We start from the raw sequence: 127,491 nt of genomic DNA, 5'->3' as shown, positions 1-127,491 counted from the left end.
GCTCATCAGTGCCCCCCTGAACTGTCCCCGTGGTGGCTTGTGAGCGTGTAATCACTAGCACCCGTTTCACATGTTCAGCCAGGTCATTTCCCACGAGCACGGCTGCTGGCAGAGTCGATGAAATCGCTAGCCGCCAAACTCCCCTCCAGCCTTGAAAGTTCACAGGTACCTCAGCTACTGGCAGCGAGATCACCTGTCCCTCAATCCCTGCCACCTTTATGCTCTCATTTGGGATTATATACTCCCTAGGAATAATATCTGGATGGCACAGGGTCACCTGGGAACAAGTATCCCTTAGCCCCCTATACTGATGGTCAAGTATTCCTACGTCCACCCCTGCGGTTTCAAACAACTGTGAATCTGTTCTCACTAGCAAGCAGCGCTTGACCTCCACAAGAGGACCATTTTCCTCAGCCTGATCAGCAGATGTAACTGTTCCAGATTGAGTAGCCATGGCAACAGGCTCCCTCAGTGGCAAGGAGCTCTGCTCTTTCTGGACACAGAACACAGCTTTTGGCTTGGTTCCACTCAAATCATGAGGCACATTTCCTTTTAGCTGCTTTAATTTCTCACACTCTGAGATTAGATGGCCCTTTCCTTGACAGAAATAACATTTTCTGCTGTACTTGAAGTCTTTCTCATCTGGTTTTGGCTTTCCCTCCAAAATCTGAGGTCTTGGTTTCATGTCTGAGGGCTTCCCTTCACCATTGGCCCCTCCCACTTGCTGGTTTTTTCCTGGTCCCTGAGAGTACTTGCTGTAGGTTTCTTTAGGTTTACCTATAGATTTCCCCTCACCTAAGGGCTTTCTTATTTGGGAAATAAAATCTGCGATCTCGGCCGCCTCTGCCACAGATTTCGGTTTCCTTTCCCTCACCTGGAACTTCAGTTCCCCATGCAGGACTGAATAAAACTGTTCCAGCGCTATCAGGTCTTTGAGCTGCTGGAAGGTCTCTGTTCCCTCCTGAGATAGCCATTTCTCTAGCAGCCTCACCAGTTGGGCCCCCACTTGGGTAAAAGTCTGCTCTGGTTTCTTGGTGAGTGACCTGAATCTCTGCCTCAGCTGTTCCGCATTTATCCCATGTCTGGCAAACACCAGTTTTTTAAACTCTGCAAAATCTTTTAACAGCTCCTCTGGCATCTCTGCATAGACTTCTGCCAGGCTGCCACTGATTAAAGATCGCATAATGGTCATCTTCTCAGTTTCCCTCACTGAGAAGTCCACAAACGCTCTTTCCACGAGGGAAAAGAACACCTCAGGGCAATCTCCCTTGTGGTATACAGGGAATTTCTTCAGGTCAGTTTTAGACAATTGGCCCCCCTCAGAATCTCTATTGTTATTATTGTTCTGATTCATCATTTCCAATTTTCTTAACTCAAACGCCATCCTTTCTTTTTCCAGAGCAATTTTCTCTCTCTCTAATCTTTCTTCTTTTTCCATTCTCTCTCTCTCTAATCTTTCCTCCATTTCAAATTGCCTCATCCTCAGTTCATGCTGTTGGGCTATGAGCATTTTCCTGAGTTCTGGGTTCTGTTCTCCCGTGCTGTCATCCTGCACTGAGCCAAATTCCTCCTCAGAACCTTGTTCTACCTGGGGTTCCCTCACTTCACCCATTTCTGCCATTTGGCTTCGAGTCAAGGGCATAATCCCCCCCCAGAACAGGCTGCTTTCAAAAGTCAAGCCTCAAAATAAAGCGACCACTTTTTTTTCTCTCTTTTGCCTCAGAACCAGCCTTCTATAGATTGCTGCTGTTCTTTCAGCACTAACTTGCAACTGTTGCCAGCCAGAGTCTACCCCCCTCTGCTAGGCCTCTCAGCAGACAAGCTAGATCACTGCTACTTCACTCAGCTTTGCCTCAGCTTTTTCCCGCCAAAACAGGTTGCCTCAGAGCTCCCTAATCTAGTCCCACCAATCTGAGGTTACACGTTCTTCCACTAGCGTACCTCCCCGTGAGGTAAGCCTAGAAGATTACCTACGCGCTCTCAGATTGTCCCTGACTAGACCCCCCCTTGCTCTGGGCACACTTGCCAAGGCTTTGCTGGACCCCTGGACAACTGGACCAGTCGTATCCCACACGCTGGACACCAATCAATGTGACAACCCCAGACCTACTGGGATATGCCACAGTTTCACTAAGCTGCCACCAACCATTCCCTGTAAGGAGTCACACAGACCAGGAATGGATTTTTAACAAATAAAGGAATAAGGTTTATTTAAATAACACACAGGGAAAATAAAATGATCAAGTGAATAAGATACAGTAACGTGGCTTAGTCTCAATCATACATACACCAGTTTGGTTCACACAGAACACCTTTAAATAGAGCACAGACCCTGAACCTATCAGGTAGGTACTGACTGACACACAGTAGTACCCTGTCTGACACACAGACTCCCACACCAGCTTCTTCTCTCAGCTCTCCTTCAGCTCTCCTTTTTTTAAACTTCTCCACACAGGCTTCACATATATATACAGTACAGCCCCTCCTCCTGATGTCCCGCCTTCCACTCCCCATAGGATGGAACTTTCCCTCCAAACCCATGACAGACAGGTAACATCAGTGCTGTATGTAACAAGATTATCATCATCTAGCAAGGCACGACTGTAATTAGAATAATAAAAATCTGGTGACCGTTCTTAATAGATGCAACAGTTTAGCTGATCCAAACTCTTGTAATTCGCCAATCTGACCAATTAAATCAACAATGTGGTCTTAATTTTAATGTTACATCCTGCCTTCCCAAATAAAAAGATGGTTTCACTTTGTTGTGCCAGTCAGCACTTTAATATAGGCTGGATAGGGCTGCAATCCTGGGCATATGATGACAGTAAGTCTCATCAGACTCAGGCTTGTCTTTATATAAATAACTATAGCACTAAACTCTAGATCATTTTTTAAAAAAAATTTAATAAATCATCTTTCCGTAATAGGTATGACAGGCTGAAGCACAGAGTGAAATGTACAAAGAGCAGTAACTTCAAAATAGTAGTTTACTAAAAATTATGATTTTAATATATTATACTTGATACTAATTACTATAATTAGTAGTTCAATATACTATATTATAAGTAATATAGAAATGCTATAACTGGTGTTTTGAATGTTCAGAATGCTAGTATGTAGACAGTGAATTTTTCCAGTAATAAAACAAACAGAAATTGTGCATTTCTTTTAATCCATGTTTGTATGCCAGAGAGGGCTATTTGTGCTACAGTGATAAATTAATAAAAGTGTTCCCAAATTATTGATGGGTGTATTTACATCCTATTGATAGCAACAGAAGACTTGCAGTACAGTCCTATCTACCTCTAGATGTGTAGTATTTCAAAGTTAGCTTGACTCCCCTGTAATGCTTTCTTACAAAAATCAATATGATCTTAACTAAGGGGCTTAAGTGAAATGTGATATTAAAATTTAGCATGAAGTACTAATCTGAACAGACTTGAAACTGTTATTTTGTCACATAATCAAAACAATTTGGTAGTTAACAGAGGTGCTAGGAACATTTTCTCATTCGTAGTTGGTCTGATAGAGTACTACCTGCATGATAAAGATATAACAAGATACCTTAATGTCAGGAAAGACTGTTCCTGTGGATTATTTAAATAACAGCCCATTTCTCTTCTTGCCTACTAGAGTATATTGCATGAGAAACAGGATGGTATTTGGCTGAACCCAGCCAATTATTTTAGTATTTTAGTTAGATATTTTAAATATGGAGAGAGGAGAAGGAAGAATAGGAATGTGATGAGAGATGGATAATCCTAATAATGCTGTTCCAATATGTAAATATTTACTTTCTTAAAACTCCATACTCTAAAATGTTATGCAAAACTATGCATGGAAGGAGGAATAAAAGATGGCAACAGAAGGTATATCTGTAGTTCCTCCCTCAGTATGTCCACAAATTTTGTGTGAACACCTCTTAGGAAAAATTAACACACATGCCTGTTTTCCAGAAATCTCTTGTATCTTATTTTACATGAGTGCCTTGTTGTTGTTTTGTTTTTAATCTCTTCTGGGAAAGAGTATATTTCTCAGACTAAAATGCCAACCCAATAAAATGTAAGAGAAAACAACAACCACCAAAACCAGATGAACAGGATCAAAAAAGGACAAACTGTAGGACAAACCAAACAGCGTGAACAACAGAAACCACTTCTTATCATCTGCAAATCTCAACTAAAACTACAGTGCCTTATCAGTGATTTACACCCTATCCTCTACAGGGACACTTATCTCTGACAGGATTTGCATGGTAGGCCTGTTCTGCTTATAGACATCATCCCAGATTGAAAAGGCAACTCACCAGCACCAACACCTCTTCCAGCAGGGACACACATACAGGGACCAGATTCTGTGACAGACTTAGGTGCCAACTATGTCCCCAAGTCTACTCTAACAACATTATTACAGCACAGAATAATATCATCCACAATATCATAGGAGCACAAATCTGCTCATCCTCCAATGTGATTTATGCCATTATTTTCCACCAGTGAGATACTGCCTGAACATGTTACCTTGTGTCTCCTAGGACCCACAACAACCATCTTATTTGCATACCGACTTTGTTCTGAAAGTACAATAGAAGACACTTCAGTCTTTCACACAAGTTAGAACAGCTGGAAAAAAGATGCAAACCTTTTTTGGTTTTCCCAGTTGTCCACCTTGCAACAAGGAAATTGGGAAATGCAAATGTGAATTTCAAAACAAGTTATGCCAAGTGTATGCTAGATCAGTGGTTCTTAACCTTTGTTACTCGGATGCTTTTGAACTGCAACTCCCAGAAACCCCAGTCAGGACAGCTGGTGGTGAAGGCTTCTGGGAGTTGCAGTCCAAAACTCCTGAGTAACCCAAGGTTAAGAACCAGTGTGCTGGATCACAACATGTAATCTTTATGAACTGCTGTTCTCAAGCCTTAGCAAAGAATAATTGGTGGACTTCTTGACAACTTTCTATAGCTTGGGAATTGGGGATATTTTATTACAGTAGTTTGGAATCTGATCCTTTGGCATATGGTGCCCCTCAGGGCTCTATACTGTCCCGTATATTTTTTAACATCTACTTGAAGCTGCTGGGAGAGGACATTCAAAGCTGAGTTGCTGCCTGTATGCAGATAACACCCAGCTCCGTCTCTCCTGTCATCCAACACCAGTTGGGCGATCAATACCGTTAATCAATGCTCAAGCTCAATAATGGGTTGGATAAGGGTAAATAAAAGCTGAAATTAAAACTTGATTAAAGACAGGTTCTGGGATTAGGGCTCAACCTGTTGTAGAAGGAGTTGGAATTCCTCCTTATAGGTCAAGTTCATATTCTGGGAGTTTTCTTTGATTCTCTGTTGGCAGTAGTGACAAGGAATGCCTTTGCACAACTTGGTATATGACCACACTATGATCTTTGCTGGATCACCATGACCTAGCAACTTAAGCAGGGCATGAATGTGAAAGCCTGCTCCTCATTCTTTCTATGTACTTTCCTCACAGTATGCATGATTTTACAAACTTGTCTTCCACCTTATTTGTCCTTTCTGAGACACAAAAGCTCCAAACTGTTCTTTGTAGACACATTAATCCAGCTCTCTGCATTATTTTCTGTGCAATGGCCAGAATATTTTTGCTTCACCAGTGGAATGTTACGCTCCACTCCTGTAGTTTTTGTGCAGTCTCTGGCTTGCCACTGCACAAGCACAGATGATCCCATTCGAAATAAGGTAGCTTCTACTTATGCAAGGAAGTGCTGGATATTCTTGAAGCTCAAAAATGCTTTCCCCCTTGTATAAGTGACAATTCCACAAAATCAAACTAACAGGATTTCAGCTTATAGCTTTAGTTTTTCTGAGATGTGAAGATTAGAATCATACACAGTGTTCCCACTGTGGCTCCACTGAGGTTCTACAATACTGAAACATTCTTTTAAATATTTTTCTGGTGGTCACTAGGATAGGGTTTGCCTTATTTCACAGCTGTCACAAAATGGATTGACATTTTCTTTAAGCTGATTCCCAAGACCTTTTTATAGACAGTCATATAACTGCCAGCTTACATTCCATCAGTATACAAATAAATCCAGGATCTCTTTTCCCAATAGGCATTGTTTATTTACATATTAATTAAAATCGTTTATAACATCTCAGCCCATGAGGTCCCTCAAACTGATGAACAATCATGGACATATAAAATCATTCCTTTAATTGAAATAAGAATCAATACAAATAAAAGCCAAAAATCTCTAAAACAGATTTTGCATAAACTTTGAATAGCTAGGTTTAACTGTTCTTGAAAGATGCTTCTATTTCTTAGTATCTTGCATACAGTTTTGTAAAAAAGTGAAAGTGTACACTTATACTTTAAAAGATCTGTTTCAACAATTAAACAAGTTCTAATTTGAATTTGATTATTTCCTACTCCAATTAAGTATCGTTAAATAAATTCCAGCAATGATTAAAACCATATTATACAATATCTTTAGTTTTTAAAAAAGAGATAATTTGAATGACACCAGATAAGTTAGCTAGTACTTTCACTCTATTAAAAGCTTTTTCTTGTTATTGCTGCTAATTATTTAAACTTGCTATTCTTTAAAGTCTTTTTTCTTCACACTATTACTTCAAAGCCCTACTTTTCCTACTTTTGTCCCCATGCATTGTCTGCAATATATCAATTCCACTTCAGGTTTCCTTTTCAGTCACTGCAAGACAGAAGAAACAACATCAATATATACTGTACACAAAAAGCTACTTGACAGTGACAAATTAAATCAAGAATGTACGTACATATATACCGTTATGTTTATACCCTGTTTTCCTGAAAATAAGACCTAACCTCAAAATAAATCCAATATGATTTTCAGGATGCTCCTAATATAAGCCCTACCTCCAAAATAAGCCCCATTTGTGAAACCCCACCATCCACCATTGTGCAGCAACCAGAAGATGACTGTATTTGAATAAATATAGATTGTTGTACATGAAAAGAATAAATCCCCTGAAAATAAGCCCTAGTGCGTTTTTTTGGAGCAAAACATTTTGGGGAAACACAGTATATATTTGTCACCTGGTGAAAAATTGTGTATGGCAGTTATAATAATAATGTAATGGACAACATCCTGTTGCTAGTCTCACTAGAAGTACTCATTGGCTGAAATCCCATTCCTTTAGCATAATATGTCACACTAGAGCAGGCCCGTTGAATCAGTAGGGATCTGGTAAATCGACTCTTTTGTAAGTTCCATTTCAAGCCATAACACAGTTTGCTATTGCTGAAAGGTGAAATATAAAGTAAATCCAATTGAGTCAATAGATCTATTTCAGTAGGGATAAGCAACGGAATGCTGGTCAGTGTCGGCAGAGAAGATTGTTATTTGTATGGGTGAAGGAACTTCAAGATAAAGAGAGAGAGTTAGAAAAAAAGCAAAGTGAAACCAAGCCGAGGTGTGGCACTGGCAAGACTTAAAAAACACAAATGTTTTCAATGTGAGATTTGTTGGATTACAGTCCATTTTTCCAGGCATAATACAGTTTGCTAGTCTTAAATGTGTCATATTATTTTATTTTTGTTTTCATTCTCAAACTAGACCAGCACAAAAACCTTTCTGAAAAAGGGTTTGAAAAGTACATTTTTGAACTTTAACTTCCAGAATATCTGGGCAAGATGGGGCCACTGGCCATGCAGAAAGAAACTTTCCCAAGTTCTGCAACAAAAATGCATGCATGTGGAAGTATGTGCACATGACCACTCCCATTCACACTCATATATAGATTGATTTTTAGTAATCTGCATTACTAGGAGAGGATTTCCCTTTTTTGGTAGCCACTTTTCAGAATTACACTTCTTGATATATATGAGCCATGGAATTTCTCTGGAAAAAGGCAACCAGCCTTTGATTAGCATCAATATGTTTTTTAAGGATTTTGCAGCTTGCTGCCTGAAAGGTGGCATCATTTGGAAAGTCAACAGCCTGTGGACCAAACGCCAGAAACTCAAATGCGGTTTCCAAACTGTTTCATTATTTAGATAAGAATTTTGAGGTTTCTTGTTTTTTAAAAGCATAATATTTGCCCAGCGTGAATTGAAAGCTGTTTAAGTGCGATAGCTGCTACAAGAGCTTGCTGCTAACTTTTTACATGTGGTAATTAACAAATAACCAAATGATTTCTGTTGCTAATAGGGCAATTTGTTAAAGGAAAGAGAACGAGCCCCATGGCTATCTGAAGATCACATTTATGAACAGTGGGGTGGCCGACAGCAGAATTTTCTCAAGTGCTGATGTGAGACCTTCATTTCAAATCAGGAATTTTGGGCACACCACTGAGTAGTTATTACTGTGTGAGGACATCAGGCTTTTCATTTTGAAACCAACATTGCTGTCATTTATGCACAGTGAGCTTCACTCGGACTGTATTTGAAGGACAGCTACTCATCTCAGTGTAGTAAAGCAGACAGAGCAATGTGCTAGGAAGCAGAAGACCTGGGTTTGAATCCCTGCTTGATCATGGAAATGTGTGTGTGTGTGTGTGTGTGTGTGTGTGTGTGTGTGTGTGTGTGTGAGTGAGTGAGTGAGTGAGTGAGTGAGTGAGTGAGTGAGAGAGAGAGAGAGAGAGAGAGAGAGAGAGAGAGAGAGAGAGAGACTTGTTTCAACTTAAAAGACCTGTTTGGGTTCCTATAAGTTGGTTTCAACTTGAACACATATAAAATGCCCTCATCTATGTATTGGTAGCTTTCTGTGAAAAATGAAAGAGGAGAAATGCTAATACTCTGTCGCTACTGTCTGAGGGCTAGGCTAGGAACACCAAAATGAGATGATTGCATACTGAGATGCTACAAAGGGCTTCATTCCTTCAAACTAGCTGAGTTGCTTGGTGGGATGGTTGTTGTGGGTTTTTCAGGCTCTTTGGCCGTGTTCTGAAGGTTGTTCTTCCTAATGTTTCGCCAGTCTCTGTGGCCGGCATCTTCAGAGGATAGCACTCTGTGTGTGCTATCCTCTGAAGATGCCGGCCACAGAGACTGGCGAAACGTTAGGAAGAACAACCTTCAGAATACGGCCAAAGAGCCTGAAAAACCCACAACAACCATTGGATCCCGGCCGTGAAAGCCTTCGCGAATACATTGCTTGGTGGGACTTCTTCATGTTCTCCTATGTTAAAAATACAGTGGGGTCTCTACTTAGGAACTTAATCCGTATTGGAAGGTGGTTCTCAAGTGGAAAAGTTCTTATGTAGAATCTGCATTTCCCATAGGAATGCATTGAAAACCATTTAATCTGTATCTGCTCTTTTCCGTCCATAGAAACTAATGGGAAGCTGCTATTCCGCCTTCTGCCACTAGAGGGGGATATTTTTTCTCTTTTTTTTCTTTGGTCAGGGAACAGTGTTAAAAGCACTTCTGACGAAGCTAATTTTGAAGCAATGGACTGAAAACCAATTAATCCGTTCTGGCTGTTTTTTTGTTATGTAGAGGTGTGTTCGTACATTGAAGCATTAGTTCCCATAGGAACTAATGCAAAGCTGGTTAATACATAGTCTACCACTAGGGGGATAATTTTTTTTAACCTAAGATGACCTAAGGTTAAAAAAAGAGCAGGAAAGGTTTTTTTTCCTGTTCTTATCTAGGATTTCTGTTCTCAAGTAGAAGCAAAATTTAGCAAACGGAGCTGTTCTTAAGTAGAATTGTTCTTAAGTAGGGACGTTCTTAAGTAGAGACCCCACTGTATACTAATAAATTTGGCAGCCATGGGGGAGACCAGGCAAAACTTTGGGCTGGAAGTTTTCTTCTCAACATGCTAGTTATTTATTTGTGGAGAGTCGTTTTCTTTTTACATACAAGGAGTGTCAGTCTTGTGATTTGGAATGATGCTCTCCCTTTGACCACCTTTCAGTGTTCTACCTTCTCATTACCACATGTTGCCATGTCTATTTCACCAGTGTGAAACAGGCAGCACATCCATCAAAAGGCTCCTTGAATGCAATGCAATAAAACCACTTGCCTGTCTGCACAAACATATTAGCCCACACAAAAGAAGCTATAAGTCTGAGAACCACTGTGGTATAATGCTTACAGCAGGGGTGGGCAATTGTGGGCTACTGTGTGTTTTTTAGCTGCCAAAACATATGGAGGCTGAAGTCCAAAAGCATCAGGAGAGTTATAGATGCCAAGTCCTGGGTTAGACGATAGCACTGAAACCTGGGATATGAAGGTTCCAAGTATCCAACAAGCTATGCAATTCATTATGTGACCCTAGGTCAGTCAGTCTCTCTCAGCCTGCCCTACCTCACAAGGTTGTTGGGAGGATGAAATAGAGAGGCGAAGGACCATGCAAGGGTGGTATGTAAGTAAATGAATCATAAATGTGGTCTAATCACTGCCAGCTTTGCCTCTTCCAATATTCTGCCAACAATCACCAAATTGTTTTGATGACTAAAAGGGGAAGAGTAGAAGGAGAAAACTATGAATGTTCTTGAAAGAGCACATAGGATATTAATGCAATCAATAATAGGCATTTTAACAGTCCCTCTTAAACCTGCTTACTGCCCGTGCTACAAATCTCTCACCTCAAAAAGAAACGTGGACTGTCCCTGATACGGGATCTTATCACAAGATTATTAGACATGTTGATTTCTAATAATCTTGTGATAAGTTCCCGTATCAGTTTCATTTTGCAGTAAAGGGGATTTTACAAGCTTGGAAAGAGAGTCCAAGAAAAAACCTCCCAAGTTGCCACAATGACCTATCTTGCTAGTAGTTCTGACTCTGTTGTCGAAACATTGTTGAAGAAACCACAATGGGTTTTTTTTTTGTTTTTTTAGTATGCTGAAGGAAGTATTTATGACATAACATTTTTCCCCTTCAGTACTCTATCTGTGCAGAGGAGCACGTATTTGGACGGCTGCACTGTCTTTAATTACTGTGATTAGGCATGGTAACAGACCAATTCTGCATGCCATGATTATGAGGCGAACTATACAAGCATGCACAAAATCACTAACGAATGCATAAAAGGGTAGCCCTGTATAAGACACTACAGTATATGCCACTTGCATCAATAAAGACAACCTACAGCAGTTTGAGGCAAATGGGGAGTTATCCATCTGGCCTTTGACTTTCTTCTTCCTAACCCTTCCCTTCCTACATTATTTTTTTATTCTCCTCTTCCTTTGTATAGTCCCCACTCTCAAAAGCAGATTAAGACCTCCATATAGGGAGGCCTGAAGCTCAACATCAAAACAGCTAAGATCATGGCCACTGGTCCCATCACCTCCTGGCAAATAGAAGGGGAAGATATGGAGGCAGTGACAGATTTTACCTTCTTGGGCTCCATGATCACTGCAGATGGTGACAGCAGCCACGAAATTAAAAGACAGCTGCTTTTTGGGAGAAAAGCGATCACAAACCTCGACAGCATCTTAAAAAGCAGAGACATCACCTTGCCGACAAAGGCCCGAATAGTCAAAGCTATGGTTTTTCCAATAAAGAAGGCTGACCGCCAAAGAATTGATGCTTTTGAATTGTGGTGCTGGAGGAGACTCTTGAGAGTCCCCTGGAATGCAAGGAGATCAAACCTATCCATTTTGAAGGAAATCAACCCTGAGTGCTCACTGGAAGGACAGATCCTGAAGCTGAGGCTCCAATGCTTTGGCTGTATCATGAGAAGAGAAGAGTCCCTGGAAAATACCCTGATGTTGGGAAAATGTGAAGGCAAGAGGAGAAAGGGACGACAGAGGATGAGATGGTTGGACAGTGTCATCAAAGTGACCAACATGAATCTGACCCAACTCCGGGAGGCGTTGGAAGACAGGAGGCCCTGGCATGCTTCCCCGCACATTCTGTTAACTGGGAAAAAGAAGCCCAGCACTGCAACATAATGGCTCCTTATATCATCTACAAAAAACAGACCAAGAACACAGTAAAATACTATTCATTCATTCGTTCGTTCGTTCGTTCGTTCGTTCGTTCGTTCGTTCGTTCGTTCGTTCGTTCGTTCGTTCGTTCGTTCGTTCGTTCGTTCGTTCGTTCGTTCGTTCGTTCGTTCGTTCGTTCGTTCGTTCATTCATTCATTCATTCATTCATTTGTTGGATTTATACCCCTCCAACCTAGTGGTTTGCCTCTACAGTGGAATCTCTATTTACGAACGTCCCTACCTACGAATAATCCAATTTACGAACAGCTCCTTTCACAAAATTTTGCTTCTACTTGCAAATGGAGCTTCAAGATATGAACAAAAAAAGGCAGGGGAAAAGGGTGGGAAATTTAAATTTGCTAACCATTGGTGGCGAAGAGGCTTTCACCCCAATGGTTAGGAAAAGGAAGGCTCAGCCTTCCAGAGGTCCCCCACCACCACGATCAGCACCTTCCGAGACCTCCCAGTGGTCCCCTGCTGCCACAATCACTGCCATCAGAGACCTTCCGGGGGTCCCCTGCCACCACATTTGCCGCCTTCGGAGGCCTCCTAGGGCTTCCCCACGCTGACGCAGGCTTTCCCGGTGTAGACTGGGCCTACAAGGGGAAGCCCTGGTCTACCAGGGCTTCCCCTGGCAGGCCAGGTCTACTGGAGCTTCCCCTGGTAGTCCCGGTCTACCCCGGGAAAGCCTGTGTCGGGGTGGGGAAGCCCTGGGAGGCCTCCAAAGGCAGCAGTTGCAGCAGTGGGGGACCCCCGGGAGGTATCTGATGGCGGCAATTGCAGCAGCGCGTGACACCTGGGAAGTCTCCAATGGCAGTGATTGCGGTGGCGGGGGACCCCCAGGAGGTTGATGGTGGTGGTGGACCCCCAGGAAGTCTCCGATGGTGGTGGGGGACCCCCGGGAGGTCTCCGAAGGCAGCGATCGCAGCTGCGGGGGATGCCCAGAAGGTCTCTGATAGTGGCAATCATGGCGGCAGGGAACCCCCAGGAGGCTTCGGACCAATAAGGTGCTCCTTTTTCTTTTTAAAAAAATTGTTCTGGGTGGGTTTTGGAGGGTAGGTTTGCTCTGTTTATTGTCTTTTCTTTTATTTATTTATTTATTTTTTCTTCTGCTGGAATGGATTGATCAGTTTTCAATGCATTCCTATGGGAAATGGAGCTTCTACTTACAAACATTTCAACTAACGAACATCTTCTGGGATGGATTAAGTTCGTAAGTAGAGGTTCCACTGTACTATGGGCAGCTACAAAGAAGCAACATAAATGGATTGACTTGAGAAGTCACTGTTCCTGGATGAGATTCTGGATGAGATACTGTACTAAATGAGATTCAATTTGCATTCTATCCCACAGCTCTCTTTCTTTCCTCCCTTCCTCTGGTCCTTTCTCTGCCAATCTTACAGAGAACTGATGGGGGTGTAAATATGGGAAACAGCATTAATGATGATCCAGCGATAAGGTGATAGGGTGATCTGGGGCTAATCTCATATATGTTGGAATTTTTTTTTAAAGTAAAAAAAAAAAGATTCAGAGAATGATCAGGAGAAATAAGAGTGCATAAGTATGCTTCCCCTGTCCTGGACATCATGTCCCAACTGCTTACATCACCAAAACACCACCTACAGACTTACACCCCACTCTTTACAAGAATGAATCATAGCCAAGCATGTGGAAAAAAGCCTGTTCAAATAATTCCAGCTTGAAAAAGTTAGAAGCCACCCAGAGGCTGATTACAAAAACAAAAACAAAACAAATATATATAAAAAATAAAAAACTGCTTTGGGAGCAAAAAGGGCTGGACGAATTCAAATTGTCCTTTGTCGAGTGGTCAGTAAAAATACTTCATATTCTTCTGTTTTATAATCCCATAACATTTGACCATGTAGTTGTATGCTTGCCTGCTTACTTTGTTGCTTCATTACCAAAGTGTACTAGGCTTAGTTTACCAGTTGCACTGCCGAATATGAGTGCAGTTCATTACCACTTACAGAAGTCAGGGCTTCTTTCTTGTTTCCAGATCTGCACTGCGATAGACACTGGTGCCATTCAAGGCTGCCACAAGGTTCACCCACCCAGCAAGTTTAGCACCAAGAATATTAAGACGATTACAAGCAGCCATCTGCAAACTCTGTACCATTTGAACATTTTTGTAATAGCTAGTGTTAGGACTGTCACTGTAGGGACTTGTAAAAAATAATTTAAAAAGGGGGGGGGCTTCCTACTCACGTGCTTGATGCTACACAATAAATACAAGCCAGGAAGAGGAGGACAACCCACCACAAGAGCCAGTGGGCGTTTAGCAAGTGCCTGGTCACACTGCTACAGGGTCTGAGGCTATTCTTTGTCCTGGACATAAACGATGACATTTTGGTTCTGTACAAAGGTCTTTGCACAATGGCAGTGTGAGTTCAGTTTGTTTGGATTCAGCAACAGGGTCTGTGTGACAGTCAACTGAGGGTGAGAAAAGAGAGCTTTTCTACGTGCACAGAGGAAGTGGTTTCAACACACTGTTCTCTGCAACGAAAACAAATGCCTTGGAATGCAGAAAACGTGTGTTGAAACCACTTCTACTGCTCTTTAGAATTCAGGTCTGTATCTTTTACTCTAAGCATCCCAGGAGCAAACTCATCTGTTCTTGAATAATAAAAGATTAGCATGGGGAGCCAGTAGTGCCTATTTGCCAACCTTTGGATGATGTTTTAGCTGCTAAGTGCATGCCACAATTTCATACATCTGTAGTTAGAGCATCGTGCTGCTTATATGATGACCAAAATTAACTTGAGAAAGCTAGAGAACCTACGTAATACATTGTGCTGCTAAATTAACATGTCCAGTAGCAAGTTGCACCTAAAGTAGGCCTGTTGAATCAATGAAACTAACATAAGTGTACATAGGCTTTCTTCAATTTCAATGGAATTACAGTATGTAAGTGTTGATTCACCAAATCCCCATTGATTCAATGAGTTGACTATAAATGTGACTTACTACAGAATTCCAGCCAGTCAAAAGTAGTTATCATTCAAGGTTTTTAAATCATTTGTTTTCAAGGAAGCAAACATTAGCAGACAATTAATATTAAAAAATTCAAAATCTTTCCAGTGCAGAAGACAACTATAAAATTGATGTTATACATGGACTTCAAGTATCAGTTCTTGCTATTAAAAAAAGAAGTTTGAGAAGTTAAAAATATTGTTAATCTTCACAACATTTTTTCTATAAAAATGGGAGAGAGCAGATTTTAAAAAGCTGTACCAAGTGAAGTCTGGGGTACTTTCTGAGCCCATGGGAATTTCAGTGTATTTATTTTTAGAAGCAGAGTCAAAATCTGGGATAAATTAATAAGACTTTTGTTTCCTGGACCCACTGAGAATTCCAATTCCACTCATTCCTGAAAAGGCCAACCTAATGATAACCAGAGTAATCATTCCTGCTTCTCAGCATGATAGCTTGCTGAAAAAAGGCATGGAACTCTTTTGTCCAAACCCAATATATGTTGGTCCAAAAACAAACAAACAAACAAACACTCTGAAATTTCAACATGTAATAGATTTATCAAGATAACTTTTATCCCATACTTTTTTTGTCTTAGAAAATAAAACCATTGAACAGCAAATGAAAATATAGCTGTTTGAGCCATTCACAGAAATTCTGGATTAGGCAACACCTTTACTGGACAACGAAAAGTTACAAGCAAGGCAAGCTTTCAATTTCTACAGAACTCTTCTTTCAAGCAAAGATGATAAAAAATGGAAGAGTTATGTAGAATTTCAAACCTTACCTTAGACATTATTTGCATTTCCTAATGATCCTGTAAAAGAACTGCCTAATGTAGAACTCTGTACACGGCAAGTCATGAAATTTGGAGATTGGATAACAAATGCCATAAAATGCCAGTCTTGTAAGTGTAACTCTATGTGAGTTCTGCAACAAAACATGACTTAAGGATAAGTAGTTACATGTTAAAAATTCAGGCTTTAGCACCAGAAATGGTCTTCACCTGCATTACATTGGTGAAATACAAATGTACGTATCTAACAGTAGTGGGAGAGGATTCCATACTGTGTACAGTATCTGTCAGCTGGATTTAATGTTTAGTTTCTGAAACACTAGTGCACAATATGGAAGAGGGTGATGGAGAAAAGCAGATTTTGAAAAGTAACCTAAATCTTAACACAATCAGATGTGATTTATAGGAGGTCTGTTTCTTCCTTTCAAAATCTAAGCATTCGAGACTGAAGGCTGTTCTTTAAGTTGGCACTATAAATCAAGGAGGACAGGCAAAACCCTTCAAAGACAAGGAAATATGCTTATTGAATTTCACTTGTCACATTCCAAATTGACACTATTTACATATATAAGACATGATTTATTAATTGTAGATATTTTCTATTTAATGTGCATATATTTCTCAAACCTTGGACATAGCAATGTGAATAAGAACACAGGTACATTTAGGTTTTATGATATATGCCTTTTACATGCACATTATTTTAAGCAGCACCCAGGAGGATGGAATTTTGACATATGAGCAGGACATTAATGGAGAATCAAGAAGGTACATGAACAATAATTGTGTCAAAGGAAATCATCTCTCTAATTACTCAAACAATGTGTTTTACATACAATATTAAAAGCACATCTTTAGGTATCATGGTCATAAAACTAATACTGTGGAGGTGACAAGCTCCTTGCTAAAACAGTCAAAACTATGGAGAAGATGGAGGCATGTCACTCACACTACTATGATTATCTAGTGCAGTGGTTCTTAACCTTTGTTACTCAGGTGTTTCTGAACTGCAACTCCCAGAAACCCCAGCCAGCAGAGGTGATGGTGAAGGCTTTTGGGAGCTGCAGTCCAAAAACATCTGAGTAACAAAGGTTAAGAACCAGTGATCTAGTGCACTACAATTATGTTCTCTGCTTACTGAAGGGTGGTGGTGGAATGAGTGTGAAATTTGCTTCATACCACATACAAATTATATACATATGAATACATGTTCTGCAATGTAGATGTTTGTAGTCTTGATGTGTTTCCATTTGTAATGTGCCTGGCTCACTCTTGTACTGGGATACATCAGAGCCTGGAGTTGCTTTAAGTGGAACAGAATTACTGAGGGGAGTTGGTGTGATTTTCAAGCCCAAGATTCTTTACAGCCACACAAATGAGGTCATCACGAGGAGAGAGGGCCTTGGTGCGAACTGTAACTTCTTCATAACTGAGTGCACAACAACCTGTTGCCATCCATTGAGCTTCGCTTGGGGATCACGAAGGATAATGGCTTCCACTCAGGCTCGCACTCAATTTCCTTTTGAAGCTGAGGCCAGCCGCTTTCTCTCTTTCAAGCCCTGCAACGCCATGGTCAAGGAGACCATGCGCTGCCCAGGAGTTTGGGCTTTTAAACCCCTGCATAACCATTGACAGACGGCCCTTTAGTCTTGCACAGCTCCGAGGACCAGTAAGTGGAGGGCAAAACCAACCGGGTTTTCCCGGTTTCTCAAAGGGCGGCGGGAAAGGCCTGGGTGAACACGTTTCTAGGGCAAAGACCGGGTCTATCCAGGTGAAGGGATGAAGATAGCGCTCGGTGTTTTTCGAGCTTTTTCTGTGACTCACGTCCGTCGTTCCCAGCAAGAGAGGGCACGTAACCATCCCCAGATTCCGGGCCTTCCCGGCACGTCCAACACTGCCCGAGAGCTCTTCCGTGCGCTTCGCTGGATCCCGCGTGTTCCCAGCTCGTGTCCCCAGGGGATGGCTGGGGGAGGCGGCGGGCGGGCGGGCAGGCGGGCGGCGGCAGGGGCGGGAAGGAGGGAGGAAGGCGGGCAGGCGGACGGGCGTCTCCGCTCGCTCCCATTGGTACGTGTGCACGCTCCCGAGCGGCATGTCCCCTGTAGTATCCGGCGGTGTGAGGCGAACATGGCATTTCCCGCGTGGAGCTCGCTCGAGCAAGGCCGGAGGAGGCAGCCGGAGGAACAGCAGCCTGGCGTCGCCCGGGTGAGGCGATGCCGCGGGCGAGGGGGAACTGATCCTTCTTTGCCGGCCCATGGCCTCCGGCTGGGAAGCACCCGAGCAGCAGCCCCCGGCCGAGTTTAGGGAGGACTCAGTAGAAAGCATGAGGAAGATTTTCATCAATTACGCCGCGAGGAGCCGCGAGGATGGTGGCCGAGGCGGGCGGGAGGAGCAGGAGCCCGACGGGTCGGCGGCTAAGGCGGCGAGCCAGGGCTCCCTGGAAGCCGCCGTGTGCGCCGCCAACGCCGCGGAGGCCCGAGCCGTCGAAGGCCCCTCGCCCGGCCCCGGCCCCGGGCCTCCCAAGCGAGCTCCTCCTCTCAGAGAGCACCGCAGAGATGCTCAGAGGCTTGTCTCGCAGTACATAGTGCCCTGCATGAACGCTTACGGCTTGTGCATTGTGGACCACTTCCTGGGGCACAGGATGGCCGAGAAAGTCTTCCAAGAAGTCCTGGCTTTGCACTTGAGTGGCAAATTCCAGGACGGCGCCCTGGCGAGTCAGAGGGCAGGCAGCAGCCAAGGCATCCGAGGGGACAAGATTGCGTGGGTAGAGGGCAGTGAGCCAGGCTGTGAGAACATAGGCTACCTCCTGAAAAGAATGGATAAACTCATCATGTACGCAGATGGGAAGCTGGGGCACTACAAAATTAGAGGAAGACACAAGGTCAGTAGCTTCAGCACCAAGAACTCGGACGTCCAGCGGGCAGTCTTGACTGCTTCGCCAAAGTTGCTAATCTCTCTGCTATTCCGGGCACTCCGGGTCTTTAACGGGGCAGTTTCTGGGCACGTCGCTTTACTTGACTTTTCCCTTTCTCTTTCTGCTCCCCACTTCTACTTCTGAGGCCAGTCCCGAAATCGAGGGCTTCGATATTTTTTTTTTTAAAAAAACAACTGATAGGGTTCACACGACAAGCTAGTCCACGTGCTCACATATTTATGAATTGGGTAAATTCTCTTGGCGCTAAAGAATAACGCGCTGGGTCCTTTCCGTGTCGCTCTCCTCCAGACTTGAAATCAGAAAACCAGATCGTTAAAACTGTTAACCAGTTTCTGAATAGTGAGTTCAGGGAAAAAACATTTTGGGATGAGAAAACACTTCCTTCAATAACTTTTTCTAAAGTATGTACTATGTATCCTTTTGAGCGATGGACGTGGGCGTATATGGTTGATGGGATGAGATTTAGAACTCCACAGGATATAATCGTAGGAATACTTTCCAATACAGCGCCTGTAAAGGGACGCTTCAAAAAGGCGAGAATTGCTGCCACGGTCCAATGGCATTGTTTCCAAAATAGTTTCCAGCCATCTAAATTTGCTTTGTTTGCAGAAGGTCAGGTGGTGAAACGGGGTGGGTGGCGAGGGAGAAAGGCCTTCTGAAAAAAAAGCAAGGAAACATGGTAAGGACTTGTAAACTTCCTCCTTCTTCCATTACTGTAGTACAGTGCAGTATTAAGTTACCAAACGAGGCTCCCCTGGCACTTGCGCACTTAACACCCTCTTCTCCACCTTTTGTTTACATTGGCTTGTGGCGTGTGACCGTAGTAGAAGCATACATGCTTGGGGAGAATTCCTCAATGGCGGAAACCACACCCCCTCTTTGGAGTGGGCGGTACCCGCCGAACGATAAGGCACGCCTCCTCCAGGCACGCGGCTTTCCTTTCCCCCCCTCCCTTACTCAATGATTTCAACCGTGAACCCTGCCGTGGTTGGAGGTTTTGCTAGAAGCTACGCCCTGTCTGTCATTTGATTGGCTGAATTCTCGTTCCCTTGCGCTGGGCGGGTGGACCCGGGTTAAGACTGATTCCCCCCCCCCAGGCCGGGGCTCCACCCACGTGCCACTCGTTGTTGGAGTAGGAACACATTCTGCACGTAGCAGACGTATTAATCAGAGAGGGGCCATCTGCTCCCTTGGTAAATAAATTGAAAGGAGTTTGCCGGACCCTGCTCCTAAAATAAAGCGCGCGCGGGTGGGTCATTATCAGCAAACTGATCGGGAGGGGGGGGGAGGTTAGCACACTGATCTCCCAGCCTCAAAGCGGATAGAAAAGGGTTTCAGCAGTTTCCTCCTTCAGCTGTGATCTGTCTGCTAAGGTGCTAGTTCTGGCAATGGGTGTAGGTCAGTTATAGGGAGGAGTGCAATCACGGTTCATACTATTATCGCGCCAGGCAGGGCTGGGACGGTGCCGGGAAGGCTCCGATCAAGTGCCCTGAAGACAAAACATTACTTCAGCAAAACTTTTTTGGACATTCCAGTGTGACACAGATTCGCTCTTTTTGCTTGAAACTCAAAGAGTTAGACTTGGCGGGCTTGTTTGGTGTCCGATTCGGTTTGGCAGAATTATTGACTTTTTTTTCTTGGCACGGTTTCCCGCGTGTTTGTTGTCTTGACTCTACGTGCAAAGGGGAAGAAATTAATCGCATTCCCAAGATGCCGTTGGGACATATAATGAGGTTAGATCTAGAAAAAATCGCCCTGGACTATATTGTACCTTGTTTGCATGACATCGGCTTTTGCTACCTGGACAATTTTTTGGGCGAGTTAGTAGGAGATTGTATCCTGGAACGTGTGAAACAGATGCACTTTAATGGGGAGCTGCAAGATGGTCAGCTGGCCGGCCAGCGCAATGGCATCTCCAAGAGACACTTGAGGGGGGATCAGATAAAGTGGATTGCGGGCACCGAAGAGGGATGTGAGGCCATCAACTTTCTTTTGTCGCTGATAGACAGGCTGGTGATGTTCTGTGGAAGTAGACTGGGCAAATACTATGTCAAAGAAAGGTCCAAGGTAAGAGCTTTAAATAGGGGGTGGTTGTTTTGGTTTTAGCTGGTCTTATCATTTATTGTAATGTGCTCAGAATTAATCTTTTCATTTTAAACTTTTAAGTTGCACAATGTAGTTATTATGAATGGGAGTCTTCCTAATTTCTTAATAAATTAATGATCCTGGCCATTGTCATGTAAATAAGCTGTGTTCTATCTAGTAGAGCTACTTCCAATATAATGTGTGTAAAAATATTTCACTTTGAAGTATAGCACATGCATATGAATGAACTATAGATTTTATGTTGTAAGCCGCCCCGAGTAGACATGGTCTAGAGGGGCGGGGTATAAATTTAATAAATAAATAAATAAATAAATAAATAGTTATTACTGGGATAGGCCAGGTGATTTGAGTCAGAGCATAGCAGTGTCATCAGTCTTCCAAAACTTTCTTTTCCCTTGTTAACAGCCATCTTAATAAAGAATTGTTAAGAAATAAGTAGAAGTTTCTTGAGACTGCTTTGGAAAAGCAAAATGATTTTGAAAGGTGTCAAAAGTTTTTTTTTTAAAAAAAAATTAGTTGCATAATTAGATTAACAAGTTACTTTCCTGTCACTTTCCTTTAAGCTCCAGGTTGGATCATCCTGGTACTCTTACGCTGAGTGCTTGTCAGGCTTCTGAGCAGCTTAGCTTGTCTTTAGAGAGGTAATAAAGTTAATCCCTAATTTATGCACATATGTGCCAGCAGAGGCCACTGCACAGCTGAGTAAATAAAACAAAATCCACTGCAATTAATAAATTAATTTCTGTTGAAAAGTGACAGAAGTGTGGATACCAACATTAATTCTTTTGGTTTGTACCACTGCTTAGATGTAACTGCTGCACCATTTCAAACCTTTTTTTTAGTGTCTTAACCCTGAACTTGTGTGTGTTTACTCAAAGATAAATATCACTGAGCTTACCCCTAATATGTGTACAAAGAATTGCTGCTGTAGAATGCAAAAGGTGTCTAGAAGGCATAAGGGAGTAAATGAAAATCAGAGGAAGGCCTGTCATGGTAACCTGTACTGGTATCTTTCTCTCTTTGTTTCATTGACAGTACATCCTTTATCACTCAAGAGGTAAAGAATATCCTATAGATGTATCAATGATTAAAGTAAGTGACATTAGCTACCTCTTGACAAATTCATTAGCAGTTGGTTCCTTGTTCCTGTATTATTTATTACTTCGAGAATCCCCACTGATATTTAATAGTAAAAAGAGAAGCTTAACAGCCCTTCTTCAGGTGTACGTAATTGCTGAGCCTCACAAGTGTAACAATAATATGCTGCACTTTTTCAGGGTGCCACCTAGCCATGCCCTGTTCCAAAATAATCTGTTCCTTTATCTGGCACAGTCTTCCATTTTGCCTTCCAACTTTCCATAGCTGCTGATCATACCCAGTCTGCATTGGACAGTTTCAGAGAATCTTACGTTTAAACCTTTGATCTAAATATTTGTGTTCTAACAAACCTTTGGGGTTTCTCTAGCATGCTGATACCTCCTTCCTCTATGTGATGGTTCTTTTAACTGCTTATGGATCCATGCTTGACAAATGAGTTTACTGTTATTTGGTTTACTTTTATTCATTGTAAACATAGAAGTGAGACTAAACTGAGTTCATCAGAGCTTGTAGTGTTTGTTGGACTATGAACCCCACTGGTCATGTTGGTTGGGTGAGTCTGGTAGTTGTGATCCAACAGGAACATTTCTGAGGTTCAGGAGTTAATGTTTGTAGCCCTCAGACTAGCTGTTTCTCTGAGTGTGGTTACAATATTTTCAGCTATCTTCACAAGGCTTCGTGAAACGACAGGACTAAGAATATTTGATAGTGAATAAGTCTCACTAAATTCAGTAGGCTGTCTGTGGAAAGTTGCTTAGTACAGTACAGAGGAGGAAGCATTTTGAAAATAAGTGAAGAAATATTTCCCAAGATGAACACAATTGTTGTTATAGCAGTGAAAAGTCTTCTGATGTCTATAGCTGCCTCCTTAAACTTTTGCCTATGTACCTATGTGTTAAGTAAGTAGAACACAAAGTAAGTAGTTTCCCTTGAAATAATGTTCAAACTTTCTGCATGCTCCCAGTGTGTGCTGATTTGTTGTCAAATGTATGCAAATGTATATAAACATGATCCAAATATATTTTGCTTAGTTTGGATGTTATCAGTGCATTCATTGGTTCAACTGGCTGTTGCTGATCTGACATTTCAGTGCAATTTCACTGACATAACTTGTGTTATGTATCATATTTTTCCATGTCACCACTTAGTGGTGGGAAACAGGTAATCAAATGATGCGGATAGATAACCAAAGCTGAATTGCATATTACAGATGTGTTCTTTGGTTGCATAGTCTTCTGTTCTTTCAGCTACAGTAGATTGAAAATTAAGTATTGATGCTGTATCAGATCCCTTCACTTGTTAGAGCTAACTGTGGTGCAGCATTCTCAGTCTTTTGAATAGTTATCACAGAATTGTAGAATAATAGAGTTGGAGTTGGAAGGGGCCTTAAGGCCATTGAATCCAACTTTGTTCAATACTTACAGTAAAGTCAAAACTGTAGTTTGCAAACTTGGTTCTAACCATGATTAATACTGGTTTTATAAAAATTATAGTATAGAACACACATGTACCATTTGGTCACTGTTAACCTTTAATATGTCTGAATGGTACATGGATTTCATGAGTGAGAAGAAAGGAGATTGTGCACAGAGAACCAGGGTGCTCCTGTATCGCTTAAACATGGTCAGGATATGGTACACTGCTGTTTTTATCCGGTTTTGACATAGTAGCTCATTGAATGCGACCATGAAAAAAACAGAACATGATTTTAATAAAGAATCTATTTCTAATCACGTACAGTAAGATTATAGCCTAGATGCTTTTTAAAGCAAGATGTTTAATGAGTGCATTTGAGCCATTCTTATTTGTGTTTTTGTGTTTCAAATGTTCATGAGGAGGAATCTGTACACTGAAGCTGAAGTCGTTTTATGTTGATCTGTTAATCAATAAATTAATTCTTAACCTATGCCCAAGGACTGAGTATCAGTTGTAAGAATGGGCTTTGTTGCATCATTGTTTTAAGGCTGCAATCCTATAAACAGGTATGAGTGAATCCAATAGTAACCACTGGAGTTAAATTCAGAATACACGTCCCTAGGACTATGCTGCTTCAAACCTTGTTGTATTCTTTACATAAAACAAGCCTTTATGTTAATGTCTACAGTTCCCAAGAATTCAGTTTATAGTCAGGTGTAATGTCAGTCATCAGATGAAAGGCAGATGACTATAAATACTGTACTGGACAACTAAAGAGCCCTGTAATTCAGAAGTGCAGTAAAAGTGTACCATTAAGTGATATGTGCAGGATTCCTTTAAGCAGAGTATCTAAAATGCAATATAACACACAAGTTAGAACTGTTGTCACCATTGCAACACAGTGGAATATTTTAATTATGCCCTTATATCTGCTAATTCTTTGTGTTTCATACTGCAACCTGCATTAAAGTTTCTATACACAGTTAGACCATGCAACAAAAACAAGTTTTATGCACCTTAAAGACTAACGAGTTTCCTTTGGCATAAGCTTTTGAGCACACTTTGAGCTACTCTTTCAGATGCAATTTGCCGTTACTGTTTCACAATTTAAAATTTCTGTAAACAATTGACATACATGTAAGCAACTTACGTAATAATCTGAACAATAATTTTAAGAATCATTGTCAGCCTCTTCACTTCTCTGTTAGTTCACAATTTAACCATAACTAGTAACATCTGTATGTATAAAGGAAATAGTGGTTAGTGCTAACAAGTGAACTTTGCAGTTGGATCCACATGAAGTCTGTCATACTTCAATCTGATGGAAATTAATGGGACAAGTGAGTCATGACTATGTTTCAATAATTTCAGTGGAGCAAAAGCATTAGTAATTTGATCTAGATCTGAATGTAGTTCGCGTTTCAGTGGATGCTATATTCGTCATATAGATAGTATACCTAGTAACAAAAAACTGTATTGATACCTTATCACAGTGGTCCTCAACCTTGGGCCTCCAGATATTCTTGGGTTTCACCTCCCAGAAATCCTGGTCAGCATAGGTGGTGGTGAAGGTTTCTGGGAGTTGTAGTCCAAGAACATCTGGAGGCCCAAGGTTGGGGACCACTGCCTTATCATATTACAGCTGATGGATATCACTCAGCTGTAATGTTCTGTGACATTGTGTTATGTATGTTGCATCAGTTTCTGGATTGCAAGTCCTGAAAACCTCTGCCAGCTATACTGGGTGGGAAATTGTGGGAGTTGTCATCCAGAAGGAAAAAAAAGTAAGTGGTTCCAGTCTCTACTTGATTCTCCTTACTGCAGGAACATGTGTTGGCATGTTTACTTATTTTTATTTCTGAGATTCCTGTGTCAGTTTCAAAACATAGAAAGCTGCATTAGACTGAGTCAAGCCATTAATTCTTCTAGCTCAGTGTTGTCTATTCTGACTACCTCTGGCTTCCCAAGGTTTTAGGAAAAATTCTGCCCTGGCTCTACCTGTAGATGCTGGTGACTGACCTTGCAACTTTGTGCATTCAAATATGAACTGTCACTGAGAAACACAGAGGTGAAGGATGAGAGTACATAACATAATCCTCAATGTCACTGGAACACTGTTGGATATGTACGTAATACTTGTTTGGGAGATTCCCCGTATCAGTTATCCTGTAAATGGAAAGTAGTTGCACTGAAATGAATGGCAGTAGGGTAGGGTACATACGAAAAGATGGGGAGCTTCATTCTCAGAGAAAGTGTTGGTGGCATCTGTCTCCAATGTGTTGCTTTTGCAGAGGAAGATGCACAGGAGTGCTATCAAAGGAGCCTTTTATATCTGAAGGAGGCTAGATTTTGTATTAAATGCCCTCCTCCATATCAAACTTCTAAGCTGACTCTGCACCTCAGAATGGTAGGACCTCTGCTTCGCAAAGAGTCCAGCCTTGATAACAGTGCCCAAGGAGGCTGGGTGGCTGTAACACAAGAAACAAGAAACTTCTAGCATAGCATTAACTACTTTTTGTAAGAAATCCTGTAAGTTTTTGGAGTGGGTGAAGTTCCGCTGCCCATAGATTGCTAGGCACTCCCAGCAACTCCTAGCAACCATCTCAAACAGTGAGGCACATTGGCAGTTGCAGGCCAACAACATCTAGAGGGCAACACTTTGCCTGATTTGTGTGATAGTTTATTTTACTAGCTGAAATAGTTTCCATGCTGCTATCAAGTCACAGGCAACATAATCAATTCCCATTGGATTGGATGGGACCTAGACTTAGGCTGCTGTGCTATCCTCTTTCCCATAGGTGTACAAAATGTTTTCCAAAAACCATATGTGACCCCCAAGGCTAGTTCCCAGTCCCCTTGAAGAAAATGGTTTTGACATTCCTGGAAGCTTCCAGGAGTGGTGGTTTTTCCATAAGACAGGAGAGACTGAGCCCCCCCCAACCCATCCAGATGGAAATGAATCTCAAGTTGATGTTTTTATTTCACTTTATCGTGGTGCCTCGCTTGACGACGATAATCCGCGCTGTTGAAATTGCTGTTAAGCGAAATCCTCATCAAGCGAAATTAAAAAGCCAATTAGAATGCATTAGAAACCGGCTAATGTGTTCTAATGGGCGAAATACCTCATCGTAAAGCGAAGATCCTCCATAGGGTGGCCATTTTCCAGTGCCTGTCTTGCGAAAAATGCCTCCTAAAAACAGTGGGGGAGGCATTTTGAGAGCCGCCAATCAGCTGTTGAAAAAACATTGTTTAGCCAAAAATTGGTTCCCGAAGCAGAGAACCAATCATCGCTAAGCGAAGAAACCCCATTCAAATATCCTTTTGCGATCGCTTTTGCGATTGCAAAAACATCATCATGAAGCGGATTCATCGTTAAACGGGGTAATCGTCAAGCGGAGCACGACTGTATTTTACCTCATGTTTCACATCTGTGGAAGTGATTGTAGTCACAGTGGGTCCTGGGGGCAGCAGTGTCCTTTTCCAACCTCTGAACTTGCTTATCTTCCACTCTACCCTGCACAGATCTGTGCTGTAAGTTAAGTCCTGTTCAGACATTTTCTGACTGGGGTGCAGTAAATCTATGGGGATATAGAACACATTAGCCTTGTCCTTTCTGTCATCACCTTCTGCATGTGGAGGTCCTTGAACAAGAAACTCAAAACAAAAGCAAAAGACATTGTGGCACCTTAAACACTAATTTCTATATTTTAATGTAAACTTTCATGGAACTAACAGGGCTACAAGTTTGAAACGTGGAGAGTAACTTGCAAACAAATGAAAGAATAAGGTGAGGCCTTTGCTAACTAGCGTCATCACTGGAGGCTTTCCACATGTTTTCCAACTCTGATTTTCAAGGTTTTCAAAACTGCTGCTCTGTGTCACATATTCATTCTATACCAGATTGGTATGACTGAAAAAGAACCACAGCAGTGGTTACATATCTCCTCATTAAGGAAGTCCCAAGCTGCTGTTGTTATATGATCAGCTGCGTAAAAATGCAAGCTTTAGAAATTAAAACTTATTCCTATTCTGGGCTTGAACTCCAAGCAGCAGCAGCATGAGCAAGATTTATTATTAGGTTGTTGGAAGACTCCCACATTTGGAACTATAATTGTTTATTATAGGTTACAAAGGCTTTTGGTGATACTTGCAAAGCAGCATGTTTTGCAATTAGTTTACAATGGAAGGTCTGATGAAAACGGCCATCCTGGAGAAATATGCATAATTTGTCTTTCTTTTTTTCTAATCAAATGCACATGTTCTGGCATAGCGGTTTGGTTCAAATCTGTTCTCCTGGATAGGAGCCAGGATGCCCGGTGCTCGTCAGGCTGAGTCCAGAGCCACTGGAACTGTAAATGCAACAGACAAGTCGTTTTATGATATCAGGCAGAGGAATTCAGCTTTGGCAGTGCTCCTGGAGCAGTTGGCCATGGCCCTTGTGTTAATGTCAGTGTTTGCTGAGCAAGATTAGTTAGCTTGTTTGGTTATATGAAAGAAGTGTTTATTGTTGTTGTTGTTGTTATTGCTGCTGTTTTATCAATAACCCTTGAGAATTAAAACCAAACAATTTGGTGCACTTTTATTTTTCTAATTCAGACTGTGCTCTGCTTTCTTTCATGCAACAGTATTTCACATCCAAAAGCATATATTTTGTATGAACAAATAGTGTTCATGTTCTTCCAGGTGATGCAGAAGTTAGAATTATAGATTTCAATGTGAGACATTCATTTTCAAAGTCCTCAACTACTGTGGAGATGCTATATGTATACATTTTGCACTGCAGTGTAGTTGTTCAGAGTCAGACCGTTGGCATATGGAGGGTTTTGAGGTCGACATCTTTCCTAGTTTTACCTGGTGATCTGTGATATTCCATAATGGTATCTCATCCAAGAATTACTGGTTGGTTCATATCATTCTCAGTCAGGTTTTATATAAGATATATATTAAAATATTAAAGTATGAAATACCTTAATATGGTATACTAAAGACCATTCTGTACTGCAAATCTTTCCTCTAATAGGTTCAGGTACTAGAAATATTCTGCAGATTTGTCAGATTTCTCATATTTGTGATGGAGATGTAAATCTGTCCCGTGGCACAAGCTGGCAATAGTATTTCCCAAATAATAAGCAAATATTGATCCATTGATTATATTGCCTTTGCAGCTTTGAGCTTGGAAGAGTTACTTTTAAGGATTATCATAGAACCAATAGAATAATGGAGCTGAAGGGCCATCAAGTCCAATCCCCTGCTCAGTGCAGGAATCCAATTCAAAGTATATCTGACAGATGGTTGTCTGATTTTCTCTTGAATTCCTCCAGCATTGGAATGCTCATAACCTCTACAGGTAATTAGTTCCATTGCTGTACTGCTCAAATACAGGAAGTTTTTCCTGATACTCAACTGAAATCTGGCTTTCTGTAACTTGAGCCCATTATTGTGTGTCCTGCACTCTGGAATGACTGAAAACAGATCATGCCCCTCCTCTATATATCTACAACTGGGAGTTCAGTTTTAAATATATTCCAAGTATTTGAAAAGTGCTATCATATCTCTTCCAAAGCTCACTGGAAGGACAGATGCTGAAGCTGAGTCTCCAATACTTTGGCCATCTCATGAGAAGACTCCCTGGAAAAGACACTGATGTTGGGAAAGTGGGAGGACAAGAGCAGAAGGGGACGGCAGAGGATGGGATGGATGGACAGTGTCATCGAAGCTACCAACACAAATTTCATCCAACTCCGGGAGGTAGTGGAAGGCAGGAGGGCCTGGCATTCTCTGGTCCATGGGATCATGAAGAGTCGGACACGACTTAATGACTAAACAACAAAACAACAACAATCATGTCTCCCTGTGAGTGGAGACAGACAAGTGTGCCGTCCTCACAGACCTCCAAGAGCGAAGAACACGAAGGATGTGTAGTGGGAGAACTGATTAAGCTGGACGATGATGAGAGTGGAACTAATAAGGCGATAGAAGTGTTCTTGGCGGAGAGAATGAAGGACTGGGGGGAGGAGTTAGAGACGTGGAAGTGGGATGATCCTATAAAGGAGGAGGAGGAGGAGAGAGAAGGGGGTAGAAGGAAAAAGGGAAGAGAGTACTCAGACGGTGGAGACGGGAGTAGAAAGAGAAAAGATTGCAACCTTGGTAAAGACTTTCCCGAACCTGATGAAGGAGGACGGATTGCTGCCTTTACCCAAAGAAGTTGCTAAGGTGGGCACGGGCACCCAGCAAGAGGGATGGAAGTCAGGAATGGATCTGGCCAACCCTTCGGTGGTGGACAGGGGGATCCTTGGTGGAACCAGTCCTTTCCTTCCCAGATTAGAGGGATCTGTGGTGATACATCCATGTTGCCGAACAACTTGTTCAGTACTGAGTGCGCCAGTCGGGAACAAGAATTGGGTCACCCACTTTGGGGGAAAGAAACAGTAAAAGTTAAGAGCAATGGACCTGGGGGCAACCCCAAGAAGTATTGTTTGATAAATGAAGACGAATTGCCGAATCCGTTTAGTTCTGAGTTGTTTAATGATGGAGTTAATAAAACAAACCCTTTTTTGATTGTTACTTCGTCTCTGGCTGTCATTCCTGCTGAATCCCTGGGCCCGCCTACCCTAGAGAAGGAACCCAATCACACTCCCCTTAATCTTCTTTTCTCAAGACTAAACAGTCTTTCCTTATAGGGCTTGGTTTCTGGTCCCCTGATCATCCTTGTTGCTCTCCTCTGAACTTGTTCGTTGGCATCCTTCTTAAAGTCTGTTGTCCAGAACTGGACACAGTACTCAAGATGAGGCCTAACCAGTACTGAATAGGGGGGAATTAGTCCTTCACATGATTTTCAAACTGTACCTCTGTTAATGCAGTCTAAAATAGCATTGGCCTTTTTTACAGTCACATCATACTGTTGGCTTATATTCAGCACGTGATCTACAATAATTCCAATATCCTTCTCTCTCATATTATATATGCAAATATCCCTCATCTTATAATTTTGAATTTGGTTTTTTCCCCTAGGTGTAGAACTTTGCACTTATACTTGTTAAATTTCATTCTCTTTTTTTTTTTCCAGCTTAGTGCTTGAGCTTATCAAGATCTTCTTGAATTTTGTTTCTGTCTTCCAGGGGAGGTACTCCATCCCATTTTGTGTCATCTGCAAATTTGATAAGCATTCCCTGACAACCTTTAACTTATCTCTGTTAAATTTCATTTTGTTGTTTTCAGCCCCATTGTAGCGTCCACCCTCATGCCCCTTGCTTGACCTTCAAGCCTCCAGAGCACACGAAGGCAGACCCTCTCTTCTTTTACACTTGCTGCCACCAGGTGATCTTTAAATCACCATTTACTTCTGAAAGACTCAGGTCCACACTTCAAGTCCTTTTAAATAAAACTTTTGTTTATTGATTACATAGATTGAATCATAATATCTTCTGTAGTTAATCACATCCAAATTTCCCAAACTACACACTCTATTACTCAGTCTGGCTTTTCTCTCCTGCCTGACTCTTACATTTCTCTAACAGAATCAATCTCACTCCATCTACTCACTGACTTGAACTCTACACACTGACTTGAACTCACTTCATCTCACACTCTGACTGAAATATTGACTCAGGCTCTGCCTCTTATAGTATCTGTCTCAGCTCCGCCTTTCAGCAACATGAATATTCAAAAATCATTACATTATACAACAAGAACCATAGATGAACTAAATAGAGAACGCTACACCCATGCTCAAGCCTGTGAAGATATTTTTGAATTTTGCTTCTGTCTTTCAAAATATTAAGTAACCCACTTAATGTTGTATCATCTGAAACTCTGACAAGTATTTTCTACATCCTCTTATTCAAGTCTTTAATAAAAATGTAGAAGTACACCAGACCCAGGTCTTAGCCTTGTGGTGCCTTACTTGTTACTGCCTCTTGGTCTGAGAAGGAGCCACTGATAAGCACTATCTGAGTATGATTCTGTACCCAACTGTATATCTACCTGACAGTTCTTCTATCCAGCCCACACCTAGTTAGTGTTTTGCTGAAGTCAAGATATATTACATCTACAGCCTTCCCACATCTACCAGGGAGGTTACCTGATCAAAAAATAAGATAAGATTAGTCTGGCAGAATTCGTTTTTGACAAATCTGTGGGCTTCTATTTATTACTGCCTTGTTTTCAATGTGGTTGCAGTGTAACTGCTTTAGAATCTGCTCCAGAATTTTTCCTGGGATTCATGTTAGACTGACTGATTTGTAGTTCCCAGGCTCGTCCTTTTTTTGCCCCTTTTGAAGATAGGGACAATGTTAGCCCATTCTCCAATCATCTGGCACTTCACCCATCTTCCATGATTTCAGGATAATAACAGACAGTGGCTCTGAGAGTTCTTCAGCCAGTTCATTCATCAGATCCTGGAAATTTAAAATAATCTTAGAATAGCAGAGGTGGAAGGGACCCTGTGGATCATTGAGTCCAGCCCCTGTCAGGGAGGCACAGTGTGGGATTGAATTCCATACCTCTGGCTCTGCAACCAGATGCAGAAATCATTGAGCTATCCTGCAGTCCTATAAGGTACGCTTGACAATTTGTTGATCAGTCTCAAGCCTCAGCCATGTCCCCTTCACTTTGGCTGGAGGGTCATTGGTCTTCTTTCCAGAAAAGACTGAGCTAAAGTAGGAATTGAACATTGCTGCCATTTCTTTGTCATCTTTTATCATTTTTCCATTCCCATAGAAGCACTATTTCTTTTCTTTGAACTTTACTACATGAATACTTGAATGCTCTTTTTTTGTTACTTTGAATGTCTATTGCTAATTTTGTTTTTTGCCTTCTTTGCTACTTGTCTGTATGTTTCCTCTGTGGACTGACCTTCTTTCCACTTCCTTTATGTCCTTTTAAAGGATACGTCAGTGGTTTGGGTATCTGGCTGCGGAGCCAGACGTTGGGAGTTTGATTCCCCACTTTTCCTCCATGACAGAGGTTGGACTTAGTGATCCATAAGGTCCCTTCCAGCTCTGCAGTTGTACGTTGATGGTGATGATGATGATTGGCAGAATCCTCTGGGCAGCAAAACTGTGTGCATGTATGGGCAATTTCTCTGCATATAGGCATACATCTCATACATCTATACAGGTGCATACATCTTTGTATGCACCTTACCCATTAGGTAATGGCAATATATTATTCTATACAGAATTTGAAAAAAATGGCTCTACAGTTTTTGTGGCAGCTTAAATTGACAAAACTAGTTGGTTAGAGTTGCCAAAAGTTTGACTGAAACTTAGAAGAAAATAAGATTTCAAGCATTATGTAGTGGCATATTTGTTGCTCTTACAATATATTTCTATAATTTCTTTTAGTAATTTCCAAAATTCACACACTAAAATAATTATCAATTATCTCTGTTATATATACTAAGGGCAGGAATTAAATATTATTAAGCAAATAGATTGCTGTAGCAATGCGTATTTGCATTACTGCCCCCTGCAGTGCTATTTATTTAATTTATTTTATTTGTTTTATTTATAGGCTGCCTTTCTTCTAATAAGGGGATCCAGAAGTGTCTCCTTCTGGCCTGTTCTGATATGTTTTTCTAACCTCTGTTACTGGAGAGATTAGCCACATACTGGCAGGAGAATGCCCTGAAGAAATAGATGGTTGGAGATAAATCAGAGGGCACACTGTTCCACCTATTGTTCTGTAGATCTGCCTACAGAATTCACCTTTCATAAGCAAACGGGTTTAGAAACCCATCTGCGTCATGTTAACACATAGTTAGATCCCTTCTTAAGCTCTCCTGGGTGTTTGGAAAATACAGGGATCCATTATCATCTTCCCCTTTTCTGTTTTAACTCATCACTCAATGGGTCCCAGAGCAAAAGGCCTACCTTCAACTTAATTAGCAGGAAAGGCCACCTGGATTGAAGCAATTTACAGATTTTTTTTTACACAGGACAAAGAAAAGCAGAATCGTGAATGGTAGTGTAACAGATTGAGACCTTGATAAACAGCCTCATTAAAAACAAAGCAATTGAGTAAATGGACATAGTCTAGGGACCTTGAGCTTCAGCTAAGAACCTAACCAACCAGCCTTTTGGAAACAAATGAAAACTTTTTTTAGTATGTTTATATTTTATAATCTTTTAATAACCAGCTCAGACCTGAAAGACCAAGTATTTTAGAGCCAAATCAAGTAGCATGATAGTAATAGGGCTGTTGTGGGAGATAAGGGTGGAGAAAAACCTAGACAGTTGGGATAATTTTTGAATTAGTTTTCCTCAAACATTCTGACAGGCATGGAGTTACCTGGAGTCTGACATGAAGTTGGATAAGGTGATTTAAGTAATGGCAAAACTCCTGTTGACTGGGGACCAAGTCATGTAATGATACAGTCCCCGAAGAAGGCCAAAAAAACCATTAGGCTGTCACGCATTGGGCTTCTTTTTTAAACAAAGTCTGTTTATAGAATAAAGATTTATATATATATATATATATTTACACACACACACCCCTATCTAGATCTGCTTACTGTATATATAGCCAAGTAGATCTAGAGAGAAGTACAGTATATGTATAAGTATTTACATTTATAATTTTGCACAAGTCCAGTCACTTCAAATTATAATTGTGACACTATTCTCATGGAAGTATTATTCTCATGGAAATATTAGAAGCCTACCCTACATTTAGTAAACACTTTCAGCCCTTATAATCTCTGTCCTTATACATAGCATGAATCTCAGTTCTGTTTCCTTTTTCCTTTCTTTCACCAGTCTGCACACAGCTCCCATCAGTTGTTTGAAGTCCATTGTGAGAAAAAAATCCTTTAGGTCTTAAGTACTTTCCCACTCATCTGTTATCTGCAATCACACCCATTAATCAACAAACATCTGATCTACAAGGTCTGTGCAGGGAATCACATTCTTAAAGTAGAGGAGGGAAATCCCGTTCTTCATTCAGTCTCCTCGGAGCCAGTGTATTTAATCTTAATATCCAATCTATTTCTCTTTTCAGTAAAGTCTTTTCCCTGTGTGGGTACACTGCATCTAATGCCCCAAACTGCAAATTGCTTAAAAGATGGTAATTTTTCATATAAATATTAACCAAAGGAATTTGTATTCTCTTGTTCCTAATTTTGCTTAGGTGTTCTCCTATTTGCACTCAGAGAGCCCTGGATGTTTGCTTTGCTTTATGACTCCCAGATGTCCTGAGAAATTATGTAGATTTGGCTGTATTAAGATTTCTGTGTGTTGTAGTCCAGGTTGGGTGTCTGCCAAAAACTAGACTTTAAAGGGAAGTGTGGTTTTTTTCAGTGACACATGTCTCCTCAGAGAATGCATAAATTGATTTTAATTAGTGCATCAATAGTATTAATGTAATGAGTTAAACATTTTCAGTTTTAATGTTATGTGGGCATGTTCATTTCCTAATTTTTGGGAAATGGAAATGGAAAACACAATAACAATCCATCTAAAAACCACACACAGTACTGCAGTAACAATCCATCTAAATCCCGCAGCATCACCTCCTGAGTTCTGTCCTCCAGGAAGGACTGGAGTCACTGTAAAACACTGCCCTGAAGTCCCATTCTGGAGAGACGGGACAGGAGGATACTGTGGTCCATAGTGTCTAAAGCCCCTGAGAGGTCCAATAAAACCAACAGGGTCACAAATCCCCTATCCTATTCCCAGCATAGGTCATCCGACCAAAGCCATCCCTGTCCTGTAACCAGGTCTGAAGCCAGACTGAAATGGATCTAGATAATCTCATCCAGAAACTCTAGCACCTTCCCCAAGAATGGGATATTAAATAAAAAGGTAAAGGTTCATTTTTTAGTCCAGTTGTGTCCAACTCTAGGGGGCGGTGCTCATCCCGTTTTCAAGCCGTAGAGCCAGCGCTTGTCTGAAGACAGTTTCCATTGTCACGTGGCCAGCGTGACTAGGGAACGCCGTTTTACCTTCCCACCAATGTGGTACCTATTTATCTACTGTACTTGCATTTGCATGCTTTCGAACTGCTAGGTTGGTGAGATAATGGTCTGTAATTATTCAGTATTGTGGGGTCCAAAGAAGATTTTTTTAAACAGTGGTCTTACTATTGCCTCCTTTAAACATGTGGGCATCCTACTCTGTTGCAAGGAGGCATTCACCACTCCTCCTGCCCAGTCACCCAGTCCCTTTCTGGCAGCTTTTATGATCCAGGAAGGGCAAGGATCCATAGGACACATGGTAGCTCTTGATAGCTTTCACCTTCCCAAAGGCCCTGACCATATCATTAGGCTGCAGCAACTGCAACTCATCCATTAACACAGGAGAAGCAGGGGGCACAGTTACATTCACAAGACCTAAATCAACTACATCATCCAAGTCAAAGTGAATCTCGGCAACTTTGACTGCAAAGTGTTGTGTAGATTCTTCACAGCGAGCTACAGTGTGGTCTGCATTACCTACCTGGGGCTAGCATGTAGCAAGGCCTTGACTATTTGAAAAAACTCCTCTGGGTGGTTCCCAGCAGATCCAGTGGTGGCAGAGAAGAATGACTTCTTTGCCGCTTCCACTGCCATGGAATAGGTCTTCCAATGTGCCCTAACTCAAATATACAGCCCGCTCATTTTATCTCCACCAGGTCCTCGGTAAACCAGACAGCCAGTTTGACTCTGCTTCGAGGGAGGACACATTTAGGAGCAATCATGTTGATGGCTTTTGCCATTTTCTCATTCCATATATCAACTAGGGATTCATCAGAGTCACCTGTCAAAGTGACAGGCAGCACTCCAAGGGCAGCCACAAAACCATCTGGATCCATCAGCCTTCTGGGGTGGATTGCCTTAACCTGAATCCCACCCCTGCAAAGGCTCTGAGTACCAGTGAGTCCAAATTGCACCAGATAGTGTGCAATGACAGTGGAACTACAGAAAGTTCCATTGCACATAGAAAGTTGAGGTAGGCCGGAGAAAGACTCTCATCCCACTTCCTGGAGAGCTGGAAGGAATTTTGAACCAAAGATAATACTGATATAGATGGATCAGTGATCCAACTCAGTGTAATTTGAACTTGGGAAAGTTACTTGGATGGTATCTCCCATGATCCTTCCACTAGCATAGCCACAAGTCCAGAAAACAATTATTTCCAAACTGATTAAGATTGCTTTCTGTCTTCCAAAAGCAGGATAATTTGGCTTTGCTTATATATTTTAATGTAATTCTTTTCACCCCAGAAATGTTTTTGAATTGAATAATGCATTGAAAATGTCCTTAATGAATGGAAAGGCACGGATGTTCATTACACTGATTGATGCAAGCAAGTGCATCTGCTGAAAGGCAAACCTGTTTGTTTGCAGAAGGAATTTCAGGTGTCTAATTGAGTTAACAATTTACTTTGGTGTCTTTATTTCCTTTTGGAGTCGGCTGATTCAGGAAATGCCACTCTTCCTTTACAAGCTTATTGGGCCCAAGGGAGTGAAAGAAATGGGGTTGCAAAGGATTGCTTGTATTTTGGGTGAGACACGAATTAATTTTATGAGAGTAGCAAGTAAAAATGAATACCTATATTATATTAACCTCTAAATTTACATCCAGAACACAGCTTGGAAAACTTTGTTTTCTGGACTACAGATCCCAGAATCTACTAGTCACCGTGGCCATGAGATTCTGGGAGATACAATCCCAAACATGCCTTTTCCAAGTTCTGAGCCAGCATTGCTGTAGGGAGAGATTCCATTGGCAGCTTGAATAGAAAATTGGACTAACCAGGCCTACCTCAACTATTAATTCTGCACTAATGTCCTTGGGCTGTTTTCTGTGCCACAGTTTCCTGCCTATGTGAACGACATATAATCTTTACTCAAGAAGGCCCCTGAACCCCACTGTACTCAATAATTAGCAGCTAGGCTCCAATATTCCATTCTTGAGCAAGGTGCAGAAAGGTGTGGTTCCTTCTCAGCTACTAGAGGAATTCCTGCATAAAATGGTTTATCTAGGTCAGTGCTTCCTAACTTTGAGTCCCCAGATGTTCTTAGACTAAACCCTCCACAAGTCTTTGCCACTAGCAGTGCTGGCCATGATTTCTGGAAGTTGTAGTCAAAGAACATCTGGGGACCTGAAGTTGCATAGCACTGATCTAGGTCCATTTCAGTGTAGCTTCAGGCTTGGTTGTGGCACAGAGATCACTTCAGTCACCTTAGTGAATGATTGATCTGTGATGGGAACTAGGCGCCCTGGGCTTTGGCTTGTAGGCTCCCTCAAGGTTGAGGCTCATCCCTCATGTTGTTCGACATATATGTGAGAGGCTTTCTTAAAGTTTGTTTGTTTGTTTGTTTGTTTGTTTATTTATTTATTTATTTATTTATTTATTTATTTATTTATTTGATTTCCTCCCCCCCCCCCCAGACAGTGTCTACTCGGGGCGGCTTACATAAGTTAAAACACGTTAAAATAGCAATTATACAATTCTAAGCAACAGATTTCCAAGATGGCAATACAGTACTCAAAAGAAGAAAAAGAAAAAAGTTTTGGTATTTGATGCTGTCAGTATGCTAATAATAATAATAATAATCCTAGAACTGCAGAGCTGGAATGGACTCTGTGGATCATTGAGTGACACCCAACTCTATTTCTCCTTTCCATTTAACTTCAGAAAGGTTATTTTGCTTCTAAACCACTGTCTGATAGTGGTAATGGACTGAATGAAGGTGAACAAATTGAAATTCAATCAAGACAAGATAGAGGTACTTCTGGTCATTTGCAAACATGATCAGGAAGTAGGAATTCGGTCTCTTTTAAATGGGGTTACTCTTTCATGAAAAACTGTTTCACAGCTTTGCTTGATGCCTGAGTCTGGATGCCCAGGTTTTTAATGGTAGCCAGGAGACCATTTACACAATTAAAACTTATGTGCCAACTGCTCTTGTTCCTGCAGTGTCTGACCTGGCTGTAGTGACCTTAGTTACATGCTGCTTGAATTACTATAACATGTTATACATGGGGGGTGTCTCAGAAGAGGGTTCCGAAACTTCAGCTAGTCCAAAGTAGCCAGCATATTAATGAGGGCCAGTTACAAAGACTGCTTATATACCGCCCTATAGTGCTTAAAGCACTCTCTGGGTAGCTTACAATTTAATTATGCGGGCTATACATTACCCTCCCCCAACTCAATTTACTGAGTAAACCTCAAGCCAGCTACAGATCATGAGCAGAGTCTTCACCCGCAGTACTGGAGTTTAACAACTGTACACTAAGGCTCGTTACATCTGCTCTGTGGGCTGCTGGTACATTTCCTGGTAATATTCAAAGTGGTGGCTATGATCTATAAAGGCCTTATTTATGGTTTGGGTCCAGGCTATTTGAAGGACATCCCCATATGATCTTCTCCTTGTTTTAAGATCTTTGGGGGTTATGATTTTTTCTCATTCCAACCACCCTCACAAACAATGGACCTCTTTCAAGTGAGGACTGGAAAGCGGTCCGTTTTAGTGGCTGCTCGAAGATGGTGGAAATCCTTCTATGAAAGAGAGGTGAGCTGCCTTCTTCCTGGACTTCAGCCGGTAAAGACCTTTCTCTTCAGCCAAGCTTTTGGACCCTGATAAGGCTGCAAAGAGTATTTTTAACATGCTGCCCTTTTTTCTATTTAATGTATTTTTGAGTTGTTTTTGTTTATAATTGCTTGAAGTTGGATGTTTTTAAAAAATATTATTGTATGTTTTGGTAGAATTTTTAGTATTTTAGTTTAATTTATGTATCTTTTGTCATCCCATCATTTCATAAGCCGTCTTGGGTTCCTGAGTGAGGAGAAAGAGTGGGCAGAAATGAAATGAAACGAAACAGATAAATACGTCATACTAAGTTAAATAAAACTTACACCTCACTAAATGTGCACAGCAGTTTGACTTACAAACTATCAAAGACAACTTCCTACTATGGTATACATAAGCCATAGCAGTGAAACAAAACAACAGCTCATGGAAGAACAAGCTAGTGGGACTAATGTTGCATTTACCTTAGTTTTTAAAATGATTAAAATAGTTTAAAGAGTGAGTTGATTAGGACGTTCTTAATGTTGGTTTATAAATACTGTACATCCACACACTGCTATTTCTAAATAAGAAGCAAAAATAGTTTTAGAAATACTGTATAGTAGAATCCCACCGACCAAGTCCTAGGCATGTACAGTAGTCTTTTTACCTATCAGAATATGGAGGTGGTATCTGTGTCAGAGTGCAAGGGATGGTTAGTCATGATTACTGAGGTCCCATTAGACTCATTGGATCTACCCTAAATCTGCATGTCTGTTATATATGAAATGCTGGCTTCCTAAGTTGGGCAACTGAAATTGGATACTCTGTGAAAGCTCATATTCACAACTCATGGTTGCTATTCTGCAATCCTTGGCTTACTCTTTTCTTCCATCAGCTTGAACAAAATGTTAGCATGCCTGATTGGATATAGAGACACCCATAACTCATTGACTTTGATCCAGAGAATGGTTTCATTCAAATTCTGCATTATTGTTTTCCAAACAGTGATGGTGTGTGTAGTATCTTCTGGGCAATATAGGGTGGAGTAGCTGCTGTTTGAAAAAGAAAAGCAACATCTGTATTTGCATTTAGGCCAGCTGTTTCTCATACTTTTATAGGTGTGTTGGATGACAGGCACAATTTTGCAATACGTTTCATGGAGACTACCACAACTTGCTTTCATATAAAGGAGACTTCATTGCCCTTAATCCATGTAGGATCAGAGTGTAATGAACATTCCGATTTCTAGCAGCACATACCATGTTTTTGAGAATAAAAATAAACTACAACTATTTTTGTCCGAATAACTGTTTTATCCATAGGCTTTTAGATACACTGAAATATTTGGCTGCATGAGACATAGATTAGAGACTGCTCTGTTGCGTAACATATAGATAATATATATGCTGCTGGTACTCGCAGCAGCAGTTGTGATGTAGTATGGATGGGGGACTTCATTGTACTTGCAAAGCAATAGATAAGCATAGATAGGTGCGCTTTGTGCTTTCAGTCTGATCCTGTAAGTGTATAAACAATTGTCAGACACTCAAGTATGAAGCAAGGCCTTGATGTGATAAGCTGCTCAGCCCTGAAGGCTTTGCAGGAATTATAGTATATTCTAATGTGAGGGCTTCAGTGACCCAAGGGAACAAAAGTTAACATTGTAAATATGTGTTTCATGCTTTCCTTCCCTAAATATTTAGAGAGTCAGGTCAGCTTTAATGGGTTGGTTTCCACTGGAGAATGGGAAACTTTACTCTTTTTGCTGGCTTTGCAAAAAGTTAGGGATGTGTGAGAATGCTGATAGATCAGATTTTTATTTTATTTTTTCATTTTATTGTGGATTTCTTTGATCTGCACCATCTGGAAGTAGAGTAGAACAGATGCACTTTGCTCCTATTTGGAAAGTGTGCATAAAGTAAAATGCATACATTTTACAAAAAATATGCATGCTTGTTGTACTCAGTGGCTGGATCTATGAAAACAATATAGAGCATTTACTTTGCATATATAAACTTTATTGTTTCTGGCCATAGGGCTTTACAATGTATAGACTACTGTAGTATGTAAAATCCAATTAAAACAGGTAATTGCCATAAAACCAATAAAACCCGGTCTAAAAATATTGTCATGACATATGATGTCAGTCCACTGCATTCAGCATTTATGTGCCATTCTGATCCTTGACAAATTGAAATCTCAGCTTCTTAGCTGCCAGATTTTAACTGGAATTCCTTTATATCTCCCTTTGAGGCCATGTGTCCAAATCTAAGTTCTGTAAAAGCTTTGCAAATCTGGGAAAAAGTCAGTGACTCAAAATATTTTGGTTTTGCATGGTTCACCTGAAGTTGGGGGTACCAGATAGAAAAACGGGACCCAACAGTAGCTGCCAACTGGCATCAAGGTCAAAGATCCAGTTCCTATATGGAGCATTTGAAAAATGTACTCAGAGATTTATGCATATTTCTTTTTCAAAAATAGCCACAAAGTTTGCAGGGAATGGCTGGAAAGTGCACAGACTGGACATAGAAATGAGAAAAGGAGGAATCCTGCCACTTTTGTAAAAGCAGATTAATAACTCTAAAGAAGAATCAGATAGTTCTGTTAGCTGAGAATCATCCCATTGAGTTTATATGATTGCAGAGTACTTTTGCTGTGCTTCTGGTTCCTGGATTGCAAGGCAGCTGTTTTGGGATATCCAGTGTTTTCCACATGTACAACCACTTTACATTGCATACAGATGTTTCACCAACCTTACATGGAGGGCTCAATATTGGAGTTGCCACAAATATGTTTTCTTTTCACCTTAAACGGGGAAACGTCCCCTTTTCACTGAGCCAATCTTTCATATTAGTAGAATGTAGATAAATCTTTCTACCTGTGTACTTTGGCTTACATATTCTTTGGTTGAGCTTACCAGCCCTTGTTCTAATCCTGCCGACACTTTTCTATCTATACGAGCGTAGCATAGTTCTATTCCGAAGTGCTGTTGGAATCTAAGCACATAAAATACAGTTGCTGCTGTCAGATGATGGCAGCATCTCTCCAGGGTTAGCATTCAAAGGACAAAGCATGTATACACCCATTGGGGAGAAAACATCCCTGTAGAAAAAAGATTGGGGGTCATTGTGTCTTGGGCTGAGAGATTAATACTCTTGCTTTCTTCATGTAGCAGTTTCCAGTGTGATCGATGAACTAGGAAATAATCAGGATTCTTCCATGGTAGGTTATACATCTTAAGACATTTATTTCTCATTGATTACACAGGTAACACCAATGAGCCATTGATATAAATCTCATTGCATTAAGAATAGCCTTGACCCTCTGTCTAGTCTGGAGCCAGATTTTATAGCATGACTTTAGCATAGTTAAACACAGTTTGAAATAAAAGAAGTTTATGATCAGCAAATGTTATGCCCATCATTACGAGGATTGTCAAATATCCAGTGTGGTGTAGTGGATATAGTGAAGGGCTGGGACTCAGGAGGCCTGCGTTAGGATTCCCCTACTCGGTCATCGAAACTCACTGGGGGTGTGGAACTGATAAAACTACACTTTAAATACTTTCAAATGAGTCTGCAGCCATTCTCGGGGGGGGGGAGCTGTATGCCCTGGTATATTTGAAGGGGGTCACGACTGGAAACAATTCTTCACACGCCACCTTAGAAGGTTCGTTATACAACTTATATGATCCTGTTTCAGTCTACATTTCTTTGATATTGTGTTTATGGATGTAGCCAAAAAAGGCTGAGAATGGTTTGTCTAGAGTTCCATACTTTTAAGCAGGTCTTAAGATCAGAGCTTAAAAGCATGGATAAAATAAAGGTAAAAATGAGAAAACACTATATTAGATATACATAAAGGCCTAAAAAGAATGAGGAAAATGTTGGGAGAAATTGCAAGGTTGGCCAGTCTGTGATTCTGAAAACTCAGGAGTTTGAGGAAGAAACAGGATTTAAAAACAGACCTGAACACTTTAAAACTGAAGCTCTGTAAATTCTATTTTGGGTACATTTTTGCCTAGTGCTATCATCTCTGAATAGTGCCACATATGCTTTAAACTGCGAGATTCCTTTACCTTGAATAGAGAAGGGAAGTCCCTAAACTGGTGGTTCCCAAACATTTTTGACTTGTGATTCTCTTGACTTACTGGTCACTGGCCGCGGCTCCTCTGTATAGTAGGACTGCTGTATCCACAGAATCAGTATGCATGGTTTCACTTAATCTGCCGCCTGAAAATAAAAAAAATAAAAACCAGAAAACCTAGACATAATCTAGGACATAATCTTCCCCTGGTGTATTACCAGGGCTGACCACTAGATGGCACCAAAGACTATGCTATATGCCGGCGGTTTAATTAAATTTATTTATTTATTTGATTTATAACCCGCCTATCTGGACTACCAGACCACAATGCCCTTGTGGTCTGAATTCTCTGAGGAAAATAGCTTCTGGAAAAATGGAGAAGCTGCATTTTGCAGGGAGGGTGAAGCAGGGAAGCCTCCCCTGTAAACAGGAGGATAGGAAACTCAGCCCTTTGGCAAGGCTGAGCCAGGATTCAAAAGCGAGCAGGTAGACTGTCATTTTCTAGTATTGGTTTCTTTTTGCTTTATGTTTCAGTATTTTTGCTCTGACTTCTTTTAATTTTACTGAATGTGGGCCATAGGCACACTTGCGCATATGGGAAGGAATCAGTGTCGCAATTAGAAAAAGAGCCTCGTGGCGCAGTGGTTAAAACACTGTACTGCAGCTAAAACTGTGCTCACAACCTGGGGTTCAAATCCCAGGTAGCCGGCTCAAGGTTGACTCAGCCTTCCATCCTTCCGAGGTCGGTAAAATGAGTACCCAACTTGCTGGGGGGGGGCAATGTGTAGCCTGTATAATGTAAAAAATTGTAAACCGCCCGGAGAGTGCTTGTAGCGCTATGGGGCGGTATATAAGTCCAATAAATAAATAATAAATAATTATTTCCAGCATTTCTCTTCTCTGACTGCCTATTGATTATATACTTTGAGTCCCCTACTAATTCCCTTCCATCTGCATCCACAGAATGGACCGTGCCCATGTTTTCTTAAACAAAACATAAGAAAGGGAGATGGAAACCCAGCTAACTGGAAAACCTCAATTAAAAATAAGCAATCTTATTAGCTAGATGTATTCACATCCATCAGCTGTTTCTCTTCTGGGGCTAAATATTTCAGGAACAGTAAGTGCAACTGGTTATATGAACCTAACAGTGTCTCCTGTTACAGTTCTTCTGTGAGATTATAATTGAAAGTAATCTAAAGTAAATACTGTAATTGTCTAACTGAAGATAGTCTAGTAGTATTCCATGTGTTCGGCCATATCGAGGACAACAGCATATTGCATGTAAACCTTCTTTCAGTGACTAGCCTTGCTATTACTGTTGTTGTGGGCCATCAGTCTTGCATTGAGCAGGTGGTTGGACTCGATGACCTTATAAGCCCCTTCCAACTCAATTGTTCTATGGTTCTATGATGAAGTCATCTTCGACTTATGGCAACCCTGTGCATTTCCAAAATGTCCTGTCCTTGACAGCCCTGCTCAGCTCTTGTAAACTCAAGCCTGTGACTTCCTTTAGAGAATCAATCTACAGTGGTGCCCCACATAGCGATGATAATCCATGCAGCAAAAATCGCTGCAAAGCGGTTTTGTCGCTATGCGAAATTAAAAAGCCCATAGGAATGCATTGAAACCCCTTCAATGCGTTCCTATGGGCTTAAAACTTACCTTTTAAGCAAAAATCCTCCATACGGTGGCCATTTTAGCTATCAGTAAGCGAGGAATCTGTCCCTGTTTTACCCGGTGGCCATTTTGGAACCGCCGATCAGCTGGGGAAAAATCATCACTATGCGAAAATCGGTAAGCGAAACAGCTTACCAATCATCGCAAAGTGATTTCCCCCATAGGAAACATCACTATACAATCGCAAAAGCGATCGCAAAAACATCATCGCTATGCAGATTCGTCGTTAAATGGGGCGCCCGTTATGCGAGGCACCACTGTATTTTGTATTTGGTTTTCATCTTTTTATGCTGCCTTTAACATTTACCAGCATGACTGTATTTTCCAGATAATCCTGTATTCTCATGATGTGCCCAAAGTACGACAGCCTCAATTTCATCATTTTGCCTCCCAAAAGAGTTCAGGCTTCTCTTTCTGTCCAGGGTATCAGCAAAGCTGTCCTCCAGCACCATCTTTCAAACAAATCATTTTTCCCCCAGCTTTATTTACAATCCAGCTTTTACACTATTCATGGTGATTGTGAATATAAGAGTGTGGATGATCTTGGTCTTGTCTCCAGTGACATATATTTACATGAAGATCTTTTCTAATTCATTCATTGCTGCCTTTCTGAGCCTCAGTCTTCTGATTTCTTGGCTGCAGTCTCCCATTGGATTGATAATTGAAACAAGTTGTAGAAAATCTCTCACTATTTCAATTTCTTCATTGCCAGCATTAAAGTTGTGTTGCTCCTCCTAGTCATTATTTTTGTCTTCTTAACATTTAATTGCAGTACTGTTTTGGCCCTTTCTTCTTTTACTTTCATTAAAAGTTGTTTCAAGTACTGTATTGCTGCTATTTGCCAGTAAGATGGTGTCATCTGCATATCTATTAATGTTTCTTTTACCAATTCTCACTCCTCCTCCATGTGAATCTAGTCCGACTTTCTGTGTCATGTGTTCTGCATACAGATTAAATAGATAAAGCAATGTTTGACACCTTTGCCTATATGAATCCATTCTGTCTCTCCGTATTCTGCCCTAATGGTAGCTTCTTATCCACAATACAGGTTAGGCATCAGGACAATCAAGTGCTGAGGCACATCCATTTCTTTCAATACAACCCATAGTCTCTCATGATCCACACAGTCAAAGACTTTGCTGTAGTCTATGAAGCATAGACTGATCTTCTGAAATTCTTGGTGTATTCCAATACCTGGAGATATTTGCAATACGATCTTGAGTGCCTCTTCTTTTTCAAAATCCATTTTGAACATCAGGCATTTCTCACTCCACATAAGGCAGAAAGCTTTGTTGCGACACCTTGAGCATAACTTTGCTTGCAAAGGAAATTAAAGCAATAGGTTCTATAGTTACTGCACTTCTTGGAATCTCCTTAAATTTCTTTTTGATTTCTTGGATCTTCTGAAATAGATATTTTGTTTTCCCCTTTTGTTATTCTCCTATTGTTTTGCATTGGTTATTGTAATAGTTCACTGTCTATAAATGACAGTAGCTGAAAAACTGCATACAGGGTTCTGACCTAATTTCTGTCACCTTTTACTTTTGCTTTTTTGTCTATCCTTTCCAATTTTAAGTGTTTCTTCCATAATCCATCTAGGTTTTTCTTTTCTTTTTACTAAGAATTGTATTTTTTTTCATTCTTCCCTAATAATATATCTGGCTTCAATCCACAGTTCTTCCAGGTCATGGTCAATTGAATTTACTAAAGCAAATCTGTTCCTTATGTGGACTTTAAATTAATCAGGAATGTTCTTTAAATTATATTTTAGGACTGTGATTCTTTTAATGTTCTTTTTCAGCTTTAATTTTGGATATTAAGAGTTGGTGATCTGTACCACAATATGTTCCGCATATTGTTTTGACAGAGAGACTCTTGCACAGCTTCTCCATCTCCTGCAAGATATCTGTATTGACCCTCTAGTGATGTCCATGTTTACAGCTGTCTGTACAAACATATATGTAATATTTGGTTATGCTAATTTCTGCATGCAGAATGCATGTATAGACAATAATGTACATAGAGGCAAGGATATTCTACTATAGTATGGAAGACTCATCAGGTGATCTGCCTGCCTGGTCTCTCTGCTGTCCTGATGCTAACCCTCCTTGATGGTCCCCATTTTTAGGTCTCTGCTTCATCTTTTTGGGATTCTTTATGCAAAATCTACTTGCTATTTCCATCAGTGTGTTAGCAGATCTGTCAGATAGATGGGAGTTCCTTACCCTTAAAGTCCCACTGAATCAGTGAGTCTGCTCTACTCAGGATAACTGTTGAATTTGGTCCTTTACTGCTAAACCATACAGGGATCATTCAAATATTTTCCACCTATGAACGGAGAATTGTCAGCTGTCAAGTAGAATTCATGCCCACCGTAATTGATGATTCTAGTTTAAAAGCAGCAACACTTCAGTTTGTTTGGCTAGTTAAGGCAGTTTATTTATAATCGGTCCACTGACTATTTTCAAGGGAAGGAACATAGCACGCAAGATGTTGAAAAATATGAATATAAACATGATCAGCTGCAAGAGACTGAAGACTTGGCATTGCTCTCAGGAGGTCTATGTTTACTTTATATGGAACTTTAAAAGGTATTTCTGGATTCTGATGAGCAATAAAAAGAACCATTATAAGGTTTAAGTGCTTGTGGTGAATATATCAGAAGTTGCACATTTTCTTGCTACCATGTGAATCTAAGTTATAGGTATATAGATATATCTGAAATGAATGGTAGGGTTATTAGACTTCTCTGTTTTCCCCTGAAACTTGCACAGTGGCAAAGATCTCTGTCAGGGGTCCATAATGAGTTCACGTGTACATTCATTCTACTGAAAGGCTGAATGCTTGGGACTGTATCTCACTTGTCTTGTTAAAGGAAGCTCCCTTTTTCTTCTCTGTATTCAGTTATTGGGGTGCATGCCAGGGAAAATAACATTTCTGGTTTTAACATATATATATTGATCCACTTTTCCTTTCAAAGAGAAGACAGAACTTAGCATATAGCATGTCAAAATAGCATAATATCACATACTTGTAAAATACTAAATAGTATTAAAATACAGTGGCAATTATAAAATTGTAGAAAGTACTAAGTATAGTAGAGCAATAAGAGTACATACTAGGACTAGACGGACCTAGGTTCTAATTGCTATGTTTAAATGTATCTGTTTCAACACCTCAATGAATTACTGTATCAACTTGAGCTTTGTGGAGAAAAAATGAAATGTAAAAGTGTTAACATGTCAAGATATTCCATCGGAGGTACTCGGCCTGCAACCTGTATTGCTGGAAGGGTTTTGGCCAAGAATGGTCAGCTTGCAGCCCTGCGAACACCTTTTTGGTCTTTAGATCCCAGCAGCCCAATACCATATAACAAGTGAAGTGAGGAATTATGGGAGCTGCAGTCCAGAAACATTTAGAGAGCTATAGTACAGTGGTGCCTCGCATAGCGATTGCTCTGTTTAGCGATGAAATCACTTTGCAACACATTTTTTGCGATCGCAAAAGCGATCACTTTGCGATGTTCCCTATGGGGGAATTTCCTTTGCGATGTTCGGTTCCCTGCTTCGGGAACTGAGCATCGCAAAGCGATGATTTTAAAAAAGCTGATCGGCGGTTTCAGAATGGCCGCCAGGTAAACAAAATGGCCGCCCGCTGTTTTCTGGGACAGATTGCTCGCTTAAGAGGCAGCGAAAATGGAGGATCTTCACTAAATGGTGAGTTTAAGCCCATAGGAACTCATTAATAAGGTTTTAATGCATTTCCATGGGCTTTTTTATTTCGCATTGCGACGTTTTCGTTCTGCAGTGATTTTTGCAGAATGAATTAATGTCACAATGCAAGGCACCACTGTACATCCACCAGGGTTGCCCAAAATAGTTATGGTAAAATAGATAAGCTTGTCCCAGCTATGATGGGAATATTTGTACTCTGCAACCATTCTTGAAATATAGGATGTTAAGTTATAGAGAGTGTAGTGCAATATCCAGAGATAAGGAAAGTGAAACCACATGTGACCCCAGAGTCTAAATGCAAACCCCCATCACTACAGGCTCCCCAGCTCTTATACTCTCTGAGGACACAGGGAGGGGAGGATTTTGCCCAGTTTGGGACACAACGAGCATCTCTCCAAAGGCCACAGGCCTCTATCTGTGCAAAGGTTTTAATGAAAACAAAATTTAAGAAAAATAATTTTTCAGCTCTGACTTGTAGTTAATTACCAACCCCTGGTCTAATGGAACTGGTGGTCACTGTCCCAGTAGCCATGGTGGTTGAGCATGATGTGAGTTGTAGTCCAGCAACCTGGAGGGCACTGTATTTGGGGCAGGCTTTTCTAGAGCTTTAGAGAACGATCTTTCCCATTCCTGTGGGGGATTAAACTGTTGGTTGCTGTTAAGAAGTCCTCCATTCCAGACTGGACATACATCTTAAAGCAATACTATTTTATCATTTTTACCAGGGGAAGCCTGGATTTATATACAGTACGAAGTATCTCCTTGAGCAGTTTCATGCAACAGTTAAACCATAAACAGCTGTTGTTGTTTAGTCGTTAAGTCATGTTTGACTCTTTGTGACCCCATGGACCAGAGCACGCCAGGCCCTCCTGTCTTCCACTGCCTCCCAGAGTTGGGTCAAATTCATGTTGGTAGCTTCGATGATACTGTCCAACCATCTCATCCTCTGTCGTCCCCTTCTCGTCTTGCCCTCACACTTTCCCACCATCAGGTTCTTTTCCAGGGAGTCTTCTCTTCTCATGAGATGGCCAAAGTACTGGAGCCTCAGCTTCAGGATCTGTCCTTCCAGTGAGCACTCCGGGTTCATTTCTTTCAGTGAACAGTTAGTAACTAGCAATCTCCCTATCAGCCTTCCAGGCAGCAGCAACTGAATAAGATAAGGGAGGTGATGGTTACATACAGATGTGACTCACCAAGTCCCACTCAGGAGGAATTCTGCTGAAGAGACAAATACCAGGGCTTTATGATTTCCTTTCATCTCCCCTGTTTTCTGCAGGGTCATAACTAGCCAATAAGTGCATTTACTGCTTTCCATGAATTCAGGTTATTGTAGTTGATAAGGGTAAGATCATTCCGTAGTGGAATACAGAATACTGCTTCAGGAGATGAAGAGCTCTTTTTCGTTGCAGATATTCTGCAGCTCTAGAGACATCCTGCACTGAACAAGGGGCTGAACCGCAGGGCTTACAAGGTCCCTTCCAAGTCTGTGATTCTGTATCTTGGTTCAGTGATCCAGAGCTGTCAGTGAGGTCCTCCTTTAGACCCTATTGCAGGGCTGAGAAAAGTCCCTTCTCAGATTACAATGTCCAGAATCCCCTGAGTAGCATCACTGTTATACCCGCTAGGGGATTCTGAGAGTAGTACAGTTATGCCTCGCTTTACGATTGCCCTGTATAACAACGAATCTGCTTAAATATGCCTCTTTTGCGATCACAAAAGCGATTGCAAAACTATGCTTCCTATGGGCAAAATCCACTGTGCGATGATTGGTTCCCTGCTTCGGGAACCAATTTTTCGATCAGCTGTTCGCTGATCGTCGGGTTCCAAAATGGCTGCCGGTTGAAAATAAATGTCCCCCCCCCCCCGCTGTTTTCTAGGACAGATTCCTCGCTAGACAGGCACAAAAAAAGGGCACCGTATGGAGGATCTTCTCTGGACGGTGAGTTTTTAGCCCATTGGAACGCATTAACTGGATTTTAATGTGTTTCAGTGGGTTTTTTATTTTTGCTTTACGATGTTTTCGCTCTACAGCGATTTTGCTGGAACGAATTAACATCGTTAAGCGAGGCACTCCTGTACTCAGAAGGTGATTCACCCCCCATCTCACCAAGCTATGTTCTGGGAAGGCATATCAATCATCAGGAGAAAGGGCTCTCTTACTCTTCTGAACAACACTGTGGATGTGCTCTCTGATCTGTGTTTTTCCCCTTCCGGAGGCAGGGGTATCCTTTATTTGGGATTGATTGTGAGAATTATTTACTTTTCCCTGGTAATCACTACAGCTCTTAGTAGACCCTAATATGATTTTTTCCCTATCACTTCTCAAAGTGTAATTAACCTTATACCATCTGGCCTGATAAATAATTCTGTAAATCTTAAAAGCTTGCACTTTATTTTGTGACACTGTGACATTTGGTTGGCCTGATGAAGATAATTGGTGTTTTTTTTAATGAATGTGTTTTTAAATTATGCGTATGCGATTTTAATTAGTTTTATTTTGTATTTTAAAATGCACTGATAGTAAAATGCACAAAGAATATTCTCATTTGAAAGGTGGTCTAGAAATCTTAATGTCCACACAGTTCTTTTGTTAATGACTAGAGAAGCCAACATTTTGGGTTTTGTCAGTATTTTCCATCTATTTTTCTCAGATGTTTCTTTGGGCATTTGCATGAAAGTCAAGAAATCCAGCCAGGACCATGTTGCATGGAACAGCCAGTGTGATGGGAGGGTATCGTGCCTTGAGTGTTTGTAAGGCAGCAGCTAAAGAAACGGGATTTTGGCCAGGAAGAATAAACTGCCCTTCAAAGTATGCAAAGAACACTGGGAATTAGAAATTGGCTAAACTGCATTTGGAATAAGTTTTGTTTAGTCTGTTAAACAGTAACTCTATATTTTCCCCTCCTTCCCCTCTAGTCACTGAATGAAGCTTTGGACAAATGCAAGACACACAAAAGAACCGAAGAGTGTGAGCGCGTGTGTGTGTGCGTAGGCTTGTCTAGGGGGGGGGGGAAGGCAACTTTCCGCCGGCATCACAAATAAGAAGTGCTGTATGTTTTGTATGTGCTTTTCCTTCCCTTAACAGTTTCTCTGTGAAGTGTACTCTGGAGTGAAGTTTGCATTTGATTGCTGATAGCCTCACGCACTGCACGTAGCACTGTCATTAAGCCATCATCTCACTGGCAAGGAGCCAGATCACACAGCAGTTTGGAGGAAGTCTCCCTAAACCGAAAGAGCTTCCACTGTGTGTGTGTGTGTGTGTGTGTGTGTGTGTGTGTGTGTGTGTGTGTGTGTGTGTGTGTGTGTGTGTGTGTGTGTGTGTGTGTACACTGATGCACCAAGACTGTTTATTTTTGCTAATTGGAGGCTAACTCCCGCCATCCGTTCAGAAAAGAAAGGATTCTTTTCCTTGCATTTATGGTCGAGATGGCAAAGCTGCTCTTGGAACATCCATTGCAAAATGAGGTGCACTTATTTCTGTGGGCATAAGGAGGGGGAGCATCCATAGCATTCAATTTCAACCTCCTTATTATTTCATTTTTGTAAAGAAACAAAGTTTTATCAGTCAGGATTGCAAGAAAACCAGGGGCAGGAGGAGGTTTTCCGATAAATATTCATCCTGCTATATACTGAAGTGCACGGGGCTAAAGAGCAAAGCAGCATCCTTCTTACAGAAGGAAAGATTAATTGTTTTGAAAATGAGAAGAGACTTGGGTGTTCGCTGCAAGCAAAGTTATGATCCTATTGTTAACGAATTCCTCTCAACCTCACTTCTCTTTTCATAGCCTTTAGCATTTTGCTGTGTGGTGGAAATGCAAAGTGACAAAATGTAGCCAGTTTGAATGTCTGTTTTACAGCTGGGGTTACAGGCTTTCTTTCCGATATATTTGCTCCAACTTTTTCGAGCTTGAAAATAAATTCTTAAACTTCAGGTAAGATCTCAATGAACTCTAAGAGTGCAAGTGTTCCTGATTTCATGGGGTGAATGAATGAAATAGGTGGCTACTTTCAGACATGGGAAATATTTGGTTTCTAGACTGCAGCTCTTAGACTTTGACATCCAGCATGGCCACAGATTGGCTTCCCATCTCTGGCTATTGTTTGCCTATTGCAATCAACAGGATTACAAGAGGCAAATAATAATTTAACTGAGTCTTGATTGTGCCCTTTGTACTATGGAACCTGTTCTTTTCTCTTTAGTAAGTCCTGTTTTCCTCTTCCCAACTACAGTACACATTTTTGCTTATCCTGCTTAATTGCAGAGAGAATTCCCACAGGATGTTCATTGAGCCTCTGCCTTGGTGTACATTTGACTCTGATTGGGGTTAATAATTCCCTAATTTTAAACTTGCCTTTCACAAATTGTATTTCCTGGAAACTGCCAGGGGCCAGCACATTAAATAAATGCCTGATCCTGTAAGTAGTCAAACTGCCAAGAAAGGTGTATGCGAACGCTTGCTATTGGCTTACTCTTGGTTCTGGTTGAGGAACAGAGGAAGTGTTCAAGGTATCCTGAAGTGGCTCACATATCACCCACTTCATGATACCAGAAATTTCAATCAGAAGGAGCCTTAACAGCGAAGAAGGCTCACTGTTGATCAGTTCTCAGTGAGCACACAGGTTGGAAATGGACCAAAACAGAGTGATCCTACGTGCCTAAAAGTACAGGTAGGACCACTCTGTAGACAGTTTAGATTGCTCCAGTGATTACATTGTGTGATTTCTGGAACAAAGAGCAAACCAACCCACCCCCACAGTAGATCACACAGTGGGACAAATATCTGTCTGATCAAGCCCTCGGTCTTCAAGAGGCCTTGAGAGTTTGTTATTTATCACCCGCACCAAAAAAAAATTTTTTTCTGTCCCCATCTTTATATACAGGTTCAACAGTTTGTAGCATTTAATTTTAAAAAACAAAACAAAACCTGCAAACCTCCAAAACTTTTCATTTTGGTAATTAATAAAAAATTGGGAACCTGCTGTGTTACTTTAAAAAAAAGGACTATAATATAACTAGATAATTTATGGAAGGGGGCTTGGATCTGTAACAGTAACTTTTTAAATGTAACGTTATTTATTTATTTATTTATTTTATTTAAAATATTTTAACCCCGCTTTTCTTCTTTAAAAGACCCAAGGCGACTTTCCAAACTTCGCGTTCAGGCTTACTACTTGAAATCACTTTAAGTAGAGTACCATTGTTTAATCTGGAAGAGGTCTGGAGACCACCATGTATGGCGGGATACAGATCTGGAGCATTATGCTAGTTGATCAAGGCAGGCTTACACAGTGTGTCTGGCATAGCCAATCTTGCAAGACAAGTTTGAATGGCATTTTTTCATTGCAACACCCTTTTGCATTAGCAGATGGCAAGAGCCACAAGGGAAGCCCCATTTCTGCTTGCTAATCCATCTCTCTGCTTTGGCAATGAGGTCTTTAACATGGCTTTGCTAATCTGCCACATTGCAAGTGTAAGCACAGCTAGTACGTGCCTCTTGATGGGCCTACATGCATATTATATGGAGATTTGTTGAGATTTGCCTTAGATTATCCATTCCCTCCTTCCCTTCTCCACATACACACGTTTAAATTTTACCTGAAAAGAGGTTCTGTCTCTCTGTAACAAATTTCTCAAGCCCATGTATAGGAGCCTTGCCAGCACCCACTCCAGTTGTCTAAGTTCAGGTATAGTGGGAGGACAGGAAAGGAGGGGATGGGATCTTTCTTCATCATGAATATCGATCAGAACTAGAGACATGGTTGGTGAGGCAAGAGAGGAAATGTTTACAAACTGTCACTCCTCTGATACAGGCTTTGAAGAGACTCAAGAGTTCATTTCCAATCCAGCAATGAATGACCTTTCATGACTACAACTGTCTCAGTAGTCCTTGACTGTACTGGTCTAGATGAATGGGAGGCAGCTTGTGACTCTCCAGATGTTGCAGGACTGTAATTCCCATCAGACATAGCCAAAGCAGCCAGAGTTAAAGGAGGTTGGGAATTGTAGTTCAACAGAAATAAAAGCAACAAGTTACCCAGTGCTAGGCTACAGTGATATAATACAGACAATGTCCATTTCAAATACTGTACATCACAGTATATTTTCTTCAGTCTCTTTGTATACTTTAGTTTTTTCCTTTTTAAAAAAGACTTAAGCACAGTAAGGGCTGAATTTAAAAAAAAACAATGTTTTTATGCATCAGTATCTCAACTATCATCATGTGAAAAGGAGCTGTTTCTATTAATGGTTCTTGAATTGACTTAGTGTTCTTGTGATGGGTAGGTGCTGTCAAATCGGTCATGATCAGCATCCACGTGCTTATAAAAGCTGAGGTTAGTGGTTGCCTACTTTAAATTTAGATCATTCCTCTCCTCCATCCCCATTCCTCATTTCCTTATTTGCTTTTGTATGTATCTGAAAGATACACTAGAAGTTATAAAAACAGCTTCATCTCTTCTGGGATTATTCCAGCCAGAGTACTGGTAAAACATGACACTATTTCTGCAGGCTCTAGGAGGACCAGAATGATTTTCCTTCATTGTTTAAACCTTCATCCAGAGAGTGCCAGTGGTTTTGTCAAGTGTATAATGTTTCAGCCATTCTCTGCCCTTATTCTGCTATCAGTGTTTCCCCTAACATAAAGTAGTTTTCCTACCCATGAACCAGCAAATTTCCTATATCAGATATTTAAATATATACTCCTATTTTCCTCAATCCAGGATAGAACAGGGGTGTTAATAAAGATAGTAGAAAATAATATAACATGTAATTTTATAATTTTTAAAATATAATTTTAATATTCCAGTGCAATTAAAATACATATAGATTAATAATAGATGTCAGGGACGTGGTGGCGCTGTGGGCTAAACCGCAGAAGCCTGTGCTGCAGGGTCAGAAGACCAAGCAGTTGTAAGATTGAATCCACGCGACGGAGTGAGCGCCCGTTGCTTGTCCCAGCTCCCGCCAACCTAGCGGTTCGAAAGCATGCAAATGCGAGTAGATAAATAGGTACCATCTCGGTGGGAAGGTAAACAGCGTTCCGTGTCTAAATCACACTGGCCATGTGACCACGGAAAGATTGTCTTCGGACAAACGCTGGCTCTATGGCTTGAAGAGCGGGATGAGCGCCGCCCCCTAGAGTCGGACACGACTGGACAAAAAATTGTCAAGGGGAACCTTTACCTTTTACCTTTAATAATAGATGCTAAAAACAAGGCTTAACAGCATAATCCCAGCCTTTAAAAAAGCCCTGAAATAGTAAATCCAACAAAGAGTCTTGTGGCACCTTAAAGGCTAACAAATTTGGTATACTGTATATGTTCTTGTGAACTGAAGCCCACTCCTTCATATTCAGCTTGTCTGTAATCATAAAACACTAGACAAATAAAATATGTTACTCTTTAAAGTACCACAAAACTCTTTGTTAGGTTTGCTGCAGCAGATGAACATATCTGTTCCTCTGGAAAACAGTTGGAATAATATGGAAGGTATTCACCTTTTCTCTGAGAAGATGAGGTGACACGCTGCAACATACACACCTCATTTTCTCTTCACAAGACACTTGTCAGGTAGGCAGAGAGACATGATGACAGCCCCTTAGTTACTCAGCAAGCTTCAGAGCTGATCAAGTTTTGAGTCTTCATCTCCACAAATTCTGGTCTGTTACTCTAATCAATGCAGAACCTAGCTGCAATCCAAGCTCAAGGACAACACAGATGTTGTTGGACTCGTAACAATATCTCATCCCTGATCACTGGCTAGTCCTGCCTGGAGATGTTAGGAATTGGAATCTAAAAACATCTGGACAGCCCATCCTTGCTGTTACAGTACATTGGCTGTATGCATAAGAGCTCTGTTACTAACATGTAGGTCTTCAGACCACTCACCTTTGGTGATGCATCTTCCATGCATCTTTTTCAAAAAGCAAATGAACCTTTGAGTTCATATAATGTGTTCCACACACTGTATACGGTTTGCAGGCCCCATTTCTGACTGGACTGTGTGCACGATTGAATACTGTGCATCAAGACTACAAATATTCACAGGCATAATTGCCCTTGCTGATTCAACGCTTATTGCATAATACCTTACAGATAGAAGAACTCAAAAAAGTAGTTTTGGGGACTTCCAGCCCCATAATCCATGCCAACCAAGAAATTATGAGAGTTGTTGTCCCAAAATATAACTTTCCAAAATGTTGGCAGATGGTTCGTGAACATCAATTTGGAATGTACCAGGCACCTCTGGTGAACAGAGTCAGGGCCTTCTTTCCCCCTTCCAAACTTTATCAGCACAGTCAAAGTTTGCAACACCAAGCATTTGTTTGGTTAGGAGTACCTATAGAGCAGTGTGCGAATCAGTGGAATGGGGCTTTGGAGTAAAAGGAATGGTGATGCAGATTGTGAACATCTGGATTTCAGTCCTCTGTCGGTCATTAATATCTAAGACCTAGTGATTTTAATCTCACCTTTGATGAAAAGCAATTTCAGCTGGCTCTCTGTTGCAAGATTTCCTCTATTTCATCAAGCTGAGTTTTGCTTTTTGCATTACAAGCATTCCTCCTGGATCTCGAAGACAAACTGGAGATAGGAGACAGGCTGTACTCAACCACTATTGGTTTCTTTATTCAAAAGTGAGGGTGGGAAGTGCAGAAGAGATATTTTGACTGCTGCATCCTTTCTTTTATTTAGAGTACAAAAATTTAGAATGTATAACATCCAGTGATGTTTCTTTAGGAAGAGCTGTACGAAGGATAATTGAGTAGGCATGGCAGTGTACCAGTGTCGGGTTGTTGTGTTTTTTTTTCAAAGTCAGAAAGCTGTATGTTGCCCTGTCTTGCCCCACAGTCATCTTACAATGCATCCATCTGTGCCTACCATCAGAAGGGCTCGGTCCAGTTATCCAAAGCCACACAGTAATTGCTCATGTCTTCTTCATTCCATGGGTGGGTAGCAATCATTCCTAAATTAATGTTGTTGGTTTTAGAAAGTATGGTTATGTAAATCCTCTGCACCCCCTCCATTGACTACAGTGGTGCCCCGCATGACGATGATAATCCATCCCATAGAAATAGCTGTTTAGCGCAGTCATCGTCATGTGAAAACCATTTCCCCATTAGAATGCATTGAAACCCGTTTAATGTGTTCCAATGGGGAAAATATCGTTTTGCGAAGATCACCCATAGGGCAGCCATTTTGCGAAGCGCCGATCAGCTGTTAAAATGGCTGTCCTGCGAAGCATATGTCCCAAAAACAGAGCAGCCATTTTGCGATCAGCTGTAGAAATTGTCGTCTTGCGAATAAACGGTCCGCGAAGCATGGACCAAATCATCATCAAGCGAAAATCGCCCATTGGAATGACTGTTTTGTGAATCGCTATAGCGATCGCAAAAAAGTCATCGTTATGCAAATTCATCATTTAGCGGGGTCATCATCTAGCGAGGTACCACTGTATTCCTCAGTTTCCCCATTTCCAATCGCCAACTTAAATTTATTAGTAAATCATCTGAAATAAGAATTTTTCTCACATTCTTCATTAAAGAGCATTATTCTTTAAGAGCACTACCTTTGATTTCACAGAAGCAGGATTACTTCCTGCATGAGGTGTATAAATAATATTGTTGGCATTCACAGGAACCTTCAGTGACAGCATGAAAAGCCTGGCGTAATGTTCCAATTATATTTCCTATCCCTTAGGCAATGATAGCCTGCTACCCTGGGAACGGAACTGGCTATGTGCGTCACGTAGACAACCCCAATGGTGATGGACGCTGTATCACCTGCATTTATTACCTGAACAAGAACTGGGACTCAAAGGTACGTAGACTATTTACAGGGCTGTTTGACGAGCCCCAGCTCCCTCCCTCCCTGCCATCTTACCCTCCACCCATCTCTCTCTCTCTCCCTCCCTCTCTCTCTCTCTCTCTCTGATCCTGCAGTCCTCCCCTCCCCCCTCCCATTGCAAAAGGAAAACTGCCCCCTTCTTGCAAGAAGAGTGTTCGAGCGGCACATAGATACATAGCTTTGCAGGAGAATGTAGAGTAGTCCCATGCTGGAGAATATGGAGAGTCTGTGCTCCCAATTTCAACCAAATAAGGACACATCCTGGGATGGGAGGGAACTGTGGCTCCTTAAGAGGCCAGGCACTTTTGCTTTCAGTTTTATTTTTGCTGGAGACATTTAAAAGAAAGGCATTCAAAATACAAGCCTCATGAACCCACAGGCACGCAGGTAATAAAGCAACCCAAGTCTGAGGGCTATACTGTATTTATTTTGGTTTTGTACACATTGTTATGTAGAAATAAAAGTGAACAAGTGCCTAGTTTAAATTTGTTAAAATAAATTGTAAGGCTATAGTCCAGTCATGCTGACTGGTGAAATTTTTGACGGATTGGTGAGACATTCTAAAATTTGTTTCAAGCCCTGACTATGTAGCTGGGGATTCTGGGAGCTGTAGTCTAAAACACTGGTTCTTAACCTTGGGTTACTCAGGAGTTTTGGACTGCAACTCCCAGAAGCCTTCACCACCAGCTGTCCTGGCTGGGGTTTCTGGGAGTTGCAGTTCAAAAGCATCCGAGTAACAAAGGTTAAGAACCACTGGTCTAAAATGTAGCTTTTTTGAAAGCACTATGTACATCTGATAACAGCACTGTTGCTGCTGGAAATCTAGCCATTGGGTTGGATCAAACATTTTTTGCTCTGGCAACAGAGGTTGGCTCAAAATAGCTCCATCCATGGAAAGAGACAGTGATCTTTCCTTGGATGCTATTATCTCCCACTGTTTCAGAGGGTGCCCCAGCCCTTCAGAGCAAGTGTTCTGAGAAGATGCAGAGCGGCTGCAGGGGAAAGGGGAATCACACCGCCCAGTGTGTCTGCTGGTTGTATCCGATGTCTTCCAGGGGCAGAAGGAGCCATTTCATCCACCTAAAGGATGGGTGATGGATCCAAGCCACTATTTATAGTCAGCAGATTGGGAGCATGAAGCAAATAGTCTTTCTTTTAGGGTTATATTTATTTTCATTTGACACACTACTCCTTGAAGACAGGTGCATTGTTCTTAAGTTCTGGGCAGCTGGTATGGCAATTGTTTAAAAAGATTGATAATTAGGTCTTTGACTCAAGAAAACAAAGGATGCTGGCAAAGAAAGGCTTGGACTCTTAACAGCTGAAAGAGCTCAAATGAAGAATGACAGGATAGTTTGTGGTTCTCTCATTCTTTGAACTTCCCCTCCATCCCATGAAACAACCTTTAAAAAGGAATGCTGAAGGAACATTGTTCCTCCAGGGGTTTGTTGTTGTTTTGCAGTGTTATTCATTTATTAAGCTGTATTTATATCCTGCCATTTCACAGTGCCAAATGCACCTCTCTTCCACTTATTCTAATGAATAATCAGATTTTTTTAACAGTTTAAATTTTGAAAATATTTTTAAATTTTAAATTGTGATTTAAATCAATCAGATTTTTAAAAATCATTCACCGTGGCTCCTGGTCATCTAGATTTCTATTTAGCTGTGTTTCAGCTTGTTCTACCTGTCTCAAGTTATAACTGCACACAAAAGAATTGTATTTGCAAACACACTTGAAATATATTGGTATGATGCACTTGAAGAGAAAGAAGTTTGCATTCTACTCTTAGGGTTGCTATCTGTCAAAAACATTGCTCTTCAAAGTCCTGAATTTATAGGAGGTAGGTGAGCCTACCCTTAACATGAACATCTATTCCCACAGATGCCTAGGAAATCTGAGCATTTGTCTTTATATGGTACAATAGAATCCTCAAAGTCTGTTGGCTGCTATTTCCATTTTGAATAAATAAATCAAAGGAAATTAGCTTCTGCCTTCTGAGGACTTTATTGCAATTTAGAAGCTTCCATATCAATTGAGCTTCCATATCAGTTAATTCTCTAAAATAATTTTAAAATGTATGTCTTAGACACATTTTCACATTTACAAATTATATATTCTATCTTATAGATACATTCATCAGGGAGCCATAATTGGCCCCAACTCCTTGGTTGGATGTGAATTTGGGGTAAACACAGGCTTGTCTGGGAAACTTATAAGTGTCCATTAAGTATCTGTAAACTCCACGGTCGACATGTGGCAAAGGCTTCTGAGCCCTTCCTGCTGCTCATGGTTCACTGCGACTGTGAAGCCAAAGATTACTTCGAAATCTGCCTTTAGATTCCTGGGCCTAAATCCAGATGGTGGCCCCAGGCCCATTCATGACTGTAAAAGGGATAACAATATGATGGTGTCTCAAAAATTGATTATATTTGGTAGCATGACAGACCCATTAAATCAATTGCGGAATGGTAAGTCAATGCTTTTATATCTGTGTAAATCCTGTTGATTCAGTGGCAACTTTAGTTGGAACTAGCAATTAGATCTAGGCCCTGGTTTTGGTGTAGGCACAAATGTAATACTCCTGATGCTTTTAGCCTACCTTGACTTTTTAGCTGTGCTGGCTATGGCTGATTGGAGTAGTAGGCCAGAACAACTGGAAAGTCCACCATGGTTAGATAAAGGTATCTGCCTTTTCAGTTAACTTTTCTCTCTTCCACTGCAAAATGAAGCTTTGTACTATAGTTTTAATCAGTTGCCCTGTGCATTTACCCCAGTGCCTCCTGTATAACTGTAATCAAACCAAGGTTTCAGTGTAAATAAATTAGATGTGTGTAACAACATATCAGACAGCGAGGAACCTTTTTTTAAAAAGCATATACAAATGGTAGGCCACATGGAAGTTTATGACAAATCTTTTCTGAGGAGCATGCAACACTGTGGCCTGAAGGCTTGGCAAAAGATTTCCCACTCCCATCAATAACACTTGGAAAAAGTTGCTTTACTTTTTTTTTTTTTTTTTTTTTTTTTTTTTTTTTTGGTACTGCAACTCCCAATGGCCATGCTGGTGAGTGGAGGATTCTATAAGTTACAGTGCCAAAAAAATGGGAAGGAAAGAAAGTTTGTTTCCAAGCTTTGATTAACAATTTACTCATTTTTAGAAAATAAATTGTTATGAGGTATCATAGCTGCAATGAAACAATTAAAGTAGAAAAGATAAATTGTAAACAGGCATTCTATTAAAGAATTTTTTAAGCTGATTTATTAAATTCCTTTCTATTTTTTTGTATCTGTCATGCTACCAAATCTAATTCATCTTTGAGATACCATCATATCATTATCTCCTTGACATTCAATCATAGAGAGTTTAGAATTTCTAACTCCAATTCCAGTACAAAGAAGGTGGGGGGGGGGCTGTCAGTTCTTAGAACTCCTTTTCCCTGTGTGCTTTTTTGCCCACACACTTTTTCCAGCAATATATTTGCTTTTGTTTTACACAGAAAACAATTTAGGCTTCTACCAGGAGCGTGTTTGTATGACAGTATCAGGCAGTGTTAAGTGCTGCTTTGTTGGTAGAAACAGAGGTACATCAGCAGGAAAACATGCTGCCAGATGTCCCACCACACATCAGGAGGAATCTTCCTTCAACTAGCATGTGTGTTCTGCCCAGAGTGTTCCACCAGCAGAGCAAAGCGAAAGGGGGAGTTGACAGAAGCACGGCTTCACCCTGTCCCAGAGCTTGGAAGAGTACAACTGTTTTGGATTGTGGCTGTTAAAATTCCCAGCTAGAATGACCAGAGGACACACTAGCTATGGGATTCTGGTAGTTAACATTTTTAAAAGGAGCTTTGCCAAGCTGTGGACCATCAAAAGCCCTTTAATTTTACAGCACATCTGTAATGACAATGCAACCTTATACTGGGACTGGAGTTTCGTTTAGTGAATTCTTTCCAATTGTTGATAATGAAAAGGAGAAACCTGCCATCCATCCCCCGCCCTGCTCACAACAAAGCAGGAGGGCAGTGGACATGGTGGGTGTTCTGTCAGCAGGTGTTGTCTCCCTATCCCATGCAAATATGTGGAAGGAATCCCTGTAAATATCTCTTTTTATCTAATTTCTTACGTGGTTAAGAAGATAAGCAAATTTAAAATGTATTTTTGAATCACCCTCAGTTTAAAATGAACACTTTTTCTCTATTCAAGCTGCATGGCGGAATTCTACGAATATTCCCAGAAGGAAAGTCCTATGTAGCAGATGTGGAACCCATATTTGACAGATTACTTTTTTTCTGGTCAGATCGAAGAAATCCACATGAAGTGCAGCCTTCCTATGCAACAAGGTAAAGAAAATGTTGGTGGGTTGTTGTTTGCATGTGTACCAAGAAACAAAACTTTTCACCTAACGATAGGTGCAGAATATTCTGAGTTCAATCCCCAGCATCTCCAGTTAAATGAACGGGAGTAGCAGATTTAGGAAGGAGCTACTCTTCCTAACTGAGATCTGGAGTGTTGCTTTCTATCAAGCTTGGAATCTGGTTGCTGGATGAATTTGAACTATTTGGGCAATGTTCTAGCCAGATTATTTTGAGTTGGTCAGGAGCAGACCTTGGAAAAATTACTTTTTGGACTACAACTTCTAGTATCCCCAAGCAAGCATGGTCTCTGGATTCTGGGAGTTGTTATCTGTAAAGTATCCTTTCCTACATCTAATCAGGGAGTTTTACTGAAAAAAGGAAGAGGCGAATATATGTCCCGTTTAGATGGTGAGAAGTTTTATGGATTTAATGTTAAAACACTTATTGATTTATTATTGTTTGTTCCTTTTCAATCTTACCTCTTTTCTACTGACATCTTCTTTTGAGGAGATGACCCTCAGGTATTCAAATTTAAGGGTAAAAAATAAATAAAAGCAAAAGCAAGCTATTGCAGAATAAGTGCACTAAATTGAAGACTTGCTGATTGGCACCCGTAGCACTGCAAATGGGCATGCAAATGCTTGGCCTTATATAAAATGTTATGCAAGTTAATATTGACCTGCTGATTTAACAGATGTTTCCTTTATGGTGCAGAACATACTGTCAGGGTCTGATGCTGGGAGATTTTCATAAGCAATCGATGCCTGATACGTGCAAACAAAAAGTAACCTAATGGATTCTTTTCATGCAGGAAGAGAAGCCTTTGGTCCTCCAGATCTTTTAGAATCCAGGTTCCATAACCCTTTACCATTGGCCATGCTGTGTAGGGCAGTGGTTCTTAACCTTTGTTACTCAGGTGTTTTTGAACTGCAACTCCCAGAAACCCCAGCCAGCAGAGCTGATGGTGAAGGCTTCTGGGAGTTGCAGTCCAAAAACATCTGAGTAACAAAGGTTAAGAACCAGTGGTGTAGAGCTGATGAATCTTGTAGACCAAAACATCTGGAGGGTGAAAAGTTCCTCAAACTTGCTTTAAACAGAATCCCATAAAAGCTGGATCCAGATAGCAAACCAGGAATGATAACTTTGCATAGAAATCCAGAGGGTTTTTTTGTTTTTTTTCTTTTGTTTTTTTGTGTGTTTTGTTTTGTTTTTCTGTTTGTTTTGGGCTGTTGAACATATTTGTAAAATGTGGGCATTGCTTAGACACATGCACCCCCTTGTTACAAACCTGGAGCCCTGTACATGCTGCAACTGAGGGCACATTTATGCAATAATACGCAAGCAATGCCTGGCACCTTGGGAGCTTTGCTTTAGATATTGTGCAATAGTTGGCTGTAGCCGACCATTTTCATGCTCTAAAATATAGCCACATAATACCTAGAGAAAACTTAGGTAAGTATCTGTGTGCTTTGTTAATCTCTGGAGGTGCCTGTAACTGGAGAGAAAAGAAGGCATAAAACTCAGCTATATTTGCCTGACTATTTATGTCTGTGTGCTTTGCATGCAAATGAACAGAGTTACGATGTGCATGCCTAGACTGTCACCTACTGACCAATTTGGTGGTTTAGTAATAAATGTCTTAAGGCAGCAGTAAATTACTCTTTCTGGTGTGAAGCCTAGCATTCTGCTCTCACTTGAGTAGCATTCAGAGATTAAATTGCATTCCTCTCCTTCACAGATATGCAATGACTGTGTGGTATTTTGATGCTGAAGAAAGAGCAGAAGCCAAAAAGAAATTCAGGAATTTAGTTGGTATGATCATTTTATTTACTATCTTATCTAATCTGTAGAAGTGTGTCTATCATGGTATATTAAGACTGCCACAAAATTCAATTATGCAGGGAGACGCCCATGGCTTGATCCAGGAATGCTGTCCACTTGTGGAAACAGGTTTCTACAGACAGATGCACTGCTGAATATGCAGGATCCTGCAGCATGTAATTGGATAGTGCTTGAGAAAGACAACACCTTCACCTTGCATGAGCCTTCACCTCACCCATGCAGTAGCTTTTCTGTAGGATCAGACTGTTTAGAAACAGCTGCGTGCCAACAACATTCTGCTGTGTGTGCCAGTTCTCTTGAGTGGGTACTGGTTTTGCAGTAGTTCAGAGAAAAAAACATTTCTTTAAAGGTTCAAAATACATATTCTAAGGAGGTCATGGCTGCTGCTGCACTGCAATATGTTATATGTGGGGCTGCAATGAAAATAGTTCAGAAGTTCCAGATAGTTTAAAATAAGTTACCTCAGTGGAGGCATGTTACACCATTTGCGAAACCATTGCGTTGCCCAGAGAGAGGGTCTGGCCTGCAAGGATCTGGAGGAATGTTTCTTTCATATAATCTTGCCCACACTTGTAACATGCTTCATATGCTGTGCATCTGTAAAAGGAAAGGCCCTGTCTGTCTCTGGGATGCCCCCTACTAAGGCACTAATTCTGTATTATTTTCACAAGCAAACTGAAATGGTCATTATTTGTCCAGACATTTTGAGAAGAATGTTGTATGGTTTTTAATTCCTCTTTCTTTCTTTTTTCCTTTACATTTCCTTACATTCTTTTTATAATTTGATGTGTACTTACCTAGAATCAGCATTGGCAAAGAAAGGAGTGGTCTAAAAATTACTTAAATAAATCTGAGCTTGGAAATGTTATCTTTTTGACTATAGTTCTTAGGAGCACCCCTCCCATCTGCCGCCAAAAGTAACATTTCCAAAACCTTAAATGAATGAATGAATGATACACTTAATGTTTGAGCTTTTTATATATTTACTCCCAATCCTGTTTCTGACATTTAATCGTGTCAATTTTGTATTGCAGATGCAGGGAAGACAGAAGCTGTTCTAAATGAAGACTGAATATTGGTTTACTTGATGCAATTATTTTTGTAGTGATAATTTTGAGACTGTTTGCAAGCAATAAGATCCAAAGGCAACATGATCTGTTTTCCAGTGATTCTTGGACATTCTTCTTACTTGCAGAAATGCACTTTTTTTGGCACTCTCTTAGTATTTGCATATTACAGCAATGGTACTCATGGTGGCTTTATTATCACGGCTCTTTGGCATAAAGCACCCATTTTCTGTTTGCCTTTAATTGAAGAATTACGACCCACGGTTTTAGACAGTGAAGAATATCATCAAGCTTCCCACTTATCTCAAGACCAAGTTTGGCAATACTGGTAATAAAAATACTAAGCACTCGAAAGAGTTGGGGAATCCTGAGTCTTATTTGCACTTTATTTACAAGGGTCTAGTTCCATGTCCTTTACAGAAGATGCCCTGTGGCCGACTGCAGCTTGGCAACCCAAGCAATCAGAGATGCAAAATGGAATGGGCCATGTGTCAAGAGCTGAGGTGGTTATGTTCAGCGTGGGGCCTTTGATGGGCTGCCTCATCACTTTGCTGCACAGACAATTGGCTTCACTGACCTCTACATTAATTTCTGAAAAAAGGGAGAAGCCGCCGACTCTGCCCGTATTGCTAAAGCCAAGCAGCAGCAGTTCCATCGTTTTGCTTTTTAGAGCCTCTGAACAGAGATGGAGGCAGTCTTGCAGCTGTCCACAGTTTTGTGGGAAACATTTTCTTTCCGGAGTGTGGTGGATCTGTGTATGGTTTGGTGTTTTGTTTGTTTTTAATTTTAAAAGACCAACAACTTTGTTTTTCAAAGCATCCAACCCCATCAATTCCTGCTCACATTTTTAGACTTGGTTGGCAGGAAAGGTGAGGAAATGAAATGCTCGTATGCCAAGGATTCATCTAGTCAAGATTTACTTTTATTTTATTTTTTTCCACTAATCTTCCACCAGCCATACTTTGTTGGACAGAAAGGAATTCTGGTTGCTCAGATGTATATGTGTTAAAGTGGTCAAATGTATGATAGATCATTGTGGCCTACTAAGAGACATAAGTTGCAACTCTGAATCTGTTCAAATTTGTGATTCACTCTACAGTCATGAATGGGAATAATTTACATGGGTATAAGTCCTATTGAACCCAGTGACACTTATTTCCAAGGAGATATATACAGGCTTTTACTGTAAATTTCTGAAGTGATAGGAACGGGGCTATCATTGTATACCTGAATCTCAGTCCTAACATCTGTTTGTGTATCCCTGAGAAAGTGTGTTCAGTACTAGACAAACAAAAGAGCCTTAAAGATAATAGATTTATTTTAGTATGCATTTACATGGTTTATAATCCACTTCTTCACATGCACAAAACACAGTAGTCAAGCCACAGTTTTCTTTCCTCAAGGGTTATGTTTAGACCTTTGGTCTAGATGGGTGGGATAGAAATCTAATAAAATAAAATATGTTTACGAGGGTAAAATCCGATCAGGACGGTTTATCTTAAAAGTGCCACAAGACTGTCATTCTTTTTTTGCTATACTGACACAGACAAACAAGATGATATATTTGGAAGTTATGCAGAGTATTGAAGATGTACAATTCAATTGTGAGATTTGCTGCCCCTGCAAAATGTCAAACTGGAAGTACCTATTTTACTTAAATAATTATTATAAAGCGTGGCCTTGTAGTCCCACCATGAAAATGATTCATAGTCTGCAATGGAAGTCCCACTGGGATATGTTTCTTCATATAGTTTTATGTTGATGTAGATGTAACTGACTGAGGGGCAGGATAGAACCATACCTTTTTAAAAGTTACTATAGTTACCAGAATGCACCAGCCAGCATGGAACTGTAGTCCAAAAAATGATTTTCTCAAATATGGAAGGGAAATTGCTGTACCCTAAGTGTGACATTACACATTAAGTATTTCCTTTCTACATTGAGCTATGAGTTGTGCAGAGGAAGAATTTGAAAAAGTAAAGGAGCATATAAATAAAAGTAGATAGGTAAATAAATAAATAAATAAGCACACATCCTGGTTTTAATTTTTTTTAAAAAAAGAATTAGTAATTTTTATCATGTTAGTAATAGAAATTTGATCATGGGTCATGTGTAGAATGGGAGATACAGTGGTTATTATTTTCAGCAAAATGTATAATGCAAATATCCTGTCAGGATAAATTCATTCTGTTTATTGGTATCTCTTGTGATGCTATGAACATGATATCAGAAATTCTCTTCTGTTCTTCCAGTATGCATGCAATTTTCAGTGTTCCATATCTTACCAGTAGCTTAACTGACTTTGACAATTCCTCTTTTATCTTATTGGTACTAACCATCCTTTCTTCCGGCCAATTTCTCTCCTCCTCTTCCCCTTTGTAAGTGAATGGTTTATCTTTTTATCCCTTACATCTGCACAAGCTGGTGGCTAGGCCAAAACCTGAGCCAGAGAACAAAACAAATACGTTGGCCTTATCCAAAGATCAGAAAAGTTATCATTTTGAGCCACAAATTACAGAATATTACCCCGTCAATATTCTGACCCTGTCTAGCCTTCGCATATTCCTGTTTGAGAATTTTAGAAGCAACACATTTCATAACTAAGTGGGAATTGCTTATTCCAGAAAAGAGGACTCTTACTGCCTGCATTGATGTCTGGATTTTAAGCTGGTTCTGAATTAATTTATTTCTTCTCAGCTTTTCACTCAGTGGCTTCAGTTTGGTCACATAGCTTTACAATTTGGAGAGATCGCTGTGTGACATCAACATACAAGTCCCTTTTCATGTTAGGAAGATGATTGGCACCAATTACTGTAGACTCCAAGGCATAGAAGCCGGTTGATGCCATTTGTTCAGTGACTAAATCAAACATTTCTCATTCCCTCCCCCAACTACTCTTGTAAGCCATACCTAAATAGTTACATTCTCTGCATGTCATCCTACATATGTCTGCACCAGCATTAGAAGCTAACTTTGTTGACCCCCTTTCACTTGACAAACTTTCCTTTTGGATTGTATCTAACGATGGCTTTCCACTCATACAAGGCTCTTTGAACCAGTATGAAAAAAAGCTGCCTTTCAGTGCCTTCGACTGTTGGTCCATCCTGATCTGTGTTGTCAACTGTGAGTAGCTGCAGATCCCCAGAGTTTCAAGGAGTATTCTTTCCTAGGCCTACCCAGAGACCCTTGGTCATTCCCAGTGGTCTCCGATCCAAATATCAGCCTAGGTTCGTATCTGCTTACCTTCTAACTTCTGATGAGGGCTATACAGTATGTTCAGAGGGTATGATAGAGACTTTGTTCAGTTGTGTGGGGGAGGCAAGAATAGGATGCTTCGTTTGTCCTCTTTACCCCATCTTGAGCTGGTCTACAATTTATGTTCCCCCAAGCAACATAGGGCATTTTCTTGGGTGGCAGGAGGAATTTGTGAAAACCACTGCCTTCCTCCTTCTACTGAAAGGAAATGCGGCTGCCTCAGAGAGCCATCAGTGAATGGAAGAACAGCACTGGATACAACCCAAAGGCCAGCAATGGGTTGCCATCCAGTATATGTGTGTGGGGGAAAAGGAAACTCTTATTCATTTCCCTGCTAGAAATGAGTCAAAGGAGACTTATTCTGCCCCTGTTTGAAGAAGTTGCTGCTAGTGGATTACATTGACCTTCCTAACTTTACTTAGACCTGGTACCTCTCCAGAGGTCTGGTCTACCCATCACTGAAACTTGGAAGGCTGCTCCTGAGATTCCAGTCTCCTTTTTCTCCCCCAGGAGCTTTTTTTCATTGAAAAGCCACATGTGTCCTTAAGTCACCCATTTTTAAAAATTTGGTTTTTAGATTTTGGAGGGGAGGGGCTCCAAATGGCAAAGCAGCCCCTCACACCCTGAGAGGGTTGAAGTAGGATTTTTTGAGTCCAACATATTTTTCTATTTTTTTAAAATAGGCTGCCCACCCTCAATCTGGAAACAAATTAAAAAGTTGAAGTACAGCAGAATAATACTGCTTTTCAACAACCGTGCATGACCTGTTGGCAGGGACAGTGTGTCTGTGTCACATGGCCATATATAAGAGGTGTGTCACCCTCTATTCATTTTTATCTGTTTCTCTTAGTCAAACAAAAACCTGCCTGCTGATTCCTTTTAAGCATTTCAGAACTTGGGAAAATATGGTTGTAAAGGTGATGGAGTGCTATTTGAATATTTCACTGCAGTTATATTTATGCAATATTTGCAATATTTTCCGGATTTTGTAAAAGAACATGTAAAGTGTTTTGAATGGTTCTGAGTTTAGTTCCAGTGAGTGGGCTATTACGAAAGTGTGATAACTGTTCCAGTGAAACAACTGGCTGAACAGAAAATGTTGGGCTAATATTCTTTCTTTTTTTGGGGGGGGAACATAACAGCTTTTTGGTGGAGCACTCCACCCTGACCCTGCCAATCACAGACTCTTGCAGACATGCATGCTGGATACGACCCTCTTGCTTTAAATGGGGATTTGCCTGATATGAGGAGCTGCTGGAATTTAGGGTAGGAACTATGTGCAGACATGACTGTTCTGGTCATACCAGCCTTGGGTGTTGTTTTTTGTTCGTTTTTAGGGCAGGAGCGAGTAACATGGATAGGACTGGTAGCCCAAATTTTGCCATCTGCACCCTAGAAAGGGATGTGGTGGCGCTGCGGGCTAAACCGCAGAAGCCTGTGCTGCAGGGTCAGAAGACCAAGCAGTCGTAAGATCGAATCCATGCAACGGAGTGAGCTCCCGTCGCTTTGTCCCAGCTCCCGCCAACCTAGCGGTTCGAAAGCATGCAAATGCAAGTAGATAAATAGGGACCACCTCGGTGGGAAGGTAACAGCATTCCGTGTCTAAGTTGCACTGGCCATGTGACCACGGGAGATTGTCTTTAGACAAAACGCTGGCTCTATGGCTTGGAAACGGGGATGAGCATTGCGCCCTAGAGTCGAACACGACTGGACAAAAATTGTCAAGGGGAACCTTTACCTTTACCCTAGAGCAGGCTCAGGAATGGTTTTTAAAATAGAAAAACTTAAAATCTGAAGTAGCTGGAAGTCCACTTCTGATTTTAAATTGGGGGACTTTGGATCTCCCCATAAGAATGAACACATCCAGGAACAGAAGAAACACATTTTGGTCCAATTGTGGGTTTTGTTTGTTTGTTTGTGCTTTTTTGTTTTTTTGCCCTGGGGTCATCAGAAAGCCCTCCCCTCCCCCTCTACACTACAAAAATAGCCATGAGCTATCTGCTGGCTACACTTTGCCCCACTCCGCTTTACAGAGGTAAGGTAGCAGCCGGGCTTTTCACTAACAATTGTGTCCACCAGAGGATGCCGTTGGAGACTGAAATTGGTAGGGTGATGAGAATGGAAGGACAGGTGAACTAGCTTCAGTGCCTGTAGTATTAATAAAGTGTGTGTACTAGACCCTTTGCTTTCATACTAAATTTTCTTACCTAAGGCCGAATAGATTTTATCACTTTAATCATGTTGTGACTGTCCTTGGACAGATAGAATGGCACATAAACGAGAAAGGGAGATATATTGTTACTCAATAGTATTACTCAGGATTACTCAGAGTGGCAGCATAATAATATTCTGTATCAGAAAAATAAATATATAAAAGTAGACATCTTGGTGTAAACACTGTTGGGTTTCAGCCGTTGCAATCTTCATTGATTAGTCTAATAGTTAACACAATTAAAAGAATAAAGTCTAGTAATTATCACACGAAATCTGGTTTGCACATTAAGCACACCTTACAAAAAAGCACTGTTCAAAACAAATTATGTTTGCTGTGGACTAATTATTGGGCAAGACAAGACAAAACATGCCACTACCTCTTATATAAAGATATTTCTGTGAAGAGGCCTTGTGTGTGTGTGTGTGTGTGTGTGTGTGTGTGTGTGTGTGTGTTTCACTTGTTCAGAAATTTTAGCCTTGTTTCTTAATCTTATACTATTATTTGTCCTATCTCTGCTAATTAAGTAATACTGGAATTACTTTTTTGCCATAATGCATTCTAATGCATTTGCATGAAAACTGCATCTATTTATTGGCAATGCTTTTTGTTTCTCCTGGGACTTATTCCCCAACACCTGTTCCTGGAGTACATTTTGCATATAACTTCTGCCAGCTTGTATGCAGGTCATTGTTGCTGGCAAGTGGGTTGGATACCGCAATGTACAGTGGCATTTTGCCATATACCCCACAATTTTTTTTCTTTTAAGTTGGTGGATTGAAATAAAGTATTGCAGGAGTCAATAAACACTGGGTCACATCATATTCTGTGTTGGCTTAATTTTTCCCCCAGTATTGTGCCTGTGAAGAAGGCAGAAGTATACCTTAATGTACAGTGCTGGAAATATTAGTGTCACATTAATTCATTGATCATATAATAATGTGCAGTTAAGTCAATTCTGACTTACAGTGACCCTTTTCAGGGTTTTCCAGGTAAAGAGTAATCAGAAGCGATAATTCCCTTCTTTGGGGGGCATTTTGGGACTGTGCAGTTTGCTCAAGGCTTTCCCAGGAGGCACAGTAGGGAATTGAACCTCAACCACAGAATTATCCAGCCAGCTTCATAATCATCTGTTTCTCCCAGACGACTACAGGTAGACTTTGGTTAAGAGACAGGTCAGAGTGATGATGGGGTGGGAAGGAGTGTATGTTGCCACCAAGGAAATAATTTTAAAGAGGTGGGAGTATGGTTGAGGGAGCCATAGGAAAGTAGAAAGGAACTTCTATAGGCAGAGAGGAAATTTTTCCACAGCAATTGTTGCTGGTATAATAATGGGTGTGGGTGATCATGGAACAAAGGAAGGCTAATTGCCTTAGAGAAAGAACAAAGAAGCCGACAACAGATGTCCAAGCCAGCGGAGCAACAGGCAAGACGCTGAGAGCTCTTTTATTTACTTAGCATAATTACATAGTATGTTGTTAGAATTCAGTTTGTTCAGTCGTTAAGTTGTGTCCGACTCTTCATGACCCCATGGACCAGAGCACGCCAGGCCCTCCTATCTTCCACTGCCTCCCAGAGTTGTGTCAAATTCATGTTGGTTGCTTCGATGACACTGTCCAACCATCTCAACCTCTGTCGTCCCCTTCTCCTCTTGGCTTCACACGAAATTTCCCAACATCAGGGTCTTTTCCAAGGAGTCTTCTCTTCTCATGAGATGGCCAAAGTATTGGAGCCTCAGCTTCAGGATCTGTCCTTCCAGTGAGCACTCAGTGTTGTTTTCCTTTAGAATTGATAGGTTTGTTCTCCGTGCAGTCCAGGGGACTCTCAAGAGCCTAATCCAGCACCACAGTTCAAAAGCATCAATTCTTTGGCGGTCAGCTTTCTTTATGGTCCAGCTCTCACTTCCATACATTACTACAGGAAAAACCATAGCTTTGACTATGCGGACCTTTCTGGGCAAGGTGATGTCTCTGCTTTTTAAGATGTTGTCAACGTTTGTCATCGCTTTCCTCCCAAGAAGCAGGCGTCTTAATTTCGTGGCTGCTGTCTCCATCTGCAGTGATCATAGACCCCAAGAAAGTAAATCTCTCACTGCCTCCATATCTTCCCCTTCTATTTGCCAGGAGGTGATGGGACCAGTGGCAATGATTTTTTTTTTTTTTGATGTTGAGCTCCAGACTGTTTTTTGCACTCTCCTCTTTCACCCTCATTACAAGGTTCCTTAAGTCCTCCTCACTTTCTCCCATCAGAGTGGTATCATCTGCATATTGGAAGTTGTTGATATTTCTTCCACAATCTTAATTCTGGCTTGGGATTCCTCCAGTCTGGCCTTTCGCATGATGTATTCTGCATATAAGTTAAGTAAGCAGGGAGACAATATACAGCCTTGTCGTACTCCTTTCCCAATTTTGAACCAGTCATTTGTTCCATATCCAGTTCTAACTGGTGCTTCCTGTCCCACATACAGATTTCTCAGGAGGTAGATAAGGTGGTCAGGCACTCCCATTTCTTTAGGGACTTGCCATAGTTTGTTGTGGTCCACACAGTCAAAGGCTTTTGCATAGTCAATGAAGCAGAAGTAGATGTTTTCCTGGAACTCTCTGGATTTCTCTATAATCCAGTGCATGTTAGCAATTTGGTCTCTATTTCCTCTGCCCCTTCGAAATTCAGCTTGTACTTCTGGGAGTTCTTGGTCCACACAGTGCTGAAGCCTACCTTGTAGGATTTTGAGCATAACCTTGCTAGCGTGTGAAATGAGTGCAATTGTACGGTAGTTGGAGCATTCTTTGGCACTGCCCTTCTTTGGGATTGGGATGTAGACTGATCTTTTCCAGTCCTCTGGCCGCTGTTGAGTTTTCCAAACTTTTGACATATTGAATGTAGCACCTTAACAGCGTCATCTTTTAAGATTTTAAATAGTTCAACTGGAATGCCATCACCTCCACTGGCCTTGTTGTCAGCCATGGTTTCTAAGGCCCACTTGACTTCACTCCCCAGGATGTCTGGCTCAAGGTCAGCAACCACACTGTCTGGGTTGTCCGGGACATCCAGATCTTTCCAGTTTAATTCCTGTGTGTATTCTTGCCACCTCTTCTTGATGTCTTCTGCTTCTGTTAGGTCCCTCCCATTTTTGTCCTTTATCATGTCCATCTTTGCAAAAAATGTTCCTTTAATATCTCCTGTTTTCCTGAACAGATCTCTGGTTTTTCCTTTTCTGTTATTCTGTTCCTTTGCATTGTTCATTTAAGAAGGCCCTCTTGTCTCTTCTTGCTATTCTTTGGAAGTCTGCATTCAATTTTCTGTAACTTTCCCTATCTCCCTTGCATTTTGTTTCCCTTCTCCTCTCTGCTATTTCTAAGGCCTTGTTGGACAGCCACTTTGCTTTCTTGCATTTCCTTTTCTTTGGGATGGTTTTTGTTGCTGCCTCCTGTACAATGTTACGAGCCTCTTGCCAAAGTTCTTCAGGCACTCTGTCCACCAAATCAAGTTCCTTAAATCTGTTCTTCACTTCCACTGTGTATTCATAAGGGATTTGGTTTAGATTATACCTGAGTAGCCCAGTGGTTTTTCCTACTTTCTTCAGTTTAAGCTTGAATTTTGCTATATGAAGCTGATGATCAGAGACACAGTCAGCTCCAGGTCTTGTTTTTTGCTGACTGTATAGAGCTTCTCCATCTTTGGCTGCAGAGAACATAATCTCTGCAGTGGCATTGCCAATTCCTACTCCAGGTGGATTGTGTTTAGTCAGAACTCTCCACTATGACCTGTCCATCTTGGGTATCCCTGCATGGCATAGCCCATAGCTTCCCTGAGTTACTCAAGCCCCTTCGCCATGACGAGGCAGCAATCCGTGAAGGGGTTAGAATTCAGATAGGATACTAATTAGCTAATCATAACCAGGATTGACTGAAATAACCCTTTGATCTTATGCTCTGCCTCTAAGCGAAAGGGCAGAATAAGGGGTTACTCTCCTTGCTGGCAGCTGCTGCTTCCTGCCAGAAGTATATAAATTAAGTAAGTAATAATAAGTGGGAGACAGGAGGAAAGGGAAAGGCTGCTGCTTCTCCCCTGGCTGGCATGAGCTGGCGGTAGCAGCACCTCTGTCACATAGTTTAGGATAGCTTGGCCCAGTATTACTCTTTGTTGTTGTTCCTCTGGTTACTTAAACATCAAATATGAAAATGTCAATATGTTTCCATACTTCTATAGTTTCTCATTAGCTGTTATTCTGTGCATCTCTTTTGGATGAAACACTGCACTCCTTTTTCAGCAAAATCATCATTTTGCATTACATAAGCCTTATTCAGCATTAGAAAAGCACTGTTCTGTTTTCAAAGACATATGGGTGGGCAGGTGCTGAGGGCAGCATGTCAACCTCACTTCCTCTATCGTCACTGTCAACAAGGAAATCTTCATCTGCAGAGAGGGAAGCTGTAGTATCAGTTGTATACCAGAACTGGTGTACAGGTAGCCTCCACATGAGTTTAATCCCCCAAGAACTGGGGTCTGATCTTATGTGGTACAGCAACCTCTTCTCTTTAGGTACCTACATTTCCATGTCAAAAGCAGCAAAGGAGTGTAGCTAATGATCCTTTGTCAGTGCATGTGGGCTGCAGATGCACCTTTAACAACAGAATTGGACTAAAGTATGGATAATATGTGGAGAAAGGACCATTCTTACCCTATTCCCTTCGCTGTCCCTTCCACTCTCTTCTTGCACACGGAGGGTAACAACTCCAAAATGGGGGGGGGGGGTCTGTGCTATTTATGGGAGTACTCCCCATGAGTCAAGATACTGGAAAATCCCAGCTTCTTCATAGGCTGGAAGATCTCTTGAACCCATCACTTGCCATCCTCTCATAAGAATGTAGGAGCCACGCTGGCTCAGACCAAAAGTCTATATAGTCCAGCATTCTGTTCACACACTTGGTTTCCTATGGAAGCTATGGGCATTTAGCTGTTTGTGAGCAGCTCTGAAGAAGAATGGGGGTTCAGCTGCACTTTCCATCTTGTATTCACCCACATCTGGTATATAGAGACATATTGCCTCTGATAAGTGAAGGTGATTCATAGCAGGTCCTAGAAGCCACTGATGGCACTCACCTCTAATCTTGCTTAAACACCATAGAGGCAAACATATCTTGCAACTATGCACTGTGAAAAAAGCTTCCTTTTATTTTGTCCTGAATCTCCTGCCATTTGGTTTCAGTGGATGGTTCCAGATTCTTGTATTGTAAAAGCAAAAGAAATCTGCTTTGGATCTTTCTCCACATATTTTTATGCATTTGTAAAAGAAAGTTGTATCCCTATGTTGCAAACTTAGATGACATATATAAACAAAATTTCTCAAGACAAAAGTGCCTTGAATGGTATGCCTTGGAAACATTCATGAGAATAAAATCCTCTTGACATGAAGAGAACTGTGCTTGTTAACATAGATCAAAGCTGATCAATCTCAGTGCTTTTATGGGCCACATTTTTGATACCAGACCCTACCACACGTTTCAGCAGACCCAACCAAAGAGAGTGGATGGGTATTTTTAATTTATGATTTAGATTCTGGGGCTGGGGTTTTTGGAGATACTCCATCATGCCAAAGTGTACACCATGGGTCCTTGGAAGCCTGAAGAAGCTTTCTATACTTAAAATATGCTCGTGTGTGTGTGTGTGTGTGTGTGTGTGTGTGTGTGTGTGTGTGTGTGTGTGTGTGTGTGTGTGTGTGTGTGTGTGTGTGTGTGTGTGTGTGTGTGTGTGTGTTTAAACGCTTCCCTTTCACTCCCAGTTCTAACAAGATTGTTCACTTTCCATTTAAATAGTGGGAAATCACAACAATTCTAGGGCATGCTCACACTTAAGAGTGCCCTCAGTTTGTCTTTCCTTTGATTTCTCATCAACACGTTCCTTACTAGTAAACTTAATTTAAATCCACTTTCTGGTCCCTAGTTCCCTATTAAGAATAGGCATATTGAATGTAGCACCTTAACAGCATCCTCTTTTAAGATTTTAAATAGTTCAACTGGAATGCCATCATTGAGAATATGTGTGGCTCTTAAGTTGCACTTTAAAGAAATAAGTGAAATATTAAAGTTAAATCTAAGAATATGTCCTAAACTAGTGCTTCTATCAATATTTGAGAGTGAGCAATGGAATTGGACAACGAAAGGATTGATCACAAATCTAGTAACAGCAGCTAAATTAATAATAGCAAAGAACTGGAACATTAAGTGTGATTGCCAATTAAATGAATGGTATAAGAATATGGAATATATTCCATATGCTAATGATAAATTATGGAATATGGAATATGGAATATATTCCATATGCTAGTGATAAATTATAATGCAATATTAAAGTAAGAAAATGAGTGACAAATAAGAACTTGTTTATAGATATATGAGGAATTTGTTGTTTATGTGTTAGTTGTTACATAAAATTAATTAAAACATTTTTTTAAAACTGCAAAGCTTTTAAAACTTAGCACAAGAATTGGCATATCCCAGGCTTGTCAGATTTACTTCAAATCCTTAGCAGAGCCCCAAGTATCCATGAAACAGAGCCAAGTGGAAATAGAATTTGTCTTCAACACCACACTGAATTGAGCTCACCGGCCTGTGTTTTGAGCACACACTAGTTCAAAAATCTTTACCTAGTTTTTAAAAAGGTCAGTAGCCTAATTAAGCTGGAAAACTCTTTCTAGCAGCAAATCAAGGTCCTTTTTATTGTTCTCACAATTGGGAACAAGAATGTCTTTCATGTCTACTGCAAATTATTTAGAGATATGCCAGTACATCCTGTCAAGGATAATTTTACACTGAGGCAGAACAAGGCCCATGGTAATCAGCAGTCATACTTTACAGGTGTGCAAAATGCTGAGTCATGCAGCCTAGGGTGATGCAATGTCCATACTGATTGGCTGTATGTAAATGTGCATGTGTATAACTGTGTGGACATGTAGAGAAGATGTACAAATCTCTTCTATGAATGTCATGCTGTCGTGCTGCTGGTTTGTACTGCTGAACTTCTGTATATATTGTAAATACACTTGTTGAAGGAAGATGTCTTTGTGTCATTCAACTGGACTGGGACAAAACACTGCTAACTTACACCAACAAGGGGTTATGGGCCCAGCGACATCTGCCTTGTGCCAGAGAAGTCGGTGAGTGACAGAGGGTACCACAGAAGCCAGAGGAAGCAGTCCAGAAATGGACAAAGTCCAGTAAGGTGAGTATCCTACCATTCAGAGCCCAGGAGAAGTAAAGGACAGCGGACGGAGATAAAAAGGCAGCAAAATGCAGTCAGTTGGGGCAGCAGGAATGGGAGCATTTCCTCTCACAAAGCTAAATGAACTGAACTATCTGACTTGGTCAGTTAAAGCCTAAATGCTGCTGATAAGGAAGGATTTGTGGAAGATTGTTTCCAATCCCCCCGCTGTCCTGAATGAGGAACAAAGCAAAATGAGAAGGCTTTAACAACAATAGTTCTGTGCTTAGAGGATAGCCAATTAATACATGTGTGTGGACTGACCTCAGCTAGGCAGTGCTAGCAAGCTCTGCACTGTGTCTATGTACAGGACTCTGCTGGCAGCAAAGGTGCTCTGACTAAATTATACAGATCTATTCTGACTTAGGCGTCTACTCCATCCACTACTGCTCTTCTCCCTCAGAGCTTCGGACTATGAGCTAGCCACTTGGTCTTGTAAATCCCGAGGTAAATGGTTTCTCTTGAGTAGGTATTTTCCCTATCTTAGGATTCTGCAGATATGGGTTCAGAAGCCCCAAAACTAAGTCTTCCACAAGACTCTAACGGGTAACCACTTCTTACCACAGATCCTATCCCCTCCTAGCTAGCAATATCTTCAAACTCAAGCCAGTTCAATTTTTCACTGGATTGTTTTGTATCCCACCACTGTGCCACCAATTTGTCACATTCCCGCCTGTCCCTTGGTTGTTTTACCAATTGAAGGGCACAAGCTACATGTTGTGTCGCTGCCACCAGTTGATTGCATAAATGTTGTTTATTATTAATCACAGAGGTCCAGGGAATGTGTCATTTTATAAAGAACCAAATATAAGTTGTTTATTATTACAAGTGATGAAGGTACAATCAATGTTGTTAACTCTTAACAAAACATCTTTCTTCATACACTCTCAACCGCCAACCCTCTCTCTGCACTCCAAACTCCAATTCACCCCAATCCTCCAAACTCTAATCTCTCAATCTCCAATTTAATCTCCTTCTCTCCTCTCCCTGCAGAGGCTCTTATATCTCATGACTCCGCCTCTCCAGCATTCTCATTGGTACATGCAGATGGCACATTAATATCCATGACCTGGGCAGATGCCACAGTAGCTCTCTTCTATTTATTTGTAGGACTATCTAAAGGCCACCTAACTTCATCAAAGAATTGTTAGGGTTCTGGCACTCATTTCTTCTAGCGTCTTGAGGCCACCAAGCCTCACTGCAGAGGCAACCTATGCCTGGGATTTTCTAATTAACTAGGAATATTTCTGGAGTGTGAAGGCATTGTGTGCTGGTGCCACTGGTCACAACAGGGAGAAACTAGATCTGGGTGAGATAAAAATAGAACAGAGAAAAACTGAATGACAAAGATAGTTCAGAGGCAGGATTAGTCCAAGATATTTTTCTACTAAAAGTAAAGCTGATGTCCCCCTTCATCCTACATAACAGAAGCCAAGTGGGTTGGTAGTTAAGTCTTCTGTACTAGCAGCAGGATAGTGTACTCCTCCATCTGCTACACCCACAACATAAGAGTTGTAGCCTATTTCACAGTGCAGGACAGGTCATGTGACAAAAACACATCTGTCAACTATGAGAGGAAAGATGGCTGGGGGCCTTGGGAAGAACAGTTGAAACGAGAGGTGGTTGCCACTGCTGTCTACTTTTACCTGAGGTGGTTGTCTCACTCTGCTTAAGGGTAAGGCTACCTCTGTTTAAAGCACCTTGAGGTGGTACAGCAGAACAGAAAATACTGTGAGGGTAAAAGGTGGATATAAGATGAGATTTGGAAAGATTGGGGTAGTGGGAAATGAGAGAGAGAGGAGGTTGCAGAAAGGCTGAGATGCAGAAAGAATCTTATGACTGAGAAGAAAATGTAGAAGATTGGGAAATGTAGGTGCAGATAGGGTGAGAAAACAAAGAGGAGGAGGAGGAGCACAGTTCCGTGCTGTGTAAAAGAGAAGAAAAACAAGGTAAGGGGCTCGAATGAAATGTGTATGTCACAGGGAAAAGATAAGGAGGAGTTGAAACTGAGGGACAGGGGTTCAGACAGAGAGCAGACTATGTCCTACAGAGTTCAGGGAGAGGAGAAAATGTTACAGAGTACAGAAAGATAATGAGAGGATTCACCTATAGGGCAGACTGTGATGATGCAAAGAAGAATGCTCTGGGTCACAAAGAGAGGGAAAAAAGAGGAAAGGAGGGGCTATAAAGAGCACGTAGTAATAGAACAGTTGTTGAGGATGTCACATGACACAGAGCTTATACAGTGATGTGTTGTACATCTACTTTACTAAAGAGAGAGCTTTTCTGTTACAATCTCTCTCTTCTCCCCACCATACTTTGGGTTGAGCACTCCTGAGGTAGATGATGCCTTTCACTGGCTGAAACACTTTTTGCAGAAACACAGAAAAAGAAAGGTTACTTACCTGTAACGATGGTTCTTCAAGTGGTCATTCTGTGAATTCACACAAAGGGTTAATACCAGCGCCAGCGTTGGGCCTCTCGGAACGTTTTCTAGCTGCAAGAGAAAAGTAACAATGTTTAGGACTACCCCTACTGCGCACGCCCAGCCTAACCGTCCCTCAGTTCCATTTGTCCGCCATAGGCCCTCGAGTCATAGAGATGCCAGTGACAGACAGACAGAGGGGAGGCCGGGCGGGATTGTGTGAATTCACAGAATGACCACTTGAAGAACCATCGTTACAGGTAAGTAACCTTTCTTTCTTCATCGTGGTCTTCTGTGAATGCACACAAAGGGTGATTAGCACGCTTACTAACCGGATGGTGGGCTGTCACTGAAGAGCCGATGCTAGCACTGCCCTCCCGAATTTGGTCTCCTCTTTTGCCCTCACGTCCAATCTGTAGTGGGTTATGAAGGTAGAGGCATTGGACCACGTAGCGGACCGGCAGATGTCGGGCAGGTCGACGCCACGAAGTAAGGCAGTGGATGAGGCAACAGCCCGGGTGGAATGGGCTTTAAGTCCCTGTGGAGGATCTCTGTGGTTGAGCTCGTAGGCAAGGGCGATGGTAGATACGAGCCACCGAGAGAGCGTGGACGGCGAGGCCGGGCAGCCCTTCTTTGGGCCAAAGTAGCAAAGAAAGAGTCTGTTGGCCAGGCGAAAGTCCTTGGTCCTGGACACGTAAAAAGCTAAGGACCGTCGAACATCAAGCATGTGGAGCATGCGTTCAACATCGGTCGTCGGAGACGGAAACAAAGTTGGGAGAATAAGTGGCTGATTGACGTGGAAGTCGGAGACCACCTTGGGAAGGAAAGATACGTCCAGGTAAAGCATAACCTTGTCTTTAAAGAATTGAAGAAAAGGTTGGTCATGACGGAGAGCTGCCAACTCGCTAGCTCGACGAGCAGAGGTGATAGCCACTAGGAATAGCGTTTTTAAAGAAGCATCTTGAGGTCACAGGTAGCCATGGGTTCAAATGGGGGCCTGGATAGGGCATGTAGAACCAAGTGGAGGGACCACTGAGGGAGTGGAGGACGAACGGGAGGTCGAAGGTTAGAGAGACCCCTCAAAAACATCCTGACGGTAGGATGGGAGAAAAAGCGAGAAGAGGGAGAAGCTCTGGGCTGGAAGAAGACAACCGCAGCAAGGTACACCTTGATAGTAGAGATAGACAGGTGGAAATCGAACAGGTAACGGAGATACTGCAGAAGCGTAGAAAGAGACACAGGGGAGGAGGCGAGATCCCTCTGCTGGGTAAATTTCAGAAAGCTTTTCCACTTGTAGGCATACAAGCGAGACGTGGAGGGCTTGATGGCGTTGGTCAAGACCTCCTGAATTTCTGGACGATCCTCCACGCCGTCAGATGGAGCGTGTCGAGGTCGGGGTGAAGGACTTTGCCTGCTTCCTGGGTCAGCAGGTCCGGCCACATCGGAAGGGTTACTGAGTCCACGGCCATGCTGACTAGAGTGGGGAACCACACTTGACGAGGCCAAAAGGGTGCAATGAAAATGGCCGGAGTCGTCGAACGTCGGAGTTTGATCAAGGACCTCTGTATCAACGGGATCGGTGGAAATATGTACAAGAGACCCTGGTTCCATGGGATCATGAATGCGTCGCCGAGCGAGTGGCGACCGAGACCTGCCCGGGACGCATACCGGGAGCATTTCGCGTTGTGAGGAGATGCGAACACGTCCAGCACTGGGGTCCCCCATTGGCGGCAAAGGTCCTGGAAGACCAGAGGGTTCAACTCCCATTCGTGTGTCTGATGTTGAAGCCTGCTCAGAGTGTCCGCAACTGTGTTGTCCTCTGTGGCTACATGGATGGCCACTGGGTAGATATGATGACGGCAACACCATTCCCAAAGGAGGATGGAGAGATACAGGAGTGAATGAGAGCGGGTTCCGCCTTGCTTGTTGACATAGTGCATTGTGGTAGTGTTGTCCGTCACCAGCTGAACTCCGCGGCCGCGCAGCAGAGGAAGGAAGGACCTGAAGGCCTTGATAACCGCCAGCAGTTCCAGGTGATTGATGTGGAACATGGCTTCCTGTGGTGTCCAGAGGGCGTGAATGGTGTGACGCCCGCAGTGCGCCCCCCAGCCGGACGGACTGGCGTCCGTTGTGACCTGAACGGTGAGACGGAGTGGACGAAAGGGCCGGCCAACCGTGAGATGGGGTGTGTACATCCACCACTGGAGCTGTCTGGTGAGCTCCGGGGTGACACGAAGGCGTTTCCTTTGACTGTCCATCATAGGGTCGAAAAGGGTGAGGAACCACGATTGGAGCGACCGGAGTTTGAGGCGAGCGTGAGCTAGCGCCGGCGTTGTAGAAGACATCAGGCCGAGGAGGTGTTGGGCGTGATGGGCTGTCACTCGAGCACCGGGAAGAAATTTCCTGATGGCTCGTTGAATCTTGTGTATTCTTTCTGGGGGAAGAAAGACTCGACCCCTTACAGCGTCCAAACAGACCCCTATGTATTGAACTGTCTTGGAAGGAATGAGCTGAGACTTCTGCTTGTTGACAGTGAGACCGAGATTGGAGAGAAGATACAGGATGAATTTTGTGTCTTTCAGGGATTGCCTTCGCGAGGTGGAGACTACGAGCCAATCGTCCAGGTAAGGGTAAACGTGAATGCCCCTGAGACGAAGGTAAGCTGCCACCGGAGCCATGACCTTGGTGAAGGTCCGGGGAGCTGTGGACAGACCGAATGGCAGGGCCTGGAATTCGTAGACCGTGTCCTGAAAGATGAACCGAAGGAACTTGCGGTGGTCGGGGTGAATAGTGACGTGAAAGTATGCGTCCTTTAGATCTATAAGGACGAACCAGTTGTTCTTTTTCAGCAAGTGCATGATGGACTCTAAAGTAAGCATCCGAAAACGTCTGGGTCGCAGGTAAGTGTTTAGGAGTCTTAGATCGAGGATGGGCCTTATGCCTCCTCCGCTTTTTGAGACAGCGAAGTAGCGGGAGTAAAACCCGCATTGTATGTCGCGGGGTGGTACTGTAGAGATGGCATCTTTTTCCAAGAGAGATGATATTTCTTCCTCGAGCGAGGAGTCGAAGGGAGAATGAGTTATGAAACCTAGTGGAGGAGATCTTATAAACTCCAGCTGGTAACCGTGCTGAATAATTTTTAGAGCCCAAGTGTCGTTTGTGATGATAGACCAGTTGTGCAGAAACGGTTGAAGACGGGTGGTGGATGGTGAATGGGTGAAAACGGGGGGCCGAAAGTCAAAGATACTGTTTTTGTTTCCTGCCAGGTGGCTTAAAGGGTTGGCGACGATGGGGTGGACGAGGCCGGTATCCCTGATAGCCCTGGACAGAAGAAGAGGACTGGCCAGAGCGCTGCTGAGGTAGGTGTTTGTAAGGACGGTACTGTTGAGAAGATTGATACTGTCCATAAGATTTACGCCATTGGGGGCGTCTCTGTCTAGATTGAGTCTGAACAGAATAGGACTTGGCAGTCCTCTTAGCCTTGTGAAGGTCCTCCAAATGGGAGTCGGTCTTTTCGTTGAACAGCCCGGTAGCGTCGAAGGCGAGACTCTCGACCTTTGACTTGACGTCCTCCATTATGTCCGCAGAACGGAGCCAAGCGTGGCGCCGGATAGAGATGGCAGACATGAGAACTCTGGCAGAGATCTCTGCTGCATGTCTGATGGAAAGACGTTCATACTTGGATACCGTCTGAGCTTCCTCATAGGAGTTAAGGAAAGCTTGCCGGGTGTCTTCAGGTATCATTTTTAACCCCGGCAAAAGCTTGAGCCATAATTGTTTGTGATAAGCTCCCAGAACAGTCTGATAATTTATGACTCGAAGTAGCAAAGTGACAAGGGAGTAGATTTTCCTGCCGATGAGTTCCAGCTTTTTACCCTCCTTGTCAACTGGAGTGACATGGGCCTTGGCCGAAGGCCTTGAACAGCTTGTCTCAACAATGAGTGAGTTCGGAATGGGATGCTTGAGCAGAAAATGAGTGTCAGTCCCATGGATCTTGTAGAAGTGCTCCGTGCGACGAGGGACATTAGGTGTAGTCGCAGGCTGAGCCCAGAACTCCTTGATGGCCTCCATAACCACAGGCACAAAGGCTATACTGGGGGGAGCGGTACTGTCCTTCTTGATGTCCCCAAAGAACAAGTCCTCTCCCGGAGGCGAAGGGAGATTCAAGTCCAGTTTGAGCGTCTTGGCAAGTCTGGACATCATCTGGGAGTAAGAAGAAAAATCCTCAGATGGAGAAGGGGCGTGAGGATCACCAGTATCGGAAAGCACCAGATCACCCGGAGGCAAATCATGCGGTGGCAAGGGTGGGGGTTGCTCCTGATCGGAGTCAGAAGACTGCTCCGTGGACACCTCATCTGGATCAGAGGAGAAGACGTCCCTCTTCTTCTTTGGAGGGGGTTTCTCGATGCCGACCTGCGCTGTCGGGGGTCGAACTGGGACCACGGCCGGCGCCGAGGTGGAAGGAACCGGTTGCGGTGGAGGGGCAACCGGTATCGTAGGAGGCTGGTCTCTGGCTCAAATAGCCCGGCGTCGGCGTCGAGGCCGGTTCGACTCCGAAGAAGAAGACACATATATGTACCGGATCTTTTTGCGGTACCGGTCTCGAGATGCGGATGTCGAAGACGAAGAAGGAGACCTCGAACGGTCGCGTCGACGTCGATGGCGCTTACGCCGCTTAGGGCGGTCGGAATCCGCCGAACAGGAAGAAGAGGATCGACGTCGATGCTTGCTACGACGTCGATGAGAACGGTGCTTCTTCTTAGAGCGTTTACGCTTAGAGGATTTCGAGTCCGAACGATCGCCAGAGTCGGACTGAGTGGAAGCTCGATGCCTCTTCTTCGACCGTTTCCGTCGAGGAGACTTCGACCTCGAGCGGCCGGAGGAAGGGGACCGGCTCGGGGAGTGATGCTTCTCCGTGCGAGAACGTTTGCCCCGAGGAGATTTCGACCTCGAACGCACAGGTGATCGAGGTATCTTCTCTCGAGGGGATCTCGAGTCCGAGTGTACGGACGAGATCGACACGGGAGGCGACCCCTGGCCCGCAGGAAAAGGGCTATGTGGGGCAGAAGCGAGACCAGTAGTGACTGCGACTAACTGGCTCGGCGTCGGGGAAGACCGTCCCGAAGGTGGTAGCACTTCAGTACGTCGAACAGGAGGAGGAGCGGGTGCCTCGGACGAGGCCTCGAAGCGCCTCGACAACTCCTCAAGAATCGGTGATGGGATGGAACCCGAGCTCGGAGAAAGTCGAATGGATGTCATTTTAAGCTGGGCGGCCGCCTTAGCTTTGGACGATTTCGACGGCTTAGCTTTCGGAGCCGGAGGCTCGGGGTTCGAAGCAGGAGCGGCCGATTTCGACGACGCGGATTTTTTCGACATTTTGGAAACTTTAGAGACGACCGACTGAACAGGAGCTGCTCGAGACGTGGAAGCCATTTCCCCCTCCGAGGGCGCCGTGGAAGACAACGTTGACTCCCACAGATGAAGTTTGAGGCGCTGTTGGCGAGCCTTGAGAGCGGCCTTAGTGAAGGCTTTGCAGTGTGGGCAAGTTTTGGGATTGTGCGACTCCCCCAAACAATACAGGCAAGTATCGTGGCCGTCCTGATGGGGAATTTTGCGGTCGCACACCACACACCTGCTGAACGGCCCGGAAGGGGACATAGGTCAGTAAGGAAACCGAAACGACAAGTCCAAGGATAAGGCAGAGCAGTCCGAAATCAGTCCGAGTAAAGCCAGAAAAATACACCGAGTCGTCAAGTTGAAGGGAAAAAGCGCTAGGGTAGTCCGTGAGCGAAGCTAGGTCAAAAGCCAAAAATCAGATATATCGCAGTAACGCAGCTAAGACGAGAGGCTCCAAACCGCTAGGCGGAAAAATGGAACTGAGGGACGGTTAGGCTGGGCGTGCGCAGTAGGGGTAGTCCTAAACATTGTTACTTTTCTCTTGCAGCTAGAAAACGTTCCGAGAGGCCCAACGCTGGCGCTGGTATTAACCCTTTGTGTGCATTCACAGAAGACCACGATGAAGAATGATTTTTTTGAAAAAAAAATGAAATGGCTAGAGACTATATGAAATACTATAGCAACTGAACTAAAGTTCTCAAATTTAGCATTTCCCTCAGGCTGACAAGCCTAGTTAATACAACATCTTACTCCATTCCTCTGCGGGACGCCCACAGAGGCAAATCCTCCCCGTATAGCTAAGAGATAAGAAACTTTGGGCCCTGATCCTAGCCAAGGGGCTTTTACACAGTGGAGTTTCATCTCCCTGAAGGAGAATGACAGATTAGAGAGTGGCTGATTTGCCTCAGACCTGCTGTGGCAACATGTTGCATCTGGAAGTATTTATGTGCAGATTACTGTTAGGGATGGAGCCCATCAGCCTATGTGAAGGATGAGCCCAGGCACTAAAATAATTCCCTTTTGCTACAATACTCTTCTTTCATTCCGAAAGATTTCAGGTCCTTATCATTTTAGTGCAAAGGAAATAATCTAATCATTTTAAAAATAACTTTTAACAGAAGATCTTACAGTGCATTAACACCACATTTATAATCTGTTATTTTTTTACTAGTTCTCTGTGTTAAACCAAAATATATGATGGTAGAACAAGTGCATAAGCAGACTTTATTGCAATTGTCTTAGTTTTGGAGTAATCGGAAGGGAAAGAGATGAGAATATTATGATCTGTTAAAGTTAATTCATCCTGGTGGCAGCTTTTAGGTAGAATGTCTCCTAGTAAATTTTACTGAATAGACTGCTCTCAATCTTCAACTCCATGTCACACTCCCCCTAACCTAGCATCGACATTCACTTCCATAGGCCTGGCATATGCCTCTTTGTATCAACAGGATGGCACACAAAACAGGAGGTTAGTTCAGACATCTTCTGAAACTTTTTTGACTAATAGTTTCCAAAAAGTCCACAGGTAGTGCAGACAGAGGCCACACCAGCTGAGTGATTTCAGGAGCTTTAGTCCAGAAAGTAATCTTTCAAATCTCTTTTCAAAACATCTGGAGATCAAGAAGTATCTGGGAGAAGAAGGTTGTATGTTTGAGAGCTCCATTTAACAGTATAAACCTAAATTGAACTCTGTTTATTTAGCAGTTCTTACATTATAATAAAGAGCATCTCATATGTTTCATTCTAAAACCACTTGGGCTCCTATATTTGGGCTGAAGGCAAGCCTTTTAAAGTAATGGTATTTTAAATGTGATTAGCTTGGGTGAAGGCTGGTCACAATCCCAGTGCAGTGAATTGTGTTATTTCTGTAAAATAGGATGCTGTAGACATCCTGAAAACACCTCCTTCTGCAAAGGGCTGATTCAAAATGAACCAGTTCTTAGTCTGAGGGATATATTTTTTAGCAAAAAGACAGGATTTATGCATGTATGTGTGTATATATAAATTTAGTTACTCATTTGCTCATTAATTTGATTTGTATACTGTCTTTTTCCCAATGAAGTGATTGGATAGAAAATAATAAATACACATTCAGGGTTTTTTCTCACTAGGTCTGCATGGGACTTTCTTAGAAGCACAGCTGTAACAAGACAGGAGCCTGCTCTCCTATTGGAATCTCTTTCAAAAAGCAGAACTTCCCTTTTTTTTTGTTTTTGTTTTTTGTCAGCATTGTTGGAGGTAAAAACAGGTTATTTCCTTTCAAGAGAGACTGATATTAAGGTGTAGAACTTATTTTTCCCCTGTAGCAACAGTATTTTGCACAGGCTGTCCTCGGCCAGGAGAAGGCATGTGGCACATGCATTGCTGGGTACTAACCAGCTACCTTTAATGTGTCACTATTTCCAGATAGTCATCAAAGGAACAAGTAGTTACAAAGTTACATTAAAATATTACAAAATTGTTTTTAGATGTAACGATTAACCTCTTCTGTTTACTTTAATGTGTTTCTGTTATACTTTAACCTGTTCTAAGTGGATGGGTTTTTTATTTTTTGTAAATATTTGCAAGGTGCAATAACCGACTTGGCCTCTAGAGGGAAACAAAGAGAATTTCCCTGTATTTTTCATGCTTGCACAGAAGAGCGATGCAATGTGCACCTCACAATGCAATGGATTACTTGTATGACCGAAGCAGCAATAACTTGATTCCTACGAAGTAATAATATGTTGTTGTGATTTTAAATTATAATTGTTATATAATATGTTGTTACCTGCCCAGAGTAGTCTATATGACTAGATGGGTGGGCTACAAATGTAATAAATGAATGAATGAATGAATGAATGAATGAATGAATGAATGAATGAAGTAATTGAAACTACTTTCTGAGTTCTCGATGCAATCACAATGGCTTATTTTACTGTTGTGCAATGTCACTGAAACACAATGATCCTGATCCTGGTCAAATGTAGCAAATTCTAACAGTACTGGGCTTTTACACCACACTGAACAACAAAGCACTACAATCACTGGGCACTAGAGTTCTTCTACATGAGTACCATTTTAGTGCCACATTTTTAAAGTATTTGCGCCTATAGTTTTCAATAGCTGTATATTTTTAAAGTATTTGTGCCTATAGTTTTCAATAGCTGTAAGACTTTTGTATTTTTACAATACTTTGAGGTATTTTTGTGTATATGGAAGATAGAAACAATGTAGAAATAAAGCTTGTAGAATTGGCTAAGCTGATGTTGTCTGGAATAATTGCAATAACTGAAAAGACATACATTGATACCCAGATGAATTCTGATATGATTGGAAATGATTGTCAGATTTCCTTCTGGAATTGACTCTTTTGGAATAAATGCCAGCTGTGATAAACACAGGCTTCTAAATTAGAGATCTATAAAGTTCTGCAGGGCTCTTGGAGAGATGTTCAGACATCAGAATCTTTTACCTGACACCCAAACCTGCCTAGCTTCAACAAGCTTGTGACATCATACCAACCACATCAACAGAGAGAGAGAGAGCACTTACACATTCCTTATAACTTGCCGCTAAACATGGTATCTTTGCCTCCTCTTCCTGCACTCCATCTGATGCCACTTTCTGCACAGATAGCATTCTGTTGTAGTATGTCACTAGGTACAGATTAAGAAGCAAATTGCTCACATTTCAGAAGCACTGACAGTTTCTATCATAATTTGTAGAAGACAGTTCAAAAGCTGTCTAATTGGCAAAGGAAAAGGCTTAACTGACTTAAGCTCCTCCGTCTTTAGAGAGTTTTCAAAAGCTCAGTGCAAACACTTCTGCTTCAAAGCTTCTGCTTCTTTATCTATGAGAAGCTAAACATTGGATAATTCTTTAATTAGTTCCCAACAAGATGCTTTCTCTGCAGCACAGGCTTGCAACAGGTTAATTATGTCCTTCATTTTAAAACAAGTGTCAATACAAATGGCTTTCTGCCTTTTTCTCCCTTCACTTCTTGTTTTCCATTTGATTTAACTACCACACTGCCATCCTGTGAGCTACAGTTTACTGTAGGTAGGTGCGTGTAAAAACAAACAAAATGGGATGCTTCCATGCTACAAAGCTGCCTTGGGAGAGGGTGATTTTGAGAGGGGATGTAGAGGAGGAGAGCAGCTCTTCAAAAAGGGCACGATCCTCTCTAAAAAGCAACCTTAGCCAACGCCTGTGGCTGAGCTTTTCCCTTTGCTGCTTTAAGAGCTGCACTGAGCAATGGGGAGGGAATTCCAGCAGCCCAGCTATGAAAACTCCTCATTTAGGACTGCCAACTATTGGAGACCATGTCTTTATCTCTTCTTTGGATTCCTGAACTCTGTCTGTCCATTGAACTGTTAGACTACACTTTTGGACCTTCCTTGTGAACTGTGGGAGGTATTCACCAATTTTGGACATCTGGACTGATATTTGACTTTGGCTTTGGATCTCCCTGCTCTTGTCTCCTTTCCTTCAGTACATGTGCCTCCTTTTGTTTTGCCTCTCCTCTGGCTGCTAGCCACAACTGCCTTATCCCAGCATGGGAGATGATAATGTTGACTTGTTTTCAGAAGAAGAGATTGTCAAGGGCGGGACAGGGAGATCTACACAATCATTTGGCCATAATTCCACTAATTTCCCCTTTGTGGGCACTATCTGGGACAAAATCTTCCTGACCAACTCTTCCAGTAGTCTCAGTCCAAAGACTCTTCAATGTTCCAGGGAGACTCAAAATTCGCGAAGTTGGCTTGCATATCACCTTGCCAGGTGGGAATACACAAAAGACCTACAAATGCCCAAACTCCAGGGTAAGACACTTGATTCAGTATCACCAAACTTCCTTGTCTCTAGGTGATCAAACAGTTGGAGAAATTTTAAAAAAAATGTTGCAAAGAGTTAAAAAGAGAAATTACGTTTTTTAAAAACAGTTTCCATAACAGAAATAAATTTTAAATCATAAGAAAAACAAGATTAGAGGCTAGGCAAATTAGAGAAAATCAGAAAATAAGGAAGACTAGCTATACTACACAATTACAACCTAGGATAGATCCAATTTGTGTGTAGAGGGCCATAATGCAGTGTTTAAGCTGCAGTCCTGCAGTCAAGCCTCTTCTCATGACCCAAGTTCAACCCCAATGGGCTCAGCTAGCTGGCTCGAGGTTGACCCTTCCATCCTTCTGAGGTGGGTAAACTGAGTATCCAGATCACAGGGTGGGGTGGGGTAAAGTGTTCCTTGCTTAATGACATTGTAAACCGCCTAGAGTGTGCTCTAGCTCTATTATACAAGTCATAAACAAACAAACAAACAAACAAATAGAATACACAACACAGCTAATTGTGAGGCTCTCCTTAGAGAAAACCAGGCTCCCTACTCCATGTTCTCTCCAATTTTTATACCAATCATCTACTTTCCAGATCTTTCCTCACAATTCTACCACTCAAATTCCAAGTTGTTATGAAGTTAGAAGGGAGTAACCTGTATTAAAGTAACTTTGCTCAACCCTCCTTATTTCTCAGCTGTGATGCTCTGGTCTTCCTAAGAAGCACTTAGCATTCGGTCAGAGAGTGAGACAGGCCACTTACCTACCACCTTTGTGCTAAGGCAAGTCCTAAGACCTCAGCAGTGCATAGTATAAGCCCCTTGAACAAGTCTGACCTTAAACGAACACTTTACTTTTACCCAGTGCTTTGCAAGTCCAGACTCATGGGCTTTGTGATTCCTTAGACCTCACAACAGCTCAGTTATGTAGGACTCTTAAAGATAGCTAGTTTGTGGCCCTCTCCACCTCCTGGATTTAGCCAGAACCTGCTGTTGAAGAGACCAGTTCTTTTGTAAGAGTTTTTATAAAAAATTTTTATTAGAAAAATAGAGTTTCATAGAATCAGTTAATTTTGCTCAAGCTTTAGCATAAAGAACATATTCAAAGATTATTACAGTTAAATAAAATAACTATTTCCTATTAAAATAATAAACACTACTAAGCTGGGCTAAGGTGGGCTACAGTGGGCTAGCCCCACCTCCTTTCTCTTTACTTACATCCTCTCTCAATCAAGTTTCTTTCTCTCTCATCATTATGGAATCAAATCCCAGAATAAAACTGGATATTCTTCTCTGACACATAACCCATTGTCCATTTTTCTATACTCTCTAACTCCTCCCTTCTTCTTGACAATTCTGGCTGTTAACCAATTAGTCTCAAGGGGCTGTAACACCTTCCTCCTCCCTTAATTCATATGAAAGTCCAGATGTTTTATCTCTTCTCCAATTAGCTCGGAATGTTGAGTCTTCCACGGGCCCCTTGATTTGACCTTCAGCTCTATCTCGAACCATGCTGTAACGATATTCAGAAAAACATTCTCAAAGCACTTAGAAAAACGCATTCCAAAGTCTCTCAAATCATCTTCACACAGAACCTGTCTGAGTCCATCTTACATTTCTCTGACTACATATCCCACACTGCTTCAACTTCATGACATCAGCTAAACAAGATCTCCTAATTAAATGGCAGTACAGTGGGACCTCGACTTATGAATGTCCCTACCTACGAACATTTCGACTTACGAGCGGGTCCGTGTACAAAAATCTGCATTGACTTGTGAATGGAGCTTCAACCTACGAATGAAAAAAGGCAGGGGAAAAGGGCAGGAAATTCAAATTTCCCCTGCTTTTTTTTGTTCCATTCAAACCTTTGGTGGTAAAGAGGCTGCTCTTTCGCCCCAACGGTTAGGAAAGGAACCCCCAGGAGGTCTCCTAGGGCTTTGTCAGAGATGATCAGAGATCTCCCTGGAGGCCTCATGGGGTCCGTTCGTGGTGGTGGTGGGACCCCCATGTCACGTTCCCAGGGGTTACAACAGCCGAAGTCCAATAAACCAGTCCAAGGTCAGGAATACCAAGAATGCAAAGCCGATAACCATTGACCAAACCAACTCACAGAACATAGTCCAAGGTCAGAGTCCAGAGCCAAACACACAACGTAGTCCAGGGTCAGAGTCCAGAGTCAGGAACATGGTTCAAGGTTGTAGGAGTGTGGATGCTAGCCAGAGGTTTTGACTTGTTGCTTCCACAGAAATTGTAGCTGACTAGGAGCTGTTTTTATAGCAAAACAGCCCCTTGAGCTGCTGGAACCCTTTCCATCCTGTCAATACTCAGGGCTATTTGAATGGATGTTTCTGTGGACAGCCTTTGAGCGATCCTCTGACCATTTTGCCATAAGTCTTCCCCAAAGCCTGGCCTGAAGCTTGTCTGCTGAGGAAGGAGAATCTGGAGGCAATTCAGGTGTTTCTGATTGCTCAGCATTCTCCTCAGCCTGAGTTAACCAGGTCTTCAGTTGCACTCATGACACCCCAGGAGGTCTCCAATGGCAGTGGGGAAGCTCGCAGGGCTTCCCCGCTGCCATCAGAGACCTAGGGGTCCAATCGCGGAGGCAGGGGATCATTTTAAAATTTCCAACCCTTTTCCACTGCTGCGATTGGACCCCCAGGAGGTCTCCGATGGCTGTAGGGAAGCCCTGGGAGACCTCCTGGGGGGTCTGATCACAGCAGCGGAAAAGGGTGGGAAAATTTGAAATTGCTCCCCTGCTGCCATGATCGGACCCCCAGGAGGTCTGAGATGGCAGCGGGGAAACCTTGAGAGACCTCCCGGGGGTCCCCTGTCGCCACAATCAGAGGCAGTGGTCACCCAGTGCCGGGAGGCTTGAGCCAAAACCCGGACAGCTCAAGCCTCCCGGTGGCGGCGATCACAGCGGCGGCAATCACAGCAGCGGGAGACCCCCAGGAGGCTTCAGAGCGGTAAGTGCTCTTTTCTTTTTTAAAACTGTTCTGGGTGGCTTTTGCAGGGTGCGTTTGGGCTGGGGGGGTTATGTTTCTGTGCTGTGTTGTGTTTTTTTGGTGATTTTTTTTTTTTTTTTGCAGTCCCAGCGTGGGACTTGCTTCAATGTCTATTTTTGGATTTGGGGGGGGGTTGCAGTCTCAGTGTGGGACTTGCAGTGTGTGTTTTTTTTCTTTCCTCGGAATGCATTAATCGGTTTTCAATGCATTCCTATGAGAAATGGTGCCTCGGCCTATGAATTTTTGACTTGCGAACACCATTCCAATACGGATGAAGTTCATAAGTCAAGGTACCACTGTACTAGGGGGAAGAGGGAGTGTTTTATGATCTAAGATAATGGTTCACAACCTTAGTCTCCATCTGTTCTTGGACTACAATTTCCAGAAATCCTGATCAGCAAGGTTTCTTGGAGCTGCAGTCCAAGAATGTCTGGGCACCCGAGGTAGGGTACTACTAATCTAGGACATTCTTTTGCCTTCAGATAACAATCTAGCTGCACCAACCTTCTCAATCATTGGGGAAAGAGTCAGTTTCTCCTCTTCCTTATATTTCACCTTTCTCCAGGCCCATCCAACACACTCTTTGACAGCATGTGGTCCATCATCCCCTCTATTGACAATTCCTTGTGAGAGTTTTAAAGATGGATGCTTTCGAAACAGAAGTGAGCGGGGACTGGGAGCAGATGAGTCCAAGACTCAGAGTAAATTCTTCTCGCAGACCGCCAAAGAATTGATGCCTTTGAATTGTGGTGCTGGAGGAGGCTCTTGAGAATCCCCTGGACTGCAAAGAGAACAAACCTATCAGTTCTAAAGGAAATCAACCCTGAGTGCTCACTGGAAGGACAGATCCTGAAGCTGAGGCTCCAGTACTTTGGCCATCTCATGAGAAGAAAAGACTCCCTGGAAAAGACCTTGATGTTAGGAAAGTGTGACGGCAAGAGGAGAAGGGGACGACCGAGGATGAGATGGCTGGACAGTGTCTGCGAAGTAACCAACATGAATTTGACACAACTCCGGGAGGCAGTGGAAGACAGGAGGGCCTGGCGTGCTCTGGTCCATGGGGTCACGAAGAGTCGAACACGACTAAACGACTAAATGAACTATGGCTATCCATTAGATATGAACTTGGGCCTATTCTAGACTCTAAATGGAAATGGCCTTTAAAGTTGGATATACCATGTGGTTTTCATGGGAAAATGGAGTGAGATTCAATTGATTTATCGCATAATTGTATACATCATTACTCTGTAGTAAGTCCCACAATATTCATGGCAGTCTTTCACAGGGTAGTGGGCAAAGGTTTGTAGCCCTAACAATTAAAATATAATGGGAGATGGCACAAATTGCTTATATGATTTATTGTCATTGTTGTTATTATGACCATGATACACATGTTTTGCAAAGGGAGCACCATCAGCAATATTAAAATGCACTCCAACTAGAAGCACATGCTGTTGATATTGCTGTTAGGGAAGGCAATGAGCATTGCCAATGTATTTTTGGAATGTCAAAATAACTAAGGAGGAGAGACTTAGATGAAGGAGAAAAGCTATGTAAGTGGGAGCTGTTGTGGTTGCTGACCTTACATGATCCATATCTGGTCTAGAGAAACATTCCAGTCCCCAGTTGTGACCAAATACAGAGAAGAATATAGCTGAAAATAGATGTTTGAAGTTGCTCTTACACTGTTTTGCAGACGGGTCTGTGCTTTGAAAATCCAATATGTGCAAGAAGTTATTCAGCAGTTTTACTTTGCTGGGATAAGGATGCTGAGAAAGAAATTAAATTCACTGAAAATATTTTTGAGACCCTATTTATGATGAGGTGGCAGCCTAACAAGCCTTTTAATGATGCTTCTGTGGCATGTAAAAAATTCTTATTAAAATACTCGGGCTGCATAGCATTATAACACACTATTTATCGCTCTTGGTGAATTGAAAGAGGGGGTGGCATGTAGTGATGATGGGATTGATATCTGCTATAATTAGTAGTACAGTATTCTGGTCTAGGGCCCACACTTATTTTTTCAATTATCAGAACAGCAGCACTAGTGACAAGATTCAATAAATCAAATATGGAAGTGTTGCCACCAAGTGGTGCAAGATAGGTTAGTCACTTTTAATTTAGTGATTAAAAATGTCTTCTGGGGGGGAAAAAGCCCAGTTCTTTTAGATACTAGCTAGACACTTCTTTTTGTATCTTGTTTTACACACTGTTAACAGTACCAGCATTTACTTATTCAAATGTTGCCTATGTTCACGGGATCTTTCAGCTGTGAAGAAAGCTAAAATATTTTTTTATCAACCATGAACAGATCTAACAGGAGAAAAAAAGAGGAATGGAAGGGAAGGAATCAGGACAATCAAAGCGTTTTGCTGTCTGAGGAAGAGGACATGATTGCACCCCCTCTCCATTTCATCTGCAGAAGTTATATGGACTGGCAGCTGAACTTTATTTCTGAGACTGCCAATGGGATAATTTTCTCCATCAGGCAGCAGGCTAGTTTAGGTGAGCCAAGACAGGCTGAGTGGTTTAACATATTTCTGTCAAACAGCTATATTCCCAGAAACTGGGAAGTTTACATTACTCTCTGCCACTTGAGGTAATATCCTTGTTCTGGCAAATGGGGAGGAGGGCTAACCCAGGAAAGAATATCATGTTTTCTATTCAATCCTGCTTATGTGGCAAGGGTACGGAACTCTAGATATCTGGCTCCCACTGTTCGCAGATATTCTTGGACAAAAATTCTCAGGAGCCTTCACCACTCGCTGTATTGTCCAGGATTTCTGGGAGTTGTAGTCCAAGAACATCTGGTGACCCAATTTTGGGAACCACTGGTCTAGAGACTACACTGCCCTGTTTACCACCACTCCATTTTAAAAAATCCAGAAGTGACAAGATGGCCATTTCAGGTTTTAGTGCGATGTGGCATGTAAAAAATCAAAATAGAACTTGCCTTAAAACAGAAAATCTTATCTTAAGCCACTGCAAGAGCAGTTCTAATTGTACCCTTGAGGTCTTCAGTGGTGTGAAGATTCTGAAATCTGAGTTAAAAACATTTCAGGGTGATGGGAGTGATGGACTGGTGGTGGTGCTTGGAGGTCTCAATAGATCTCAGTAGGTGCACTTTGCCCGCTCCAATGAATGTTGTCAGCCTTGGGGTGTTTTTGTTTATTTGTTTGTTTTTAAAATATATCTTGGTCCTTCATTAACACACTTACACAAACGTGTTCGTAGGGATACCAGGGACTGAATCTAGAACCTTGTTCATGTAGTACATGTGCACTGCTATATTCTTTCCCCATATTGTATGTCCTCAGATCTACAGATGAGGCTTACTTGTTTTATGATACTTAAGGGAAGTTCAAAGGTGAGGCCAGGTCATACCTTTACTGGATCACTAAAAACTGAACAAACAACTAGCTTTCACCATAAATCTGTCTTCTTCAGGTTGTGCACCAAAATATGATGGATAGTGCATATACATGGTAAAGGTAAAGGTTCCCCTTGACAATTTTTGTCCAGTCGTGTCCGACTCTAGGGGGCGGCACTCATCCCGCTCTTCAAGCCATAGAGCCAGCGTTTGTCCGAAGACAATCTTTCCGTGGTCACATGGCCAGTGTGATTTAGACACGGAACACTGTTTACCTTCCCACCGAGGTGGTCCCTATTTATCCACTCGCATTTGCATGCTTTCGAACCGCTAGGTTGGCGGGAGCTGGGACAGGCGACGGGTGCTCATTCCGTCGCGTGGATTCGACCTTACAACTGCTGGTCTTCTGACCCTGCAGCACAGGCTTCTGCGGTTTAGCCCACAGCGCCACCACGTCCCTAAATTCCTGGCAGCAGTCTCTGGCCATTTGGTTCTCAAAGGTGAAGTTAGAACTGTAGCAACGAGTTGTAGTACATACCTGTCACTCATCAGAAGAAAAGCCTACCCATACGGAATGAGGAAAGTGTGGCTACAAGCAGCCCCAGCATGCCCTGTTTATTGGGCTGAGTATGTTTAGATTTGAAGGTTTTTTTCAAGCTACTTCTGCTTGGGGAGGGGGAGGGCCCCCTTGTGCCTGAAACAGACAAGGAGGGGCCAAAAACATTGAAATTGCTCCCCACACGTCTAGAAGATTTAGGGGTTATCTTTATCTGAATCAAAGGGACAAGAGTTGCTTTTATACCAAAACTCCATAGCCATTCAGCTAGATCCAATGAAAGGTCTTAGAGACCAATTTGCTCTGAAGAATATGGCTGCTATCCTGCACTGCATTCCCTGAAGCAAATCTTTTTATCTAGATGAGTTCTGTAGTATCTGGGAAGAAATCAAGTTCTTCCTCTATGTGTGTATGAGGGGGAAGGGGGAGAGACATATAGTACAAGTGTGTGCTTGGGTGTAGGAGAGCAGAGACGATGGATGGATGGATGGATGGATGGATGGATGGATGGATGGATGGATGGATGGATGGATGGATGGATGGGATGAGGGAGTATACGTGATCTTGGCCTCAACTGTATTGGGTACAAACTTTGCACCATTGGCATGCTACCCCCCTTATCCAGGAGGGGATATGCTCCTCAGAGTGAAAAGGATATTCCTTCTCTGCTTTAGAGGGTCAGATTTCATAATTATTGAGGTTCTGTGAGAATCTCAATAAGTGAGAAATGCAGCATCTTCTACTGGCTCACCCCGTTGGGCCTTTCAGGTACAGCTCAGCTTCTGGTTTACACATAAATAAGGCAGATTTGTGTTTAAAGATAATGGGTTTGCATGTATAGCTTTAGCATATATTTTGGGAAAACCAATTCATCCCATGCCCCCATCCTTTGTGTCCATACATGTTTGATGCCAATCTTCCATGTGCTTTGTAAGCAGGTGACAGTTCTGCCACACGGGTCTAGGCCAACTGCAAGGGACTCTCCTGGTTTTTTGTGTCTGTGCCCCAAAAATTGTGATCTACACAAGATAACAGGTTTTCATAGTTGAGGAAGGAACTCTTTAAGTGTGATGTTCTTCTTAGCATTCAATGTTTGGAGAAGTAAAGGATGCTGTTTGTAAGCACCTTGTTATTTGAGTGCGGTTCTGTTTTTCTCTCTCTGGAGCCTGTCTCTTGCAGTCTACTCTGTAATTTGCAGAATAAACTGCTCCTATAGATTATTTCAAAGCAAAGAAGATGACATGTGGAAGAGAAAGCTACACATTCATTGCCACGTATGTGGAAAACCAATGTGAGCCTAGTGCCCATGGTTTGGGTATATGGAAATGACTGTGGCAATGCCTGTGAGGTAAGCAAAGGAGAATGCATTGCTGGACCAATCTCCAGGAGTCCTTACGGAAGCGTTTTTTCTGCCAAAGTTGGGAGGAGAAGTGCTTCGCTATGTCCTGTTGCCCACTACTATGTCCTGCCAACAATACTGTGTGGGAACACTTATGAGAAAGAAAATGCAGAAGAATGTAGTCAAAGTGGCAACAGGAGCAATGGGTTCTTTTAAATCTCCACTGGCTTCCCAGCCACTTTCAGAGTGTGGCTGCAAGGGGTGTGCCATTCTAATTTTTTCAGTTCAACTCCTATAATTCTTCCAGGAATTTCCTATGCAGAATTCTGGGAGGTTCCGCTCACAGACATACACCTACTCACCTGCAACAGGGCCTATATTTCAGGCTGCTTGGCTGGCTCAAGCCTACTGTTGTTATGGAACAAAAAGGAAATTGCTGCAGTGCTTCTTGGGAATCCTACATCTTCATGGGAGCTGTAGTCTTGCTGTCTATTAGGCTCTGTTACAGGGCTTCTGCAAAGAACTACACTTCCCACAAAAAACTAGGGCTCCAAGCAAGCCTCAGGTAACCAAGCAGCCTGGAAGACGGGCCTTGTTCCAGGTGAGTAAAATGTAGACTGGAACTCCCAGAGTTCTGTGGGAAATTCATGGAGAATTTTGGGAATTGGAGCAACCAACTACCACACAAGTGGCACACTTCTGGTGGCTGCTATATGCATAGCTGTTTGCCTAACACTTGGATCTTTGGGACTGAGGTGTTGTAAGATCCAGGCATGAAAGAAACAGTGACCACATTCTGAAGGCAGCCAGCAGCGATTCAAAGCAATCCAGTGTTACCACTATTCTCATCCTCTTCCTTCTTGTAATAGAGTACTCTGCCACTGGGGAAGAGTAGCCATCTCCATTATCAACCCTGTAACAGCAAAGCAGGTATGTGTCCCAAAGACGTATGAGAGTTCTATATGGAACGTGATTATAATTACTGGATTTGGAACTGTATGTCTTCTCCAGCCATTTTCTGGTGCTCTTTATATGAAAATGTGGTGTGTTATACTAACATATGCATGAAATATTCTGGTTGGTGTAAAATTCTGAGATTCTGACTGATTTCTAGCCAATGAACTGATGTAAATAGCATGAAATGTCACGGTGTCTCCTCCAAAAAGCCTCTTCAAGGTGTCAAATGAGATATTAAACCGCAGCTTTTGCAGGAAAAGCTATTCATGTATTTACATGCATGCAATTCCGTGATGCCGCCATTTCCTTCATCCTAATCAATTTTCTTCTTCTCTCTTTCCCCCTGAATTTTCTTTCAGATGAAAAAGCAAAAACCACTTTTACATCATTAGCTGAAATTTTAAAGTGTTACTACCAGAGATTCTCTTTTTTTTCTTCTCCCCTTCAGTAAGGCAGCAGTCTATTTGAAATGTCTTCAGGGTTTAGTACTAATCAGCTTTGCAGATGATCTGGCTAACTGCATCACAAGAGTGCTTCTTGTAAGACGAATTGCTTTGAGCGCCAGCTGACCTTGGTTAGGAGTCTTTCAGACACAGCATTTCCCTAATGTTATTCGGGGGGGGGGGGAGGGTAACAAATCTCACCACAAATTCAATGGCCTCTCAATACAGGTTAAAGAGAAAAGACAAACCTTTAGACACTTACATGATCTCCACAAAATTTAATACCGCCTCACCATCTTTTGTGTCATATAACCCACCTCTGGGGAATAGTTGTGGGCCTCTAGTATCTTAGCTTATATTATACCAGGATGGCCTAATAGATTATATATACTAGAACTATCTTTTAAAGAGGTTTACTCAGATAGAAAACGCAGCTCCCCTTCCTCTTTGGTTAAGGGTTGTTTTCTGTGTTCTCCAACTAGTGTACAGTATGTGAATTTGCATAGGTAGCAAATTGAAGCCACAAAATTCCTGAATAAAGAGAGTCCTTTGAGGCCTCCGTGCTTGTTCTTTCTTTGCCTTGGGGCAGTCCCCTTAGCCAGAAGTTGGGAGGGGAGAAGTGCCATGGCAATAGGCTTCTTCCCAGTTAAATGTCACTCACTCTTGATTCTGCTTTTCTGTGCTCGGCCCTACTGTAAAACAGCAACATAACAAAAGGCCACACAACATTTTTTCTTCTTCCCAAATGTACTACTTTCTTAAATGTGACAAAGCCAGAGAGTTGCCACACTCAATGGTACAGTTACAATTTCCACCTGCCCTGGCCTAAACACCCACCTGAGGTCCATCTACCTTTTCTCTAAATCTTTCTGCGTTATGTTAGTTGCCTTGCATCTGCTTCTAGTGGAGAGTTACATGTTCAAGGATCAGATTGCACCCCACCCCTAGTCATGAGTGATTAATACTGAGATGATTAGATGAATTGAATGCCTTATTTATTTATGTTAAATATTTTAAAATTCATTTCATACATACAAAACATACATTTAATACAACGATGTACTGTACAAGAAACAAACAAACAAAGACCCACTGTAATGCAACCTGTGCTCCCCATCACCATTGATATATTAGCTTGTTAATTACCTTTCCCTCCCCTTTTCTTTACTCTTCCTTTCCTTCTAATCAACATACCTCAGTTTTCTCCAGAAAAATAATGAGCCTTGGGCTGGAGTTTGTCTTTTCCCTTGCTCTACGAATACATCCTAAATATCTTTAAAATGATTAAACTTTACTATTCCCTTTTTACTTTTCACTGCACATGTGAATTTATCATTAATAGCTAAAGTCCAGATTTCTTTATATCATTCTTCCATATGAAAATTATAATTAATCTTCCAATTTTTTGAAATAATTAATCTTGTAGCTGTTAATATAATGGTAAATAACTGTTCCCTCCCAGCCCAGATGTAGATTATCAAAAATATTTAGCAAAGTTATAATTAGAGATTTTTCCAAATCCATATCTATAATTTCCTTAATCTTTTTGAATGTCTTTTCCCAAATTTCCAAAATCCTCTCACATTCCCACCACATGTGGAAATATATACTAAGGGCCGTTCTGCATCTCCAACATAGAGATGAAACTTCAGAATTCATTATATTCAATTTAACCAGATTTAAGTAACATCTCCAGATAACTTTATAACAATTTTTCTTAATGTTTATAGATGTACTCTAGTATTATTTTTTCCCATGCTCTCTTCCAATCCTCAGTGCAAATTTCCTCATTTAAATTCAATTGCCAAATGTCTTTGAGACTTGATTGTTTTTTAAATCTCTATCAATATTTTATATATTTTGCTTAGTATCCCTTTTCTTTTATTATTAGCTTTTACTCTCTCCCTTTGCTCTCTAATTTCTTCAAATTTTGTCCAAACTCTACAGTTACCAAAATCCCCGTCCCCCCATTGTTTAGTCCAGTGAGCTAATTGGGTTACATTAAACCAGTAATTTTTTTTCTCTTTCTAGTATTTTACTTATTTAGGCTCTATTATACATTAACCAATGTTTTAAATTAATAAGAGGCTTCTCTTTTAACATCTTCCCTACACCCTTCCTAAGGTTATCAAGAAATTTATCTAATGCTGTAACTTGAGTTCATGGGAAACAGGTGGACTTAAAATCTTATTATAACAGTTCTAATTTTGCCTCATATTTCTAAAAGAGATTTTATATATAATATAATATTTTTATTATCTTCCTAAAATATTTCCATCTGTTCTTCAGCTTTATAAAGTTTACCCCAGATTTATTTTTTATTATCTATTATAATATCGGCAATATTTCTCAGTTGGTTTGCTACGTAATATTTAATATTGGTTGTACCTAGTCCTCCCTCCTTTTGTGGTAAATATTGTGATTTTTTATTTATCCTTGGTCTTTTGTTCCCATTATAATCTAGACTGATCATCCTCTATCATTCTTTTAATTCTATATCTACCATATTTACTGGTAGCATTCAAAATTTTAAAAAATTATAATTCTAGGTGTAAGGTTCATTTTACAAAGCACTATCCTTCTGAATCAGGACAAGTTTAACTTTTTTTATTCCTTTAATTTTGTTTTAATCTGTTACTTCAGTTTATCAGAATTACTTTTTTTATATCTTGAAGATTTTATGTAATAGTTGTACACACTTAATATTCGCATTAACTTTCCCTTCACATTTGTCTTTATTTTTTTCTTTTCTCTCAGTATAATAATTTAATACCATCATTTCAGATTTTTTTCCAGCTTACCTCTAGACATGTTATTTCTCCAAATATTTTTAAATGACTTTAATATTGACTAATGGGTCTTTTGTTGTAAGAAGTGTATCAATAGCAAATAAATTCACTTTATGTCCTATTCCCTTTATTGACCTATCCCCTCTGATAGCATTTGCTAATAATTCTTTCATTAGTGACAATAAACATGGAGATAAAGGGCACCCTTGACTACTGCCTCTGTCTAAAAGTATTTGCTCTGTTCCATTGTTTACCAAAACTGTAGCATAGTTTTCAGAATAAATTGCTGTATAATGTGATTACATTTACCACCAAATCCCAATTTCCTTACCAAGATCTTTAATGCTGGCCACTCTACAATGTCAAAGGCTTTAAAATATCTAATATCATGATCCTGGCCTTTACTTTTTGCTCTTTAGTTGTATAATGGTATAAATGTTATAATTGTATAAACGTTAAGCACACTTCTAATTATATTTGCTATAAAGTGATGTAATCTCTTAGCTATATTTGGTGTTCTGATTTATCAAAGAAATTGGCCTGTATGATCTCAGATATGAGGTGTCTTTACCTGGCTTCAAAATTAATATGATCAGATTAAATTATTTTTAGTTCTGCAGACTTTACATTGCTTCTATGTTCCATGAGCACAAACATATTTCAAATACAGTGGTGCCTCGCATAACGAGCACACCATTTAATGATGAATCCGCATAGCGATGTGGATTTTGCGATCGCTAATGCGATCGCATACCAATGTTTGAATAGGGCAAAAATCGGTTTGCCACGATCGGTAAGCATTTTCCTTGCCGATCTTCGCATTGCGATGTCGGGGGAACAGCTGATCGGTGGTTCCAAAATGGCCACGTGCAGCGTTTTCGCGCCCTGCCCTCGCTTACCGAGGGCGCGAAAATGTCGGCCAGATGGGGAAACTTCACTCAACAGTGAGTTTGGGCCCCGTTGGAACGCATTAAACAAAGTTTAATGCTTTCCAATGGGCTTTTCCGTTCCGTTTAGCGATGTTTCGCCATAGCGAAGGTTAATCCAGAATGGATTAACCTCGCTATGCGGGGCACCACTGTATTGAATACATTCAAAAATCTTAATAATCATGTGCAGTTAAGTCAATTCTGGCTCATGGCATCCCTTTTCAGGGTTTTCCAGGTAGAAAATTATCTTCCAGGTGGAGGGTTACCATTCCCTTCTTCTGGGGTTATCCTGGGGCTGTGCAGCTTGCCCAAGCCCATACAGGTTGACTCTACTTGTGGGAGGCACAGTGGGGAATCGAATTCTCATCCTCTAGTTGCAGAGCCAGATACTTAAATCACTCAGCTATCCAGCCAGCTGCCAAGAAATCTTGCAGCTATGGAAACACAGCAGCACAAATGCTTTAAAAAGTATGAAAACTAAACTTAGATTGCAGACAAATACTTCAGTCTCAGAAAAGGTACAATAAAATACCGAAAAGAATGTTTTAATTACATTCTAAAAATGCAAGAGCTTATAGCTTTAAAAGGCTAATTGGAAAACATAAGAATACAGTGGTGCCTCACATAGCGAGGTTAATCCGTTCCGGATTAACCTTCGCTATAGCGAAACATCGCTAAACGGAAATAAAAAAGCCATAGAAACGCATTGAACTTCGTTCAATGCATTCCTATGGCTTTAAAACTCACCGTTAAGCGATCTTCCTCCATAGCGCCGCCATTTTCGCGCCCTCGGTAAGCGAGGGCAGGGCGCGAAAATGCAGCGCGGACCTTCCGGCGGCCATTTTGGAACCGCCGATCAGCTGTTCTCCCCCGCTTCGTTATGCTATATTCGCTAAGCGAATCGCTTAGCGAATATCACAAAGCGAAAAAACGCCATAGGGGCCATCGATGAGCGAATGCTCCAGCGATGGCCCAGAGCCCCTCGTTAAGCGATTTAATCGCTCAACAGGGTGCTCGTTAAGCGAGGCACCACTGTACATATTTTAAAACATCAAAGTTCTTAAAAGTGAGAATCTATTAAACAAAAATTACTTTCTTAACTTTTAAGTATATTAAGAACACCTATAGAAAATTACTTTTATGCTCATCCAGCCAATCAAGTTTGAATCTATGGAGGAAAGTCCACAGTGCCCTCATCTGCTGCCAATTTTGTTGTTGCTACACAATTTGATGTTCCCTGATACCATTATTATTGGTATCTGGTGTGTGGAGCATGTAACATCTTGCATTGTTCTGTTGACTCCTGCTTCCCTATATTTATATTTCTTTTCTGCCTCGCCTGTAACTACAGGGTCCTGAATCATCAAGGAAATGTTTATAATAGAAAATATTATAAGGTTTACTACTTCTGATCTTACAGTTCCTGTAAATCAGAATATGGCAAGCTGCCGCTATGATGATGAATAGGGGGAGAATTTCTCTGACATGTCACATTTTCTCTGCAACCTTCATTTGAACCCATAAGCAAGTTCAAACATGTTTATGAGTAATCTGTCCTTTCTCACCAAATGACTCATAAACATGTTCAAACCCACCCATAAACTCAAACATAGGTTGCAGAAAAAATATGACATGTCATAGAAATCCTCCCCCTAATGATAAGCATTATTATTTTCATGAACAGTTATAAAGCATATGGATTTCAATGGGTTGAAACTATATAGGGGTGTAATAAAACAAAACAAAGCAAATCACAGGATCTGAAGTACTGCCTGCTAGTCATGTCAACACATTGCAATGTTCTATTATTATTATTTATTGGACTTATATACCGCCCCATAGCGCTACAAGCACTCTCCGGGCGGTTTACAATTTTTAATTATACAGGCTACACATTGCCCCCCCAGCAAGCTGGGTACTCATTTTACCGACCTCGGAAGGATGGAAGGCTGAGTCAACCTTGAGCCGGCTACCTGGGATTTGAACCCCAGGTCGTGAGCACAGTTTTAGCTGCAGTACAGCGTTTTAACCACTGCGCCACGAGGCTACTTACAAACTAGTTATTTCATTTCCGTTTCAATTCAACCCTTTGTTTACTTCCACACTAAATTGTCAAGCATGCCAATATGGTTCAGGGATCTGCTTTTAGGCTTGGTTGGAGCTAGCTAATTGTTTTGCAGTGACTTTTATAAAATGCTTTTCAAACCTCATTTTAAAAAAATACATTTTCTATTTTCAGGGTTACTTTTTTTTCACACATCCCCCTTAGTTATTTTAACATACTCTATATATTCAAAATTTCACATCTTGACATGCCCTTACACATTTTAGGGTCAATCTGTAACAGAGGGCTAGCCATGTTTTCCTGCTACTCCTGAGTTTCTCAATGGAGAGGCCCTGGCAATCTTTTCAGGAATCCAAAGCTTCCTCATGCAGCTTAAAGATTGTTTGTATAGGCCATTCGATCCTGTTTTGGGGGCAGTTTCTTCCCTCAGCCCATAAACGGATTGCATTGAGCCTGAAAATGGCCAGAAGTGGCTATTTTAAAAATCAGTCAGAAAGTGCCTAACCTGGCATATCTGGTTTGAGTTGGTGGGAGGGGGACCCCTTCAAGTCCCTTGAGTTGAAAACCACCACTTCTTTGGAGTCACGAAAATGTGCCTGCGGGTCTATACACGAGCCATGTGCTGCATGTTTCCCCCACTGCCATATTTTTATTTATTTATTTATTAGATTTTTACCCCGCGCCCCTAGACAGTGTCTACTTGGGATGGCTTACAAATGTCATAAAATATTATAAAATACAATACGATACGATATAAAATACAATAAAACAACATAATCATTAAACAATTAAATCAATAGTATAGTGTGTTCAGGATGGGGAATGATAGAACAAAAAGATAGAATTCAAGGATTGACAGAAGGGAAGGCCTGCCTGAAGAGCCAAGTTTTTAAATGACAAAAACACCCAGCGAGGGTGCCAGGCGGATCTCTGTTGGAAGACTATTCCATAGTCGAGGGGCCACTGCTGAGAAGGCCCAGTCTCTAGTTCTTTCTGGACCTCTCTCTATGTTAGGCCCCTCAACTGTCCATCCTGGCTGTGCCAAGTTATTTGGGTAGATCTAGGTGGGAGAAGGCGATCTGCCAAATATTGAGGTCCCAAACTGTTTAGGGCTTTGAACATTATCATTAACACTTTGACGTCAATGCGGAAATGAATGGCCAGCCAATGTAAGGCAGCCAGAGTGGGGGAGATATGCTGGTGTTTTCTCACCCCACTAAGGAGTCTGGCCGTCGCGTTCTGCAACATTTGAAGCTTCTGCATCAACCTCAAAGGTAGCCCCACGTAGAGCACATTACAGTGGTCTAATCTCGAGATTACGAGCACGTGGATAAGAGTGGTGAGGGACCCCCCATCAAGGTAGGGTTACAGCTGAGCGATCTGCCACAGATGGAAATAGGTAGAGCGGGCCACAGACGCCACCTGGGTTTCCATGGTAAGCACCGGGTCCAGATGTATCCCCAAGCTGCGGACCCCACTCTGTGCAGTGAAAGTCACCCCCCCAAAAAAGAGAGGGAGTTTCCCAAACCGCCAATGGAGGGGCCACCCACCCTCAAGACCTCCGTCTTGTCCGGGTTCAGCCTCAACCCATTCAACTGCATCCATTGCAGTACGGCCCCCAAACAGCATTGAAGGGACAGAACAGTATCCACTGAAGTAGGTGAAAAGGAGATGTAGAGCTGGGTGTCATCAGTGTACTGACGGCATGAAGCCCCACACCCCCTGATGACCCCACCCAGCAGCCTCATATAGATATTAAACAGAATTGGGGAGATCGATCCTTGTGGAACCCCACAATTGAGACTCCACGGGACCAAAACACTCTCCCCAAGCTGCATTCTCTGGGGACGGTCCTCCAAGAAGGAATGGAGTCAGGCAGGCGCCAGGCCACCAATTCTCAACTCTGAGAGCCTCCCCAGGAGGATACCGTGGTCAACGGTATTAAAGGCAGCTGAGATCTTGAGGATGACCAACAAGGACGTGTTGCCCCTGTCGGCCTCCCTCAACAGGTCATCCAACAGTGCGACCAATGCCGTCTCTATACTGTGGCGCATGATGATCCGTCAACATCAAAAAGGTAAAAGAGTTCTGTTTGGAGTTGAATAAAAGGCGGAGCCAGAACTTGAAGGTCGAAAGCCAAGCACGGGTTTCCAACAATAGCAATCCCGTATCATCATGCTTCCCAATGGTTGACCACGATTCAGAAAAAAATCATGTCCTTGGGAATTTCCCTGGATACATTCCACCTGTCCTCTAGTCAGGCAATACTTCGGTCAATCAAACGCAGACTGTTAGACATCCAGTTCCAACATCTGACCGAGGCAGCTCGGAAAACTTGTTCCCCTAGTCATTTGGGCCTACCCCTGAAGCCAGGGCTCTTAGCTCCCTATTTCTCCTTTCTAACTGATGCCCACTACAGAAGAGCATTTATGCTGGCAAGATTCAACGTACTACCGTCGGCTATTCTACTTGGTAGATACCATAGAGTCCCACTTAATCTCAGACGATGCCCCTGTGGTCAAGATGCCATCGAAACAGTTTCTCACGTTCTCTTGGACTGCCCTTTCTACAACAGCTTGCATGCAAGATTTCTAGAACCATTGCTCTCCAGTTTTCAAGGACGCTCCGATAAGGCCAAGGTTTGCTTTTTAGTCCAGGGGAATATTAACCATGTCACTACCTATGTCGCTCGCTTTTTACATACCGTGATTCAAATCAGAGAGACCATCCCCCAGGCATAGTTGAATCACTCTCCTAACGTAATCTGGTCATGGCTCTATTACTCTCCATAGCCTTTTTATTGATTTAAGATTTGCATTAAGCATTCCTAATCTACATGATGCAATGGTCTACAACTACTGTATACCTTGAAACTATGTAATGCTTTATTCTGCCCGCATTGAAGCTTTTTGATCTGCTTCATGCAGGGTATATACCCTCCATCTATCTGAGGACCCCTGCTTGCTGTATGTTTTATGCCAATAAAGGTTATGATGATGGAAACATCTCACTTGTGGATGTATACTGTGGCGCGTCCTGAAGCCCAACTGAAATGGATCCAGAGCATTGGTTTCATCCAAAAGAGCTTGAAGCTGATCAGCCACCACCCTCTCCACCACTTTGCTTAGGAAAGAAACATTGGTGACGGGCCTATAGTAGCCAATGTCGTCCACCGCCAAATTTGGTTTCTTCCTAATGGGCCTACTGAGTGTCTCCTTGAGGGCAAGAGGAACCTTGCCCTCCTGGAGAGACCCATTAATTATCGCTGTACCCATTTGGTTGTTACAGGCGTGGCTGCTTTGATTAGCCAGGCCGGGCAAGGGTCGAGAGAGGAAGTGGTGACCCGACATCGATCAAGCAATTTGTCCACCATATCTGGTGTCATAGGCTGAAAGAGTTCAAGTGTCATCGGGCAAGGTGGAACGCTAGACATCTCTGCTCAATCCACTATATTTAAAGAAGGAGAGAGATCCCGGTGGATGGTCTCCACTTTTGATTTTAAAAATACTGCAAATTGGTCAGGTGAGATATTAGTGGGAGGCCCATCACCCAGACCAATTCCAGATAGATCGCGAACTATATGGAAAAGTTTCACCTGCTGATTGGAAGCTTCACTTATCCGGTCAGCAAAGTGTGATCGTTTGGCAGCCCTTACCTTAGCCGGTAATGGTTAGTTGCAATCCTGACAGCTATCTTATTATAATCTGTCGGTTTATCTCTCCAAATGCACTCTAGCCGTCTCCTATTTCACTTCATAACTCGTAGTTCCTGATTATACCAGGCCCCTGGCCGAGCTCTGCGCCAAAGAGGGCGTTTGGGAGCGATCATGTCTACAGCCCTAGTGGCTCCCTAGAGGAATGGTGTTCTACTAAAAATGTGCATGCGCCTAAAAGGTGAGAGACATGGGTTGTTTGTTCTCTTCAAGTTACTGTATCATCCGAGATAGAGCCAAGATCAGGAAAAGTATTTTCTGTTATCCCTTTGCACAAATTGGAAGTGCTGGGGATGTAAAACCTCATTTGTTTCTTTCTTGTGTACAACCCTAATAGGGTTTTCAGGATAAGTTGAGTATTTAAAGAATAGTTTTACCACTTCCACCACCAGTCCTAATGGGTTTCCATGGCAAATCTGGGGAATCGAACCCATGTCTCTTGAGTCCTGAATAAATGTAGATTGTTGTACATGAAAAAAATAAAACATCCCCTGAAAATAAGCCCTACTGTGTTTTTGGAGCAAAAATTAATATAAGACCCTATCTTATTTTGGGGGAAACATGGTAGGTGGTAGGAGGAGAGAGTCATGATTACTCAGAAAAACCACGCTATCTCCCAGCAGATTCCAAATGTTTTCCCCACAGTTCTAATTCACATGACCAACAATAAAAGGAGAAGTCCTTAGGACTTTTGTAGACTGGATGAAAGCACTTGAGCAGATGCTTTTGGAAAATGGGGTCATAAATTATCACTTGGGCCAAGACTCTGGTTGTTGAAAGAGGGTATAGAAATAAGTGAATAAGCAAAGAAGTGGTTCGCCTTGGAAGACAGGACGGCTTTGCCACCTCCTCAGTGGGAGCCCATTCTTTCTCTTCCCCCGCCTCCCCAGTGCAACTGCAGTGAAAGGCATAAAAAATAAAATATTATGTTTGCATGTGGGAAGGAGATAATGAAAAGTAACAGGAATGGCTCAAGTCATTTGTACATTCAAATTTGAAGATCACTTCGATTTCAAGATACCGTCTGTTGAAGGATTATGCCAGTAATAATCTAAATTTGACTCGCATTTTTCTCTTTCTTTCAGACACTACCTGCAAAGCTTCTCTCGAAATTATCTTGTAAAGCCGTAGCGTGAACGGCTTTCCTGTGAGGTTTCTTTTGGGAAGCTGAAAAAGGTAAATAAAAATGAATTAATATAGCATTTCCCTTTTGTAGGAAAATATGCAAATAGCAGCTTGACAGAGCTTTAGCCGTATTAAAGGCTTTCCTGTTGTATCCTCAGAGGCTTTCCTCCTAGAATCAGAAGCCTTTAGGCAACCTTTAGCTTCATTTATGTGTAATACACACTCTCTGGCTAATGTCCTTCTGGCCCAATTCCCCACAGCACTATTTTTGGCTTCACACCTCATGAATTTTATTTGCAATCAATAAATAAGCCTATTAACATCACGGTTTTGTATTTTCACCATATATCATAATTTCTCATAAACGGTTTCATTGTACAGGTCAGGTTCACCAAGCGTATCCCACTCATCTTTATTTCTCAGTAGATAACTGAGAAACCAAGAGAACGAAGAAATGATGTGAAAGGGATGTAGGATTAAAGCAATTATTATATTATTAATTTATTATCTTCATCATTTTTCTGTGAGGTGCCCCCAATGCATGATCTCAGTGCCCAACATCAGACTTGGTTTATACAGACTCCGTTAAATTCTCCTAACCAGTTAAGAAAAAAAAACTCCTTTTTACTTTCTAAAGGGATCCCTCAAAGAAGCAGGAGACTATGTAGTAGAGGGAAACTGAGTTGTATCCACTAGAAGATTGCCTAATGGGAAAGATAAGTTAATCAAAAGACAGGGAAGCCAGCCTCCCCCCCCCCCCGGTATATTTGGGCAAGGACAAATTGCCAGTTTGCTTTTGCTCTCAAATTCTCTGAATTAAAGTAGTGTTTTGTTTTGTTTTTTAATATTGTGAACAGAAGGTATAATCTGCTAGAGGCTGGTCCTCTTTGTACCTCTAATTAATAATTCGTAATGGTTCATTTTTAATGAATTTGTTGGGGTTTTGGTTAAAAATGATTCTTGTGATTGCAGAAGCATCCAAAAGAAGATGTTACAGTTGTGGGGTACTGGGAAAGCACACACGCTCACACTGTATATCCATATATTGCTTCCTGTCTTAGCCAGACTCCAGGCATTGCAAAATTAGCAGATCAGCTCTTATGTCTGAGGAAGTGGATTTGTCCACAAAAGCTCATATTAAAATATTGCAGTTAGTCTTTAAGGTGCCACAACCATTATGTCTTCTCTATTTTTTTCTTTTTCTATTGGTTTTGCCTGAGAAATTAGCAAAGACTTTCTAAGCACTTCTGAAACCACTAGCTTGTTAATTAACAATTATCCAACAAACAGCATCAGAGCATGGACAGAATTCCTACTCCAGTCCTCTGAAGATGCCGGCCACAGAGACTGACGAAATGTCAGGAAGAACATCCTTCAGAACACTGCCAAAGAGCCCAAAAAAACCCCACAACAACCAACATACATTTTTGTTTGTTCAGTATTGACCAGATATCATGGCACCTCTTGTTAATGAACAAATGCTTCTATACATCATAAATCTGCTCCCAAGTTAGATCAGGGTTTATGACGCATCGCCAAATCCTTGGTTTCTAGGGCATGCCTTTATGTTCCGTATGGATTGTTCCCTGATATGGATATACAATTGTGATCATGATGATGGCAGTGGTAGTAAGTATTTATTTAATAGATTGTTTAGTAGACCTTTGACTTACTATGTGTATTTATACTTCTTAATCTACTTGACTAAGGCATACCTGTTAGGTGAACAAAAGTTACACATCACCATTTTTATTATGAAGATCTACTAATAATACAAACGAAAGTATGCTAAAAGGCAGACTTCGGTAATTTTTATATTTAAATTATGGGTTTATGGACCCAGCTATTGTTTTCATGCTATTTTCAGGGCACATGGCTGTTGCTTGTCAAAAGATACAGAGTCTTGTATTCAGGTCAAATTGTTTTGGGATCTCTTTAATTTCTTCCAGTGGATCGTTTCCTGTTTTCCAGTGGCTGTGTGATGCCAGATTCATTAAACCGGCCACCTTGTCTGAGTTTGTTACCTTTCAAAACAATGTATGCCAAGAATATATTCACTTCTTTATTTCAGAATACAAAACAGGAGGGAAATTGAAACCATTATTTTTGCAATAAGCTACAAATGCTAGGCCATTAGTAAGCTGCTGGTGTACTGTGTGAGTGTATTATGAGCCCTAAGGTCAAAGGTTAGTGTTGCCCAAAGAATTCCTGAACCAACTTATGTTGCAGATAATGCAATTCTATCTTACACAAAAAGGTGAAGATAGCATATTTAGGATAATTTACTTCTCACTTACACTAGAGAGTTCTTGACGGTGCTTGAAAGAAACCCAATCACAAATGTCAAGAAGTTAGTACAGTAGCACAACTTCTAGCTGAACAGTACTATTATAGAGAGAAAGTATCCAAGCACTATTTCTCTGATGACTGTTCTGTGCATCACATGAATTCTCTGAGGAATAAAATTGCCAAGCAACTTAGCTTCAAGGACCGCAAGCCCACCTACATTAGTCTTATTGGCCAAAATCTATTTATTTATTTATTTATTTATTTATTTATTTATTTATTTATTTATACCCCACCTATCTAGTCATTTCGACCACTCTAGGCGGCTTACACAGTTATTTACACAGTTATGCAAAAAAAATGTGACTTTTAGTGGCATTAAGAAATCTCTACAAGCATTGTCTGTTGCACAACTACAGATGACTCAGTATGCAAAAGATAACACCTGAGGAGTTGTTGGCAATCTGCCTCTAAAATTTAACACCTTTTGTGGAACTTGGCAACAGGATTTTGGCATTTTGGGTTTTCTTGAGGCTTTTTTGCATATTACTGTGACAGTAGGGGAGCTTATTCAACAGTATTTGAAAAATTCTGAACAATTGGTACCGTATTTGCCGATGTATGAGGCAACTGGGCGTATAAGACCACCCCCAACATTCCCACTCAGAATGTAGAGTTTGTTATATACTTGCTGTATAAAACTACCCCCTCTTCCGCATGTGTGATTCTGCTTTGGCTGCATCATGGGGAGAGTTCCTTTTGCTCCTTTTGGTTCCTTTTCGGAGAGAGCCAGGGTTTGCTGGAAGAAGGAACAGCAGAGAGGCGGCAGCCATTTTGGAGAGGCGGCAGCCATTTTGAGAGGCAGCAGCCATGTGGTCGCATCTCAAAATAGCTACCGCCTCTCTGCTGTTCCGACAGTCAGCTGTTCGGCGCTAGAGTCAGGCTGTTCCCAGGCTAGGAGTGGGGTTCTACTCGGTCTTACTACCAGGTAAGTGACTTTGCTGGGAGAGAAGGAGGGTTTGCTGGACATGCACCCGGTGTACAAAACGACCCCCCCCCCACTTGGAGGCATGTTTTTCAGGGCCAAAAAGTCATCTTGTATGCCGGCAAATACGATAGTATCAGTGTGTAATTCCATCTTTTCAACCATTATCATGCTCCAAGCAACTGTAGCCATTCAATGCTTCTGGACTGCAACACCCATAATAATCCCTCTAAACTAGCTGGGGCTAATGGGAATTGTAGGGTAAAACATCTGGATGGCCACTCTTGCCCACTACTGCCATAATGGTACTGTAGAAAAACAATTTCAGCCTCTCTATGGAGGTTGTGAATTTTCTGATATCCCAGCAGAGAATCAAAGAAGACAATCACAGGTGTGTGTTGGGACAAAAAGGAAGGCATGGATGCTTTACAGGGGGAGATTAAATGATGAAACAACACTTTCTGGAAGTATGTATGCTGTACATTAATGTAGCTCTTATTTCAATTTCTAAGCCTACAATCCTATAATAATATTAAAAATCCTATTAGCAACCTTGTTCTGTTCTTGCTAACTCAATCAGACTCACAAATTATGCCCATATTCAACTTTCCAACAACCTCTCATAAAATAAAGCACACTAAATACTGAACACATGGATGAGGAAAAATCACTTGCCATAACAGATACCTTTTGCTACTTGGGGGAGCACCTCTACAAAATAAAAACAAAACAAAAAATGATGAACATATTGTCTAGTACGACTGAGAGGTGCTGTCCAGATATGAGCTTATCTCCTAAGTGACTCCTTCAACGAAGAATGCATACTGAAAAAGTAGACAATCCTTTTGAGAAAATCAGCCACAGTGCTGTCAGTGTGTCAACTTACAACATTTTGGAGCTCCAACTATTCAAATTTGGGAGGAATTTAAGAATGAAAGCAAGGTGCTTCATGGCTTGCTTCTGTGTCAACTAAGGCAATTTAAAATTGCCGAGTGATTTTTCTGTTATATTCTTTCATATATTTTTTTCTAACTTGTCTTAGTCAACAATGATCTATTCATACAAGAGTCGAGAAATCTTCAGCTGTGTACCCCATGGTGCATATTACACATTATTGTGTAATCTGTAACCATTACCCCCATCTCCAGTGCCTGTTACCAGCCCAATCTGATGTCCAATTGAATAGTTCACCATCAGTGTTCTACCTGCTAACCTTATAAATGAATCTGTTACATGGTACCATATTGAAAGTCCTCTCAAGTCTAAGTGAATTATGTCTACTTCTTCACTCTTGTCCATTCTCATTGTTACTTCCCCAAAGAAATGAATCACATTTGTTAAGCATGACACCTCTCTGGTAAATCCATGCTGAATATATCTAACCAATCTATATTAGATTGGTATTAAGTCTAGGCTCAAAGGGGACCTCTACATAAATATGTCCTGACGATGCTTCACAAGAGACCACAACATGGGAAACAGAGCCAAAACAAGCAGAGCTCTTGATATCTATTCATATCATACAGCTCTCTAAGTTTCAATCAGTTTGATTGATAAATTAATCAGCAAAAGCATTTTTGAGTAAGGGGCATAAAATTATGGTACAATGCATTTTAAAGGATATTTTAGTTTTCTTTCTGTATTAAAAAATGCAAAAGAATATGACCTTGGAGCGAGAATGGCAAAATGAACTCACCAAATAAATAAATATGTTGAAAAATTGGAATGGTATCATTCATTTATTTATGTAATTTTCCTTCATCTTAAAAGAATTTTAATAACAGGTACATTTAAATGTCAAATGTTGCATCCCTCTGCCTTGACAATAGGAATGATGTCATTGGCAATGCTCCCCAAAATTACAAAAGGAGGTATTTAATTAGCTGTCATCTGCCAGTGATGGTGATGTCATTCCCATTATGAGGGAGAGCTACACAACAGGGTACTGGCCATTAAATCACATTGAATAAACTGTGATTACAGAACTAAAGCTCTTCAGGCATTCAGAAAAGGGTGAATTTGGAAGCACAATCAGGGAGAGTGTTCTAGCCTTGCCAAATGCTTGTTCCTAGCTCCATATGAAGGACAGTCTGAAGAGGAGGCAGTGTGATATACCAGGAGCCTCTTCATGTGGTCAGGTACCCTGATTTTGTCAGAATACCCAACTGTGTGAAAAAAACATGTGAAGCAGAAGTTTTAAGGTGGTTCCTCTTCAACTGGGCCAGAGACAATTGGGAACCATGGCTACAACTCTCCCTTTGCACACTTTCAACTGGACTCTTTTTGAACATCTCCATAGGGCTTAACTATTTCATCATTAGTACATTTTCCTCTACCAAAAAAGTTTTCTGTAGGCATCCTTCAGTTTCGAGAGACTATGGCATTGTGCTCTGAATAAAGGTCTTGGAACAGTGTCTAGTGTGGCTGAGAAGGCAAATTCGAGAGTGACAATCCTTTCCACACTGAAGACAAATACAATCTGTCCCCGTCCAGCTCCCTGATTTTGATGGTTTTGGGATTGCCTCTTTGCCTCAGCCTGCAAAAAAGTAGCATCATATGAAAACAAATCGTCTTGCATGCCCCACGCCAACACCTTTTATTGTTGTTGTTACTCTGTTATTATTGTGGTATACTAAAATTCTGCTTGCATTTATGTCAAAATAATGATACCTATTGCTCAGAGACCTTTGGGTAGTGTGGGCGGCATATAAGTTAAATAAATAAATAAATATGTGTTGCCAGCATCCTGTATGTCACTGGTTAAATGCTGGCAAATTTTACAGACAACCATCAGTTAATCAATGGGAATAAAGAGAGTTCTGTATACATATGAACAAAATGTTGAGCTATAGGGTAAACGTCAAGTGTCGAGTTCTAACATATGTCCCTCAGACCTATAAAAAGAATCCCCACATTTATTTTAATTCTTGTGTATATACAGATGAGATGAAAATGTGATTTAGGATAAACCATCCCTGAACTTACAGAAATTTACATAGAAACGCTGTTAAACAAACATTTTCTTAAAAAAAAAAAAAGGGAAAATTTGTCATCTTGCTGCTTACTCATAGCACACCAACAGAGATGGTGATAAGGATCTCCTAGTATCTAGGATAATATAATTAATCAGAATGTACATATTTGTATTTTGTATTGGACTGCAACACCAAATCCAATGACTTTAGGAACTAGCTTGAACGCTACTACACTGCAATATGCTTTCAACATGAATTTCGAAAGGTAAAACTGCATGTGTGCACTTTAGTGTTTTTTTTAATCCCAGCTGACCACTCACTAATATAAGTAAATACCTAAAAATAGGGGCAGCTCATGGTCCAAGCAGAGGGTAGGTGGCAATGCTTCAGCCCAAAATTTTGGAGTGGGGCAACCGCTGCTCTAGTCATGAGCTGGCTGCTAGAAAGACACAGAAAAGAGATTTCCTCTTTTTGGAAGCAATGAATTAATGAGTAAATGATCTTGCTTAAGCACTGACAAGTGGTGACAGAGTGTCTCATAGACATTTATGGAGATCAAGGCCAAGATCATCCTTACTATGGTAGTGCAAGTTACTGTGTATGGATGTTGAAGCTGGACAATGAAAAAAGCTAATGGTGGTGGTTGTGAGGACAGAGAAGCAATCTGAAATACGAGATTGGAGGAGAGATTGAAAGATACCGTGGACTGCCAGAAGTGGTAGATCAAATCAAGTCTGAACTCTCTGTGAAAGCAAAAATGTTTAGACTGAGACTATCACACATTGGCCACATCATGAGGAGACAAGGCTCATTGAAAAAAATAATGCTAAGGAAAGTTGAAGGCAGCAAGAAACAAGGAAGGCCAAATATATGGAGGATCGACTCAATAAAATGATACACACTAGACATGGAACACCGTTACCTTCCTACTGTGGTGGTACCTATTTATCTACTTGCATTTTTACATGCTTTCGAACTGCTAGGTTGGTAGGAGCCGGGACAAGCGACAGAAGCTCACTCCGTCACATGGATTTGAACTGCTGATCTTACAACCTTGCAGCGCAGAGGCTTTGTGGTTTAACCTGTAGTGCCACCACATCCCCATCAAAACATATTACCAACTACTACTCTCAGATTGTATTTGAAAAGTGAGGATTTCATTACCACTCAGAGAACTGGCCTTTTCAAGAAACACAAATACAAGTCATTTGTGGAAGTTCTGCTGCCCCAACCCAAATTCTCTGGAGCTTGCTATGCTTCCGAAGAGCACAACTGCTGGAAAAGAAAAGGCAAAAATACCCCAGAAACAAAATGAAATTCGTTTACTCCATTTGAAATTTGTTTTTTTGAAAGTCTTGGATATGCAGACTAGAATCCTATTGGCAGTCTCAATAGACCCACCGATCATCAATTGCCAGGAATACAAATAAGACTTGGGTCTAAAAGTCTAAAGTGATTGCTTACAGATCCATCCCCCCACTGGACTCCACTCCCCCCATAACCATTACTGCTCTCCCCCCTTTATGTTATCCCCCCTTTTTTGTTTTGTTTTTATGCAATCTCTTTTCTAGTTACTACTCTTTTTCCCCCCTCCCAGTGCATCTGGCTGTTGCTGGCCTGCAGTTATAGTGCTAACTGCATAGCTTGTATTGATTAGTTGTATATGACACCGTTGGGGTTTTATTTTAGAAGGATGGGAAGGAAATAACAGAAAGTGTCATGACTGGCAGCCTGTTTTTGTTAATTCTTTCTGAATTTGTCCTAAAGTTTCATTTAAAAAGCCAAAAAAAAAAAAAAAAAGAGTTTTGAAACTCTGCTTAGGTACATGTGGAATTATTATTGCATAGTTATTGTTGTTTAGTCGTTTAGTCGTGTCCGACTCTTCGTGACCCCATGGACCAGAGTACGCCAGGCCCTCCTATCTTCCACTGCCTCCCAGAGTTGTGTCAAATTCATTCTGGTAGCTTCGAAGACACTGTCCAACCATCTCATCCTCTGTCGTCCCCTTCTCCTCTTGCCTTCACACTTTCCTAACATCAGGGTCTTTTCCAAGGAGTCTTCTCTTCTCATGAGATGGCCAAAGTATTGGAGCCTCAGCTTCAGGATCTGTCCTTCCAGTGAGCACTCAGTGTTGTTTTCCTTTAGAATTGATAGGTTTGTTCTCCTTGCAGTCCAGGGGACTCTCAAGAGTCTCCTCCAGCACAACAATTCAAAAGCATCAATTCTTCAGCGATCAGCTTTCTTTATGGTCCAGCTCTCACTTCCATACATCGCTACTGGAAAACCCATAGCTTTGACTATGTGGATATTTGTTGGAAAGGTGATGTCTCTGCTTTTTAAGATGCTGTCTAGGTTTGTCATTGCTTTCCTCCCAAGAAGCAGGTATCTTTTAATTTTGGGGCTGCTGTCACCATCTGCAGTGATCATGGAACTCAAGAAAGGAAAATCTGTCACTGCCTCCATATCCTCCCCTTCCATTTGCCAGGAGGTGATGTGAGCAGTGACATAGTACATAGTACATTATTGCATAGTACATCAGCCATATCCCTGGGCAGGATAAGGTAATGTATCTGCAGGCAAAGGACAGGACACTAGTCCTCCTGCCTCTATTCCTGATTTTGTTACTCTCCATTCCCTGTTCCTCTTCATCACCATTCCCATCTTATTCTATGCATGGAGGCCAACTTTTTGTTTACTTTGAAAGGGAGGTTTTTGGACTTATGTGCTATTTTTTGGTAGTTTTTATGTTACATAAACACTATCAAAGCGACCAACATGAATTTGGCCCATAAACACCATCGAAGCAACCAACATGAATTTGACCAAACTCTGGGAGGCAGTGGAAGACAGGATGGCCTGGCGTGCTCTGGTCCATGGGGTCACGAAGAGTTGGACATGACTAAACGACTAAACAACAACAACAAAATGTTACATTACCATGCCCTGCTGAAGTACAGCAGGAACATCCCCCTCCTCTTATTTCGTCTTCCAAACTTTTTTTAAGAGTTATCCTTTTCACAAGCTGTTATATCAGTTCAGTGCTATGTCACTTGCCATTGTTTTTATTTTTTTCAAAAAGATGCCCCAGGTCAACATTGCCTTAGGTCATACCTGCCTCTACTCCTGTAGACCAGTATAGTATAGGTGACCACATATGGCAGTAACAAAAAAAGTGTGAACAGAATTGATTCACAAAAAAAGCCCCCAACCCCTGCTGCCTGAACAAAAAAGCAATAATTGGCCATGGAAAAAGGCCAGGCTTACTCTCAAGTAGGTCTACATCATATTATTGATGGAAAATACATCTAGTATGTATTTGGCAGCGACTGCAGAGTAATTTACAATGCAGTCCCAGCCTCAGACAGGAGCACTTCCTCGTCTCCATTGTCACTGCTCAACTGCCATTCTCATCGCCTGGAAACAAATTCCATCCATGCATCCTCCTTTCCATGTCATGATGGTGAGCCATTCATGTAAAAAACCAGACCAAACCAGAAATGTAAGTCAAGCATTTTTGTTTTACAAATATATTGAAATAAATTTCACATTTATATAAATACAGTAAATGGTCAGTTTGAGTGACTGCAGTTTTTTAGTGAGAGTCTCTGGAGGGTACACGGATTTTCCAGGTTTTAAAATTACACAGAGAGCCTCCATATTTAAAGATATCTCTTTCTTACTTCCTAACTGTTAGAGGAGTATGACAGTGGAACCAGTCGCCTCCGGACTTGGTGAGTGCTCCAACACTGGAGGCATTCAAGAAAAACTTTGATAATCATCTGGCAGATATGCTTTGATTGTATTCCTGAATTGAGCGGGGGAGGGGTTGGACTTGATGGCCTTATAAGCTCCTTCCAACTTCACTTTTCTATGATTCTATGATTTCTTTCAAGAGCTTGCCCTACCATGCATAGAAGGCAATAGGAATAGTGTCACTAGCACATTCCCCTTTCTCACCTCTTTATTTTGCCAGTTGCATAATTTTAAAGCGTAGTTGAATTCACAAACAGATTTGTCCATCACGATCCCCACGTGGTCCCTGCTTCTTTCACCAAACAAAGAGTGCCCCTTAGCTGCCACCAGTTGATTACATCAACATTACCTATTATTAATGATAGATGGCAGGCCACATGTCATTTTAAAAGAACCAAATAGAAATTGTTGATTGATACAGGTATTGACAGAACAAGCAATGTTGTTAACTCTTAAACAAACATTCTCCTTTATCCACTCTCAACCACAATCTCCCACCCAAACTCCAAATCTCTCCCTCAATCTCTCTATCTCCAAAACCCTATCTAAACTACTGTACAGTGGTGCCCCGCATAGCGAGGTTAATCCGTTCCGGATTAACCCTCACTATGCGAAATCGTCGCTAAACGGGTAGGGGAAATGTATTGAAACGCATTAAACTTAGTTTAATGCGTTCCAATACCTTTCTTACTTACCCATTCAGCGAGGATTCCAATTGCTGGCAGCCATTTTCGCGCCTTCGCTAAGCAAGGGCAGGTCGCGAAAACGGCTGCCGGCAGCCATTTCCGGGCTTCCGGCGGCCATTTTGGAACCGCCGATCAGCTGTTCGGCGGCTCCAAAATGGCCGCCGCAATACCCGATCTTCGCAATGCGGGTTTTCCCCATTGCGACGATCGGGTATGTTTCCGTATAGCGATCCCGAAAAAGGGATCGCTATACGGAAACATCGCTATACGGTGCACTCGTTAAGCGAGGCACCACTGTACTCCTCCTCCTGCTGTGTCTCTTATATCTCATGACTCCGCTCCTCCAGCTCTCCCATTGGTCTATGCAAATAGCTTATTGATATTCATGACCTGGGCAGACACCACAGTCCCTCTCAGTTTTACCTTGTATATTCACTTGACAAAGAATAAACCTCTTGTAGGATCTGTTATGTGTATCATGTATTCTGTTAAATCAGAACTGACTGACCATAACCCTAACAGGTCTTTAAAAGTAAGTGAAATATTTTAAGGCCTGGTTTTACTAGTTCCACCGCCTGCCCCCACCTCTGTGAGTTTCCATGGGCAAATTTGAACCCAGATCTCCCCAGCCCTAGTCCATCACTCTCTCTAGTACATCACATTGGTATTATAGTAGAATCCAGGACCCTTTAATGTCAGCCATTGAAATGCTATTGATTGATTTTAATAGGCCAAGAATTTGAAAAATAGTTGTCATGCACAAATAAATAAAGAACTGGACCAAGAGAATACTAGTTCTGTTGAGGGAATGCCCTGAACTTGTCATTTCCTGTACAGTCTATTGGCTCACTGAGAATATGACTGAATGCAAAAATTGTTTCTTTTTCCTCTGAATGTTAGTGTGAACTTTAAACTACGTGCAAGTAATGGGAACCAGCTAAGATGTCTGAGTGTGCTGAGCTTCTGGTATCCTGAAATTTCCTTCTCTTCCTCTGCATAAGACAAAAGGAGATGGAATGATTTGTGTTCCACTGTTAAATCTGTTTAGATAAAATCCCCATTAAGCGTCGGCACTACCTGGTCATACTAGTGGGCATGATTAACATGTATTTAGAAATGATATATCAAATATGTTGGTTCATCAGAGCATATGGTTTTCTTCAGCTATGTACATACAGCACACATAGCCATAGGAAAGATTAGGGCATTTTCTTTAGTGATTGCCATTAGAAGGTAAACACAGATTTAATTTGCAATTCTGATCTCTGAGCATTCCTTTTCTGAGGACATCCCATGGAGGGAGTGGAAACAGGGTAATCGAAAGATGTAAACAATCTTCTTAATGTCTACTTCATTATTTTTTCTTCCTTGTAGATTATCTTTCATGGTTTCATTAGATTTTTGGAAAGCTAACAAGTAAAGTGAGGAATCAGAAATTGTTTACTCACAGAGGCAGTGCTAATTATTTAACTATCTTCATTAAGAGAAGAAGAAGAAAAAAAGTTATTGTGGTGATCGCCTTGAAATGTTTTTTTCACCCTACCAAACCTTTATACTGCTCCATAAAATGATTCCAGAAGATGCCCCAGTTTTGAGGGTACATTGGGGGAATGTAAGAAGAGGAACTGTTCCTTTCTGTTTCAGCACCAAACGCTGTCCAAGAATCTGAAAACAGATCAATACTTTTCCATAAGCATTCCACCAGTCCAAATACAGTACTGTAAATGGATAAGTAGCAACCAACATCAAGAGGACCATACTTTTCATCTTATATTAAACTAATATACATCCTTGGTGTCACATTTTTCTGCCATCTTTGATTGTAGCATGTGCCTAGCAATGTTCAATGTGTGTGTTTTGATTTCTTAGCATTGTTTATGTATACACCTAAAATGCTGACATTTCCTTGACATCCCATTTCATTGTAGAATTTAGGTTCATACAAGAAACTCATTATTTGGATGACAGTTAATTTAATTATGCTGGTTGCTTACCAGGCCCACTCCCCTCCCTTTGAAAAGCCGCACACAATATTAACAAATACTATGTAAATTGCACAGGAAACAATGAAAAGGTACTGAATAATACCAAGAAGGTCACTGTCAGCTACAGTGTGCTGTGTTTCTAATCTTCCTGAAGCTTTTGCTCACTTCAATTTTTCAAAGATGCCATGACCACCTTGTCTAGTTTCTCTCATAGACACTTCAGCCTGGTCTTAGTAGGTAGTATATCAGTGTCATCACTGACCAAGCTATTCACAATCAAGACTAAGATAGCAGGAGATAGGAACTGTCAACAAAAGTGAATTGTGGGCCAAATGGCTGGATTTATTTCATTTATGTTTTCTTTTGTGGGAGTGGTTTCCTACAATGTTTGATAGCTTCTAACAAAACTGTATACATAGCACAGAGTCAATTCTCAGCCTTTCAGACTGCCACTCCAACATAGAGGCGAGGCTAGGGGATTCTGGAAGTTATAGTACCCCAAAGTCTTTTCTTTAAGCTTTGCCTCAGATTCTGTGTCGTTTTTACCCTTGCACAACTGGAAATATCAGTGTGCAAACAGAACTTCCAGAAGGTAATTTCTATGTTACTGACAGCTGGCACAATACATGGACTAATCAGCAATCATGAAGAAAACTTGTTAGGGATGGGGCTTTCAGGTTAACACTAGCAGAAAAAAACATGAAACAGGCTCTTACTGTCATTATCAGATTCTTTTGGTAATATCCGATAGAGAGCCTCTGAAATTCAATTAATTTGTTTTTCTTAAAGAGAGGAACTTGAATATATCAGATTAATATTAGGCTTCCTCTATTAGAATACCACCTTTGAACCATGTATGTATATTAAACAGCCTGCTAGCCTGTTCTGCTCTTTTTCCTCTCCTTTGCTTGCATCTGTGTCACTACCAGTTCTGGTCTGTCCCCTCCTTCTCCTTTTGCTTCACCATGACCATTGTCATTCTTCAGTCAGCCCCCTCTTTTCCTTCCTTTCCTCTCTTTGATTCACTGCTTCCTGGCCTCTCCAGCCGAAGTCTTTCCCCTAATTCTTTTGTCTCACCACTATGCACCTTCTTGTTCTACCAACCTCAGTCTTTCTTTCTCTGACACTAAGTAAGGGAGAATACCATAGATGGACTTTTTTCACCAGTTAACTGTTTCACACCCAAACACCAAGCAATTGTCAGGGCTGTTTTTCAACAAATGTGAATTGTCATGCAAACAAGAGGGTATCCTGTAGACCAGTGGTTCTCAAACGTGGACTCCAGATGTTCTGGGACTGCAATTCCGGCCAGCACAGAACATGGTGAAGGCTTCTGGGAATTGCAGTCCAAGAACTTCTGGGGACTCCAGTTTGAGAATCACTGCTGTAAACCATCTTGACTGCTGCCATTGGTGTTGTCAATATTCATACTGCCCTTTGCTATGTAAAGCCTGGCATCCTTATTCCTGCTGGCAGTGTGAGCATGATATTGTGCAACAATATCAGATCATTTCATGGCATTTTGACTCATAGAGTACAATAATCCACATTCCTAAACCAAAGATTTTTCTTTTTGAAGAACTGAATTTCTTGACTTCTTAAAACAGAAGTTTTACAGTGGTGCCTCGTTTATGGCAGGGGCAGGCCCACCACCACCCGCCACCCCCAGCGCCCCCCTCATGCCCCCTGCAGCAAAGTGGGGTTTTCAGAGGTGCATTTTCACTGCTGAAAAAGCCCCAGGAGGCTTCTGAAAGTGGTGTGAGGGGGGCTCTGGGGGGGTGGGGGATGGTCCTGTCCCTGCCACACCGCCACCCACCCCCACCCCAGCAAAGCACAGGTTTCAGAGGCTTCCCCAGTGCATTTCCACTGCCTGTTTGCCTGCTGGGCAAGCCTGGGGAAGCTTCTAAGACCAGCGCCGATCCGCTGTGAGGCGGGGAGGGGGAGGGGCTGGAGAGGAGAAGATGGCAAAATGGCCACCTGCTGTGTTTTCACCTGGATTCCTCACTTACTGGGCAGCGAAAATGGTGGCCATATGGAGGATTTTGGCATAAATGTGAGTTTTTTGCCCATAGGAACACATTAAATGGGTTTTAATGCATTCCTATGGGTTTTTTTATTTCACATAGCGACGAATCCGTATAGCGATGATTTTGGCTGCACGGATTATCGTCGCTATGCGGGGCACCACTGTATATACATACACTACATACACACTCCAATAGAAACCTCCCTTGTGTAAAATTACTAGTGGTAAAGGATCCCAGAAGATGAGCACATGATCAGTACTATGGTTGCTTAGAGAAGACAGAAACAAGACGAACTTGGATGTGGCTGTAGTCTGTGACAAAATAGCCTGAGCTCTCACTAGAGCAAAAATGAGTAAACTGAGGCTATCCAACCACACATATATAATGGAAATACAGATGTGACCTGAATCGAGTATACTGTTGGGTAAAGTGGCGGGGGCAGTGGGAAGAGAGAAAGACCTAATATGAGATAGGTGGTCTAAGGAAAGGAACCAACGGCTTTATATTTGCAAGACCTGAATGGAACATGTTGGGAAAAAGCAGTGTTGCTAGGAAGGGGAGTTAGGAAGAGAGAACAACCTAATACCAAATGTTGTTGGTTTGCAAAATCTGAACAGAGCTGTTAATGACAGGACATTTAGGATGTAATTAACTCATGCAGTCACCATACCTCAGAAGTGACTTGATGACACATAACATCTTGGGAGTTTTTTCCTCAAATACCAGACAATTGTATAGTGAAAAGATGGGTGGAATAGTTGAGTTATGACAGGAGATCAAATAGTTTAAGAGCTTCTCAGTATTTCTTCTTTATTCTTTAAAAATATATTTAAAAATATTTTTAGAACTAGACACAGAATTCCTTTTCCAGCACCAAAGCCTGTTTGTCTAGGAAGAAATTAAAAATGTCTCCTCCTGAGAGTCAGCTAATTGGGTCCTGACTGACAGGGTCAAAAGTTCAGGCTGCCTCAGACCTGGAGCTGATTTTCCATTTGAAGACTGGTTGCCAGAGCCCGATTTCAGAAACGTTTACTGAAAGCAGTAAGTGTTGGAGAAGTACAACTACTCTACACTTTTGTAATGCAGAAATACTTTGAATATGTCCTTAAAAAGTGTATGCTGATTTCCTTGAAATATGCAGAAAAAAGGCTCTTTATGGAGCACTGCCACTCCTTTAATTTCTTTAAAACAAGACTTTCTGGCCTGTTTTTTGATTCTTCAAAGAAAACCTGTGTTCTGACTGCTTCTGCAACCTTTCATTGCCCTCCAGGTACAGTGATGGCTCACAAGATGAAAATAATTCATTCCGTGAGTCACTTCATATTGTGAAAATTTCATCTTGCAAAGTGCGGGTTCCCATAGGAATGCATTGAAATTTAATTAATGTGTTCCTATGGGCGAAAAAAGTCAGAAAAGATTGGGGGGGAGAAAGAGAGACAGAGAGGAGGTGGAACAAGCAGGCAAAGTTACAAGGATCCCTTTGCTCCCCCCTTTCCCCTAAAAAAGAGAAGCTGCTTACTGGCAGATCGCGCTCCCCCCACTTCCAATAAACCCAAGTCTCCAAGCTTCAGGAAAGCTCATTCACTCCAGCGCGGACTCACTGAAGCGCGCGGCTTTCTCCTCTCAGGCAGAAAAGTTTCATTTCCACAGCCCTCCTTCCTCCCTCCGTCCCCTTCGCTCCCTCTCTCCGTCCGTCCGTCCGTCCGTCCATCTGTCCCTCCTTCCCGGCCTCTCTCCGTCTCTTCCTGTGGGCAGATGCCGTCAGCTTTCAGGGGATGCCTGCTGGCATGTT

The 127,491-nt window shown here is 41.7% G+C and overlaps 1 protein-coding gene and 1 long non-coding RNA gene across 4 annotated transcripts; one reads left to right on the top strand and one right to left on the bottom strand.

Moving 5' to 3' along the window:
- Positions 1-12,976: 12,976 nt before the first annotated feature.
- LOC140703212 (uncharacterized) lies at positions 12,977-19,452 on the bottom strand. Its single transcript, XR_012082595.2, has 2 exons — positions 19,359-19,452; positions 12,977-19,273 (listed from the first exon to the last, which is right to left on the bottom strand). It is a non-coding gene; the product is annotated as an uncharacterized LOC140703212 (long non-coding RNA).
- EGLN3 (egl-9 family hypoxia inducible factor 3) lies at positions 17,896-71,630 on the top strand. 3 transcript variants are annotated; one of them, XM_020777867.3, is made up of 6 exons: positions 19,753-20,685; positions 21,760-21,816; positions 57,930-58,049; positions 62,281-62,417; positions 64,171-64,244; positions 65,309-71,630. In XM_020777867.3, exons 1-6 carry the CDS (start codon positions 20,329-20,331, stop codon positions 65,344-65,346), a joined length of 783 nt encoding a protein of 260 aa, XP_020633526.1. In that variant the 5' UTR covers positions 19,753-20,328; the 3' UTR covers positions 65,347-71,630. The 3 variants fall into 3 exon arrangements, with proteins under 3 accessions (XP_072842456.1, XP_020633526.1, XP_020633527.1); XM_072986355.2 differs by lacking the exons at positions 19,753-20,685; positions 21,760-21,816 and adding an exon at positions 17,896-18,564; XM_020777868.3 differs by lacking the exon at positions 21,760-21,816 and having other exon boundaries at positions 19,821-20,685.
- Positions 71,631-127,491: the final 55,861 nt, after the last annotated feature.

Source organism: Pogona vitticeps, chromosome 1 (genome assembly GCF_051106095.1).
Source record: "Pogona vitticeps strain Pit_001003342236 chromosome 1, PviZW2.1, whole genome shotgun sequence".
Taxonomy (NCBI): Eukaryota; Metazoa; Chordata; class Lepidosauria; order Squamata; family Agamidae; genus Pogona; species Pogona vitticeps.
Note: the sequence above shows the minus strand (reverse complement) of the source record. Positions and strands in the feature narration are given on the sequence as shown.

Excerpts from the sequence above, each read along its gene's own strand:
- EGLN3 (XM_072986355.2), top strand. The coding sequence starts at position 17,938 with ATGGCCTCCGGCTGGGAAGCACCCGAGCAGCAGCCCCCGGCCGAGTTT. Across the intron at positions 18,565-57,929 it reads AAATTAGAGGAAGACACAAG|GCAATGATAGCCTGCTACCC; the intron begins GTCAGTAGCTTC and ends CCTATCCCTTAG. Across the intron at positions 62,418-64,170 it reads CAGCCTTCCTATGCAACAAG|ATATGCAATGACTGTGTGGT; the intron begins GTAAAGAAAATG and ends TCTCCTTCACAG.